The sequence below is a fragment of the Ranitomeya imitator genome, chromosome 4 (assembly GCF_032444005.1).
Source record: "Ranitomeya imitator isolate aRanImi1 chromosome 4, aRanImi1.pri, whole genome shotgun sequence".
NCBI classification, from domain to species: Eukaryota; Metazoa; Chordata; class Amphibia; order Anura; family Dendrobatidae; genus Ranitomeya; species Ranitomeya imitator.
Genome location: NC_091285.1, coordinates 723,521,201 through 723,652,242, shown reverse-complemented (window position 1 = coordinate 723,652,242; position 131,042 = coordinate 723,521,201). Strand labels below are relative to the sequence as shown.

General features: G+C 56.6%; 2 protein-coding genes across 2 annotated transcripts; both read left to right on the top strand.

Moving 5' to 3' along the window:
• The first annotated feature begins 11,521 nt into the window (after positions 1–11,521).
• ELP5 (elongator acetyltransferase complex subunit 5) lies at positions 11,522–71,755 on the top strand. The gene is made up of 8 exons (XM_069767635.1): positions 11,522–12,096; positions 12,168–12,228; positions 23,946–24,026; positions 26,016–26,239; positions 26,319–26,482; positions 26,585–26,665; positions 68,494–68,594; positions 71,497–71,755. Exons 1-8 carry the CDS (start codon positions 12,045–12,047, stop codon positions 71,603–71,605), a joined length of 873 nt encoding a protein of 290 aa, XP_069623736.1. The 5' UTR covers positions 11,522–12,044; the 3' UTR covers positions 71,606–71,755.
• A 54,273-nt stretch (positions 71,756–126,028) lies between these two features.
• On the top strand, positions 126,029–128,431 carry LOC138674405 (uncharacterized). The gene is made up of 2 exons (XM_069762253.1): positions 126,029–126,171; positions 126,894–128,431. Exons 1-2 carry the CDS (start codon positions 126,125–126,127, stop codon positions 127,810–127,812), a joined length of 966 nt encoding a protein of 321 aa, XP_069618354.1. The 5' UTR covers positions 126,029–126,124; the 3' UTR covers positions 127,813–128,431.
• The last annotated feature ends 2,611 nt before the right edge of the window (positions 128,432–131,042 follow it).

Sequence of the window (131,042 nt, the reverse complement as noted above, 5' to 3'; positions counted from 1 at the left end):
CCCGATCACACAGGAGGAGCAGACCCCCGATCACACAGGAGGAGCAGACCCCCGATCACACAGGAGGAGCAGACCCCCGATCACACAGGAGGAGCAGACCCCCGATCACACAGGAGGAGCAGACCCCCGATCACACAGGAGGAGCAGACCCCCGATCACACAGGAGGAGCAGACCCCCGATCCACACAGGAGGAGCAGACCCCCGATCACACACAGGAGGAGCAGACCCCCGATCACACAGGAGGAGCAGACCCCCGATCACACAGGAGGAGCAGACCCCCGATCACACAGGAGGAGCAGACCCCCGATCACACAGGAGGAGCAGACCCCCGATCACACAGGAGGAGCAGACCCCCGATCACACACAGGAGGAGCAGACCCCCGATCACACAGGAGGAGCAGACCCCCGATCACACAGGAGGAGCAGACCCCCGATCACACACAGGAGGAGCAGACCCCCGATCACACAGGAGGAGCAGACCCCCGATCACACAGGAGGAGCAGACCCCCGATCACACAGGAGGAGCAGACCCCGATCACACAGGAGGAGCAGACCCCCGATCACACACAGGAGGAGCAGACCCCCGATCACACAGGAGGAGCAGACCCCCGATCACACAGGAGGAGCAGACCCCGATCACACAGGAGGAGCAGACCCCCGATCACACAGGAGGAGCAGACCCCCGATCACACAGGAGGAGCAGACCCCCGATCACACAGGAGGAGCAGACCCCGATCACACAGGAGGAGCAGACCCCCGATCACACACAGGAGGAGCAGACCCCGATCACACAGGAGGAGCAGACCCCCGATCACACAGGAGGAGCAGACCCCGATCACACAGGAGGAGCAGACCCCCGATCACACAGGAGGAGCAGACCCCCGATCACACAGGAGGAGCAGACCCCCGATCACACACAGGAGGAGCAGACCCCCGATCACACAGGAGGAGCAGACCCCCGATCACACAGGAGGAGCAGACCCCCGATCACACAGGAGGAGCAGACCCCCGATCACACAGGAGGAGCAGACCCCGATCACACAGGAGGAGCAGACCCCGATCACACAGGAGGAGCAGACCCCCGATCACACAGGAGGAGCAGACCCCGATCACACAGGAGCAGACCCCGATCACACAGGAGGAGCAGACCCCGATCACACAGGAGGAGCAGACCCCCGATCACACAGGAGGAGCAGACCCCCGATCACACAGGAGGAGCAGACCCCGATCACACAGGAGGAGCAGACCCCGATCACACAGGAGGAGCAGACCCCCGATCACACAGGAGGAGCAGACCCCCGATCACACAGGAGGAGCAGACCCCGATCACACAGGAGGAGCAGACCCCCGATCACACAGGAGGAGCAGACCCCCGATCACACAGGAGGAGCAGACCCCCGATCACACAGGAGGAGCAGACCCCCGATCACACAGGAGGAGCAGACCCCCGATCACACAGGAGGAGCAGACCCCCGATCACACAGGAGGAGCAGACCCCCGATCACACAGGAGGAGCAGACCCCCGATCACACAGGAGGAGCAGACCCCCGATCACACACAGGAGGAGCAGACCCCGATCACACACACAGGAGGAGCAGACCCCCGATCACACAGGAGGAGCAGACCCCCGATCACACAGGAGGAGCAGACCCCCGATCACACAGGAGGAGCAGACCCCCGATCACACAGGAGGAGCAGACCCCCGATCACACACAGGAGGAGCAGACCCCCGATCACACACAGGAGGAGCAGACCCCCGATCACACAGGAGGAGCAGACCCCCGATCACACAGGAGGAGCAGACCCCCGATCACACAGGAGGAGCAGACCCCCGATCACACAGGAGGAGCAGACCCCCGATCACACACAGGAGGAGCAGACCCCCGATCACACAGGAGGAGCAGACCCCGATCACACAGGAGGAGCAGACCCCCGATCACACAGGAGGAGCAGACCCCGATCACACAGGAGGAGCAGACCCCCGATCACACAGGAGGAGCAGACCCCGATCACACACAGGAGGAGCAGACCCCCGATCACACACAGGAGGAGCAGACCCCGATCACACACAGGAGGAGCAGACCCCCGATCACACACAGGAGGAGCAGACCCCGATCACACACAGGAGGAGCAGACCCCGATCACACAGGAGGAGCAGACCCCGATCACACAGGAGGAGCAGACCCCCGATCACACAGGAGGAGCAGACCCCCGATCACACAGGAGGAGCAGACCCCCGATCACACAGGAGGAGCAGACCCCCGATCACACAGGAGGAGCAGACCCCGATCACACAGGAGGAGCAGACCCCCGATCACACAGGAGGAGCAGACCCCGATCACACAGGAGGAGCAGACCCCCGATCACACACAGGAGGAGCAGACCCCCGATCACACAGGAGGAGCAGACCCCGATCACACACAGGAGGAGCAGACCCCCGATCACACAGGAGGAGCAGACCCCCGATCACACAGGAGGAGCAGACCCCCGATCACACAGGAGGAGCAGACCCCCGATCACACAGGAGGAGCAGACCCCCGATCACACAGGAGGAGCAGACCCCCGATCACACAGGAGGAGCAGACCCCGATCACACAGGAGGAGCAGACCCCGATCACACACAGGAGGAGCAGACCCCCGATCACACAGGAGGAGCAGACCCCGATCACACAGGAGGAGCAGACCCCCGATCACACAGGAGGAGCAGACCCCCGATCACACAGGAGGAGCAGACCCCCGATCACACAGGAGGAGCAGACCCCCGATCACACACAGGAGGAGCAGACCCCCCGATCACACAGGAGGAGCAGACCCCCGATCACACAGGAGGAGCAGACCCCCGATCACACAGGAGGAGCAGACCCCCGATCACACAGGAGGAGCAGACCCCCGATCACACACAGGAGGAGCAGACCCCGATCACACACAGGAGGAGCAGACCCCCGATCACACACAGGAGGAGCAGACCCCCGATCACACACAGGAGGAGCAGACCCCCGATCACACAGGAGGAGCAGACCCCGATCACACAGGAGGAGCAGACCCCGATCACACAGGAGGAGCAGACCCCCGATCACACACAGGAGGAGCAGACCCCCGATCACACAGGAGGAGCAGACCCCCCGATCACACAGGAGGAGCAGACCCCGATCACACACAGGAGGAGCAGACCCCCGATCACACAGGAGGAGCAGACCCCCGATCACACACAGGAGGAGCAGACCCCCGATCACACACAGGAGGAGCAGACCCCGATCACACAGGAGGAGCAGACCCCCGATCACACAGGAGGAGCAGACCCCGATCACACAGGAGGAGCAGACCCCCGATCACACACAGGAGGAGCAGACCCCCGATCACACAGGAGGAGCAGACCCCGATCACACACAGGAGGAGCAGACCCCCGATCACACACAGGAGGAGCAGACCCCCGATCACACAGGAGGAGCAGACCCCGATCACACAGGAGGAGCAGACCCCGATCACACAGGAGGAGCAGACCCCCGATCACACACAGGAGGAGCAGACCCCCGATCACACAGGAGGAGCAGACCCCCGATCACACAGGAGGAGCAGACCCCCGATCACACAGGAGGAGCAGACCCCCGATCACACAGGAGGAGCAGACCCCGATCACACACAGGAGGAGCAGACCCCCGATCACACAGGAGGAGCAGACCCCCGATCACACAGGAGGAGCAGACCCCGATCACACAGGAGGAGCAGACCCCCGATCACACAGGAGGAGCAGACCCCGATCACACACAGGAGGAGCAGACCCCCGATCACACAGGAGGAGCAGACCCCCGATCACACAGGAGGAGCAGACCCCCGATCACACACAGGAGGAGCAGACCCCCGATCACACAGGAGGAGCAGACCCCCGATCACACAGGAGGAGCAGACCCCGATCACACAGGAGGAGCAGACCCCCGATCACACAGGAGGAGCAGACCCCGATCACACACACACAGGAGGAGCAGACCCCCGATCACACAGGAGGAGCAGACCCCGATCACACAGGAGGAGCAGACCCCGATCACACAGGAGGAGCAGACCCCGATCACACAGGAGGAGCAGACCCCGATCACACAGGAGGAGCAGACCCCGATCACACAGGAGGAGCAGACCCCCGATCACACACAGGAGGAGCAGACCCCGATCACACACAGGAGGAGCAGACCCCCGATCACACAGGAGGAGCAGACCCCCGATCACACAGGAGGAGCAGACCCCCGATCACACAGGAGGAGCAGACCCCCGATCACACAGGAGGAGCAGACCCCGATCACACAGGAGGAGCAGACCCCCGATCACACAGGAGGAGCAGACCCCCGATCACACAGGAGGAGCAGACCCCGATCACACAGGAGGAGCAGACCCCGATCACACACAGGAGGAGCAGACCCCGATCACACACAGGAGGAGCAGACCCCCGATCACACACAGGAGGAGCAGACCCCCGATCACACAGGAGGAGCAGACCCCGATCACACAGGAGGAGCAGACCCCCGATCACACAGGAGGAGCAGACCCCCGATCACACAGGAGGAGCAGACCCCGATCACACACAGGAGGAGCAGACCCCCGATCACACAGGAGGAGCAGACCCCCGATCACACAGGAGGAGCAGACCCCCGATCACACAGGAGGAGCAGACCCCCGATCACACAGGAGGAGCAGACCCCGATCACACAGGAGGAGCAGACCCCCGATCACACAGGAGGAGCAGACCCCCGATCACACAGGAGGAGCAGACCCCGATCACACAGGAGGAGCAGACCCCGATCACACACAGGAGGAGCAGACCCCGATCACACACAGGAGGAGCAGACCCCCGATCACACACAGGAGGAGCAGACCCCCGATCACACAGGAGGAGCAGACCCCGATCACACAGGAGGAGCAGACCCCCGATCACACAGGAGGAGCAGACCCCCGATCACACACAGGAGGAGCAGACCCCCGATCACACACAGGAGGAGCAGACCCCCGATCACACAGGAGGAGCAGACCCCCGATCACACACAGGAGGAGCAGACCCCCGATCACACAGGAGGAGCAGACCCCGATCACACACAGGAGGAGCAGACCCCCGATCACACAGGAGGAGCAGACCCCCGATCACACACAGGAGGAGCAGACCCCCGATCACACAGGAGGAGCAGACCCCGATCACACACAGGAGGAGCAGACCCCCGATCACACAGGAGGAGCAGACCCCCGATCACACAGGAGGAGCAGACCCCCGATCACACAGGAGGAGCAGACCCCCGATCACACACAGGAGGAGCAGACCCCCGATCACACAGGAGGAGCAGACCCCCGATCACACAGGAGGAGCAGACCCCGATCACACACACAGGAGGAGCAGACCCCCGATCACACAGGAGGAGCAGACCCCCGATCACACAGGAGGAGCAGACCCCGATCACACACAGGAGGAGCAGACCCCCGATCACACAGGAGGAGCAGACCCCCGATCACACAGGAGGAGCAGACCCCCGATCACACAGGAGGAGCAGACCCCGATCACACACAGGAGGAGCAGACCCCCGATCACACAGGAGGAGCAGACCCCCGATCACACAGGAGGAGCAGACCCCGATCACACAGGAGGAGCAGACCCCGATCACACAGGAGGAGCAGACCCCCGATCACACAGGAGGAGCAGACCCCCGATCACACAGGAGGAGCAGACCCCCGATCACACAGGAGGAGCAGACCCCCGATCACACAGGAGGAGCAGACCCCGATCACACAGGAGGAGCAGACCCCGATCACACAGGAGGAGCAGACCCCGATCACACAGGAGGAGCAGACCCCCGATCACACAGGAGGAGCAGACCCCCGATCACACACAGGAGGAGCAGACCCCCGATCACACACAGGAGGAGCAGACCCCGATCACACAGGAGGAGCAGACCCCGATCACACAGGAGGAGCAGACCCCGATCACACAGGAGGAGCAGACCCCCGATCACACAGGAGGAGCAGACCCCCGATCACACACAGGAGGAGCAGACCCCGATCACACACAGGAGGAGCAGACCCCCGATCACACAGGAGGAGCAGACCCCCGATCACACAGGAGGAGCAGACCCCGATCACACAGGAGGAGCAGACCCCGATCACACAGGAGGAGCAGACCCCCGATCACACAGGAGGAGCAGACCCCGATCACACAGGAGGAGCAGACCCCGATCACACAGGAGGAGCAGACCCCGATCACACAGGAGGAGCAGACCCCCGATCACACACAGGAGGAGCAGACCCCGATCACACAGGAGGAGCAGACCCCGATCACACAGGAGGAGCAGACCCCCGATCACACAGGAGGAGCAGACCCCGATCACACACAGGAGGAGCAGACCCCCGATCACACAGGAGGAGCAGACCCCCGATCACACACAGGAGGAGCAGACCCCCGATCACACAGGAGGAGCAGACCCCGATCACACACACAGGAGGAGCAGACCCCCGATCACACACAGGAGGAGCAGACCCCCGATCACACACAGGAGGAGCAGACCCCGATCACACACACAGGAGGAGCAGACCCCCGATCACACAGGAGGAGCAGACCCCGATCACACAGGAGGAGCAGACCCCGATCACACAGGAGGAGCAGACCCCCGATCACACAGGAGGAGCAGACCCCGATCACACACAGGAGGAGCAGACCCCGATCACACAGGAGGAGCAGACCCCGATCACACAGGAGGAGCAGACCCCCGATCACACAGGAGGAGCAGACCCCCGATCACACAGGAGGAGCAGACCCCCGATCACACAGGAGGAGCAGACCCCGATCACACAGGAGGAGCAGACCCCCGATCACACAGGAGGAGCAGACCCCCGATCACACAGGAGGAGCAGACCCCCGATCACACAGGAGGAGCAGACCCCGATCACACACAGGAGGAGCAGACCCCGATCACACAGGAGGAGCAGACCCCGATCACACAGGAGGAGCAGACCCCCGATCACACACAGGAGGAGCAGACCCCCGATCACACACAGGAGGAGCAGACCCCGATCACACACACAGGAGGAGCAGACCCCGATCACACAGGAGGAGCAGACCCCCGATCACACAGGAGGAGCAGACCCCCGATCACACAGGAGGAGCAGACCCCCGATCACACACAGGAGGAGCAGACCCCGATCACACACAGGAGGAGCAGACCCCCGATCACACAGGAGGAGCAGACCCCCGATCACACAGGAGGAGCAGACCCCCGATCACACACAGGAGGAGCAGACCCCCGATCACACACAGGAGGAGCAGACCCCCGATCACACACACAGGAGGAGCAGACCCCCGATCACACAGGAGGAGCAGACCCCGATCACACAGGAGGAGCAGACCCCGATCACACAGGAGGAGCAGACCCCCGATCACACAGGAGGAGCAGACCCCGATCACACAGGAGGAGCAGACCCCGATCACACAGGAGGAGCAGACCCCCGATCACACAGGAGGAGCAGACCCCCGATCACACAGGAGGAGCAGACCCCCGATCACACAGGAGGAGCAGACCCCGATCACACAGGAGGAGCAGACCCCCGATCACACAGGAGGAGCAGACCCCGATCACACAGGAGGAGCAGACCCCCGATCACACAGGAGGAGCAGACCCCCGATCACACAGGAGGAGCAGACCCCGATCACACAGGAGGAGCAGACCCCGATCACACAGGAGGAGCAGACCCCGATCACACAGGAGGAGCAGACCCCGATCACACAGGAGGAGCAGACCCCGATCATACAGGAGGAGCAGACCCCCGATCACACACAGGAGGAGCAGACCCCCGATCACACACAGGAGGAGCAGACCCCGATCACACAGGAGGAGCAGACCCCCGATCACACACAGGAGGAGCAGACCCCCGATCACACAGGAGGAGCAGACCCCCGATCACACAGGAGGAGCAGACCCCCGATCACACAGGAGGAGCAGACCCCGATCACACAGGAGGAGCAGACCCCGATCACACAGGAGGAGCAGACCCCCGATCACACAGGAGGAGCAGACCCCCGATCACACACACACAGGAGGAGCAGACCCCCGATCACACAGGAGGAGCAGACCCCCGATCACACAGGAGGAGCAGACCCCCGATCACACAGGAGGAGCAGACCCCCGATCACACACAGGAGGAGCAGACCCCGATCACACAGGAGGAGCAGACCCCGATCACACAGGAGGAGCAGACCCCGATCACACAGGAGGAGCAGACCCCGATCACACACAGGAGGAGCAGACCCCCGATCACACAGGAGGAGCAGACCCCCGATCACACAGGAGGAGCAGACCCCCGATCACACAGGAGGAGCAGACCCCGATCACACAGGAGGAGCAGACCCCCGATCACACAGGAGGAGCAGACCCCGATCACACACAGGAGGAGCAGACCCCCGATCACACAGGAGGAGCAGACCCCCGATCACACAGGAGGAGCAGACCCCCGATCACACAGGAGGAGCAGACCCCCGATCACACAGGAGGAGCAGACCCCCGATCACACACAGGAGGAGCAGACCCCCGATCACACACAGGAGGAGCAGACCCCCGATCACACAGGAGGAGCAGACCCCCGATCACACACAGGAGGAGCAGACCCCCGATCACACACAGGAGGAGCAGACCCCCGATCACACACAGGAGGAGCAGACCCCGATCACACAGGAGGAGCAGACCCCCGATCACACACAGGAGGAGCAGACCCCCGATCACACAGGAGGAGCAGACCCCCGATCACACAGGAGGAGCAGACCCCCGATCACACAGGAGGAGCAGACCCCCGATCACACAGGAGGAGCAGACCCCGATCACACACAGGAGGAGCAGACCCCCGATCACACACAGGAGGAGCAGACCCCCGATCACACACAGGAGGAGCAGACCCCGATCACACAGGAGGAGCAGACCCCCGATCACACACAGGAGGAGCAGACCCCCGATCACACAGGAGGAGCAGACCCCCGATCACACAGGAGGAGCAGACCCCGATCACACACAGGAGGAGCAGACCCCGATCACACAGGAGGAGCAGACCCCCGATCACACAGGAGGAGCAGACCCCGATCACACAGGAGGAGCAGACCCCCGATCACACAGGAGGAGCAGACCCCCGATCACACAGGAGGAGCAGACCCCCGATCACACAGGAGGAGCAGACCCCCGATCACACACAGGAGGAGCAGACCCCGATCACACAGGAGGAGCAGACCCCCGATCACACACACAGGAGGAGCAGACCCCGATCACACAGGAGGAGCAGACCCCGATCACACAGGAGGAGCAGACCCCGATCACACAGGAGGAGCAGACCCCGATCACACACAGGAGGAGCAGACCCCGATCACACACAGGAGGAGCAGACCCCCGATCACACAGGAGGAGCAGACCCCGATCACACAGGAGGAGCAGACCCCGATCACACACAGGAGGAGCAGACCCCGATCACACAGGAGGAGCAGACCCCCGATCACACACAGGAGGAGCAGACCCCCGATCACACAGGAGGAGCAGACCCCGATCACACAGGAGGAGCAGACCCCCGATCACACAGGAGGAGCAGACCCCGATCACACAGGAGGAGCAGACCCCCGATCACACACAGGAGGAGCAGACCCCCGATCACACAGGAGGAGCAGACCCCGATCACACAGGAGGAGCAGACCCCGATCACACAGGAGGAGCAGACCCCCGATCACACAGGAGGAGCAGACCCCGATCACACACAGGAGGAGCAGACCCCCGATCACACAGGAGGAGCAGACCCCCGATCACACAGGAGGAGCAGACCCCCGATCACACAGGAGGAGCAGACCCCCGATCACACAGGAGGAGCAGACCCCCGATCACACAGGAGGAGCAGACCCCCGATCACACAGGAGGAGCAGACCCCGATCACACAGGAGGAGCAGACCCCCGATCACACACAGGAGGAGCAGACCCCCGATCACACACAGGAGGAGCAGACCCCCGATCACACAGGAGGAGCAGACCCCCGATCACACAGGAGGAGCAGACCCCGATCACACACAGGAGGAGCAGACCCCGATCACACACAGGAGGAGCAGACCCCCGATCACACAGGAGGAGCAGACCCCCGATCACACAGGAGGAGCAGACCCCCGATCACACAGGAGGAGCAGACCCCGATCACACAGGAGGAGCAGACCCCGATCACACAGGAGGAGCAGACCCCCGATCACACAGGAGGAGCAGACCCCCGATCACACAGGAGGAGCAGACCCCCGATCACACAGGAGGAGCAGACCCCGATCACACACAGGAGGAGCAGACCCCGATCACACAGGAGGAGCAGACCCCGATCACACAGGAGGAGCAGACCCCCGATCACACACAGGAGGAGCAGACCCCGATCACACAGGAGGAGCAGACCCCGATCACACAGGAGGAGCAGACCCCCGATCACACACACAGGAGGAGCAGACCCCCGATCACACAGGAGGAGCAGACCCCCGATCACACAGGAGGAGCAGACCCCGATCACACAGGAGGAGCAGACCCCCGATCACACAGGAGGAGCAGACCCCGATCACACAGGAGGAGCAGACCCCCGATCACACAGGAGGAGCAGACCCCCGATCACACAGGAGGAGCAGACCCCCGATCACACAGGAGGAGCAGACCCCCGATCACACAGGAGGAGCAGACCCCGATCACACAGGAGGAGCAGACCCCGATCACACAGGAGGAGCAGACCCCGATCACACAGGAGGAGCAGACCCCCGATCACACACAGGAGGAGCAGACCCCCGATCACACAGGAGGAGCAGACCCCCGATCACACAGGAGGAGCAGACCCCCGATCACACAGGAGGAGCAGACCCCGATCACACAGGAGGAGCAGACCCCCGATCACACACAGGAGGAGCAGACCCCCGATCACACAGGAGGAGCAGACCCCCGATCACACAGGAGGAGCAGACCCCCGATCACACACAGGAGGAGCAGACCCCCGATCACACACAGGAGGAGCAGACCCCCGATCACACAGGAGGAGCAGACCCCCGATCACACAGGAGGAGCAGACCCCGATCACACAGGAGGAGCAGACCCCGATCACACAGGAGGAGCAGACCCCCGATCACACACAGGAGGAGCAGACCCCCGATCACACAGGAGGAGCAGACCCCCGATCACACAGGAGGAGCAGACCCCCGATCACACACAGGAGGAGCAGACCCCCGATCACACAGGAGGAGCAGACCCCCGATCACACACAGGAGGAGCAGACCCCGATCACACAGGAGGAGCAGACCCCCGATCACACAGGAGGAGCAGACCCCCGATCACACAGGAGGAGCAGACCCCCGATCACACAGGAGGAGCAGACCCCCGATCACACACAGGAGGAGCAGACCCCGATCACACAGGAGGAGCAGACCCCGATCACACAGGAGGAGCAGACCCCCGATCACACAGGAGCAGACCCCCGATCACACAGGAGGAGCAGACCCCGATCACACACAGGAGGAGCAGACCCCCGATCACACACAGGAGGAGCAGACCCCCGATCACACAGGAGGAGCAGACCCCGATCACACAGGAGCAGACCCCCGATCACACAGGAGGAGCAGACCCCGATCACACACAGGAGGAGCAGACCCCCGATCACACAGGAGCAGACCCCCGATCACACAGGAGGAGCAGACCCCGATCACACACAGGAGGAGCAGACCCCCGATCACACAGGAGGAGCAGACCCCCGATCACACAGGAGGAGCAGACCCCGATCACACAGGAGGAGCAGACCCCCGATCACACAGGAGGAGCAGACCCCGATCACACAGGAGGAGCAGACCCCCGATCACACAGGAGGAGCAGACCCCGATCACACAGGAGGAGCAGACCCCCGATCACACAGGAGGAGCATAGATTCCTTTTTTCTGATTTCGGTCATCAGCCAATCACCATCGCTCCCGCTAGCTCCGCCCCTTACTCCGATCACGTGACGTCTGGTACTGGCGCCCTGCAGAGCGGGCTTGGTTGTGGATTCCGCCATGTTACCGGCAGTGCGGAGCGGCGGCGCCCGGGGGCTGACACTGCTGACAGGTGACGTCACTGCTCCCGAGCTCAGCTCTGCCAACCGGCGCCTCATTAACCTCTGTCCCCTCTCTCCACAGACAGCGCCGCCATCAGCGGCCGCCGGGTACTGCACAGCGTGATCGCGGCCTCGGTGCGGAGGTGAGACTGACACGTGACAGGACGGGCGGAGGCTGATTGGATAACGCTCCTCCCGTCTCTCTTTTGCTCCTCCTCCCCATCACTCTTTCTCACGTGACAGGATGGGCGGAGACTGATTGGATAACGCCCCTCCTTCCCATTTCTCTTTCGCTCCTCTATCCCGGATCCTTTTCGCTCCTCCTCCTTTATCACTCTTTCGCTGCTCCTATCTCTTTCCTTTCTTACACTCCTCCTCGTTACCCTGGTGCTCCTCCTCCCTCCGCCTTTCTTACAGTCCTTCTCCTCGTTTCCCTGTTGCGCCTCCTCCTCCCCACCTTTCTTACACTCCTCTCTGGCGCTCCTCCTGCTCTTCTTCTCTCTTTCGTTCCTCTTATCCTCCCCCTGCCTTTCTTACGCTCCTCCTCGTTTCCCTGGCGCTCCTCCCCCCGCCTTTCTTACACTCCTCTTCCCCATCTCTCTGGCGCTCCTCCTCCCCCCACCTTTATTACACTCCTCATCTCTGGCGCTTCTCCTACCTCCTCCTCCTCGCCTTTCTTACGCTCCTCCTCCTCGTTTCCCTGGTGCTCCTCCTCCCTCCGCCTTTCTTACGCTCCTCCTCCTCGTTTCCCTGGTGCTCCTCCTCCCCCCGCCTTTCTTACGCTCCTCCTCGTTTCCCTGGCGCTCCTCCTCCCGCCTTTCTTACACTTCTCTCTGGCGCTCCTCCTGCTCTTCTTCTCTCTTTCGTTCCTCTTATCCTCCCCCTGCCTTTCTTACATTCCTCCTCGTTTCCCTGGCGCTCCTCCTCCCCCCGCCTTTCTTATGCTCCTCCTCCCCCTGCCTTTCTTACACTCCTCTTCCCCATCTCTCTGGCGCTCCTCCTCCCCCCACCTTTATTACACTCCTCATCTCTGGCGCTTCTCCTACCTCCTCCCCGCCGCCTTTCTTACACTCCTCCTCCTCACCTTTCTTACACTCCTCTCTGGCGCTCCTCCTGCTCTTCTTCTCTCTTTCGTTCCTCTTATCCTCCCCCTGCCTTTCTTACGCTCCTCCTCGTTTCCCTGGCGCTCCTCCTCCCCCCGCCTTTCTTATGCTCCTCCTCCCCCTGCCTTTCTTACACTCCTCTTCCCCATCTCTCTGGCGCTCCTCCTCCCCCCACCTTTATTACACTCCTCATCTCTGGCGCTTCTCCTACCTCCTCCCCGCCGCCTTTCTTACACTCCTCCTCCTCGCCTTTCTTACACTCCTCCTCCTCGTTTCCCTGGTGCTCCTCCTCCCCGCCTTTCTTACGCTCCTCCTCCTCGTTTCCCTGGTGCTCCTCCTCCCTCCGCCTTTCTTACGCTCCTCCTCCTCGTTTCCCTGGTGCTCCTCCTCCCCCCGCCTTTCTTACGCTCCTCCTCGTTTCCCTGGCGCTCCTCCTCCCGCCTTTCTTACACTTCTCTCTGGCACTCCTCCTGCTCCTCTTCTTTCTTTCACTCCTCCTACCTCCCCGCCTTTCTTACAGTCCTCCTCCTCATTTCCCTGGTGCGCCTCCTCCTCCCCACCTTTCTTACACTCCTCTCTGGCGCTCCTCCTGCTCTTCTTCTCTCTTTCGTTCCTCTTATCCTCCCCCTGCCTTTCTTACATTCCTCCTCGTTTCCCTGGCGCTCCTCCTCCCCCCGCCTTTCTTACATTCCTCCTTGTTTCCCTGGCGCTCCTCGTCCCCCCGCCTTTCTTACGCTCCCTCTCCTCGTTTCCCTGGCGCTCCTCCTCCCCCCGCCTTTCTTATGCTCCTCCTCCCCCCGCCTTTCTTACATTCCTCCTTGTTTCCCTGGCGCTCCTCGTCCCCCCGCCTTTCTTACGCTCCTCCTCGTTTCCCTGGCGCTCCTCCTCCCCCTGCCTTTCTTACACCTCCTCCTCGTTTCCCTGGCGCTCCTCCTCCCCCTGCCTTTCTTACACTCCTCGTTTCCCTGGCGCTCCTCCTCCCCCTGCCTTTCTTACACTCCTCATTTCCCTGGCGCTCCTCCTCCCCCTGCCTTTCTTACACTCCTCGTTTCCCTGGCGCTCCTCCTCCCCCTGCCTTTCTTACACCTCCTCATTTCCCTGGCGCTCCTCCTCCCCCTGCCTTTCTTACACTCCTCGTTTCCCTGGCGCTCCTCCTCCCCCTGCCTTTCTTACACTCCTCGTTTCCCTGGCGCTCCTCCTCCCCCTGCCTTTCTTACACTCCTCGTTTCCCTGGCGCTCCTCCTCCCCCTGCCTAACTTACACTCCTCGTTTCCCTGGCGCTCCTCCTCCCCGCCTTTCTTACACTTCTCATCTCCGTCTCTCTGGCACTCCTCCAGCTCTTCTTCTTTCTTTCAATCCTACCTACTCCCCGCCTTTCTTACGCTCCTCCTCCTCATCTCCCTGGCGCTCCTCCCCCTGCCTTTCTTACGCTCCTTCTCGTTTCCCTGGCGCTTCTCCTCCTCCCCGCCTTTCTTACGCTCCTCCTCCTCGTTTCCCTGGTGCTCCTCCTCCCCGCCTTTCTTACACTCCTCCTCGTTTCCCTGATGCTCCTCCCCACCTTTCTTACGCTCCTCCTCCTCGTTTCCCTGGCGCTCCTCCCCCTGCCTTTCTTACACTCCTCTTCCCCATCTCTCTGGCGCTCCTCCTCCCCCCACCTTTATTACACTCCTCCTCTTTGGCGCTCCTCCTACCTCCTCCCCGCCTTTCTTACACTCCTCCTCGTTTCCGTGGCGCTCCTCCTCCCCCGCCTTTCTTACACTCCTCCTCGTTTCCCTGACGCTCCTCCTCCCCGCCTTTCTTACGCTCCTCCTCTTCGTTTCCCTGGTGCTCCTCCTCCTCCCCCCCCGCCTTTCTTACGCTCCTCCTCCTCGTTTCCCTGGTGCTCCTCCTCCCCCCACCTTTCTTACGCTCCTCCTCCTCGTTTCCCTGGTGCTCCTCCTCCTCCACGCCTTTCTTACGCTCCTCCTCCTCGTTTCCCTGGTGCTCCTCCTCCTCCCGCCTTTCTTACGCCCCTCCTCCTCGTTTCCCTGGTGCTCCTCTTCCCCCTGCCTTTCTTACACTTCTCCCCGTCTCTCTGGCACTCCTCCTGCTCCTCTTCTTTCTTTCACTCCTCCTACCTCCCCGCCTTTCTTACAGTCCTCCTCCTCATTTCCCTGGCGCTCCTCCTACCTCCCCGCCTTTCTTACAGTCCTCCTCCTCGTTTCCTTGGTGTTCCTCCTCCTCCCCGCCTTTCTTACACTCCTCTCTGGCGCTCCTCCTGCTCCTCTTCTCTCTTTCGTTCCTCTTATCCGCTCCCTGCCTTTCTTACATTCCTGCTCGTTTCCCTGGCGCTCCTCGTCCCCCCGCCTTTCTTACGCTCCTCCTCGTTTCCCTGGTGCTTCTCCTCCCCCTGCCTTTCTTACACCTCCTCCTCGTTTCCCTGGCGCTCCTCCTCCCCCTGCCTTTCTTACACCTCCTCCTCGTTTTCCTGGCGCTCCTCCTCCCCCGCCTTTCTTATGCTCCTCCTCCTCATTTCCCTGGTGCTCCTCCTCCCCGCCTTTCTTACACTCCTCCTCCTCGTTTCCCTGGTGCTCCTCCTCCCCCGCCTTTCTTACGCTCCTCCTCCTCGTTTCCCTAGTGCTCCTCCTCCCCCCCCGCCTTTCTTACGCTCCTCCTCGTTTCCCTGGTGCTCCTTTTCCCCCGCCTTTCTTACGCTCCTACTCCTCTTTTCCCTGGTGCTCCTCCTCCTCCCTGCCTTTCTTACACTCCTCCTCGTTTCCCTGACGCTCCGCCCCACCTTTCTTACGCTCCTCCTCGTTTCCCTGGCGCTCCTCCCCCCGCCTTTCTTACACTCCTCTTCCCCATCTCTCTGGCGCTCCTCCTCCCCCCACCTTTATTACACTCCTCATCTCTGGCGCTCCTCCTACCTCCTCCCTGCCTTTCTTACACTCCTCCTCCTCGCCTTTCTTACACTCCTCCTCCTCGTTTCCCTGGTGCTCCTCCTCCCTCCGCCTTTCTTACGCTCCTCCTCCTCGTTTCCCTGGTGCTCCTCCTCCCCCCGCCTTTCTTACGCTCCTCCTCGTTTCCCTGGCGCTCCTCCCCCCGCCTTTCTTACACTTCTCTCTGGCACTCCTCCTGCTCCTCTTCTTTCTTTCACTCCTCCTACCTCCCCGCCTTTCTTACAGTCCTCCTCCTCGTTCCCTGGCGCTCCTCCTACCTCCCCGCCTTTCTTACAGTCCTTCTCCTCGTTTCCCTGTTGCGCCTCCTCCTCCCCACCTTTCTTACACTCCTCTCTGGCGCTCCTCCTGCTCTTCTTCTCTCTTTCGTTCCTCTTATCCGCTCCCTGCCTTTCTTACATTCCTCCTCGTTTCCCTGGCGCTCCTCCTCCCCCCGCCTTTCTTACATTCCTCCTTGTTTCCCTGGCGCTCCTCGTCCCCCCGCCTTTCTTATGCTCCTCCTCCCCCTGCCTTTCTTACGCTCCCTCTCCTCGTTTCCCTGGCGCTCCTCCCCCCGCCTTTCTTACGCTCCTCCTCGTTTCCCTGGCGCTCCTCCTCCCCCTGCCTTTCTTACACCTCCTCCTCGTTTCCCTGGCGCTCCTCCACCTGCCTTTCTTACACCTCCTCCTCGTTTCCCTGGCGCTCCTCCTCCCCCTGCCTTTCTTACACTCCTCCTCGTTTCCCTGGTGCTCCTCCTCCCCCTGCCTTTCTTACACTCCTCCTCGTTTCCCTGGGTCTCCTCCTCCCCCTGCCTTTCTTACACTCCTCGTTTCCCTGGCGCTCCTCCTCCCCGCCTTTCTTACACTTCTCATCTCCGTCTCTCTGGCACTCCTCCAGCTCTTCTTCTTTCTTTCAATCCTACCTACTCCCCGCCTTTCTTACGCTCCTCCCCCTGCCTTTCTTACGCTCCTTCTCGTTTCCCTGGCGCTTCTCCTCCTCCCCGCCTTTCTTACGCTCCTTCTCGTTTCCCTGGCGCTTCTCCTCCTCCCCGCCTTTCTTACGCTCCTCCTCCTCGTTTCCCTGGTGCTCCTTTTTCTCCCTGCCTTTCTTACACTCCTCCTCGTTTCCCTGACGCTCCTCCCCACCTTTCTTACGCTCCTCCTCCTCGTTTCCCTGGCGCTCCTCCCCCTGCCTTTCTTACACTCCTCTTCCCCATCTCTCTGGCGCTCCTCCTCCCCCCACCTTTATTACACTCCTCCTCTTTGGCGCTCCTCCTACCTCCTCCCCGCCTTTCTTACACTCCTCCTCGTTTCCGTGGCGCTCCTCCTCCCCCGCCTTTCTTACACTCCTCCTCGTTTCCCTGACGCTCCTCCTCCCCACCTTTCTTACGCTCCTCCTCGTTTCCCTGGCGCTCCTCCTCCCCCTGCCTTTCTTACACCTCCTCCTCGTTTCCCTGGCGCTCCTCCTCCCCCTGCCTTTCTTACACTCCTCGTTTCCCTGGCGCTCCTCCTCCCCCTGCCTTTCTTACACTCCTCGTTTCCCTGGCGCTCCTCCTCCCCCTGCCTTTCTTACACTCCTCGTTTCCCTGGCGCTCCTCCTCCCCCTGCCTTTCTTACACCTCCTCGTTTCCCTGGCGCTCCTCCTCCCCCTGCCTTTCTTACACTCCTCGTTTCCCTGGCGCTCCTCCTCCCCCTGCCTTTCTTACACTCCTCGTTTCCCTGGCGCTCCTCCTCCCCCTGCCTTTCTTACACTCCTCGTTTCCCTGGCGCTCCTCCTCCCCCTGCCTAACTTACACTCCTCGTTTCCCTGGCGCTCCTCCTCCCCGCCTTTCTTACACTTCTCATCTCCGTCTCTCTGGCACTCCTCCAGCTCTTCTTCTTTCTTTCAATCCTACCTACTCCCCGCCTTTCTTACGCTCCTCCTCCTCATCTCCCTGGCGCTCCTCCCCCTGCCTTTCTTACGCTCCTTCTCGTTTCCCTGGCGCTTCTCCTCCTCCCCGCCTTTCTTACGCTCCTCCTCGTTTCCCTGATGCTCCTCCCCACCTTTCTTACGCTCCTCCTCCTCGTTTCCCTGGCGCTCCTCCCCCTGCCTTTCTTACACTCCTCTTCCCCATCTCTCTGGCGCTCCTCCTCCCCCCACCTTTATTACACTCCTCCTCTTTGGCGCTCCTCCTACCTCCTCCCCGCCTTTCTTACACTCCTCCTCGTTTCCGTGGCGCTCCTCCTCCCCCGCCTTTCTTACACTCCTCCTCGTTTCCCTGACGCTCCTCCTCCCCGTCTTTCTTACGCTCCTCCTCTTCGTTTCCCTGGTGCTCCTCCTCCTCCCCCCCCGCCTTTCTTACGCTCCTCCTCCTCGTTTCCCTGGTGCTCCTCCTCCCCCCACCTTTCTTACGCTCCTCCTCCTCGTTTCCCTGGTGCTCCTCCTCCTCCACGCCTTTCTTACGCTCCTCCTCCTCGTTTCCCTGGTGCTCCTCCTCCTCCCGCCTTTCTTACGCTCCTCCTCCTCGTTTCCCTGGTGCTCCTCTTCCCCCTGCCTTTCTTACACTTCTCCCCGTCTCTCTGGCACTCCTCCTGCTCCTCTTCTTTCTTTCACTCCTCCTACCTCCCCGCCTTTCTTACAGTCCTCCTCCTCATTTCCCTGGCGCTCCTCCTACCTCCCCGCCTTTCTTACAGTCCTCCTCCTCGTTTCCCTGGTGTTCCTCCTCCTCCCCGCCTTTCTTACACTCCTCTCTGGCGCTCCTCCTGCTCCTCTTCTCTCTTTCGTTCCTCTTATCCGCTCCCTGCCTTTCTTACATTCCTCCTCGTTTCCCTGGCGCTCCTCGTCCCCCCGCCTTTCTTACGCTCCTCCTCGTTTCCCTGGTGCTTCTCCTCCCCCTGCCTTTCTTACACCTCCTCGTTTCCCTGGCGCTCCTCCTCCCCCTGCCTTTCTTACACCTCCTCCTCGTTTTCCTGGCGCTCCTCCTCCCCCGCCTTTCTTATGCTCCTCCTCCTCATTTCCCTGGTGCTCCTCCTCCCCGCCTTTCTTACACTCCTCCTCCTCGTTTCCCTGGTGCTCCTCCTCCCCCGCCTTTCTTACGCTCCTCCTCCTCGTTTCCCTAGTGCTCCTCCTCCCCCCGCCTTTCTTACGCTCCTCGTTTCCCTGGTGCTCCTTTTCCCCCGCCTTTCTTACGCTCCTCCTCCTCTTTTCCCTGGTGCTCCTCCTCCTCCCTGCCTTTCTTACACTCCTCCTCGTTTCCCTGACGCTCCGCCCCACCTTTCTTACGCTCCTCCTCGTTTCCCTGGCGCTCCTCCCCCCGCCTTTCTTACACTCCTCTTCCCCATCTCTCTGGCGCTCCTCCTCCCCCCACCTTTATTACACTCCTCATCTCTGGCGCTCCTCCTACCTCCTCCCCGCCGCCTTTCTTACACTCCTCCTCCTCGCCTTTCTTACACTCCTCCTCCTCGTTTCCCTGGTGCTCCTCCTCCCCGCCTTTCTTACGCTCCTCCTCCTCGTTTCCCTGGTGCTCCTCCTCCCTCCGCCTTTCTTACGCTCCTCCTCCTCGTTTCCCTGGTGCTCCTCCTCCCCCCGCCTTTCTTACGCTCCTCCTCGTTTCCCTGGCGCTCCTCCTCCCCCTGCCTTTCTTACACCTCCTCCTCGTTTCCCTGGCGCTCCTCCACCTGCCTTTCTTACACCTCCTCCTCGTTTCCCTGGCGCTCCTCCTCCCCCTGCCTTTCTTACACTCCTCCTCGTTTCCCTGGTGCTCCTCCTCCCCCTGCCTTTCTTACACTCCTCCTCGTTTCCCTGGTGCTCCTCCTCCCCCTGCCTTTCTTACACTCCTCGTTTCCCTGGCGCTCCTCCTCCCCGCCTTTCTTACACTTCTCATCTCCGTCTCTCTGGCACTCCTCCAGCTCTTCTTCTTTCTTTCAATCCTACCTACTCCCCGCCTTTCTTACGCTCCTCCCCCTGCCTTTCTTACGCTCCTTCTCGTTTCCCTGGCGCTTCTCCTCCTCCCCGCCTTTCTTACGCTCCTTCTCGTTTCCCTGGCGCTTCTCCTCCTCCCCGCCTTTCTTACGCTCCTCCTCCTCGTTTCCCTGGTGCTCCTTTTTCTCCCTGCCTTTCTTACACTCCTCCTCGTTTCCCTGACGCTCCTCCCCACCTTTCTTACGCTCCTCCTCCTCGTTTCCCTGGCGCTCCTCCCCCTGCCTTTCTTACACTCCTCTTCCCCATCTCTCTGGCGCTCCTCCTCCCCCCACCTTTATTACACTCCTCCTCTTTGGCGCTCCTCCTACCTCCTCCCCGCCTTTCTTACACTCCTCCTCGTTTCCGTGGCGCTCCTCCTCCCCCGCCTTTCTTACACTCCTCCTCGTTTCCCTGACGCTCCTCCTCCCCACCTTTCTTACGCTCCTCCTCTTCGTTTCCCTGGTGCTCCTCCTCCTCCCCCCCCGCCTTTCTTATGCTCCTCCTCCTCGTTTCCCTGGTGTTCCTCCTCCCCCCGCCTTTCTTACGCTCCTCCTCCTCGTTTCCCTGGTGCTCCTCCTCCTCCACGCCTTTCTTACGCTCCTCCTCCTCGTTTCCCTGGTGCTCCTCCTCCTCCCGCCTTTCTTACGCTCCTCCTCCTCGTTTCCCTGGTGCTCCTCTTCCCCCTGCCTTTCTTACACTTCTCCCCGTCTCTCTGGCACTCCTCCTGCTCCTCTTCTTTCTTTCACTCCTCCTACCTCCCCGCCTTTCTTACAGTCCTCCTCCTCATTTCCCTGGCGCTCCTCCTACCTCCCCGCCTTTCTTACAGTCCTCCTCCTCGTTTCCCTGGTGTTCCTCCTCCTCCCCGCCTTTCTTACACTCCTCTCTGGCGCTCCTCCTGCTCCTCTTCTCTCTTTCGTTCCTCTTATCCGCTCCCTGCCTTTCTTACATTCCTCCTCGTTTCCCTGGCGCTCCTCGTCCCCCCGCCTTTCTTACGCTCCTCCTCGTTTCCCTGGTGCTTCTCCTCCCCCTGCCTTTCTTACACCTCCTCGTTTCCCTGGCGCTCCTCCTCCCCCTGCCTTTCTTACACCTCCTCCTCGTTTTCCTGGCGCTCCTCCTCCCCCGCCTTTCTTATGCTCCTCCTCCTCATTTCCCTGGTGCTCCTCCTCCCCGCCTTTCTTACACTCCTCCTCCTCGTTTCCCTGGTGCTCCTCCTCCCCCGCCTTTCTTACGCTCCTCCTCCTCGTTTCCCTAGTGCTCCTCCTCCCCCCGCCTTTCTTACGCTCCTCGTTTCCCTGGTGCTCCTTTTCCCCCGCCTTTCTTACGCTCCTCCTCCTCTTTTCCCTGGTGCTCCTCCTCCTCCCTGCCTTTCTTACACTCCTCCTCGTTTCCCTGACGCTCCGCCCCACCTTTCTTACGCTCCTCCTCGTTTCCCTGGCGCTCCTCCCCCCGCCTTTCTTACACTCCTCTTCCCCATCTCTCTGGCGCTCCTCCTCCCCCCACCTTTATTACACTCCTCATCTCTGGCGCTCCTCCTACCTCCTCCCCGCCGCCTTTCTTACACTCCTCCTCCTCGCCTTTCTTACACTCCTCCTCCTCGTTTCCCTGGTGCTCCTCCTCCCCGCCTTTCTTACGCTCCTCCTCCTCGTTTCCCTGGTGCTCCTCCTCCCTCCGCCTTTCTTACGCTCCTCCTCCTCGTTTCCCTGGTGCTCCTCCTCCCCCCGCCTTTCTTACGCTCCTCCTCGTTTCCCTGGCGCTCCTCCCCCCGCCTTTCTTACACTTCTCTCTGGCACTCCTCCTGCTCCTCTTCTTTCTTTCACTCCTCCTACCTCCCCGCCTTTCTTACAGTCCTCCTCCTCATTTCCCTGGTGCGCCTCCTCCTCCCCACCTTTCTTACACTCCTCTCTGGCGCTCCTCCTGCTCTTCTCTCTTTCGTTCCTCTTATCCGCTCCCTGCCTTTCTTACATTCCTCCTCGTTTCCCTGGCACTCCTCCTCCCCCCGCCTTTCTTACATTCCTCCTCGTTTCCCTGCCGCTCCTCGTCCCCCCACCTTTCTTACGCTCCTCCTCCCCCTGCCTTTCTTATGCTCCCCCTCCCCCTGCCTTTCTTATGCTCCCCCTCCTCGTTTCCCTGGCACTCCTCCCCCTGCCTTTCTTACGCTCCTCCTCGTTTCCCTGGCGCTCCTCCTCCCCCTGCCTTTCTTACACCTCGTCCTCGTTTCCCTGGCGCTCCTCCCCCTGCCTTTCTTACACCTCCTCCTCGTTTCCCTGGCGCTCCTCCTCCCCCTTCCTTTCTTACACTCCTCCTCGTTTCCCTGGCGCTCCTCCCCCTGTCTTTCTTACACTCCTCCTCCCCCCACCTTTATTACACTCCTCCTCTTTGGCGCTCCTCCTACCTCCTCCCCGCCTTTCTTACACTCCTCCTCGTTTCCGTGGCGCTCCTCCTCCCCCGCCTTTCTTACACCTCCTCGTTTCCCTGGCGCTCCTCCCCTTGCCTTTCTTACACCTCCTCCTCGTTTCCCTGACGCTCCTCCTCCCCCTTCCTTTCTTACATTCCTCCTCGTTTCCTCCTCCTCGTTTCCCTGGTGCTCCTCCTCCCCCCGCCTTTCTTACGCTCCTCCTCCTCGTTTCCCTTGTGCTCCTCCTCCTCCCCGCCTTTCTTACGCTCCTCCTCCTCGTTTCCTTGGTGCTCCTCCTCCCCCCGCCTTTCTTACGCCCCTCCTCCTCTGTCCCTTTCTCTCTGTTGTGTAGCAGACATTCTCCCAGACTGCATCGTGTGCAGTCCCCCTTAGCGTTGTCGCTGTGTCCCCGGGTGGGCTGTCACCTGCCGTATTGTTGTCCTCTTCTTTCTTTCACTCCTCTTTCCTCCTCCCCTCTTTTCTTACGCTCCTCCTCCCCCCGCCTTTCTTACGCTCCTCCTCCCCCCGCCTTTCTTACGCTCCTCCTCCCCCCGCCTTTCTTACGCTCCTCCTCCTCTGTCCCTTTCTCTCTGTTGTGTAGCAGACATTCTCCCAGGCTGCATCGTGTGCAGTCCTCCTTAGCGTTGTCGCTGTTTCCCCGGGTGGGCTGTCACCTGCCGTATTGTTGTCCTCTTCTTTCTTTCACTCCTCCTTCCTCCTCCCCTCTTTTCTTACGCTCCTCCTCCCCCCGCCTTTCTTACGCTCCTCCTCCTCTGTCCCTTTCTCTCTGTTGTGTAGCAGACAATTCTCCCAGGCTGCATCGTGTGCAGTCCCCCTTAGCGTTGTCGCTGTGTCCCCGGGTGGGCTGTCACCTGCCGTATTGTTGTCCTCTTCTTTCTTTCACTCCTCTTTCCTCCTCCCCTCTTTTCTTACGCTCCTCCTCCCCCCGCCTTTCTTACGCTCCTCCTCCCCCCGCCTTTCTTACGCTCCTCCTCCCCCCGCCTTTCTTACGCTCCTCCTCCCCCCGCCTTTCTTACGCTCCTCCTCCTCTGTCCCTTTCTCTCTGTTGTATAGCAGACATTCTCCCAGGCTGCATCGTGTGCAGTCCTCCTTAGCGTTGTCGCTGTTTCCCCGGGTGGGCTGTCACCTGCCGTATTGTTGTCCTCTTCTTTCTTTCACTCCTCCTTCCTCCTCCCCTCTTTTCTTACGCTCCTCCTCCCCCCGCCTTTCTTACGCTCCTCCTCTCTTCCTCTGTCCCTTTCTCTCTTGTGCAGCAGACATTCTCCCAGGCTGCATCGTGTGCAGTCCCCCTTAGCGTTGTCGCTGTGTCCCCGGGTGGGCTGTCACCTGCCGCATTGTTGTCCTCTTCTTTTCTGGCTTTCGCTGCGGCTGTAGGACACCATTCACTACTGATGGCACAAGAAGCCGGAGCGCAACATGGCGGCATCAGAGCACCGGTATGATAGCGGGTGGACGCTCACGTGTTACTTCGCATTGTGTTGTTATAGAGCGGAACAAGTCCACATCTTCACTTATGAGACTCCTGAAGAAGAGTTCCTGGAAGCTTTACCACAGGAGATATCATCCAGGTGAGCGGCCTGACCATCAATGACCAGGAGGAGAGGCAGGGCGAGTGGGCAAGGAGGAGGTCTGTGGAGCAGGGAAGGAGGTCGGGGGGAGTGTGGAAGGAGGAGAGGAGGTCTGAGGACAGGTGGTCGGGTGATTGGGAGAGTGGGGAAGGAGGAGAGGAGGTTGGGGAAGGAGGAGAGGAGGTCGGGGGGGTGGAAGAAGGAGAGGAGGTCGGGGGGGTGGAAGAAGGAGAGGAGGTCTGAGGACAGGTGGTCGGGTGATTGGGAGAGTGGGGAATGGGAGAGGAGGTTGGGGAATGGGAGAGGAGGTCGGGGGGAGTGTGGAAAGAGGAGAGGAGGTCTGAAGACAGGTGGTCGGGTGATTGGGAGAGTGGGGAAGCAGGAGAGGAGAGTGGGGAAGGAGGAGATGAGGTTGGGGAATGGGAGAGGAGGTCGGGGGGAGTGTGGAAGGAGGAGAGGAGGTCTGAGGACAGGTGGTGGGGTGATTGGGAGAGTGGGGAAGCAGGAGATTAGAGTGGGGAAGGAGGAGAGGAGGTTGGGGAATGGGGAAGGCGGAGAGGAGGTCTGAAGACAGGTGGTCGGGTGATTGGGAGAGTGGGGAAGCAGGAGAGGAGAGTGGGGAAGGAGGAGATGAGGTTGGGGAATGGGAGAGGAGGTCGGGGGGAGTGTGGAAGGAGGAGAGGAGGTCTGAGGACAGGTGGTGGGGTGATTGGGAGAGTGGGGAAGCAGGAGATTAGAGTGGGGAAGGAGGAGAGGAGGTTGGGGAATGGGGAAGGCGGAGAGGAGGTCTGAAGACAGGTGGTCGGGTGATTGGGAGAGTGGGGAAGCAGGAGAGGAGAGTGGGGAAGGAGGAGATGAGGTTGGGGAATGGGAGAGGAGGTCGGGGGGAGTGTGGAAGGAGGAGAGGAGGTCTGAGGACAGGTGGTGGGGTGATTGGGAGAGTGGGGAAGCAGGAGATTAGAGTGGGGAAGGAGGAGAGGAGGTTGGGGAATGGGGAAGGCGGAGAGGAGGTCTGAAGACAGGTGGTCGGGTGATTGGGAGAGTGGGGAAGCAGGAGAGGAGAGTGGGGAAGGAGGAGATGAGGTTGGGGAATGGGAGAGGAGGTCGGGGGGAGTGTGGAAGGAGGAGAGGAGGTCTGAGGACAGGTGGTGGGGTGATTGGGAGAGTGGGGAAGCAGGAGATTAGAGTGGGGAAGGAGGAGAGGAGGTTGGGGAATGGGGAAGGCGGAGAGGAGGTCTGAAGACAGGTGGTCGGGTGATTGGGAGAGTGGGGAAGCAGGAGAGGAGAGTGGGGAAGGAGGAGAGGAGGTTGGGGAATGGGAGAGGAGGTCGGGGGGAGTGTGGAAGGAGGAGAGGAGGTTGGGGGAGTGTGGAAGGAGGAGAGGAGGTCTGAGGACAGGTGGTCGGGTGATTGGGAGAGTGGGGAAGCAGGAGAGGAGAGTGGGGAATGGGAGAGGAGGTTGGGGAATGGGAGAGGAGGTCGGGGGGAGTGTGGAAGGAGGAGAGGAGGTCTGAGGACAGGTGGTCGGGTGATTGGGAGAGTGGGGAAGCAGGAGATTAGAGTGGGGAAGGAGGAGAGGAGGTTGGGGAATGGGAGAGGAGGTTGGGGAATGGGGAATGGGAGAGGAGGTTGGGGAATGGGGAAGGAGGAGAGGAGGTTGGGGGAGTGGAGATCGAGGAGAGGAGGCCTGAGGACAGGTGGTCAAGGGAGTGGGAAAGGAGGGCAGGGGTGTGGGGGAGGAAGAGAGGAGGTCAGAGGAAGGAGGAGAGGCGAAGTGGGGAATGAGGAGAGGAGGTCGGGGGAGTGAGGAAGGAAGAAAGGAGGCAGGAGAAAGAGGAGGAGGAGGAATTGTAAAGGAGGGTGAGCGGGCAAGGAGGAGAGGAGGCAGGGGAATGAAGAAGGAGAGGAGGCCAGTGGTGATGACTTTGGGCTCGGTGTACGGTGGCCGCCCGCTGTCTTCGTCTGACCATACGTCTTCTTCCTCCTCAGCCTCACACTCCATGATGGATTCTCCAACCCTCTGAGCTGGGAGCCGACGCTTCCTTCTCTGACTCTGCGCGACCTCTCCGTGCAGGGGATTCGGCAGCGGGTGGGTGATGCCGGCGGCCCCATCACCATTGTCCTGGACTCTCTGAGCTGGATTCTGGCACGATGTCCGCTCCCCAGTGTCTGCCGCCTGCTGCGAGAGCTGAGCGCACCGCGGAGCCAGCCAGGTGAGGGCGCCGAGGCTGATGTCACATGACAGCGATGGCGGCCGGGATAGGACAGTGATGATTGTGCTGCCCCTTGCAGGTGACACGTGTGTGGTGGCGCTGCTCCACGCTGATCTGCACGACCCTGGCGTCCTGTCATCTGTCCGTCTGCTCGCTGACACCGACATCCACCTCACTGACCCCGGAGGGAAGGCGACAGCTACCGTCACCCACCGCAAGCCAAGCGGCCGAGTGGTCACCCACGTAAGTCCACACACGGCTCATCCCTGGGAGCACAGGGTAATACGCACCGGTCTCTGGTGCTCTCTGGTGTCTGCCAGCGGTGATGTCAGCTCTGTACTGCAGGTCCAATGCTTCCAGGTGCGGGACGACTTCTCTCTGGACACAGGTAGTGAAGATGGAAGAGAACCGGAGCCTGGAGCAAAGGTGCAGCCACAGGGAGGAGGCCAGGAGTGGAGGTGGTAGAGAGGAGGCCGGGAGTGGAGGTGGTAGGGAGGAGGCCGAGAGTGGAGGTGGTAGGGAGGAGGCCAAGAGTGGAGGGGGTAGGGAGGAGGCCGAGAGTGGAGGTGGTAGGGAGGAGGCTGGGAGTGGAGGTGGTAGGGAGGAGGCCGAGAGTGGAGGTGGTAGGGAGGAGGCCGAGAGTGGAGGGGGTAGGGAGGAGGCCGGGAGTGGAGGGGGTAGGGAGGAGGCCAGGAGTGGAGGTGGTAGGGAGGAGGCCGGGAGTGGAGGTGGTAGGGAGGAGGCCGAGAGTGGAGGTGGTAGGGAGGAGGCCAGGAGTGGAGGTGGTAGAGAGGAGGCCGGGAGTGGAGGTGGTAGGGAGGAGGCCGGGAGTGGAGGTGGTAGAGAGGAGGCCGGGAGTGGAGGTGGTAGGGAGGAGGCCGGGAGTGGAGGTGGTAGGGAGGAGGCTGGGAGTGGAGGTGGTAGGGAGGAGGCCGAGAGTGGAGGGGGTAGGGAGGAGGCCGGGAGTGGAGGTGGTAGGGAGGAGGCTGGGAGTGGAGGTGGTAGGGAGGAGGCCGGGAGTGGAGGGGGTAGGGAGGAGGCCGGGAGTGGAGGTGGTAGGGAGGAGGCTGGGAGTGGAGGTGGTAGGAAGGAAACCGAGAGTGGAGGTGGTAGGGAGGAGGCCGAGAGTGGAGGTGGTAGGGAGGAGGCCGGGAGTGGAGGTGGTAGGGAGGAGGCCGGGAGTGGAGGTGGTAGGGAGGAGGCTGGGAGTGGAGGTGATAGGGAGGAGGCCGAGAGTGGAGGTGGTAGGGAGGAGGCCGAGAGTGGAGGGGGCAGGGAGGAGGCCGAGAGTGGAGGTGGTAGGGAGGAGGCCGAGAGTGGAGGTGGTAGGGAGGAGGCCGAGAGTGGAGGTGGTAGGGAGGAGGCCGAGAGTGGAGGGGGTAGGGAGGAGGCCGAGAGTGGAGGTGGTAGGGAGGAGGCCGAGAGTGGAGGTGGTAGGGAGGAGGCCGAGAGTGGAGGTGGTAGGGAGGAGACTGAGAGTGGGGGGAGGCCGAAAGTGGAGGTGGTAGGGAGGAGGCCGAGAGTGGAGGTGGTAGGGAGGAGGCCGGGAGTGGAGGTGCTAGGGAGGAGGCCTAGTGTGGAGGTGGTAGGGAGGAGGCCGAGAGTGGAGGTGGTAGGGAGGAGGCCGAGAGTGGAGGTGGTAGGGAGGAGGCCGAGAGTGGAGGTGGTAGGGAGGAGGCCGAGAGTGGAGGTGGTAGGGAGGAGGCTGAGAGTGGAGGTGGTAGGGAGGAGGCTGAGAGTGGAGGTGGTAGGGAGGAGGCCGAGAGTGGAGGTGGTAGGGAGGAGGCCGAGAGTGGAGGTGGTAGGGAGGAGGCTGAGAGTGGGGGGAGGCCAAGAGTGGAGGGGGTAGGGAGGAGGCCGAGAGTGGAGGGGGTAGGGAGGAGGTCGGGAGTGGAGGTGGTAGGGAGGAGACTAAGAGTGGGGGGAGGCCAAGAGTGGAGGGGGTAGGGAGGAGGCCGAGAGTGGAGGAGGTCGGGAGTGGAGGTGGTAGGGAGGAGGCCGGGAGTGGAGGTGGTAGGGAGGAGGCCGAGAGTGGAGGTGGTAGGGAGGAGGCCGAGAGTGGAGGGGGTAGGGAGGAGGCCGAGAGTGGAGGTGGTAGGGAGGAGGCCGAGAGTGGAGGGGGTAGGGAGGAGGCCGAGAGTGGAGGGGGTAGAGAGGAGGCCGAGAGTGGAGGTGGTAGGGAGGAGGTCGGGAGTGGAGGGGGTAGGGAGGAGGCCGGGAGTGGAGGTGGTAGGGAGGAGGCCGGGAGTGGAGGTGGTAGGGAGGAGGCCGAGAGTGGAGGTGGTAGGGAGGAGACTGAGAGTGGGGGAGGCCGAAAGTGGAGGGGGTAGGGAGTAGGCCGAGAGTGGAGGTGGTAGGGAGGAGGCCGAGAGTGGAGGGGGTAGGGAGGAGGTCGGGAGTGGAGGGGGTAGGGAGGAGGTCGGGAGTGGAGGTGGTAGGGAGGAGGCCGAGAGTGGAGGTGGTAGGGAGGAGACTGAGAGTGGAGGTGGTAGGGAGGAGGCCGGGAGTGGAGGTGGTAGGGAGGAGGCCGAGAGTGGAGGTGGTAGGGAGGAGGCCGAGAGTGGAGGTGGAAGGGAGGAGGCTGAGAGTGGAGGTGGTAGGGAGGAGGCCGGGAGTGGAGGTGGTAGGGAGGAGGTCGAGAGTGGAGGTGGAAGGGAGGAGGCTGAGAGTGGAGGTGGTAGGGAGGAGGCCGGGAGTGGAGGTGGTAGGGAGGAGGCCGAGAGTGGAGGTGGAAGGGAGGAGGCCGAGAGTGGAGGTGGTAGAGAGGAGGCCGAGAGTGGAGGTGGTAGGGAGGAGGCCGAGACTGGAGGTGGTAGGGAGGAGGCCGAGAGTGGAGGTGGTAGGGAGGAGGCCGAGAGTGGAGGTGGTAGGGAGGAGGCCGGGAGTGGAGGTGGTAGGGAGGAGGCCGAGAGTGGAGGTGGTAGGGAGGAGGTCGAGAGTGGAGGTGGAAGGGAGGAGGCTGAGAGTGGAGGTGGTAGGGAGGAGGCCGGGAGTGGAGGTGGTAGGGAGGAGGCCGAGAGTGGAGGTGGAAGGGAGGAGGCCGAGAGTGGAGGTGGTAGAGAGGAGGCCGAGAGTGGAGGTGGTAGGGAGGAGGCCGAGACTGGAGGTGGTAGGGAGGAGGCCGAGAGTGGAGGTGGTAGGGAGGAGGCCGAGAGTGGAGGTGGTAGGGAGGAGGCTGAGAGTGGGGGGAGGCCAAGAGTGGAGGGGGTAGGGAGGAGGCCGAGAGTGGAGGGGGTAGGGAGGAGGTCGGGAGTGGAGGTGGTAGGGAGGAGACTAAGAGTGGGGGGAGGCCAAGAGTGGAGGGGGTAGGGAGGAGGCCGAGAGTGGAGGAGGTCGGGAGTGGAGGTGGTAGGGAGGAGGCCGGGAGTGGAGGTGGTAGGGAGGAGGCCGAGAGTGGAGGTGGTAGGGAGGAGGCCGAGAGTGGAGGGGGTAGAGAGGAGGCCGAGAGTGGAGGTGGTAGGGAGGAGGTCGGGAGTGGAGGGGGTAGGGAGGAGGCCGGGAGTGGAGGTGGTAGGGAGGAGGCCGGGAGTGGAGGTGGTAGGGAGGAGGCCGGGAGTGGAGGTGGTAGGGAGGAGGCCGAGAGTGGAGGTGGTAGGGAGGAGACTGAGAGTGGGGGAGGCCGAAAGTGGAGGGGGTAGGGAGGAGGCCGAGAGTGGAGGTGGTAGGGAGGAGGCCGAGAGTGGAGGGGGTAGGGAGGAGGTCGGGAGTGGAGGGGGTAGGGAGGAGGTCGGGAGTGGAGGTGGTAGGGAGGAGGCCGAGAGTGGAGGTGGTAGGGAGGAGACTGAGAGTGGAGGTGGTAGGGAGGAGGCCGGGAGTGGAGGTGGTAGGGAGGAGGCCGAGAGTGGAGGTGGTAGGGAGGAGGCCGAGAGTGGAGGTGGAAGGGAGGAGGCTGAGAGTGGAGGTGGTAGGGAGGAGGCCGGGAGTGGAGGTGGTAGGGAGGAGGTCGAGAGTGGAGGTGGAAGGGAGGAGGCTGAGAGTGGAGGTGGTAGGGAGGAGGCCGGGAGTGGAGGTGGTAGGGAGGAGGCCGAGAGTGGAGGTGGAAGGGAGGAGGCCGAGAGTGGAGGTGGTAGAGAGGAGGCCGAGAGTGGAGGTGGTAGGGAGGAGGCCGAGACTGGAGGTGGTAGGGAGGAGGCCGAGAGTGGAGGTGGTAGGGAGGAGGCCGAGAGTGGAGGTGGTAGGGAGGAGGCCGGGAGTGGAGGTGGTAGGGAGGAGGCCGGGAGTGGAGGTGGTAGGGAGGAGGTCGAGAGTGGAGGTGGAAGGGAGGAGGCTGAGAGTGGAGGTGGTAGGGAGGAGGCCGGGAGTGGAGGTGGTAGGGAGGAGGCCGAGAGTGGAGGTGGAAGGGAGGAGGCCGAGAGTGGAGGTGGTAGAGAGGAGGCCGAGAGTGGAGGTGGTAGGGAGGAGGCCGAGACTGGAGGTGGTAGGGAGGAGGCCGAGAGTGGAGGTGGTAGGGAGGAGGCCGAGAGTGGAGGTGGTAGGGAGGAGGCCGGGAGTGGAGGTGGTAGGGAGGAGGCCGGGAGTGGAGGTGGTAGGGAGGAGGCCGGGAGTGGAGGTGGTAGGGAGGAGGCCGGGAGTGGAGGTGGAAGGGAGGAGGCCGAGAGTGGAAGTGGTAAGGAGGTGACCGGGAGTGGAGGTGGTAGGGAGGAGGCCGAGAGTGGAGGTGGTAGGGAGGAGGCCGAGAGTGGAGGTGGTAGGGAGGAGGCCGAGACTGGAGGTGGTAGGGAGGAGGCCGAGAGTGGAGGTGGTAGGGAGGAGGCCGAGAGTGGGGGAAGGCCGAAAGTGGAGGGGGTAGGGAGGAGGCCGAGAGTGGAGGTGGTAGGGAGGAGGCCGGGAGTGGAGGTGGTAGGGAGGAGGCCGGGAGTGGAGGTGGTAGGGAGGAGGCCGAGAGTGGAGGTGGTAGGGAGGAGGCTGAGAGTGGAGGTGGTAGGGAGGAGGCCGAGAGTGGAGGTGGTAGGGAGGAGACTGAGAGTGGGGGGAGGCCGAAAGTGGAGGGGGGTAGGGAGGAGGTCGGGAGTGGAGGTGGTAGGGAGGAGGCCGGGAGTGGAGGTGGTAGGGAGGAGGCCGAGAGTGGAGGTGGTAGGGAGTAGGCTGAGAGTGGAGGTGGTAGGGAGGAGACTGAGAGTGGGGGGAGGCCGAAAGTGGAGGGGGTAGGGAGGAGGTCGGGAGTGGAGGTGGTAGGGAGGAGGCCGAGAGTGGAGGTGGTAGGGAGGAGGCCGAGAGTGGAGGTGGTAGGGAGGAGGCTGAGAGTGGAGGTGGTAGGGAGGAGACTGAGAGTGGAGGGGGTAGGGAGGAGGCCGAGAGTGAAGGTGGTAGGGAGGAGGCCGAGAGTGGAGGTGGTAGGGAGGAGGCTGAGAGTGGAGGTGGTAGGGAGGAGGCCGAGAGTGGAGGTGGTAGGGAGGAGGTCGAGAGTGGAGGTGGTAGGGAGGAGGCCGAGAGTGGAGGTGGTAGGGAGGAGGCTGAGAGTGGAGGTGGTAGGGAGGAGACTAAGAGTGGGGGGAGGCCAAGAGTGGAGGGGGTAGGGAGGAGGCCGAGAGTGGAGGGGGTAGGGAGGAGGTCGGGAGTGGAGGTGGTAGGGAGGAGGCCGGGAGTGGAGGTGGTAGGGAGGAGGCCGGGAGTGGAGGTGGTAGGGAGGAGGCCGAGAGTGGAGGTGGTAGGGAGGAGGCCGAGAGTGGAGGTCGTAGGGAGGAGGCCGAGAGTGGAGGGGGTAGGGAGGAGGTCGAGAGTGGAGGGGGTAGGGAGGAGGTCGGGAGTGGAGGTGGTAGGGAGGAGGCCGGGAGTGGAGGTGGTAGGGAGGAGCCCGGGAGTGGAGGTGGTAGGGAGGAGGCCGAGAGTGGAGGTGGTAGGGAGGAGGCCGAGAGTGGAGGTGGTAGGGAGGAGGCCGGGAGTGGAGGTGGTAGGGAGGAGGCCGAGAGTGGAGGTGGAAGGGAGGAGGCCGAGAGTGGAGGTGGTAGGGAGGAGGCCGAGAGTGGAGGTGGTAGGGAGTAGGCCGAGAGTGGAGGTGGTAGGGAGGAGACTGAGAGTGGGGGGAGGCCGAAAGTGGAGGGGGTAGGGAGGAGGTCGGGAGTGGAGGTGGTAGGGAGGAGGCCGAGAGTGGAGGTGGTAGGGAGGAGGCCGAGAGTGGAGGTGGTAGGGAGGAGGCCGAGAGTGGAGGTGGTAGGGAGGAGGCCGAGAGTGGAGGTGGTAGGGAGGAGACTGAGAGTGGAGGGGGGTAGGGAGGAGGCCGAGAGTGAAGGTGGTAGGGAGGAGGCCGAGAGTGGAGGTGGTAGGGAGGAGGCCGAGAGTGGAGGTGGTAGGGAGGAGGCCGAGAGTGGAGGTGGTAGGGAGGAGGCCGAGAGTGGAGGTGGTAGGGAGGAGGCTGAGAGTGGAGGTGGTAGGGAGGAGACTAAGAGTGGGGGGAGGCCAAGAGTGGAGGGGGTAGGGAGGAGGCCGAGAGTGGAGGGGGTAGGGAGGAGGTCGGGGAGTGGAGGTGGTAGGGAGGAGACCGGGAGTGGAGGTGGTAGGGAGGAGGCCGGGAGTGGAGGTGGTAGGGAGGAGGCCGGGAGTGGAGGTGGTAGGGAGGAGGCCGAGAGTGGAGGTGGTAGGGAGGAGGCCGAGAGTGGAGGGGGTAGGGAGGAGGCCGAGAGTGGAGGGGGTAGGGAGGAGGTCAGGAGTGGAGGGGGTAGGGAAGAGGTCGGGAGGTGGAGGTGGTAGGGAGGAGGAGGCCGGGAGTGGAGGTGGTAGGGAGGAGCCCGGGAGTGGAGGTGGTAGGGAGGAGGCCGAGAGTAGAGGTGGTAGGGAGGAGGCCGAGAGTGGAGGTGGTAGGAAGGAGGCCGGGAGTGGAGGTGGTAGGGAGGAGGCCGAGAGTGGAGGTGGAAGGGAGGAGGCCGAGAGTGGAGGTGGTAGGGAGGAGGCCGGGGAGTGGAGGTGGTAGGGAGGAGGCCGAGAGTGGAGGTGGAAGGGAGGAGGCCGAGAGTGGAAGTGGTAAGGAGGTGACCGGGAGTGGAGGTGGTAGGGAGGAGCCCGGGAGTGGAGGTGGTAGGGAGGAGGCCGAGAGTGGAGGTGGTAGGGAGGAGGCCGAGAGTGGAGGGGGTAGGGAGGAGGCCGGGAGTGGAGGGGGGTAGGGAGGAGGCCGAGAGTGGAGGTGGTAGGGAGGAGGCCGAGAGTGGAGGTGGTAGGGAGGAGGCCGAGAGTGGAGGGGGGTAGGGAGGAGGCCGGGAGTGGAGGTGGTAGGGAGGAGGTCGGGAGTGGAGGTGGTAGGGAGGAGGCCGGGAGTGGAGGTGGTAGGGAGGAGGCCGAGAGTGGAGATGGTAGGGAGGAGGCCGAAAGTGGAGGTGGTAGGGAGGAGGCCGAGAGTGGAGGGGGTAGGGGAGGAGGCCGGGAGTGGAGGTGGTAGGGAGGAGGTCGGGAGTGGAGGTGGTAGGGAGGAGGCCGGGAGTGGAGGTGGTAGGGAGGAGGCGAGAGTGGAGGTGGTAGGGAGGAGGCCGAGAGTGGAGGTGGTAGGGAGGAGGCCGAGAGTGGAGGTGGTAGGGAGGAGGCCGAGAGTGGAGGTGGTAGGGAGGAGGCCGAGAGTGGAGGTGGTAGGGAGGAGGCCGAGAGTGGAGGTGGTAGGGAGGAGGCCGAGAGTGGAGGTGGTAGGGAGGAGGCCGAGAGTGGAGGTGGTAGGGAGGAGGCCGAGAGTGGAGGTGGTAGGGAGGAGGCCGAGAGTGGAGGTGGTAGGGAGGAGGCCGAGAGTGGAGGTGGTAGGGAGGAGGCCGAGAGTGGAGGTGGTAGGGAGCAGGCCGAGAGTGGAGGTGGTAGGGAGGAGGCCGAGAGTGGAGGTGGTTGGCAGGAGGCCGAGAGTGGAGGTGGTAGGGAGGAGGCCGAGAGTGGAGGTGGTAGGGAGGAGGCCGAGAGTGGAGGTGGTAGGGAGGAGGTCGGGAGTGGAGGTGGTAGGGAGGAGGCCGAGAGTGGAGGTGGTAGGGAGGAGGCCGAGAGTGGAGGTGGTAGGGAGGAGGCCGAGAGTGGAGGTGGTAGGGAGGAGGCCGAGAGTGGAGGTGGTAGGGAGGAGGCCGAGAGTGGAGGTGGTAGGGAGGAGGCCGAGAGTGGAGGTGGTAGGGAGGAGGCCGAGAGTGGAGGTGGTAGGGAGGAGGCCGAGAGTGGAGGTGGTAGGGAGCAGGCCGAGAGTGGAGGTGGTAGGGAGGAGGCCGAGAGTGGAGGTGGTAGGGAGGAGGCCGAGAGTGGAGGTGGTAGGGAGGAGGCCGAGAGTGGAGGTGGTAAGGAGGTGACCGGGAGTGGAGGTGGTAGAGAGGAGGCTGAGAGTGGAGGTGGTAGGGAGGAGGCCGGGAGTGGAGGTGGTAGGGAGGAGACTGAGAGTGGGGGGAGGCCGAAAGTGGAGGGGGGTAGGGAGGAGGCCGAGAGTGGAGGTGGTAGGGAGGAGGCCGAGAGTGGAGGTGGTAGGGAGGAGGCCGAGAGTGGAGGTGGTAGGGAGGAGGCCGAGAGTGGAGGTGGAAGGGAGGAGGCTGAGAGTGGAAGTGGTAAGGAGGTGACCGGGAGTGGAGGTGGTAGGGAGGAGGCCGAGAGTGGAGGTGGTAGGGAGGAGGCCGAGAGTGGAGGTGGTAGGGAGGAGGCCGAGAGTGGAGGTGGTAGGGAGGAGGCCGGGAGTGGAGGTGCTAGGGAGGAGGCCGAGAGTGGAGGTGGTAGGGAGGAGGCCGAGAGTGGAGGTGGTAGGGAGGAGGCCGAGAGTGAAGGTGGTAGGGAGGAGGCCGAGAGTGGAGGTGGTAGGGAGGAGGCCGAGAGTGGAGGTGGTAGGGAGGAGGCTGAGAGTGGAGGTGGTAGGGAGGAGACTAAGAGTGGGGGAAGGCCAAGAGTGGAGGGGGGTAGGGAGGAGGCCGAGAGTGGAGGGGGTAGGGAGGAGGTCGGGAGTGGAGGTGGTAGGGAGGAGGCCGGGAGTGGAGGTGGTAAGGAGGAGGCCGAGAGTGGAGGTGGTAGGGAGGAGGCCGAGAGTGGAGGTGGTAGGGAGGAGGCCGAGAGTGGAGGTGGTAGGGAGGAGGCCGAGAGTGGAGGTGGTAGGGAGGAGGCCGAGAGTGGAGGTGGTAGGGAGGAGATTGAGAGTGGGGGGAGGCCGAAAGTGGAGGGGGTAGGGAGGAGGCCGAGAGTGGAGGTGGTAGGGAGGAGGCCGAGAGTGGAGGTGGTAGGGAGGAGGTCGGGAGTGGAGGGGGTAGGGAGGAGGCCGAGAGTGGAGGTGGTAGGGAGGAGATTGAGAGTGGGGGGAGGCCGAAAGTGGAGGGGGGTAGGGAGGAGGCCGAGAGTGGAGATGGTAGGGAGGAGGCCGAGAGTGGAGGGGGTAGGGAGGAGGTCGGGAGTGGAGGGGGGTAGGGAGGAGGTCGGGAGTGGAGGTGGTAGGGAGGAGGCCGGGAGTGGAGGTTTGTAGGGAGGAGGCCGAGAGTGGAGGTGGTAGGGAGGAGGCCGAGAGTGGAGGTGGTAGGGAGGAGGCCGAGAGTGGAGGTGGTAGGGAGGAGGCCGGGAGTGGAGGTGGTAGGGAGGAGGCCGAGAGTGGAAGGGGTAGGGAGGAGGCCGGGAGTGGAGGGGGGTAGGGAGGAGGCCGAGAGTGGAGGTGGTAGGGAGGAGGCTGAGAGTGGAGGTGGTAGGGAGGCCGAGAGTGGAGGGGGTAGGGAGGAGGCCGGGAGTGGAGGTGGTAGGGAGGAGGTCGGGAGTGGAGGTGATAGGGAGGAGGCCGGGAGTGGAGGTGGTAGGGAGGAGGCCGAGAGTGGAGGTGGTAGGGAGGAGGCCGAGAGTGGAGGTGGTAGGGAGGAGGCCGAGAGTGGAGGGGGTAGGGAGGAGGCCGGGAGTGGAAGTGGTAGGGAGGAGGTCGGGAGTGGAGGTGGTAGGGAGGAGGCCGGGAGTGGAGGTGGTAGGGAGGAGGCCGAGAGTGGAGGTGGTAGGGAGGAGGCCGAGAGTGGAGGTGGTAGGGAGGAGGCCGAGAGTGGAGGTGGTAGGGAGGAGGCCGAGAGTGGAGGTGGTAGGGAGGAGGCCGAGAGTGGAGGTGCTAGGGAGGAGGCCGAGAGTGGAGGTGGTAGGGAGGAGGCCGAGAGTGGAGGTGGTAGGGAGGAGGCCGAGAGTGGAGGTGGTAGGGAGGAGGCCGAGAGTGGAGGTGGTAGGGAGGAGGCCGAGAGTGGAGGTGGTAGGGAGGAGGCCGGAGAGTGGAAGTGGTAGGGAGGAGGCCGAGAGTGGAGGTGGTAGGGAGGAGGCCGAGAGTGGAGGTGGTAGGGAGGAGGCCGAGAGTGGAGGTGGTAGGGAGGAGGCCGAGAGTGGAGGTGGTAGGGAGGAGGCCGAGAGTGGAGGTGGTAGGGAGGAGGCCGAGAGTGGAGGTGGTAGGGAGGAGGCCGAGAGTGGAGGTGGTAGGGGAGGAGGCCGAGAGTGGAGGTGGTAGGGAGGAGGCCGAGAGTGGAGGTGGTAGGGAGGAGGCTGAGAGTGGGGGGGGAGGCCGAAAGTGGAGGGGGTAGGGAGGAGGTCGGGAGTGGAGGTGGTAGGGAGGAGGCCGAGAGTGGACGTGGTAGGGAGGAGGCCGAGAGTTGGAGGTGGTAGGGAGGAGACTGAGAGTGGGGGGGAGGCCGAAAGTGGAGAGGGGTAGGGAGGAGGCCGAGAGTGGAGGTGGTAGGGAGGAGGCCGGGAGTGGAGGTGGTAGGGAGGAGGCCGAGAGTGGAGGTGGAAGGGAGGAGGCCGAGAGTGGAGGTGGTAGGGAGGAGGCCGGGAGTGGAGGTGGTAGGGAGGAGGCCGAGAGTGGAAGGGGTAGGGAGGAGGCCGGGAGTGGAGGGGGTAGGGAGGAGGCCGAGAGTGGAGGTGGTTAGGGAGGAGGCCGAGAGTGGAGGTGGTAGGGAGGCCGAGAGTGGAGGGGGGTAGGGAGGAGGCCGGGAGTGGAGGTGGTAGGGAGGAGGTCGGGAGTGGAGGTGATAGGGAGGAGGCCGGGAGTGGAGGTGGTAGGGAGGAGGCCGAGAGTGGAGGTGGTAGGGAGGAGGCCGAGAGTGGAGGTGGTAGGGAGGAGGCCGAGAGTGGAGGGGGTAGGGAGGAGGCCCGGGAGTGGAGGTGGTAGAGAGGAGGTCGGGAGTGGAGGTGGTAGGGAGGAGGCCGGGAGTGGAGGTGGTAGGGAGGAGGCCGAGAGTGGAGGTGGTAGGGAGGAGGCCGAGAGTGGAGGTGGTAGGGAGGAGGCCGAGAGTGGAGGTGGTAGTTAGGAGGCCGAGAGTGGAGGTGGTAGGGAGGAGGCCGAGAGTGGAGGTGGTAGGGAGGAGGCCGAGAGTGGAGGTGGTAGGGAGGAGGCCGAGAGTGGAGGTGGTAGGGAGGAGGCCGAGAGTGGAGGTGGTAGGGAGGAGGCCGAGAGTGGAGGTGGTAATGAGGAGGGCCGAGAGTGGAGGTGGTAGGGAGCAGGCCGAGAGTGGAGGTGGTTGGGAGGAGGCCGAGAGTGGAGGTGGTAGGGAGGAGGCCGAGAGTGGAGGTGGTAGGGAGGAGGCCGAGAGTGGAGGTGGTAGGGAGGAGGCCGAGAGTGGAAGTGGTAGGGAGGAGGCCGAGAGTGGAGGGTGGTAGGGAGGAGGCCGAGAGTGGAGGTGGTAGGGAGGAGGCCGAGAGTGGAGGTGGTAGGGAGGAGGCCGAGAGTGGAGGTGGTAGGGAGGAGGCCGAGAGTGGAAGGTGGTAAGGGAGGAGGCCGAGAGTGGAGGTGGTAGGGAGGAGGCCGAGAGTGGAGGTGGTAGGGAGGAGGTCGAGAGTGGAGGTGGTAGGGAGGAGGCCGAGAGTGGAGGTGGTAGGGAGGAGGCCGAGAGTGGAGGTGGTAGGGAGGAGGCCGAGAGTGGAGGTGGTAGGGAGCAGGCCGAGAGTGGAGGTGGTAGGGAGGAGGCCGAGAGTGGAGGTGGTAGGGAGGAGGCCGAGAGTGGAGGTGGTAGGGAGGAGGCTGAGAGTGGGGGGGGAGGCCGAAAGTGGAGGGAGGGGGTAGGGAGGAGGTCGGGAGTGGAGGTGGTAGGGAGGAGGCCGGGAGTGGAGGTGGTAGGGAGGAGGCTGGGAGTGGAGGTGGTAGGGAGGAGACTGAGAGTGGGGGGAGGCCGAAAGTGGAGAGGGTAGGGGAGGAGGCCGAGAGTGGAGGTGGTAGGGAGGAGGCCGGGAGTGGAGGTGGTAGGGAGGAGGCCGAGAGTGGACGTGGTAGGGAGGAGGCCGAGAGTGGAGGTGGTAGGGAGGAGGCCGAGAGTGGAGGTGGTAGGGAGGAGACTGAGAGTGGGGGGAGGCCGAAAGTGGAGAGGGGTAGGGAGGAGGCCGAGAGTGGAGGTGGTAAGGAGGTGACCGGGAGTGGAGGTGGTAGGGAGGAGGCTGGGAGTGGAGGTGGTAGGGAGGAGGCCGAGAGTGGAGGTGGTAGGGAGGAGGCCGGGAGTGGAGGTGGTAGGGAGGAGGCCGAGAGTGGAGGTGGTAGGGAGGAAGCCGAGAGTGGAGGTGGTAGGGAGGAGGCCGAGAGTGGAGGTGGTAGGGAGGAGACTGAGAGTGGGGGGAGGCCGAAAGTGGAGGGGGTAGGGAGGAGGCCGAGAGTGGAGGTGGTAGGGAGGAGGCCGAGAGTGGAGGTGGTAGGGAGGAGGCCGAGAGTGGAGGTGGTAGGGAGGAGGCCGGGAGTGGAGGGTGGTAGGGAGGAGGCCGAGAGTGGAGGTGGTAGGGAGGAGACTGAGAGTGGGGGGGAGGCCGAAAGTGGAGGGGGGTAGGGAGGAGGCCGAGAGTGGAGGTGGTAGGGAGGAGGCCGGGAGTGGAGGGTGGTAGGGAGGAGGCCGGGAGTGGAGGTGGTAGGGAGGAGGCCGGGAGTGGAGGTGGTAGGGAGGAGGCCGAGAGTGGAGGTGGTAGGGAGGAGGCTGAGAGTGGAGGTGGTAGGGAGGAGACTGAGAGTGGGGGGAGGCCGAAAGTGGAGGGGGTAGGGAGGAGGCCGAGAGTGGAGGTGGTAGGGAGGAGGCCGGGAGTGGAGGTGGTAGGGAGGAGGCCGGGAGTGGAGGTGGTAGGGAGGAGGCCGAGAGTGGAGGTGGGTAGGGAGGAGGCTGAGAGTGGAGGGGGGTAGGGGAGGAGGCCGGGAGTGGAGGGGGTAGGGAGGAGGCCGAGAGTGGAGGTGGTAGGGAGGAGGCCGAGAGTGGAGGTGGTAGGGAGGAGGCCGAGAGTGGAGGGGGTAGGGAGGAGGCCGGGAGTGGAGGTGGTAGGGAGGAGGTCGGGAGTGGAAGTGGTAAGGAGGTGACCGGGAGTGGAGGTGGTAGGGAGGAGCCCGGGAGTGGAGGTGGTAGGGAGGAGGCCGAGAGTGGAGGTGGTAGGGAGGAGGCCGAGAGTGGAGGGGGTAGGGAGGAGGCCGGGAGTGGAGGTGGTAGGGAGGAGCCCGGGAGTGGAAGTGGTAAGGAGGTGACCGGGAGTGGAGGTGGTAGGGAGGAGCCCGGGAGTGGAGGTGGTAGGGAGGAGGCCGAGAGTGGAGGTGGTAGGGAGGAGGCCGAGAGTGGAGGGGGTAGGGAGGAGGCCGGGAGTGGAGGGGGTAGGGAGGAGGCCGAGAGTGGAGGTGGTAGGGAGGAGGCCGAGAGTGGAGGTTGGTAGGGAGGAGGCCGAGAGTGGAGGGGGTAGGGAGGAGGCCGGGAGTGGAGGTGGTAGGGAGGAGGTCGGGAGTGGAGGTGGTAGGGAGGAGGCCGGGAGTGGAGGTGGTAGGGAGGAGGCCGAGAGTGGAGGTGGTAGGGAGGAGGCCGAGAGTGGAGGGGGTAGGGAGGAGGCCGGGAGTGGAGGTGGTAGGGAGGAGGTCGGGAGTGGAGGTGGTAGGGAGGAGGCCGGGAGTGGAGGTGGTAGGGAGGAGGCCGAGACTGGAGGTGGTAGGGAGGAGGCCGAGAGTGGAGGTGGTAGGGAGGAGGCCGAGAGTGGAGGTGGAAGGGAGGAGGCTGAGAGTGGAAGTGGTAAGGAGGTGACCGGGAGTGGAGGTGCTAGGGAGGAGGCCGAGAGTGGAGGTGGTAGGGAGGAGGCCGAGAGTGGAGGTGGTAGGGAGGAGGCCGAGAGTGGAGGTGGTAGGGAGGAGGCCGGGAGTGGAGGTGCTAGGGAGGAGGCCGAGAGTGGAGGTGGTAGGGAGGAGGCCGAGAGTGGAGGTGGTAGGGAGGAGGCCGAGAGTGGAGGTGGTAGGGAGGAGGCCGAGAGTGGAGGTGGTAGGGAGGAGGCCGAGAGTGGAGGTGGTAGGGAGGAGGCCGAGAGTGGAGATGGTAGGGAGGAGGCTGAGAGTGGAGGTGGTAGGGAGGAGACTAAGAGTGGGGGAAGGCCAAGAGTGGAGGGGGGTAGGGAGGAGGCCGAGAGTGGAGGGGGTAGGGAGGGAGGTCAGGAGTGGAGGTGGTAGGGAGGAGGCCGGGAGTGGAGGTGGTAAGGAGGAGGCCGAGAGTGGAGGTGGTAGGGAGGAGGCAGAGAGTGGAGGGGGTAGGGAGGAGGCCGAGAGTGGAGGTGGTAGGGAGGAGGTCGGGAGTGGAGGTGGTAGGGAGGAGGCCGAGAGTGGAGGTGGTAGGGAGGAGGTCGGGAGTGGAGGGGGTAGGGAGGAGGCCGGGAGTGGAGGTGGTAGGGAGGAGGCCGAGAGTGGAGGTGGTAGGGAGGAGGCCGAGAGTGGAGGTGGTAGGGAGGAGGCCGAGAGTGGAGGTGGTAGGGAGGAGGCCGAGAGTGGAGGTGGTAGGGAGGAGGCCGAGAGTGGAGGTGGTAGGGAGGAGGTCGGGGAGTGGAGGGGGGTAGGGAGGAGGCCGGGAGTGGAGGTGGTAGGGAGGAGGCCGAGAGTGGAGGTGGTAGGGAGGAGACTGAGAGTGGAGGTGGTAGGGAGGAGATTGAGAGTGGGGGGAGGCCGAAAGTGGAGGGGGTAGGGAGGAGGCCGAGAGTGGAGATGGTAGGGAGGAGGCCGAGAGTGGAGGGGGTAGGGAGGAGGTCGGGAGTGGAGGGGGTAGGGAGGAGGTCGGGAGTGGAGGTGGTAGGGAGGAGGCCGGGAGTGGAGGTGGTAGGGAGGAGGCCGAGAGTGGAGGTGGTAGGGAGGAGGCCGAGAGTGGAGGTGGTAGGGAGGAGGCCGGGAGTGGAGGTGGTAGGGAGGAGGCCGAGAGTGGAAGGGGTAGGGAGGAGGCCGGGAGTGGAGGGGGTAGGGAGGAGGCCGAGAGTGGAGGTGGTAGGGGAGGGAGGGCCGAGAGTGGAGGGGTAGGAGGGCCGAGGGGAGGTGGGAGAGGCGAGTGAGGGGTAGGGAGGAGGCCGGGAGTGGAGGTGGTAGGGAGGAGGTCGGGAGTGGAGGTGATAGGGAGGAGGCCGGAGAGTGGAGGTGGTAGGGAGGAGGCCGAGAGTGGAGGTGGTAGGGAGGAGGCCGAGAGTGGAGGTGGTAGGGAGGAGGCCGAGAGTGGAGGGGGTAGGGAGGAGGCCGGAGTGGAGGTGGTAGGGAGGAGGTCGGAGTGGAGGTGGTAGGGAGGAGGCCGAGAGTGGAGTGGTAGGGAGGAGGCCGAGAGTGGAGGTGGTAGGGAGGAGGCCGAGAGTGGAGGTGGTAGGGAGGAGGCCGAGAGTGGAGGTGGTAGGGGAGGAGGCCGAGAGTGGAGGTGGTAGGGAGGAGGCCGAGAGTGGAGGTGGTAGGGAGGAGGCCGAGAGTGGAGGTGGTAGGGAGGAGGCCGAGAGTGGAGGTGGTAGGGAGGAGGCCGAGAGTGGAGGTGGTAGGGAGGAGGCCGAGAGTGGAGGTGGTAGGGAGGAGGCCGAGAGTGGAGGTGGTAGGGAGGAGGCCGAGAGTGGAGGTGGTAGGGAGGAGGCCGAGAGTGGAGGTGGTAGGGAGGAGGCCGAGAGTGGAGGTGAGGTAGGGGAGGAGGCCGAGAGTGGAGGTGGTAGGAGGGGAGGCCGAGAGTGGAGGTGGTAGGGAGGAGGCCCGAGAGTGGAGGTGGTAGGGAGGAGGCCGAGAGTGGAGGTGGTAGGGAGGAGGCCGAGAGTGGAGGTGGTAGGGAGGAGGCCGAGAGTGGAGGTGGTAGGGAGGAGGCCGAGAGTGGAGGTGGTAGGGAGGAGGCCGAGAGTGGAGGTGGTAGGGAGGAGGCCGAGAGTGGAGGTGGTAGGGAGGAGGCCGAGAGTGGAGGTGGTAGGGAGGAGGTCGAGAGTGGAGGTGGTAGGGAGGAGGCCGAGAGTGGAGGTGGTAGGGGAGGCCGAGAGTGGAGGTGGTAGGGAGGAGGCCGAGAGTGGAGGTGGTAGGGAGGAGGCCGAGAGTGGAGGTGGTAGGGAGGAGGCTGAGAGTGGGGGGGGAGGCCGAAAGTGGAGGGGGTAGGGAGGAGGTCGGGAGTGGAGGTGGTAGGGAGGAGGCCGGGAGTGGAGGTGGTAGGGAGGAGGCTGGGAGTGGAGGTGGTAGGGAGGAGACTGAGAGTGGGGGGAGGCCGAAAGTGGAGAGGGTAGGGAGGAGGCCGAGAGTGGAGGTGGTAGGGAGGAGGCCGGGAGTGGAGGTGGTAGGGAGGAGGCCGAGAGTGGACGTGGTAGGGAGGAGGCCGAGAGTGGAGGTGGTAGGAGGCCAAGAGTGGAGGTGGTAGGGAGGAGACTGAGAGTGGGGGGAGGCCGAAAGTGGAGAGGGTAGGGAGGAGGCCGAGAGTGGAGGTGGTAGGGAGGAGGCCGGGAGTGGAGGTGGTAGGGAGGAGGCCGAGAGTGGAGGTGGAAGGGAGGAGGCCGAGAGTGGAGGTGGTAGGGAGGAGGCCGGGAGTGGAGGTGGTAGGGAGGAGGCCGAGAGTGGAAGGGGTAGGGAGGAGGCCGGGAGTGGAGGGGGTAGGGAGGAGGCCGAGAGTGGAGGTGGTAGGGAGGAGGCCGAGAGTGGAGGTGGTAGGGAGGCCGAGAGTGGAGGGGGTAGGGAGGAGGCCGGGAGTGGAGGTGGTAGGGAGGAGGTCGGGAGTGGAGGTGATAGGGAGGAGGCCGGGAGTGGAGGTGGTAGGGAGGAGGCCGAGAGTGGAGGTGGTAGGGAGGAGGCCGAGAGTGGAGGGGGTAGGGAGGAGGCCGGGAGTGGAGGTGGTAGGGAGGAGGTCGGGAGTGGAGGTGGTAGGGAGGAGGCCGGGAGTGGAGGTGGTAGGGAGGAGGCCGAGAGTGGAGGTGGTAGGGAGGAGGCCGAGAGTGGAGGTGGTAGGGAGGAGGCCGAGAGTGGAGGTGGTAGGGAGGAGGCCGAGAGTGGAGGTGGTAGGGAGGAGGCCGAGAGTGGAGGTGGTAGGGAGGAGGCCGAGAGTGGAGGTGGTAGGGAGGAGGCCGAGAGTGGAGGTGCTAGGGAGGAGGCCGAGAGTGGAGGTGGTAGGGAGGAGGCCGAGAGTGGAGGTGGTAGGGAGGAGGCCGAGAGTGGAGGTGGTAGGGAGGAGGCCGAGAGTGGAGGTGGTAGGGAGGAGGCCGAGAGTGGAGGTGGTAGGGAGCAGGCCGAGAGTGGAGGTGGTTGGGAGGAGGCCGAGAGTGGAGGTGGTAGGGAGGAGGCCGAGAGTGGAGGTGGTAGGGAGGAGGCCGAGAGTGGAGGTGGTAGGGAGGAGGCCGAAAGTGGAAGTGATAGGGAGGAGGCCGAGAGTGGAGGTGGTAGGGAGGAGGCCGAGAGTGGAGGTGGTAGGGAGGAGGCCGAGAGTGGAGGTGGTAGGGAGGAGGCCGAGAGTGGAGGTGGTAGGGAGGAGGCCGAGAGTGGAGGTGGTAGGGAGGAGGCCGAGAGTGGAGGTGGTAGGGAGGAGGCCGAGAGTGGAGGTGGTAGGGAGGAGGCCGAGAGTGGAGGTGGTAGGGAGGAGGTCGAGAGTGGAGGTGGTAGGGAGGAGGCCGAGAGTGGAGGTGGTAGGGAGGAGGCCGAGAGTGGAGGTGGTAGGGAGGAGGCCGAGAGTGGAGGTGGTAGGGAGCAGGCCGAGAGTGGAGGTGGTAGGGAGGAGGCCGAGAGTGGAGGGGGGGAGGCCGAAAGTGGAGGGGGTAGGGAGGAGGTCGGGAGTGGAGGTGGTAGGGAGGAGGCCGGGAGTGGAGGTGGTAGGGAGGAGGCTGGGAGTGGAGGTGGTAGGGAGGAGACTGAGAGTGGGGGGAGGCCGAAAGTGGAGAGGGTAGGGAGGAGGCCGAGAGTGGAGGTGGTAGGGAGGAGGCCGGGAGTGGAGGTGGTAGGGAGGAGGCCGAGAGTGGACGTGGTAGGGAGGAGGCCGAGAGTGGAGGTGGTAGGGAGGAGGCCGAGAGTGGAGGTGGTAGGGAGGAGACTGAGAGTGGGGGGAGGCCGAAAGTGGAGAGGGTAGGGAGGAGGCCGAGAGTGGAGGTGGTAGGGAGGAGGCCGGGAGTGGAGGTGCTAGGGAGGAGGCCGAGAGTGGAGGTGGAAGGGAGGAGGCTGAGAGTGGAAGTGGTAAGGAGGTGACCGGGAGTGGAGGTGGTAGGGAGGAGGCTGAGAGTGGAGGTGGTAGGGAGGAGGCCGAGAGTGGAGGTGGTAGGGAGGAGGCCGGGAGTGGAGGTGGTAGGGAGGAGGCCGAGAGTGGAGGTGGTAGGGAGGAAGCCGAGAGTGGAGGTGGTAGGGAGGAGGCCGAGAGTGGAGGTGGTAGGGAGGAGACTGAGAGTGGGGGGAGGCCGAAAGTGGAGGGGGTAGGGAGGAGGCCGAGAGTGGAGGTGGTAGGGAGGAGGCCGAGAGTGGAGGTGGTAGGGAGGAGGCCGAGAGTGGAGGTGGTAGGGAGGAGGCCGGGAGTGGAGGTGGTAGGGAGGAGGCCGAGAGTGGAGGTGGTAGGGAGGAGACTGAGAGTGGGGGGAGGCCGAAAGTGGAGGGGGTAGGGAGGAGGCCGAGAGTGGAGGTGGTAGGGAGGAGGCGGGAGTGGAGGTGGTAGGGAGGAGGCCGGGAGTGGAGGTGGTAGGGAGGAGGCCGGGAGTGGAGGTGGTAGGGAGGAGGCCGAGAGTGGAGGTGGTAGGGAGGAGGCTGAGAGTGGAGGTGGTAGGGAGGAGACTGAGAGTGGGGGGAGGCCGAAAGTGGAGGGGGTAGGGAGGAGGCCGAGAGTGGAGGTGGTAGGGAGGAGGCCGGGAGTGGAGGTGGTAGGGAGGAGGCCGGGAGTGGAGGTGGTAGGGAGGAGGCCGGGAGTGGAGGTGGTAGGGAGGAGGCCGAGAGTGGAGGTGGTAGGGAGGAGGCTGAGAGTGGAGGTGATAGGGAGGAGACTGAGAGTGGGGGGAGGCCGAAAGTGGAGGGGGTAGGGAGGAGGCCGAGAGTGGAGGTGGTAGGGAGGAGGCCGGGAGTGGAGGTGGTAGGGAGGAGGCCGGGAGTGGAGGTGGTAGGGAGGAGGCCGGGAGTGGAGGTGGTAGGGAGGAGCCCGGGAGTGGAGGTGGTAGGGAGGAGGCCGAGAGTGGAGGTGGTAGGGAGGAGGCTGAGAGTGGAGGTGGTAGGGAGGAGACTGAGAGTGGGGGGAGGCCGAAAGTGGAGGGGGTAGGGAGGAGGCCGAGAGTGGAGGTGGTAGGGAGGAGGCCGGGAGTGGAGGTGGTAGGGAGGAGGCCGAGAGTGGAGGTGGTAGGGAGGAGGCTGAGAGTGGAGGTGGTAGGGAGGAGACTGAGAGTGGGGGGAGGCCGAAAGTGGAGGGGGTAGGGAGGAGGCCGAGAGTGGAGGTGGTAGGGAGGAGCCCGGGAGTGGAGGTGGTAGGGAGGAGCCCGGGAGTGGAGGTGGTAGGGAGGAGGCCGGGAGTGGAGGTGGTAGGGAGGAGGCCGAGAGTGGAGGTGGTAGGGAGGAGGCTGAGAGTGGAGGTGGTAGGGAGGAGACTGAGAGTGGGGGGAGGCCGAAAGTGGAGGGGGTAGGGAGGAGGCCGAGAGTGGAGGTGGTAGGGAGGAGCCCGGGAGTGGAGGTGGTAGGGAGGAGCCCGGGAGTGGAGGTGGTAGGGAGGAGGCCGAGAGTGGAGGTGGTAGGGAGGAGGCCGGGAGTGGAGGTGGTAGGGAGGAGACTGAGAGTGGGAGGAGGCCGAAAGTGGAGGGGGTAGGGAGGAGGCCGAGAGTGGAGGTGGTAGGGAGGAGGCCGGGAGTGGAGGTGGTAGGGAGGAGGCCGAGAGTGGAAGTGGTAGGGAGGAGGCCGAGAGTGGAGGTGGTAGGGAGGAGGCCGAGAGTGGAGGTGGTAGGGAGGAGGCCGAGAGTGGAGGTGGTAGGGAGGAGGTCGAGAGTGGAGGTGGTAGGGAGGAGGCCGAGAGTGGAGGTGGTAGGGAGGAGGCCGAGAGTGGAGGTGGTAGGGAGGAGGCCGAGAGTGGAGGTGGTAGGGAGCAGGCCGAGAGTGGAGGTGGTAGGGAGGAGGCCGAGAGTGGAGGTGGTAGGGAGGAGGCCGAGAGTGGAGGTGGTAGGGAGGAGGCTGAGAGTGGGGGGGGAGGCCGAAAGTGGAGGGGGTAGGGAGGAGGTCGGGAGTGGAGGTGGTAGGGAGGAGGCCGGGAGTGGAGGTGGTAGGGAGGAGGCTGGGAGTGGAGGTGGTAGGGAGGAGACTGAGAGTGGGGGGAGGCCGAAAGTGGAGAGGGTAGGGAGGAGGCCGAGAGTGGAGGTGGTAGGGAGGAGGCCGGGAGTGGAGGTGGTAGGGAGGAGGCCGAGAGTGGACGTGGTAGGGAGGAGGCCGAGAGTGGAGGTGGTAGGGAGGAGGCCGAGAGTGGAGGTGGTAGGGAGGAGACTGAGAGTGGGGGGAGGCCGAAAGTGGAGAGGGTAGGGAGGAGGCCGAGAGTGGAGGTGGTAGGGAGGAGGCCGGGAGTGGAGGTGGTAGGGAGGAGGCCGAGAGTGGAGGTGGAAGGGAGGAGGCCGAGAGTGGAGGTGGTAGGGAGGAGGCCGGGAGTGGAGGTGGTAGGGAGGAGGCCGAGAGTGGAAGGGGTAGGGAGGAGGCCGGGAGTGGAGGGGGTAGGGAGGAGGCCGGGAGTGGAGGTGGTAGGGAGGAGGCCGAGAGTGGAGGTGGTAGGGAGGAGGCCGAGAGTGGAGGTGGTAGGGAGGAGGCCGAGAGTGGAGGTGGTAGGGAGGCCGAGAGTGGAGGGGGTAGGGAGGAGGCCGGGAGTGGAGGTGGTAGGGAGGAGGTCGGGAGTGGAGGTGATAGGGAGGAGGCCGGGAGTGGAGGTGGTAGGGAGGAGGCCGAGAGTGGAGGTGGTAGGGAGGAGGCCGAGAGTGGAGGTGTTAGGGAGGAGGCCGAGAGTGGAGGGGGTAGGGAGGAGGCCGGGAGTGGAGGTGGTAGGGAGGAGGTCGGGAGTGGAGGTGGTAGGGAGGAGGCCGGGAGTGGAGGTGGTAGGGAGGAGGCCGAGAGTGGAGGTGGTAGGGAGGAGGCCGAGAGTGGAGGTGGTAGGGAGGAGGCCGAGAGTGGAGGTGGTAGGGAGGAGGCCGAGAGTGGAGGTGGTAGGGAGGAGGCCGAGAGTGGAGGTGGTAGGGAGGAGGCCGAGAGTGGAGGTGCTAGGGAGGAGGCCGAGAGTGGAGGTGGTAGGGAGGAGGCCGAGAGTGGAGGTGGTAGGGAGGAGGCCGAGAGTGGAGGTGGTAGGGAGGAGGCCGAGAGTGGAGGTGGTAGGGAGCAGGCCGAGAGTGGAGGTGGTTGGGAGGAGGCCGAGAGTGGAGGTGGTAGGGAGGAGGCCGAGAGTGGAGGTGGTAGGGAGGAGGCCGAGAGTGGAGGTGGTAGGGAGGAGACTGAGAGTGGGGGGAGGCCGAAAGTGGAGGGGGTAGGGAGGAGGCCGAGAGTGGAGGTGGTAGGGAGGAGGCCGAGAGTGGAGGTGGTAGGGAGGAGGCCGAGAGTGGAGGTGGTAGGGAGGAAGCCGAGAGTGGAGGTGGTAGGGAGGAGGCCGAGAGTGGAGGTGGTAGGGAGGAGACTGAGAGTGGGGGGAGGCCGAAAGTGGAGGGGGTAGGGAGGAGGCCGAGAGTGGAGGTGGTAGGGAGGAAGCCGAGAGTGGAGGTGGTAGGGAGGAGGCCGAGAGTGGAGGTGGTAGGGAGGAGACTGAGAGTGGGGGGAGGCCGAAAGTGGAGGGGGTAGGGAGGAGGCCGAGAGTGGAGGTGGTAGGGAGGAGGCCGAGAGTGGAGGTGGTAGGGAGGAGGCCGATAGTGGAGGTGGTAGGGAGGAGGCCGGGAGTGGAGGTGGTAGGGAGGAGGCCGAGAGTGGAGGTGGTAGGGAGGAGACTGAGAGTGGGGGGAGGCCGAAAGTGGAGGGGGTAGGGAGGAGGCCGAGAGTGGAGGTGGTAGGGAGGAGGCCGGGAGTGGAGGTGGTAGGGAGGAGGCCGGGAGTGGAGGTGGTAGGGAGGAGGCCGGGAGTGGAGGTGGTAGGGAGGAGGCCGAGAGTGGAGGTGGTAGGGAGGAGGCTGAGAGTGGAGGTGGTAGGGAGGAGACTGAGAGTGGGGGGATGCCGAAAGTGGAGGGGGTAGGGAGGAGGCCGAGAGTGGAGGTGGTAGGGAGGAGGCCGGTAGTGGAGGTGGTAGGGAGGAGGCCGGGAGTGGAGGTGGTAGGGAGGAGGCCGGGAGTGGAGGTGGTAGGGAGGAGGCCGAGAGTGGAGGTGGTAGGGAGGAGGCTGAGAGTGGAGGTGGTAGGGAGGAGACTGAGAGTGGGGGGAGGCCGAAAGTGGAGGGGGTAGGGAGGAGGCCGAGAGTGGAGGTGGTAGGGAGGAGGCCGGGAGTGGAGGTGGTAGGGAGGAGGCCGGGAGTGGAGGTGGTAGGGAGGAGGCCGAGAGTGGAGGTGGTAGGGAGGAGGCTGAGAGTGGAGGTGGTAGGGAGGAGACTGAGAGTGGGGGGAGGCCGAAAGTGGAGGGGGTAGGGAGGAGGCCGAGAGTGGAGGTGGTAGGGAGGAGGCCGGGAGTGGAGGTGGTAGGGAGGAGGCCGAGAGTGGAGGTGGTAGGGAGGAGGCTGAGAGTGGAGGTGGTAGGGAGGAGACTGAGAGTGGGGGGAGGCCGAGAGTGGAGGTGGTAGGGAGGAGCCCGGGAGTGGAGGTGGTAGGGAGGAGCCCGGGAGTGGAGGTGGTAGGGAGGAGGCCGAGAGTGGAGGTGGTAGGGAGGAGGCTGAGAGTGGAGGTGGTAGGGAGGAGACTGAGAGTGGGGGGAGGCCGAAAGTGGAGGGGGTAGGGAGGAGGCCGAGAGTGGAGGTGGTAGGGAGGAGCCCGGGAGTGGAGGTGGTAGGGAGGAGGCCGGGAGTGGAGGTGGTAGGGAGGAGGCCGAGAGTGGAGGTGGTAGGGAGGAGGCTGAGAGTGGAGGTGGTAGGGAGGAGACTGAGAGTGGGGGGAGGCCGAAAGTGGAGGGGGTAGGGAGGAGGCCGAGAGTGGAGGTGGTAGGGAGGAGCCCGGGAGTGGAGGTGGTAGGGAGGAGCCCGGGAGTGGAGGTGGTAGGGAGGAGGCCGAGAGTGGAGGTGGTAGGGAGGAGGCCGGGAGTGGAGGTGGTAGGGAGGAGACTGAGAGTGGGAGGAGGCCGAAAGTGGAGGGGGTAGGGAGGAGGCCGAGAGTGGAGGTGGTAGGGAGGAGGCCGGGAGTGGAGGTGGTAGGGAGGAGGCCGAGAGTGGAGGTGGTAGGGAGGAGGCCGAGAGTGGAGGTGGTAGGGAGCAGGCCGAGAGTGGAGGTGGTTGGGAGGAGGCCGAGAGTGGAGGTGGTAGGGAGGAGGCCGAGAGTGGAGGTGGTAGGGAGGAGGCCGAGAGTGGAGGTGGTAGGGAGGAGGCCGGGAGTGGAGGTGGTAGGGAGGAGGCCGAGAGTGGAAGTGGTAGGGAGGAGGCCGAGAGTGGAGGTGGTAGGGAGGAGGCCGAGAGTGGAGGTGGTAGGGAGGAGGCCGAGAGTGGAGGTGGTAGGGAGGAGGCCGAGAGTGGAGGTGGTAGGGAGGAGGCCGAGAGTGGAGGTGGTAGGGAGGAGGCCGAGAGTGGAGGTGGTAGGGAGGAGGTCGAGAGTGGAGGTGGTAGGGAGGAGGCCGAGAGTGGAGGTGGTAGGGAGGAGGCCGAGAGTGGAGGTGGTAGGGAGGAGGCCGAGAGTGGAGGTGGTAGGGAGCAGGCCGAGAGTGGAGGTGGTAGGGAGGAGGCTGAGAGTGGGGGGGGAGGCCGAAAGTGGAGGGGGTAGGGAGGAGGTCGGGAGTGGAGGTGGTAGGGAGGAGGCCGGGAGTGGAGGTGGTAGGGAGGAGGCTGGGAGTGGAGGTGGTAGGGAGGAGACTGAGAGTGGGGGGAGGCCGAAAGTGGAGAGGGTAGGGAGGAGGCCGAGAGTGGAGGTGGTAGGGAGGAGGCCGGGAGTGGAGGTGGTAGGGAGGAGGCCGAGAGTGGAGGTGGTAGGGAGCAGGCCGAGAGTGGAGGTGGTAGGGAGGAGGCTGAGAGTGGGGGGGGAGGCCGAAAGTGGAGGGGGTAGGGAGGAGGTCGGGAGTGGAGGTGGTAGGGAGGAGGCCGGGAGTGGAGGTGGTAGGGAGGAGGCTGGGAGTGGAGGTGGTAGGGAGGAGACTGAGAGTGGGGGGAGGCCGAAAGTGGAGAGGGTAGGGAGGAGGCCGAGAGTGGAGGTGGTAGGGAGGAGGCCGGGAGTGGAGGTGGTAGGGAGGAGGCCGAGAGTGGACGTGGTAGGGAGGAGGCCGAGAGTGGAGGTGGTAGGGAGGAGGCCGAGAGTGGAGGTGGTAGGGAGGAGACTGAGAGTGGGGGGAGGCCGAAAGTGGAGAGGGTAGGGAGGAGGCCGAGAGTGGAGGTGGTAGGGAGGAGGCCGGGAGTGGAGGTGGTAGGGAGGAGGCCGAGAGTGGAGGTGGAAGGGAGGAGGCCGAGAGTGGAGGTGGTAGGGAGGAGGCCGGGAGTGGAGGTGGTAGGGAGGAGGCCGAGAGTGGAAGGGGTAGGGAGGAGGCCGGGAGTGGAGGGGGTAGGGAGGAGGCCGAGAGTGGAGGTGGTAGGGAGGAGGCCGAGAGTGGAGGTGGTAGGGAGGCCGAGAGTGGAGGGGGTAGGGAGGAGGCCGGGAGTGGAGGTGGTAGGGAGGAGGTCGGGAGTGGAGGTGATAGGGAGGAGGCCGGGAGTGGAGGTGGTAGGGAGGAGGCCGAGAGTGGAGGTGGTAGGGAGGAGGCCGAGAGTGGAGGTGGTAGGGAGGAGGCCGAGAGTGGAGGGGGTAGGGAGGAGGCCGGGAGTGGAGGTGGTAGGGAGGAGGTCGGGAGTGGAGGTGGTAGGGAGGAGGCCGGGAGTGGAGGTGGTAGGGAGGAGGCCGAGAGTGGAGGTGGTAGGGAGGAGGCCGAGAGTGGAGGTGGTAGGGAGGAGGCCGAGAGTGGAGGTGGTAGGGAGGAGGCCGAGAGTGGAGGTGGTAGGGAGGAGGCCGAGAGTGGAGGTGGTAGGGAGGAGGCCGAGAGTGGAGGTGCTAGGGAGGAGGCCGAGAGTGGAGGTGGTAGGGAGGAGGCCGAGAGTGGAGGTGGTAGGGAGGAGGCCGAGAGTGGAGGTGGTAGGGAGGAGGCCGAGAGTGGAGGTGGTAGGGAGCAGGCCGAGAGTGGAGGTGGTTGGGAGGAGGCCGAGAGTGGAGGTGGTAGGGAGGAGGCCGAGAGTGGAGGTGGTAGGGAGGAGGCCGAGAGTGGAGGTGGTAGGGAGGAGGCCGAGAGTGGAAGTGATAGGGAGGAGGCCGAGAGTGGAGGTGGTAGGGAGGAGGCCGAGAGTGGAGGTGGTAGGGAGGAGGCCGAGAGTGGAGGTGGTAGGGAGGAGGCCGAGAGTGGAGGTGGTAGGGAGGAGGCCGAGAGTGGAGGTGGTAGGGAGGAGGCCGAGAGTGGAGGTGGTAGGGAGGAGGCCGAGAGTGGAGGTGGTAGGGAGGAGGCCGAGAGTGGAGGTGGTAGGGAGGAGGTCGAGAGTGGAGGTGGTAGGGAGGAGGCCGAGAGTGGAGGTGGTAGGGAGGAGGCCGAGAGTGGAGGTGGTAGGGAGGAGGCCGAGAGTGGAGGTGGTAGGGAGCAGGCCGAGAGTGGAGGTGGTAGGGAGGAGGCCGAGAGTGGAGGTGGTAGGGAGGAGGCCGAGAGTGGAGGTGGTAGGGAGGAGACTGAGAGTGGGGGGAGGCCGAAAGTGGAGGGGGTAGGGAGGAGGCCGAGAGTGGAGGTGGTAGGGAGGAGGCCGGGAGTGGAGGTGGTAGGGAGGAGGCCAGGAGTGGAGGTGGTAGGGAGGAGGCCGAGAGTGGAGGTGGTAGGGAGGAGGCTGAGAGTGGAGGTGGTAGGGAGGAGACTGAGAGTGGGGGGAGGCCGAAAGTGGAGGTGGTAGGGAGGAGGCCGGGAGTGGAGGTGGTAGGGAGGAGGCCGAGAGTGGAGGTGGTAGGGAGGAGGCCGGGAGTGGAGGTGGTAGGGAGGAGACTGAGAGTGGGAGGAGGCTGAAAGTGGAGGTGGTAGGGAGGAGGCCGGGAGTGGAGGTGGTAGGGAGGAGCCCGGGAGTGGAGGTGGTAGGGAGGAGGCCGAGAGTGGAGGTGGTAGGGAGGAGACTGAGAGTGGGGGGAGGCCGAAAGTGGAGGGGGTAGGTGTGAAGGATTACCCCTTCCTACCACGTCACCAATCCGTGACGTCACTACACAGGCACAGCTCTCCGGCGCCCCCTTTGTCTCTCAGGCCAGTAAAGGGACTGCACCTAGAGCAAATGGCCGCCGGGGAGACTGCCCTGTTACCCACCCTGGGTATTCTAAGATTCGCAATCAGAGTAAAAGGATCAGCCCAAAATTAATTTATGATTTAATTGCCTTAAGGGCGCACTAGATAATTACAAGAAATATACAATCACAATATATCAAGAGTTACAGTCAGAGTACAATATAACAACAATAATACAAGGCTTAAAGGTATAAAGCTGGAGGTCAATTTACCAGGTCGAAGGTCGCTTGTGGAAGCCGGGGGCATAGCATTCCGCAGGTCCAAAAACTTAGTTGCCGGGCAGCCCCCAGAAAGCATGTGCTTGCTCCCCTCTGGCTGGCATACCCTGTTCCTTAAGATGTCATCATCATCATCTTCTTCTGTGGAGTGAGACCCTCCCAGTGACCTCAGCTTCTTCTTGTACCTGGCTGAGCCCCCCTGCCTGCAGCTGGGTGGGCTTAGCAATCTCCACCCCCTCTGTCTCCCTGCAAGATTTATTCCAATATCTAATAAATGGGATAACTTCTCTCAGGATGATCGGATCAGCACACGGGCAGTACCAGCGCCTGTGGTTTGTTCTGCCGGTCGTACTGGGATCAAACTTGGACCCATTCGGTCCCTGTGGGAGGCTGATCCCTATATCTCGGGTTTCAGACCTCCCACCGCCACGGGAATCGCACTATTAGATGCACCATTTCTTTAGGGTAAGGAGAATATTTTTTATGAGCCTGTACCTCGGACGATGCGTCCATAATTCACAATTCCATGTTGGAGACGGTTTGGCTGGGCTGCCATAATAGATGTGTATCCAGTGGCCACTTGGCATGCGTGTTTTAATTAAGCCCCCAAGCATTTCCAAGCCCCCTGGTGGCGTGGTTTCCTCATGGGGCTTTGAACTACCGTCTACAGTTTACCCTGAGCTCAGCCCGTTAGCATACTAATAGGAACTCTATTCATTAGCAAAGGTGGGGGTCCAGGAGCACTCCTGTGTCCAGGAGACAAAATGGAGTCACGCCAATCTGATAGCATGCCTGTTCCAAGATGGCGGCTGTTCCCTCATCACACCTCCCTGCTTTAGAGGGCGCTAGGGGGCATCACATTCCTGTGTTCCCCCATGCGCCCTTCCACACCTTCTCCTTGCCGGGACAACCCATCAGCATTACCATGGTCTCTGCCACTTCTGTGGCGGATGCTGAAGTGATACTGCTGGAGAGCCAGGCTCCAGCGTAGCAACCTCCCATTCGTCCCAGAGACCGAGTGTAACCAGCTGAGGGGGTTGTGGTCTGTTTCCACGGTGAAGTGGCGTCCGTACAAGTATGGCTGCAGACGTTGCAGGGCCCATACAATTGCCAGACATTCCTTCTCCATCGTGGAATAGGCCACTTCCCTCGGCAGGAGCTTCCGGCTCAGGTACAAAACGGGGTGTTCATGTCCCGTAGTGTCGACCTGGCTGAGCACAGCACCGAGGCCAAAGTCACTGGCGTCGGTCTGTACTACGAACGGCCGCGTGAAGTCGGCTGCCTGTAGTACAGGAGAGCTAGACAAGGCGGTTTTGAGCGCCTGGAAAGCTGTCTCGCAGGCGACTGTCCAGTCGACTGCGACGGGCAGCTTCTTCTTGGTGAGGTCCGTCAGGGGCTTGGCCAGGGTGCTATAGTGTGGAACAAACCTCCTATAGTACCCGGCCGTCCCCAAGAAGGACATCACCTGCTTCTTGGTCCTGGGGGAGGGCCAGGAGGTGATGGCATCCACCTTCCCGGGCTCTGGCTTCAGAGCTCCCCCACCTACCCGGTGTCCCAGGTACTGGACCTCACTCATACCCAGCTGGCACTTTTCCGGCTTAATGGTCAACCCTGCCCTCTGGATCCTCCCCAACACCTGCGCCAGGTGCTGTAGGTGATCTTCCCAGGTGGGACTGAAGATGGCAATGTCATCCAGGTACGCAGTCGCATACCCTTCCAGACCCTTGAGCAGCGTGTTGACCATCCGCTGAAAAGTGGCAGGGGCATTCTTCATGCCGAAGGGCATCACCGTGGACTCGTACAGTCCAAATGGGGTGATAAAGGCAGAGCGTTCCCGTGCCTTAGGGGTCAGGGGAATCTGCCAATATCCCCTGCTCAGATCCATGATGGTCAGGTACTTGGCCCCGGCCAGCTGATCGAGCAGGTCATCGATGCGCGGCATTGGGTACGCATCGGTGACCGTCACAGCGTTGAGCCCCCGGTAGTCCACGCAGAACCGCGTAGTCCGGTCCTTTTTAGGGACGAGGACTACCGGCGAAGCCCACGCGCTGTTGGATGCTTGGATCACCCCCAGCTTCAGCATCTCGTCTATCTCTTGGCGCATGTGCTGCTGCACCTCGAGAGAGACCCGATATGCTGAACGCCGGATCGGGGGGTGATTGCCGGTGTCCACATCGTGGACGGCTGCCTCAGTCCTTCCGGGCAGGCTGCTAAACAGCTCCCGAAAGGGGTGTAGGGTGACCCCCAGCTGGGAACGTTGGTCCTCCGAAAGCTGGTGGCCAACCTCCACATCCTCGATGGATCCACCCGCCTTGACTTGGGTAAGCAGATCCAGGAGGGTTTCTACCTCCCCTTCCTCCGGGAGGTTGCACACTGGGTGGGCACAAGCCTCCCGCTCATGATGTGCTTTCATCATGTTCACGTGGAAGGCCTTCCTCCTTCCACGGGCGTGGTCCAGGGTGACCAGATAGGTGACGGCGTTGAGCTGCTGGTGCACGAGGTATGGACCCTCCCAGGCTGCCTGAAGCTTGTTTTGTGGGACGGGGACCAGTACCCACACCTTTTGACCCACCTGGTAGGTCCTCTCACAAGCATTCTGGTCGTACCACCGCTTCTGGTCAGCTTGGGCCTGGGCCATATTGTCATGCACCAGCTGCGTCAAGGCCGTCATTCTGTCCCGGAAGCGCACAACATACTCAATGGCCGACACTCCAGGGGTGGCCAAATCTCCTTCCCACGCTTCCTTCACCAGAGCAAGGGGCCCCCGTACACGTCGCCCATACAGGAGCTCAAAGGGGGAGAACCCCGTTGAGGCCTGTGGAACCTCCCGGTAGGCAAATAGAAGGTGTGGGAGATACCGCTCCCAATCTCTCCCGTGGGAGTCGACCAACATCTTAAGCATCTGCTTTAAGGTGCCGTTGAACCGCTCACACAGGCCATTGGTCTGTGGGTGATACGGGCTGGCTACCAGATGTTGCACCTGGATCTGCTTACAGAGAGACTCCATCAGCTGGGACATGAACTGGGTCCCTCGGTCGGTGAGCATTTCCTGGGGAAACCCCACTCTGGAGAAGATCTCCAGTAAGGCAGTGGCCACTTTGTCAGCCCGAATGGATGACAAAGCGACCGCCTCCGGGTACCGAGTGGCATAGTCCACTACCGTTAATATGAAGCATTTCCCGGAGCGACTGGGAGTGGACAGAGGTCCAATGAGATCCACAGCCACCCTCGAGAAAGGCTCTTCAATGATGGGCAGAGTTACCAGTGGGGCTTTGGGGCGCCGCCCCGCCTTCCCCACCCTCTGGCAGGTGTCACACGAACGGCAGTAGGCAATTACCTCGGTCCTCATTCCAGGCCAGTAGAAATGCTGCGCTAGCCTGGCCCTGGTCTTAGCGATCCCTAGGTGTCCGGCCATGGGAATCTCGTGGGCTATCCGCAACAATTCCGCCCTGAACGGATAGGGTACCACTAACTGTCGGTCCCTGGGCCACGCCTCCGGTGAACCCTGCTGGACCGATACCCGGTACAGCCGTCCCTGGTCCCAGACCACCCGCTCGCGGTCTGACTCCCCAGGAGGCTGTGCCGCCTGCTCCTTGAGAGCTTTCAGGCTAGCATCGGCTTCCAACGCTGCCTGAAATCCCTGACTCGATGTGGCGAGAATGGACGACACCGCCACATCCGCTGTCAGCTCCCCGGGATCTGTCTCCTGGCCGCTGTCTGACTCGGCAGCCACTTGGTCAGAGAGGGGGAAGCCGTAGGACCTCTGCAAGGCTCCTTGGGCTCCGGCGCTCCCACTCCGGGTGACAGCGGCCACGACCGCTGTGCCCATGGGTAGCACCTGCTTCCCCCCGGCCCCTGACCAAGTCGCCGGGTCAGGCAGACTTTCCTGCCCTCCTGACATCCCGGGGGTGGGGAACTCCTGCCCTGGGGTCTTACCTGGTGGCTCCTCTCCCGGGACGCCTCCTCCCCCCATGGCCTGTTCCTCTTCCTGCAGGGGCCCTAGACTCAGCAGGCTGGATTCACTTAGGGGCCCTACACTGCCCGTAGCAGCCCCTCCCTCCACCTCTGAGCTCTCCCCTACAGTCTCCTCACCTGTCCTCCCCGTGAGCCCCGTGTGTGTGGTGTCAGTGTATGGAGTACCCTCAGGTTTCACTCCCTCCCCCACTGTTGGAGGCACATTCAACACATCAACATTCACAGTAGAGTCATGACATTCTTGGGGAGCCGAACTTGGGGGTTCAGTGGCCACATACTGAGACACTAGCCGCCCCAAATCGGTCCCAAGTAATACATTAGCAGGAATATTTGACGTTACTCCCACCTCCCGCATTCCCCTCCCGGCGCCCCAGTCCAAAAACACCTTTGCGACAGGCAGCGCCGGTTCCACGCCTCCAATTCCGGAGACGGAAAGGGTTTTCCCCGGTACCAAGTCTTGAGGGGACACCACCTCAGGACGTACTAGGGTTTGTTCAGCGCCTGTGTCCCGCAGTCCCATGACCGCTGAGCGGCCGATAGTGACGGGTTGGTAATTGTCCAGGGACCTCCCACCACCCCCTCCCACACATAAAACAGTGGACGGTTTCGGGGACATGGATGGGGCCTTAAGACGCTGGGGACATGCTGTCTTGAAGTGCCCCAGCTGGTTGCAGTGATGACAACTTCTGGGTTCTGCGCCTGGCCTGGAGAGGGCAGCAGGGGGGTACACCCCTTGCACTCTGGGGGCTGGGGAAACAGGGGCAGGATTGGGCTTACCCCCTCTCCAGGTGCTGCTGGCAGGCTTCTTCGGCTCAGGCGCCCTGTTATTGGCATACTCATCTGCCAGGGCGGCTGTAGCAGAAGCCCCCTTCGGTTTCCGGTCACGGAGGAACTGCTGGAGGTCCTCTGGGCAGTTCCACAAGAACTGCTCCATGACGAACAGTTCCTGGACCTCCTGGCGGGTGGTGAGCGCTAGACCCGAGGTCCAGTGCTCTGCAGCTCTCAGCAACGCCCGCATGTGGTCGGTCCAGGTGTCCTTTGGGCCCCGCTGCAGGCTCCGGAACTTCTTGCGGTAGGACTCTGGGGTGAGGTTGTAGTGCTGGATCAGCGCCCGCTTGATGCTGCTGTAGTCCTGCTCCGCCCCGGCAGGTAAGTCCCCCAAAACTTCCAGGGACTTACCCCTCAAACGGGGGGTCAGGTATCTTGCCCACTGATCCGGGGCCAGATGGTGTTGAAGGCAGGTCCTTTCAAAGGCCAGCAAGAAGGAATCCAGGTCTCCATCCTTCTCAAGCAGAGGGAAGTCCTCGGCCCGGACTTTGGAAACCCTGGACTCTGGCGGTGCTGGGGCGTCCAGCGGGAGCCCGCGTTGAGCCATCTCCAGTCGGTGCTGGCGCTCCGCTGCTCTCTCTGCCGCTGCCCGCTCAGCAGCTCTCTCTGCCCGCTCCGCTGCCTCACGGCGTTCTGCACGCTCGGCCTCCGCTGCTTTCTCTGCAGCTGCCATGAGTCTCATATAGGCGTCTTCATTACCCGCCTCGAGACGTGCTACTGCCGCTGCAACAAGGGCCGCTGATGTGGACAGGCTGGGGCGGGTAGGTGGTGGGTAGTCCCTTGCCGGACTAAGCACGGGTGGCTGGCTCCTTGGGGAGTCTGGGCTGAGCTCCCCCTCGCCTGGAACAGTACCGTCCACCACCACCTCCTCATAAGCCATAGCACTGGCCTGCGCCCTCACTGCACTCCTGGTGCCCTCCGCCATCTTTGAAACCTCTGGTTACTGACACAGCTGTACCCCTGACCTTGCACACAACTTATTATATCTACACTCTGACCGTCTAGTGCTGGGCTGACCTTAAGACCCCAGCAGTGAAAGTTACCACTGGTAGTCTTTAGTGTCTGGGAGTAGGGGTCCCATGCACACTATTACTCTGATCCCACGTACGCTGCCACCACTGTGAAGGATTACCCGTTCCTACCACGTCACCAATCCGTGACGTCACTACACAGGCACAGCTCTCCGGCGCCCCCTTTGTCTCTCAGGCCAGTAAAGGGACTGCACCTAGAGCAAATGGCCGCCGGGGAGACTGCCCTGTTACCCACCCTGGGTATTCTAAGATTCGCAATCAGAGTAAAAGGATCAGCCCAAAATTAATTTATGATTTAATTGCCTTAAGGGCGCACTAGATAATTACAAGAAATATACAATCACAATATATCAAGAGTTACAGTCAGAGTACAATATAACAACAATAATACAAGGCTTAAAGGTATAAAGCTGGAGGTCAATTTACCAGGTCGAAGGTCGCTTGTGGAAGCCGGGGGCATAGCATTCCGCAGGTCCAAAAACTTAGTTGCCGGGCAGCCCCCAGAAAGCATGTGCTTGCTCCCCTCTGGCTGGCATACCCTGTTCCTTAAGATGTCATCATCATCATCTTCTTCTGTGGAGTGAGACCCTCCCAGTGACCTCAGCTTCTTCTTGTACCTGGCTGAGCCCCCCTGCCTGCAGCTGGGTGGGCTTAGCAATCTCCACCCCCTCTGTCTCCCTGCAAGATTTATTCCAATATCTAATAAATGGGATAACTTCTCTCAGGATGATCGGATCAGCACACGGGCAGTACCAGCGCCTGTGGTTTGTTCTGCCGGTCGTACTGGGATCAAACTTGGACCCATTCGGTCCCTGTGGGAGGCTGATCCCTATATCTCGGGTTTCAGACCTCCCACCGCCACGGGAATCGCACTATTAGATGCACCATTTCTTTAGGGTAAGGAGAATATTTTTTATGAGCCTGTACCTCGGACGATGCGTCCATAATTCACAATTCCATGTTGGAGACGGTTTGGCTGGGCTGCCATAATAGATGTGTATCCAGTGGCCACTTGGCATGCGTGTTTTAATTAAGCCCCCAAGCATTTCCAAGCCCCCTGGTGGCGTGGTTTCCTCATGGGGCTTTGAACTACCGTCTACAGTTGACCCTGAGCTCAGCCCGTTAGCATACTAATAGGAACTCTATTCATTAGCAAAGGTGGGGGTCCAGGAGCACTCCTGTGTCCAGGAGACAAAATGGAGTCACGCCAATCTGATAGCATGCCTGTTCCAAGATGGCGGCTGTTCCCTCATCACAGTAGGGAGGAGGCCGAGAGTGGAGGTGGTAGGGAGGAGCCCGGGAGTGGAGGTGGTAGGGAGGAGGCCGAGAGTGGAGGTGGTAGGGAGGAGACTGAGAGTGGGAGGAGGCCGAAAGTGGAGGGGGTAGGGAGGAGGCCGAGAGTGGAGGTGGTAGGGAGGAGGCCGAGAGTGGAGGTGGTAGGGAGGAGGCCGAGAGTGGAGGTGGTAGGGAGGAGGCCGAGAGTGGAGGTGGTAGGGAGGAGGCCGAGAGTGGAGGTGGTAGGGAGGAGGCTGAGAGTGGGGGGGGAGGCCGAAAGTGGAGGGGGTAGGGAGGAGGTCGGGAGTGGAGGTGGTAGGGAGGAGGCCGGGAGTGGAGGTGGTAGGGAGGAGGCTGGGAGTGGAGGTGGTAGGGAGGAGACTGAGAGTGGGGGGAGGCCGAAAGTGGAGAGGGTAGGGAGGAGGCCGAGAGTGGAGGTGGTAGGGAGGAGGCCGGGAGTGGAGGTGGTAGGGAGGAGGCCGAGAGTGGACGTGGTAGGGAGGAGGCCGAGAGTGGAGGTGGTAGGGAGGAGGCCGAGAGTGGAGGTGGTAGGGAGGAGACTGAGAGTGGGGGGAGGCCGAAAGTGGAGAGGGTAGGGAGGAGGCCGAGAGTGGAGGTGATAGGGAGGAGGCCGGGAGTGGAGGTGCTAGGGAGGAGGCCGAGAGTGGAGGTGGAAGGGAGGAGGCTGAGAGTGGAAGTGGTAAGGAGGTGACCGGGAGTGGAGGTGGTAGGGAGGAGGCCGAGAGTGGAGGTGGTAGGGAGGAGGCCGAGAGTGGAGGTGGTAGGGAGGAGGCCGGGAGTGGAGGTGGTAGGGAGGAGGCCGAGAGTGGAGGTGGTAGGGAGGAAGCCGAGAGTGGAGGTGGTAGGGAGGAGGCCGAGAGTGGAGGTGGTAGGGAGGAGACTGAGAGTGGGGGGAGGCCGAAAGTGGAGGGGGTAGGGAGGAGGCCGAGAGTGGAGGTGGTAGGGAGGAGGCCGAGAGTGGAGGTGGTAGGGAGGAGGCCGAGAGTGGAGGTGGTAGGGAGGAGGCCGGGAGTGGAGGTGGTAGGGAGGAGGCCGAGAGTGGAGGTGGTAGGGAGGAGACTGAGAGTGGGGGGAGGCCGAAAGTGGAGGGGGTAGGGAGGAGGCCGAGAGTGGAGGTGGTAGGGAGGAGGCCGGGAGTGGAGGTGGTAGGGAGGAGGCCGGGAGTGGAGGTGGTAGGGAGGAGGCCGGGAGTGGAGGTGGTAGGGAGGAGGCCGAGAGTGGAGGTGGTAGGGAGGAGGCTGAGAGTGGAGGTGGTAGGGAGGAGACAGAGTGGGGGGAGGCCGAAAGTGGAGGGGGTAGGGAGGAGGCCGAGAGTGGAGGTGGTAGGGAGGAGGCCGGGAGTGGAGGTGGTAGGGAGGAGGCCGGGAGTGGAGGTGGTAGGGAGGAGGCCGGGAGTGGAGGTGGTAGGGAGGAGGCCGGGAGTGGAGGTGGTAGGGAGGAGGCCGAGAGTGGAGGTGGTAGGGAGGAGGCTGAGAGTGGAGGTGGTAGGGAGGAGACTGAGAGTGGGGGGAGGCCGAAAGTGGAGGGGGTAGGGAGGAGGCCGAGAGTGGAGGTGGTAGGGAGGAGGCCGGGAGTGGAGGTGGTAGGGAGGAGGCCGGGAGTGGAGGTGGTAGGGAGGAGGCCGGGAGTGGAGGTGGTAGGGAGGAGGCCGAGAGTGGAGGTGGTAGGGAGGAGACTGAGAGTGGGGGGAGGCCGAAAGTGGAGGGGGTAGGGAGGAGGCCGAGAGTGGAGGTGGTAGGGAGGAGGCCGGGAGTGGAGGTGGTAGGGAGGAGGCCGGGAGTGGAGGTGGTAGGGAGGAGGCCGGGAGTGGAGGTGGTAGGGAGGAGGCCGAGAGTGGAGGTGGTAGGGAGGAGGCTGAGAGTGGAGGTGGTAGGGAGGAGACTGAGAGTGGGGGGAGGCCGAAAGTGGAGGGGGTAGGGAGGAGGCCGAGAGTGGAGGTGGTAGGGAGGAGGCCGGGAGTGGAGGTGGTAGGGAGGAGGCCGGGAGTGGAGGTGGTAGGGAGGAGGCCGGGAGTGGAGGTGGTAGGGAGGAGGCCGGGAGTGGAGGTGGTAGGGAGGAGGCCGAGAGTGGAGGTGGTAGGGAGGAGGCTGAGAGTGGAGGTGGTAGGGAGGAGACTGAGAGTGGGGGGAGGCCGAAAGTGGAGGGGGTAGGGAGGAGGCCGAGAGTGGAGGTGGTAGGGAGGAGGCCGGGAGTGGAGGTGGTAGGGAGGAGGCCGGGAGTGGAGGTGGTAGGGAGGAGGCCGGGAGTGGAGGTGGTAGGGAGGAGGCCGAGAGTGGAGGTGGTAGGGAGGAGGCTGAGAGTGGAGGTGGTAGGGAGGAGACTGAGAGTGGGGGGAGGCCGAAAGTGGAGGGGGTAGGGAGGAGGCCGAGAGTGGAGGTGGTAGGGAGGAGCCCGGGAGTGGAGGTGGTAGGGAGGAGCCCGGGAGTGGAGGTGGTAGGGAGGAGGCCGAGAGTGGAGGTGGTAGGGAGGAGGCCGGGAGTGGAGGTGGTAGGGAGGAGACTGAGAGTGGGAGGAGGCCGAAAGTGGAGGGGGTAGGGAGGAGGCCGAGAGTGGAGGTGGTAGGGAGGAGGCCGGGAGTGGAGGTGGTAGGGAGGAGGCCGAGAGTGGAGGTGGTAGGGAGGAGGCTGAGAGTGGAGGTGGTAGGGAGGAGACTGAGAGTGGGGGGAGGCCGAAAGTGGAGGGGGTAGGGAGGAGGCCGAGAGTGGAGGTGGTAGGGAGGAGCCCGGGAGTGGAGGTGGTAGGGAGGAGCCCGGGAGTGGAGGTGGTAGGGAGGAGGCCGGGAGTGGAGGTGGTAGGGAGGAGGCCGAGAGTGGAGGTGGTAGGGAGGAGGCTGAGAGTGGAGGTGGTAGGGAGGAGACTGAGAGTGGGGGGAGGCCGAAAGTGGAGGGGGTAGGGAGGAGGCCGAGAGTGGAGGTGGTAGGGAGGAGGCCGGGAGTGGAGGTGGTAGGGAGGAGGCCGGGAGTGGAGGTGGTAGGGAGGAGGCCGGGAGTGGAGGTGGTAGGGAGGAGGCCGAGAGTGGAGGTGGTAGGGAGGAGGCTGAGAGTGGAGGTGGTAGGGAGGAGACTGAGAGTGGGGGGAGGCCGAAAGTGGAGGGGGTAGGGAGGAGGCCGGGAGTGGAGGTGGTAGGGAGGAGGCCGAGAGTGGAGGTGGTAGGGAGGAGGCCGGGAGTGGAGGTGGTAGGGAGGAGACTGAGAGTGGGAGGAGGCTGAAAGTGGAGGTGGTAGGGAGGAGGCCGGGAGTGGAGGTGGTAGGGAGGAGCCCGGGAGTGGAGGTGGTAGGGAGGAGGCCGAGAGTGGAGGTGGTAGGGAGGAGACTGAGAGTGGGGGGAGGCCGAAAGTGGAGGGGGTAGGGAGGAGGCCGAGAGTGGAGGTGGTAGGGAGGAGCCCGGGAGTGGAGGTGGTAGGGAGGAGGCCGAGAGTGGAGGTGGTAGGGAGGAGACTGAGAGTGGGAGGAGGCCGAAAGTGGAGGGGGTAGGGAGGAGGCCGAGAGTGGAGGTGGTAGGGAGGAGGCCGAGAGTGGAGGTGGTAGGGAGGAGGCCGAGAGTGGAGGTGGTAGGGAGGAGGCCGAGAGTGGAGGTGGTAGGGAGGAGGCCGAGAGTGGAGGTGGTAGGGAGGAGGCCGAGAGTGGAGGTGGTAGGGAGGAGGCCGAGAGTGGAGGTGGAAGGGAGGAGGCTAAGAGTGGAGGTGGTAGGGAGGAGGCCGAGAGTGGAGGTGATAGGGAGGAGGCCGAGAGTGGAGGGGGTAGGGAGGTGACCGGGAGTGGAGGTGGTAGAGAGGAGGCTGAGAGTGGAGGTGGTAGGGAGGAGGCCGAGAGTGGAGGTGGTAGGGAGGAGGCCGGGAGTGGAGGTGGTAGGGAGGAGGCCGAGAGTGGAGGTGGTAGGGAGGAGGCCGAGAGTGGAGGTGGTAGGGAGGAGGCCGAGAGTGGAGGTGGTAGGGAGGAGGTCGAGAGTGGAGGTGGTAGGGAGGAGGCCGAGAGTGGAGGTGGTAGGGAGGAGGCCGAGAGTGGAGGTGGTAGGGAGGAGGCCGAGAGTGGAGGTGGTAGGGAGCAGGCCGAGAGTGGAGGTGGTAGGGAGGAGGCCGAGAGTGGAGGTGGTAGGGAGGAGGCCGAGAGTGGAGGTGGTAGGGAGGAGGCTGAGAGTGGGGGGGGAGGCCGAAAGTGGAGGGGGTAGGGAGGAGGTCGGGAGTGGAGGTGGTAGGGAGGAGGCCGGGAGTGGAGGTGGTAGGGAGGAGGCTGGGAGTGGAGGTGGTAGGGAGGAGACTGAGAGTGGGGGGAGGCCGAAAGTGGAGAGGGTAGGGAGGAGGCCGAGAGTGGAGGTGGTAGGGAGGAGGCCGGGAGTGGAGGTGGTAGGGAGGAGGCCGAGAGTGGACGTGGTAGGGAGGAGGCCGAGAGTGGAGGTGGTAGGGAGGAGGCCGAGAGTGGAGGTGGTAGGGAGGAGACTGAGAGTGGGGGGAGGCCAAAAGTGGAGAGGGTAGGGAGGAGGCCGAGAGTGGAGGTGGTAGGGAGGAGGCCGGGAGTGGAGGTGGTAGGGAGGAGGCCGAGAGTGGAGGTGGAAGGGAGGAGGCCGAGAGTGGAGGTGGTAGGGAGGAGGCCGGGAGTGGAGGTGGTAGGGAGGAGGCCGAGAGTGGAAGGGGTAGGGAGGAGGCCGGGAGTGGAGGGGGTAGGGAGGAGGCCGAGAGTGGAGGTGGTAGGGAGGAGGCCGAGAGTGGAGGTGGTAGGGAGGCCGAGAGTGGAGGGGGTAGGGAGGAGGCCGGGAGTGGAGGTGGTAGGGAGGAGGTCGGGAGTGGAGGTGATAGGGAGGAGGTCGGGAGTGGAGGTGGTAGGGAGGAGGCCGAGAGTGGAGGTGGTAGGGAGGAGGCCGAGAGTGGAGGTGGTAGGGAGGAGGCCGAGAGTGGAGGGGGTAGGGAGGAGGCCGGGAGTGGAGGTGGTAGGGAGGAGGTCGGGAGTGGAGGTGGTAGGGAGGAGGCCGGGAGTGGAGGTGGTAGGGAGGAGGCCGAGAGTGGAGGTGGTAGGGAGGAGGCCGAGAGTGGAGGTGGTAGGGAGGAGGCCGAGAGTGGAGGTGGTAGGGAGGAGGCCGAGAGTGGAGGTGGTAGGGAGGAGGCCGAGAGTGGAGGTGGTAGGGAGGAGGCCGAGAGTGGAGGTGCTAGGGAGGAGGCCGAGAGTGGAGGTGGTAGGGAGGAGGCCGAGAGTGGAGGTGGTAGGGAGGAGGCCGAGAGTGGAGGTGGTAGGGAGGAGGCCGAGAGTGGAGGTGGTAGGGAGCAGGCCGAGAGTGGAGGTGGTTGGGAGGAGGCCGAGAGTGGAGGTGGTAGGGAGGAGGCCGAGAGTGGAGGTGGTAGGGAGGAGGCCGAGAGTGGAGGTGGTAGGGAGGAGGCCGAGAGTGGAGGTGGTAGGGAGGAGGCCGGGAGTGGAGGTGGTAGGGAGGAGGCCGAGAGTGGACGTGGTAGGGAGGAGGCCGAGAGTGGAGGTGGTAGGGAGGAGGCCGAGAGTGGAGGTGGTAGGGAGGAGACTGAGAGTGGGGGGAGGCCAGGAGTGGAGGGGGTAGGGAGGAGGTCGGGAGTGGAGGTGGTAGGGAGGAGCCCGGGAGTGGAGGTGGTAGGGAGGAGGCTGGGAGTGGAGAGGGAGGAGGCTGTGGAAGTGGCCAGGAAAAGAGGTGGTAGGGAGGAGGCTGGGAGTGGAGGTGATAGGGAGGAGGCTGAGAGTGGAGGTGATAGGGAGGAGGCTGGGAGTGTAGAGGGAGGAGGCTGGGCAAGAGGCCAGGAAAAGAGGTGGTAGGGAGGAGGCCGGGAGTGGAGGTGGTAGGGAGGAGGCTGAGCGTGGAGGTGGTAGGGAGGAGGCTGAGAGTGGAGGTGGTAGGGAGGAGGCTGGGAGTGGAGGTGGTAGGGAGGAGGCCGAGAGTGGAGGTGGTAGGGAGGAGGCCGAGAGTGGAGGTGGTAGGGAGGAGGCCGAGAGTGGAGGTGGTAGGGAGGAGGCCGAGAGTGGAGGTGGTAGGGAGGAGACTGAGAGTGGAGGTGGTAGGGAGGAGGCCGAGAGTGGAGGTGGTAGGGAGGAGGCCGAGAGTGGAGGTGGTAGGGAGGAGGCCGAGAGTGGAGGTGGTAGGGAGGAGATTGAGAGTGGGGGGAGGCCGAAAGTGGAGGGGGTAGGGAGGAGGCCGAGAGTGGAGGTGGTAGGGAGGAGCCCGGGAGTGGAGGTGGTAGGGAGGAGCCCGGGAGTGGAGGTGGTAGGGAGGAGGCCGAGAGTGGAGGTGGTAGGGAGGAGGCCGGGAGTGGAGGTGGTAGGGAGGAGACTGAGAGTGGGAGGAGGCCGAGAGTGGAGGGGGTAGGGAGGTGACCGGGAGTGGAGGTGGTAGAGAGGAGGCTGAGAGTGGAGGTGGTAGGGAGGAGGCCGAGAGTGGAGGTGGTAGGGAGGAGGCCGAGAGTGGAGGTGGTAGGGAGGAGGCCGAGAGTGGAGGTTGAAGGGAGGAGGCTGAGAGTGGAGGTGGTAGGGAGGAGGCCGAGAGTGGAGGTGGTAGGGAGGAGGCCGAGAGTGGAGGGGGTAGGGAGGTGACCGGGAGTGGAGGTGGTAGAGAGGAGGCTGAGAGTGGAGGTGGTAGGGAGGAGGCCGAGAGTGGAGGTGGTAGGGAGGAGACTAAGAGTGGGGGGAGGCTGAGAGTGGAGGGGGTAGGGAGGAGGCCGAGAGTGGAGGTGGTAGGGAGGAGGCCGGGAGTGGAGGTGGTAGGGAGGAGGCAGAGAGTGGAGGTGGTAGGGAGGAGGCCGAGAGTGGAGGTGGTAGGGAGGAGGCCGAGAGTGGAGGTGGTAGGGAGGAGGCCGAGAGTGGAGGTGGTAGGGAGGAGGCCGAGAGTGGAGGTGGTAGGGAGGAGGCCGAGAGTGGAGGTGGTAGGGAGGAGGCCGAGAGTGGAGGTGGTAGGGAGGAGATTGAGAGTGGGGGGAGGCCGAAAGTGGAGGGGGTAGGGAGGAGGCCGAGAGTGGAGGTGGTAGGGAGGAGGCCGAGAGTGGAGGTGGTAGGGAGGAGGCCGGGAGTGGAGGTGGTAGGGAGGAGACTGAGAGTGGGAGGAGGCCGAAAGTGGAGGTGGTAGGGAGGAGCCCGGGAGTGGAGGTGGTAGGGAGGAGGCCGAGAATGGAGGTGGTAGGGAGGAGGCTGAGAGTGGAGGTGGAAGGGAGGAGGCTGAGAGTGGAAGTGGTAAGGAGGTGACCGGGAGTGGAGGTGGTAGAGAGGAGGCTGAGAGTGGAGGTGGTAGGGAGGAGGCCGAGAGTGGAGGTGGTAGGGAGGAGACTAAGAGTGGGCGGAGGCCGAGAGTGGAGGTGGTAGGGAGGAGGCCGGGAGTGGAGGTGGTAGGGAGGAGGCCGGGAGTGGAGGTGGTAGGGAGGAGGCAGAGAGTGGAGGTGGTAGGGAGGAGGCCGAGAGTGGAGGTGGTAGGGAGGAGGCCGAGAGTGGAGGTGGTAGGGAGGAGGCCGAGAGTGGAGGTGGTAGGGAGGAGGCCGAGAGTGGAGGTGGTAGGGAGGAGGCCGAGAGTGGAGGTGGTAGGGAGGATGCCGAGAGTGGAGGTGGTAGGGAGGAGGCCGAGAGTGGAGGTGGTAGGGAGGAGGCCGAGAGTGGAGGTGGTAGGGAGGAGACTGAGAGTGGGGGGAGGCCAGGAGTGGAGGGGGTAGGGAGGAGGTCGGGAGTGGAGGTGGTAGGGAGGAGCCCGGGAGTGGAGGTGGTAGGGAGGAGGCTGGGAGTGGAGAGGGAGGAGGCTGTGGAAGTGGCCAGGAAAAGAGGTGGTAGGGAGGAGGCTGGGTGTGGAGGTGATAGGGAGGAGGCTGAGAGTGGAGGTGATAGGGAGGAGGCTGGGAGTGTAGAGGGAGGAGGCTGGGCAAGAGGCCAGGAAAAGAGGTGGTAGGGAGGAGGCCGGGAGTGGAGGTGGTAGGGAGGAGGCTGAGCGTGGAGGTGGTAGGGAGGAGGCTGAGAGTGGAGGTGGTAGGGAGGAGGCTGGGAGTGGAGGTGGTAGGGAGGAGGCCGAGAGTGGAGGTGGTAGGGAGGAGGCCGAGAGTGGAGGTGGTAGGGAGGAGGCCGAGAGTGGAGGTGGTAGGGAGGAGGCCGAGAGTGGAGGTGGTAGGGAGGAGCCCGGGAGTGGAGGTGGTAGGGAGGAGGCTGGGAGTGTAGAGGGAGGAGGCTGTGGAAGTGGCCAGGAAAAGAGGTGGTAGGGAGGAGGCTGGGAGTGGAGGTGATAGGGAGGAGGCTGAGAGTGGAGGTGATAGGGAGGAGGCTGGGAGTGTAGAGGGAGGAGGCTGGGTAAGAGGCCTGGAAAAGAGGTGGTAGGGAGGAGGCCGGGAGTGGAGGTGGTAGGGAGGAGGCTGAGCGTGGAGGTGGTAGGGAGGAGGCTGAGAGTGGAGGTGGTAGGGAGGAGGCTGGGCAAGAGGCCAGGAAAAGAGGTGGTAGGAAGGAGGCTGGGAGTGGGGGGTGGTAGGGATGACTGCGGCCGGCAGATGAGCGGATGTCTCCCCGTCTCCTCAGGTGGACCCCACAATCAACCTAACGTTTAATCTGCGTCTCTCTGAAGATGAGCGTGCAGGAAGAGAGTCTGCGACCCTGCCGTACACATTCACTGACAGCAAGTAAGGAGCGTGCATGTGTGACGGGGTGAGGAGGAGCGTGCATGTGTGACGGGGTGAGGAGGAGCGTGCATGTGTGACGGGGTGAGGAGGAGCGTGCATGTGTGACGGGGTGGGGAGGAGCGTGCATGTGTGACGGGGTGAGGAGGAGCGTGCATGTGTGACGGGGTGGGGAGGAGTGTGCATGTGTGACGGGGTGAGGAGGAGCGTGCATGTGTGACGGGGTGGGGAGGAGCGTGCATGTGTGACGGGGTGGGGAGGAGCGTGCATGTGTGACGGGGTGAGGAGGAGCGTGCATGTGTGACGGGGTGGGGAGGAACGTGCATGTGTGACGGGGTGGGGAGGAGCGTGCATGTGTGACGGGGTGAGGAGGAGCGTGCATGTGTGACGGGGTGAGGAGGAGCGTGCATGTGTGACGGGGTGGGGAGGAGCGTGCATGTGTGACGGGGTGAGGAGGAGCGTGCATGTGTGACGGGGTGGGGAGGAGCGTGCATGTGTGACGGGGTGGGGAGGAGCGTGCATGTGTGATGGGGTGGGGAGGAGCGTGCATGTGTGACGGGGTGGGGAGGAGCGTGCATGTGTGACCGGGGGGGATGGGGGCGTTGTGTGATGGAGACACCGTGCTTGTGTCCCTGCTCTGGACAGCTGATAAGTTACTGATCGCGGGGGTTGTGACCACTGAGACCCGCACTGATAGGGAGAACCTGCCGGCCGGGGCACTTGTGTCCCTTTTGGGAGGTACAGGACGGAGTGGCCGGTCTGGTGGCTGCAGCTGCAGCGGTCGCTCTATGGAGCTGCCGGATTATTCTGCGCACATTGGCCCCATAGTAAATGATGGGGCGGGAGCAGCGGTCGTACCCTGACGAGGAAAAACATTCCCTGTTCTGCCGATCAGCAGACACCGCCATGAACACATCAGCCTGCAGCCTGCCTTTTATTGTGGCCCTTGGGGTTGGCTTAATCTGACACGGTGGGCCTCATACCAAAAAGGGTTGTGTACCCCTGATAAACAATGCGTGTATTATGCCCCACCCCTGATTATATCACATAGGTATTATGCCCCGCCCAATGGTGTGGCTCACCCCTGAGTATACTACAGGCCGTGTGCCCCGCCCCATAGTACATTACAGGCCGTGTGCCCTGCCCCTGAGTACATTACAGGCCGTGTGCCCTGCCCCTGAGTACATTACAGGCCGTGTGCCCTGCCCCTGAGTACATTACAGGCCCTGTGCCCTGCCCCTGACTACATTACAGGCCGTGTGCCCTGCCCCTGACTACATTACGGGCCGTGTGCCCTGCCCCTGAGTACATTACAGGCCGTGTGCCCTGCCCCTGACTACATTACAGGCCGTGTGCCCCGCCCCTGAGTACATTACAGGCCGTGTGCCCCGCCCCTGAGTACATTACGGGCCGTGTGCCCTGCCCCTGAGTACATTACAGGCCGTGGGCCCTGCCCCTGACTAGATTACAGGCCGTGTGCCCTGCCCCTGAGTACATTACAGGCCGTGTGCCCTGCCCCTGACTACATTACAGGCCGTGTGCCCCGCCCCTGAGTACATTACAGGCCGTGTGCCCCGCCCCTGAGTACATTACGGGCCGTGTGCCCTGCCCCTCAGTACATTACGGGCCGTGTGCCCTGCCCCTGAGTACATTACGGGCCGTGTGCCCCGCCCCTGAGTACATTACGGGCCGTGTGCCCTGCCCCTGAGTACATTACGGGCCGTGTGCCCCGCCCCTGAGTACATTACGGGCCATGTGCCCTGCCCCTGAGTACATTACAGGCCGTGTGCCCCGCCCCTGAGTACATTACGGGCCGTGTGCCCCGCCCCTGAGTACATTACGGGCCGTGTGCCCCGCCCCTGAGTACATTACGGGCCGTGTGCCCCGCCCCTGAGTACATTACGGGCCGTGTGCCCCGCCCCTGAGTTCATTACGGGCCGTGCGCCCCGCCCCTTAGTACATTACGGGCCGTGTGCCCTGCCCCTGAGTACATTACGGGCCGTGTGCCCTGCCCCTGAGTACATTACGGGCCGTGTGCCCTGCCCCTGAGTACATTACAGGCCGTGTGCCCTGCCCCTGACTACATTACAGGCCGTGTGCCCTGCCCCTGAGTACATTACAGGCCGTGTGCCCTGCCCCTTAGTACATTACAGGCTGTGTGGCCCGCCCCTGAGTACATTACAGGCTGTGTGCCCTGCCCCTGAGTACATTACAGGCCGTGTGCCCCGCCCCTGAGTACATTACAGGCCGTGTGGCTCACCCCTGAGTATTCTACAGGCCGTGTGGTCTTCCCCTAAGTACATTACAGGCTGTGTGCCCTGCCCCTGACTACATTACAGGCCATGTGGCCCGCCCCTGAGTACATTACAGGCCGTGTGGCCTGCCCCTGAGTACATTACAGGCCGTGTGGCCCGCCCCTGAGTACATTACAGGCCGTGTGGCCCGCCCCTGAGTACATTACAGGCCGTGTGGCCCGCCCCTGAGTACATTACAGGCCGTGTGGCCTGCCCCTGAGTACATTACAGGCCCTGTGGCCTGCCCCTGAGTACATTACGGGCCGTGTGCCCCGCCCCTGAGTACATTACGGGCCGTGTGCCCCGCCCCTGAGTACATTACAGGCCGTGTGCCCCGCCCCTGAGTACATTACAGGCCGTGTGCCCCGCCCCTGAGTACATTACAGGCCGTGTGGCCCGCCCCTGAGTACATTACAGGCCTTGTGGCCCGCCCCTGAGTACATTACAGGCCTTGTGGCCCGCCCCTGAGTACATTACAGTCCATGTGGCCCGCCCCTGAGTACATTACGGGCTGTGTGGCCCGCCCCTGAGTACATTACAGGCCGTGTGGCCCGCCCCTGAGTACATCCCATACAAGCTGGCCTGTAATTGCATGCCTCCTCTCTCTGCAGGAAGCTTTCTCTCCTTCACTCCTCGTCCGGATCTGCCAGGATCTTCTATGATCCAGATCCCTGTGATGCTGCGGATGATGAGGATCCTGATGATGACCTGGATGTGTGATGCCTGCTATACCTGCCCCTGGAGTCTTCTCATCCAGTACTTCTGATATCACTAAAGATTGGGGTACCCCTGTGGGGTCTCCTCACACCTCTGGCAGCTCTGAGCACCTGCTGCATCCTGTATATATGTAAATGAAGATGTAATTCTGTCTCCCTGTGTGATTTGTGGGGAATGGGAGATGTCACATGATCAGACACTGACTGACCCATCCCCTTCCCTGCGTGTATTATGTGATGGGAGGGGAGATGTCACGTGATCAGATACCAGCCTCCATCATATACCAAGTCTACGGGCCGGACAGCTGCTCTCACAGAGTGGGGTACGGGGTCAGAGCCGAGTCTACGGGCCGGACAGCTGCTCTCACAGAGAGGGGTACGGGGTCAGAGCCGAGTCTACGGGCCAGACAGCTGCTCTCGCAGAGTGGGGTACGGGGTCAGAGCCGAGTCTACGGGCCAGACAGCTGCTCTCACAGAGTGGGGTACGGGGTCAGAGCCGAGTCTACGGGCCAGACAGCTGCTCTCACAGAGTGGGGTACGGGGTCAGAGCCGAGTCTACGGGCCAGACAGCTGCTCTCGCAGAGTGGGGTACGGGGTCAGAGCCGAGTCTACGGGCCAGACAGCTGCTCTCGCAGAGTGGGGTACGGGGTCAGAGCAGAGTCTACGGGCCAGACAGCTGCTCTCGCAGAGTGGGGTACGGGGTCAGAGCCGAGTCTACGGGCCAGACAGCTGCTCTCGCAGAGTGGGGTACGGGGTCAGAGCCGAGTCTACGGGCCAGACAGCTGCTCTCACAGAGTGGGGTACGGGGTCAGAGCCGAGTCTACGGGCCAGACAGCTGCTCTCACAGAGTGGGGTACGGGGTCAGAGCCGAGTCTACGGGCCAGACAGCTGCTCTCACAGAGTGGGGTACGGGGTCAGAGCCGAGTCTACGGGCCAGACAGCTGCTCTCGCAGAGTGAGGTACGGGGTCAGAGCCGAGTCTACGGGCCAGACAGCTGCTCTCACAGAGTGGGGTACGGGGTCAGAGTCGAGTCTACGGGCCAGACAGCTGCTCTCGCAGAGAGGGGTACGGGGTCAGAGCCGAGTCTACGGGCCAGACAGCTGCTCTCACAGAGTGGGGTACGGGGTCAGAGCCGAGTCTACGGGCCAGACAGCTGCTCTCACAGAGTGGGGTACGGGGTCAGAGCCGAGTCTACGGGCCAGACAGCTGCTCTCGCAGAGTGGGGTACGGGGTCAGAGCCGAGTCTACGGGCCAGACAGCTGCTCTCGCAGAGTGGGGTACGGGGTCAGAGCCGAGTCTACGGGCCAGACAGCTGCTCTCACAGAGTGGGGTACGGGGTCAGAGCCGAGTCTACGGGCCAGACAGCTGCTCTCGCAGAGAGGGGTACGGGGTCAGAGCCGAGTCTACGGGCCAGACAGCTGCTCTCGCAGAGTGGGGTACGGGGTCAGAGCCGAGTCTACGGGCCAGACAGCTGCTCTCGCAGAGTGGGGTACGGGGTCAGAGCCGAGTCTACGGGCCAGACAGCTGCTCTCACAGAGTGGGGTACGGGGTCAGAGCCGAGTCTACGGGCCAGACAGCTGCTCTCGCAGAGTGGGGTACGGGGTCAGAGCCGAGTCTACGGGCCAGACAGCTGCTCTCGCAGAGTGGGGTACGGGGTCAGAGCCGAGTCTACGGGCCAGACAGCTGCTCTCGCAGAGTGGGGTACGGGGTCAGAGCCGAGTCTACGGGCCAGACAGCTGCTCTCACAGAGTGGGGTACGGGGTCAGAGCCGAGTCTACGGGCCAGACAGCTGCTCTCGCAGAGTGGGGTACGGGGTCAGAGCCGAGTCTACGGGCCAGACAGGTGCTCTCACAGAGTGGGGTACGGGGTCAGAGCCGAGTCTACGGGCCAGACAGCTGCTCTCGCAGAGTGGGGTACGGGGTCAGAGCCGAGTCTACGGGCCAGACAGCTGATCTCACAGAGTGGGGTACGGGGTCAGAGCCGAGTCTACGGGCCAGACAGCTGCTCTCGCAGAGTGGGGTACGGGGTCAGAGCCGAGTCTACGGGCCAGACAGCTGCTCTCACAGAGTGGGGTACGGGGTCAGAGCAGAGTCTACGGGCCAGACAGCTGCTCTCGCAGAGTGGGGTACGGGGTCAGACCCGAGTCTACGGGCCAGACAGCTGCTCTCACAGAGTGGGGTACGGGGTCAGAGCCGAGTCTACGGGCCAGACAGCTGCTCTCGCAGAGTGGGGTACGGGGTCAGAGCCGAGTCTACGGGCCAGACAGCTGCTCTCACAGAGTGGGGTACGGGGTCAGAGCAGAGTCTACGGGCCAGACAGCTGCTCTCGCAGAGTGGGGTACGGGGTCAGAGCCGAGTCTACGGGCCAGACAGCTGCTCTCACAGAGTGGGGTACGGGGTCAGAGCAGAGTCTACAGGCCAGACAGCTGCTCTCGCAGAGTGGGGTACGGGGTCAGAGCCGAGTCTACGGGCCAGACAGCTGCTCTCACAGAGTGGGGTACGGGGTCAGAGCCGAGTCTACGGGCCAGACAGCTGCTCTCGCAGAGTGGGGTACGGGGTCAGAGCCGAGTCTACGGGCCAGACAGCTGCTCTCACAGAGTGGGGTACGGGGTCAGACCCGAGTCTACGGGCCAGACAGCTGCTCTCGCAGAGTGGGGTACGGGGTCAGAGCCGAGTCTACGGGCCAGACAGCTGCTCTCACAGAGTGGGGTACGGGGTTAGAGCCGAGTCTACGGGCCAGACAGCTGCTCTCACAGAGTGGGGTACGGGGTCAGAGCCGAGTCTACGGGCCAGACAGCTGCTCTCACAGAGTGGGGTACGGGGTCAGAGCAGAGTCTACGGGCCAGACAGCTGCTCTCGCAGAGTGGGGTACGGGGTCAGAGCCGAGTCTACGGGCCAGACAGCTGCTCTCACAGAGTGGGGTACGGGGTTAGAGCCGAGTCTACGGGCCAGACAGCTGCTCTCACAGAGTGGGGTACGGGGTCAGAGCCGAGTCTACGGGCCAGACAGCTGCTCTCGCAGAGTGGGGTACGGGGTCAGAGCCGAGTCTACGGGCCAGACAGCTGCTCTCACAGAGTGGGGTACGGGGTCAGAGCCGAGTCTACGGGCCAGACAGCTGCTCTCGCAGAGAGGGGTACGGGGTCAGAGCCGAGTCTACGGGCCAGACAGCTGCTCTCACAGAGTGGGGTACGGGGTCAGAGCAGAGTCTACGGGCCGGACAGCTGCTCTCACAGAGTGGGGTACGGGGTCAGAGCCGAGTCTACGGGCCAGACAGCTGCTCTCTCAGAGAGGGGTACGGGGTCAGAGCCGAGTCTACGGGCCAGACAGCTGCTCTCGCAGAGAGGGGTACGGGGTCAGACCCGAGTCTACGGGCCAGACAGCTGCTCTCACAGAGTGGGGTACGGGGTCAGAGCCGAGTCTACGGGCCAGACAGCTGCTCTCGCAGAGTGGGGTACGGGGTCAGAGCCGAGTCTACGGGCCAGACAGCTGCTCTCGCAGAGTGGGGTACGGGGTCAGAGCCGAGTCTACGGGCCGGACAGCTGCTCTCACAGAGTGGGGTACGGGGTCAGAGCCGAGTCTACGGGCCAGACAGCTGCTCTCGCAGAGAGGGGTACGGGGTCAGACCCGAGTCTACGGGCCAGACAGCTGCTCTCACAGAGTGGGGTACGGGGTCAGAGCCGAGTCTACGGGCCAGACAGCTGCTCTCGCAGAGTGGGGTACGGGGTCAGAGCCGAGTCTACGGGCCAGACAGCTGCTCTCACAGAGTGGGGTACGGGGTCAGAGCCGAGTCTACGGGCCAGACAGCTGCTCTCGCAGAGTGGGGTACGGGGTCAGAGCCGAGTCTACGGGCCAGACAGCTGCTCTCACAGAGTGGGGTACGGGGTCAGAGCCGAGTCTACGGGCCAGACAGCTGCTCTCTCAGAGAGGGGTACGGGGTCAGAGCCGAGTCTACGGGCCAGACAGCTGCTCTCACAGAGTGGGGTACGGGGTCAGAGCCGAGTCTACGGGCCAGACAGCTGCTCTCGCAGAGTGAGGTACGGGGTCAGAGCCGAGTCTACGGGCCAGACAGCTGCTCTCACAGAGTGGGGTACGGGGTCAGAGCCGAGTCTACGGGCCAGACAGCTGCTCTCTCAGAGAGGGGTACGGGGTCAGAGCCGAGTCTACGGGCCAGACAGCTGCTCTCACAGAGTGGGGTACGGGGTCAGAGCCGAGTCTACGGGCCAGACAGCTGCTCTCGCAGAGAGGGGTACGGGGTCAGAGCCGAGTCTACGGGCCAGACAGCTGCTCTCACAGAGTGGGGTACGGGGTCAGAGCCGAGTCTACGGGCCAGACAGCTGCTCTCTCAGAGAGGGGTACGGGGTCAGAGCCGAGTCTACGGGCCAGACAGCTGCTCTCACAGAGTGGGGTACGGGCTCAGAGCCGAGTCTACGGGCCAGACAGCTGCTCTCACAGAGAGGGGTACGGGGTCAGAGCCGAGTCTACGGGCCAGACAGCTGCTCTCTCAGAGAGGGGTACGGGGTCAGAGCCGAGTCTACGGGCCAGACAGCTGCTCTCGCAGAGTGGGGTACGGGGTCAGAGCCGAGTCTACGGGCCAGACAGCTGCTCTCACAGAGAGGGGTACGGGGTCAGAGCCGAGTCTACGGGCCAGACAGCTGCTCTCGCAGAGTGGGGTACGGGGTCAGAGCCGAGTCTACGGGCCAGACAGCTGCTCTCCCAGAGTGGGGTACGGGGTCAGAGCCGAGTCTACGGGCCAGACAGCTGCTCTCGCAGAGAGGGGTACGGGGTCAGAGCCGAGTCTACGGGCCAGACAGCTGCTCTCACAGAGTGGGGTACGGGGTCAGAGCAGAGTCTACGGGCCAGACAGCTGCTCTCGCAGAGTGGGGTACGGGGTCAGAGCCGAGTCTACGGGCCAGACAGCTGCTCTCACAGAGTGGGGTACGGGGTCAGAGCAGAGTCTACGGGCCAGACAGCTGCTCTCACAGAGTGGGGTACGGGGTCAGAGCAGAGTCTACGGGCCAGACAGCTGCTCTCGCAGAGTGGGGTACGGGGTCAGACCCGAGTCTACGGGCCAGACAGCTGCTCTCACAGAGTGGGGTACGGGGTCAGAGCCGAGTCTACGGGCCAGACAGCTGCTCTCGCAGAGTGGGGTACGGGGTCAGAGCCGAGTCTACGGGCCAGACAGCTGCTCTCACAGAGTGGGGTACGGGGTCAGAGCCGAGTCTACGGGCCAGACAGCTGCTCTCGCAGAGTGGGGTACGGGGTCAGAGCCGAGTCTACGGGCCAGACAGCTGCTCTCACAGAGTGGGGTACGGGGTCAGAGCCGAGTCTACGGGCCAGACAGCTGCTCTCGCAGAGAGGGGTACGGGGTCAGAGCCGAGTCTACGGGCCAGACAGCTGCTCTCGCAGAGTGGGGTACGGGGTCAGAGCCGAGTCTACGGGCCGGACAGCTGCTCTCACAGAGTGGGGTACGGGGTCAGAGCCGAGTCTACGGGCCAGACAGCTGCTCTCGCAGAGAGGGGTACGGGGTCAGACCCGAGTCTACGGGCCAGACAGCTGCTCTCAGAGTGGGGTACGGGGTCAGAGCCGAGTCTACGGGCCAGACAGTTGCTCTCACAGAGTGGGGTACGGGGTCAGAGCCGAGTCTACGGGCCAGACAGCTGCTCTCGCAGAGTGGGGTACGGGGTCAGAGCCGAGTCTACGGGCCGGACAGCTGCTCTCACAGAGTGGGGTACGGGGTCAGAGCCGAGTCTACGGGCCAGACAGCTGCTCTCACAGAGTGGGGTACGGGCTCAGAGCCGAGTCTACGGGCCAGACAGCTGCTCTCACAGAGTGGGGTACGGGGTCAGAGCCGAGTCTACGGGCCAGACAGCTGCTCTCACAGAGTGGGGTACGGGGTCAGAGCCGAGTCTACGGGCCAGACAGCTGCTCTCACAGAGTGGGGTACGGGGTCAGAGCCGAGTCTACGGGCCAGACAGCTGCTCTCGCAGAGTGGGGTACAGGGTCAGAGCCGAGTCTACGGGCCAGACAGCTGCTCTCACAGAGTGGGGTACGGGGTCAGAGCCGAGTGTACGGGCCAGACAGCTGCTCTCGCAGAGTGGGGTACGGGGTCAGAGCCGAGTCTACGGGCCAGACAGCTGCTCTCGCAGAGTGGGGTACGGGGTCAGAGCCGAGTCTACGGGCCAGACAGCTGCTCTCGCAGAGTGGGGTACGGGGTCAGAGCCGAGTCTACGGGCCAGACAGCTGCTCTCACAGAGTGGGGTACGGGGTCAGAGCCGAGTCTACGAGCCAGACAGCTGATCTCACAGAGTGGGGTACGGGGTCAGAGCCGAGTCTACGGGCCAGACAGCTGCTCTCGCAGAGTGGGGTACGGGGTCAGAGCCGAGTCTACGGGCCAGACAGTTGCTCTCACAGAGTGGGGTACGGGGTCAGAGCCGAGTCTACGGGCCAGACAGCTGCTCTCGCAGAGTGGGGTACGGGGTCAGAGCCGAGTCTACGGGCCAGACAGCTGCTCTCGCAGAGTGGGGTACGGGGTCAGAGCCGAGTCTACGGGCCAGACAGCTGATCTCACAGAGTGGGGTACGGGGTCAGAGCAGAGTCTACGGGCCAGACAGCTGCTCTCGCAGAGTGGGGTACGGGGTCAGAGCCGAGTCTACGGGCCAGACAGCTGCTCTCACAGAGTGGGGTACGGGGTCAGAGCAGAGTCTACGGGCCAGACAGCTGCTCTCGCAGAGTGGGGTACGGGGTCAGACCCGAGTCTACGGGCCAGACAGCTGCTCTCACAGAGTGGGGTACGGGGTCAGAGCCGAGTCTACGGGCCAGACAGCTGCTCTCGCAGAGTGGGGTACGGGGTCAGAGCCGAGTCTACGGGCCAGACAGCTGCTCTCGCAGAGTGGGGTACGGGGTCAGAGCCGAGTCTACGGGCCAGACAGCTGCTCTCACAGAGTGGGGTACGGGGTCAGAGCAGAGTCTACGGGCCAGACAGCTGCTCTCGCAGAGTGGGGTACGGGGTCAGAGCCGAGTCTACGGGCCAGACAGCTGCTCTCACAGAGTGGGGTACGGGGTCAGAGCCGAGTCTACAGGCCAGACAGCTGCTCTCGCAGAGTGGGGTACGGGGTCAGAGCCGAGTCTACGGGCCAGACAGCTGCTCTCGCAGAGTGGGGTACAGGGTCAGAGCCGAGTCTACGGGCCAGACAGCTGCTCTCGCAGAGAGGGGTACGGGGTCAGAGCCGAGTCTACGGGCCAGACAGCTGCTCTCACAGAGTGGGGTACGGGGTCAGAGCCGAGTCTACGGGCCAGACAGCTGCTCTCGCAGAGTGGGGTACGGGGTCAGACCCGAGTCTACGGGCCAGACAGCTGCTCTCACAGAGTGGGGTACGGGGTCAGAGCAGAGTCTACGGGCCAGACAGCTGCTCTCACAGAGTGGGGTACGGGGTCAGAGCCGAGTCTACGGGCCAGACAGCTGCTCTCGCAGAGTGGGGTACGGGGTCAGAGCCGAGTCTACGGGCCAGACAGCTGCTCTCGCAGAGTGGGGTACGGGGTCAGAGCCGAGTCTACGGGCCAGACAGCTGCTCTCGCAGAGTGGGGTACGGGGTCAGAGCCGAGTCTACGGGCCAGACAGCTGCTCTCGCAGAGTGGGGTACGGGGTCAGAGCCGAGTCTACGGGCCAGACAGCTGCTCTCACAGAGTGGGGTACGGGGTCAGAGCAGAGTCTACAGGCCAGACAGCTGCTCTCACAGAGTGGGGTACGGGGTCAGAGCCGAGTCTACGGGCCAGACAGCTGCTCTCGCAGAGTGGGGTACGGGGTCAGAGCCGAGTCTACGGGCCAGACAGCTGCTCTCGCAGAGTGGGGTACGGGGTCAGAGCCGAGTCTACGGGCCAGACAGCTGCTCTCGCAGAGTGGGGTACGGGGTCAGAGCCGAGTCTACGGGCCAGACAGCTGCTCTCGCAGAGTGGGGTACGGGGTCAGAGCCGAGTCTACGGGCCAGACAGCTGCTCTCGCAGAGTGGGGTACGGGGTCAGAGCCGAGTCTACGGGCCAGACAGCTGCTCTCGCAGAGTGGGGTACGGGGTCAGAGCCGAGTCTACGGGCCAGACAGCTGCTCTCGCAGAGTGGGGTACGGGGTCAGAGCAGAGTCTACGGGCCAGACAGCTGCTCTCACAGAGTGGGGTACGGGGTCAGAGCAGAGTCTACAGGCCAGACAGCTGCTCTCGCAGAGTGGGGTACGGGGTCAGACCCGAGTCTACGGGCCAGACAGCTGCTCTCGCAGAGTGGGGTACGGGGTCAGAGCCGAGTCTACGGGCCAGACAGCTGCTCTCGCAGAGTGGGGTACGGGGTCAGAGCCGAGTCTACGGGCCAGACAGCTGCTCTCGCAGAGTGGGGTACGGGGTCAGAGCCGAGTCTACGGGCCAGACAGCTGCTCTCGCAGAGTGGGGTACGGGGTCAGAGCCGAGTCTACGGGCCAGACAGCTGCTCTCACAGAGTGGGGTACGGGGTCAGAGCAGAGTCTACGGGCCAGACAGCTGCTCTCGCAGAGTGGGGTACGGGGTCAGAGCCGAGTCTACGGGCCAGACGGCTGCTCTCACAAATGAAATACAGGCTCGACGGTCAGTCTCGGACTGACTGCTGAGTCTACAGGCCGGATTGTCACTCACAGAACGGGGTACGAACTCAGAGCCGAGTCTACAGTATGGGCTGACCGAGCCGAGTCTACGGGCCAGACAGTCACTCACAAAACGGGTACTGGCCAGACGGTCGCTCTTGCAGAGCGGGGTACAAGGACAGCCAAGTCTACGGGCCAGACAGTCACTCTCACAGAACGGGTACTGGTCAGACGGTCGCTCTTGCAGAGCGAGATACAGGGACAGCCGAGTCTACGGGCCGGACAGTCACTCTCACAGAATGGGTACAGGCTGGACGGTTGCTCTCACAGAGCGGGTACGGGGTCAGAGCCAAGTCTATGGGCCAGACGGCCGCTTTCACAAATGAAGTGCAGGCTAGACGGTCACTATTACAGAGCGGGGTACGGGCTCAGAGCTGAGTCTACAGTATGGGCTGACTGCCAAGTCTACAGGCCGGATGGTCACTCTCACAGAGCGGGGTACAGGCTCAGAGCCGAGTCTATGGTATGGGCTGACTGCAGAGTCTACGGGCTGGATGGTCACTCACAGAGCGGGGTACAGGCTCAGCTGAGTCTTCGGGCCAGACGGTCACTCTCACAGAACAGGTACTGGCCGGATGGTCACTATCACAGAGCAGAGTACTGTGACAGAGCAGAGTCTACCGGCCGTACGGTCGCTCTCACAGAACGGGATACGGGCTCAGAGCCGAGACTGCAGTATGGGATGACTGCCGAGTCTACAGGCCGAATGGTTACTTGTTATGATTAGGCAATTCAGTACCACAGTGGACATAGAGGTCAGAGCACATACAGTGATCTGACAATAACCCAAAAACATAGAACGAGCTCTGAGACGTGGGAACTCTGTTGACCGCAATCCCTAATCCTCTCCAACAAACACTAGAGGCAGCCGTGGATTGCGCCTAACGCTCCCTATGCAACTCGGCACAGCCTGAGAAACTAGCTAGCCTGAAGATAGAAAATAAGCCTACCTTGCCTCAGAGAAATACCCCAAAGGAAAAGGCAGCCCCCCACATATAATGACTGTGAGTTAAGATGAAAAGACAAACGTAGAGATGAAATAGATTTAGCAAAGTGAGGCCCGACTTTCTGAACAGAGCGAGGATAGGAAAGGTAACTTTGCGGTCAACACAAAACCCTAAAAACCACGCAAAGGGGGCAAAAAGACCCTCCGTACCGAACTAACGGCACGGAGGTACACCCTCTGCGTCCCAGAGCTTCCAGCAAACAAATAGATAAGCTGGACAGAAAAAAAAACAAACAAAATAGCAAAGGAAAACTTAGCTATGCAGAGCAGCAGGCCACAGGAACGATCCAGGAGGAAAACAAGTCCAATACTGGAACATTGACAGGAAGCCAGGATCAAAGCACTAGGTGGAGTTAAGTAGAGCATCACCTAACGACCTCACCACATCACCTGAGGGAGGAAACTCAGAAGCCGCAGTACCACTTCCCTCCACCAACGGAAGCTCACAGAGAGAATCAGCAGAAGTACCACTTGTGACCACAGGAGGGAGCTCTGCCACAGAATTCACAACAGTTACTCTCACAGAGCGGTGCACAAGCTCAGCTGAGTTTACGGTCCGGACTGTTATGATCTGGTGGTTTAGGAACAACATGAGACAAGCTCTGAAGGAGGTGGTATCTGTACTGACCGCAAACCCTGAACCTAGCAGTGCAACTAGAAATAGCCGTGGGGGGTACCTGACGCTCCCTAGACCCCTCGGCACAGCCTAAGATCTAACTTCCCCCTAAAGATGGAAACAGGAAACCTATCTTGCCTCAGAGAAAATCCCCAAAGGAAAGATAGCCCCCCACAAATATTGACGGTGAGAGGAGGGGAAAATAACATACGCAGAAATGAAATCAGATTTTAGCATAGGAGGCCAGTCTAGCTTGATAGATAGGACAGGAAAGGATACTGTGCGGTCAGTATAAAAACTACAAAACAATCCACACAGAGTTTACAAAATCTCCACACCTGACTAAAGGTGTGGAGGGTAAATCTGCTTCCCAGAGCTTCCAGCTAACAGAAAAAATCCATACTGACAAGCTGGACAAATATAGAATGCACTTAACAATAAGTCCACAACATGTGGACTGAAATGAGCAAAGCCAGAACTTATCTTTGCAGAACTGGTCAGGAAACCAGGAGAATCCAAGCAGAGATGTGAATCCAGCCAGGAAACATTGACAAGTGGCACAGGCTGAAGAAAGAGCCAGACTTAAATAGCGGACGATAAGTGGAGGCAGCTGATGACAGCTAACTCCAAGGAGCAGCCATACCACTAGAAACCACAAGAGGGAGCCCAAGAGCAGAACTCACAAAAGTGCCACTTACAACCACCGGAGGGAGCCCAAGAGCGGAATTCACAACAGTACCCCCCTTGAGGAGGGGTCACCGAACCCTCACCAGAGCCCCCAGGCTGATCAGGACGAGCCAAGTGAAAAGCACGAACCAAATCGGTAGCATGGACATCGGAGGCAACAACCCAAGAATTATCCTCCTGGCCATAACCCTTCCACTTGACAAGATACTGAAGCCTCCGCCTCGAAAAACGAGAATCCAAAATCTTCTCAACCTCATATTCCAACTCTCCCTCAACCAACATCGGGGCAGGAGGGTCAACCGAGGGAACAACAGGCACCACATATCTCCGCAACAAAGATCTATGGAAAACATCATGAATGGCAAAAAAGGCAGGAAGAGCCAAACGAAAAGACACCTGATTAATAATTTCAGAAATTTTATGAGGACCAATAAACCGAGGCTTAAACTTAGGAGAAGAAACCTTCATAGGAACATGACGAGAAGACAACCAAACCAAATCCCCCACATGAAGCCGGGGACCAACACGCCGACGGTGGTTAGCAAAACGTTGAGCCCTTTCCTGAGACAACGTCAAATTGTCCACCACATGAGTCCAAATCTGCTGCAGCCTGTCCACCACAGAATTAACACCAGGATAATCAGAAGGCTCAACCTGCCGAGAAGAAAAAAGAGGATGAAAACCAAAATTACAAAAGAAAGGTGAAACCAAAGTAGCCGAACTAGCCCGATTATTAAGGGCAAACTCGGCCAACGGCAAGAAAGACACCCAATCATCCTGATCAGCAGACACAAAGCATCTCAAATAGGTCTCCAAGGTCTGATTAGTTCGCTCAGTTTGGCCATTAGTCTGAGGATGAAACACCGAAGAAAAAGATAAATCAATGCCCATCCTAGCACAAAAGGCCCGCCAAAATCTAGAGACAAACTGAGAACCTCTGTCAGACAGAATATTCTCCGGAATGCCATGCAAACAAACCACATGCTGAAAATACAATGCAACCAGATCTGAGGAGGAAGGCAACTTAGGCAAAGGTACCAGATGGACCATTTTAGAGAACCGGTCACAAACCACCCAGATAACAGACATCTTCTGGGAAACAGGAAGATCCGAAATAAAATCCATGGAAATATGCGTCCAGGGCCTCTCAGGGACCGGCAAAGGCAAAAGCAACCCACTAGCACAGGAACAGCAAGGCTTGGCCCGGGCGCAAGTCCCACAGGACTGCACAAAAGCACGCACATCGCGAGACAAGGAAGGCCACCAAAAGGACCTAGCAACCAAATCTCTGGTACCAAAAATCCCAGGATGACCAGCCAACACTGAACAATGAACCTCAGAAATTACCTTACTTGTCCATCTATCAGGAACAAACAGCTTCCCCACTGGACAGCGGTCAGGCCTATCAGCCTGAAATTCTTGAAGCACCCGCCGCAAATCAGGGGAGATAGCAGAAAGAATCACCCCCTCCTTAAGAATGCCAACCGGCTCCAGGAGAATCAGGCGAAAAACTCCTAGAGAGGGCATCAGCCTTAACATTCTTAGATCCCGGAAGATACGAGACCACAAAATCAAAACAGGAGAAAAACAGGGACCATCGAGCCTGTCTAGGATTCAGCCGCTTGGCCGACTCGAGGTAAATCAGATTCTTATGATCGGTCAGGACCACAACACGGTGTTTAGCTCCCTCAAGCCAATGTCGCCACTCCTCAAACGCCCACTTCATAGCCAACAACTCCCGATTGCCGACATCATAATTGCGTTCCGCAGGCGAAAACTTTCTGGAAAAAAAAGCACACGGTTTCATCAAAGAACCAACAGACTCCCTCTGAGACAAAACGGCCCCTGCCCCAATCTCAGAAGCGTCGACCTCAACCTGAAAAGGAAGAGAAACATCCGGTTGACGCAACATAGGGGCAGAAGTAAATCGGCGTTTAAGCTCCTGAAAGGCCTCAACAGCCTCAGAGGACCAATTCGTCACATCAGCGCCTTTCTTCGTCAAATCAGTAAGGGGCTTAACCACACTGGAAAAGTTGGCAATGAAACGGCGATAGAAATTAGCAAAGCCCAAAAATTTTTGAAGTCCCTTCACAGATGTGGGTTGGATCCAGTCATGAATAGCTTGGACCTTAACAGGATCCATTTCTATAGACGAGGGAGAAAAAATAAAACCCAAAAAAGAGACCTTCTGAACTCCGAATAGGCACTTAGACCCCTTCACAAATAAAGCATTATCATGAAGGATCTGGAACACCATCCTGACCTGCTTCACATGAGACTTCCAATCATTGGAAAAAATCAAAATATCATCCAAATATACGACCATGAATTTATCAAGATAATTGCGGAAAATATCATGCATGAAAGACTGGAACACAGATGGAGCATTAGAGAGCCCAAATGGCATCATAAGGTATTCAAAATGGCCTTCGGGCGTATTAAATGCAGTTTTCCATTCATCACCCTGTTTAATACGAACAAGATTATATGCCCCTCGGAGGTCAATCTTAGTAAACCAACTAGCCCCCTTAATCTGAGCAAACAAATCAGTAAGCAAAGGCAAGGGGTATTGGAATTTGACCGTGATCTTATTAAGAAGACGATAATCAATACAGGGTCTCAAGGAGCCATCCTTCTTAGCAACAAAAAAGAAACCCGCTCCCAATGGTGACGAAGAGGGCCGAATATGCCCTTTCTCCAAAGATTCCTTAACATAGCTCCGCATGGCGGCATGCTCTGGCACAGACAGATTGAAAAGTCGGCCCTTAGGGAACTTACAACCAGGAATCAAGTTAATAGCACAATCACAGTCCCTATGTGGAGGAAGGGAACTGGACTTGGGCTCATCAAATACATCCTGGAAATCCGACAAAAACTCAGGGACCTCAGAAGAGGGGGAAGAGGAAATTGACATCAAAGGAACGTCACTATGTACTCGACAACCCCAACTAGTCACCGACATAGTTTTCCAATCCAGCACCGGATTATGTTCCTGTAACCATGGAAATCCCAGTACAACAACATCATGCAGGTTATGCAACACCAGAAAACGGCAATCTTCCTGATGTGCAGGAGCCATGTACATAGTCATCTGTGTCCAGTACTGGGGTTTATCCTTGGCCAAGGGTGTAGCATCAATGCCCCTCAAAGGAATAGGGCTCTGCAAAGGCTGCAAGGAAAAACCACAGCGCCTGGCGAATTCTAAGTCCATTAAGTTCAGGACAGCGCCTGAATCCACAAATGCCATGACAGAAAAGGAGGACAATGAGCAAATCAGGGTCACAGATAAGAGAAATTTAGGCTGTATAGTACTAATGGTAACAGACCTAGGGACTCTCTTAGTACGCTTAGGGCAATCAGAGATAACATGAGCAGAATCAACACAGTAAAAACACAGCCTATTCTGACGTCTGAATTCCTGCCGTTCTATTCTAGTCAAAATCCTATCACATTGCATAGGCTCAGGACTCTGCTCAGAGGATACTGCCATATGGTGCACAGCTTTGCGCTCACGCAGACGCCGATCAATCTGAATGGCTAGAGACATAGATTCGCTCAAACCGGCAGGCGTAGGAAAGCCCACCATAACATCTTTAAGGGTTTCAGAAAGACCTTTTCTGAAAATAGCAGCCAGAGCCTCTTCATTCCATTTAGTGAGCACAGACCATTTCCTAAATTTCTGGCAGTATAACTCTGCCGCTTCCTGACCTTGACAAAAGGCCAACAGGGTTTTTTCTGCATGATCCACAGAATTAGGTTCGTCATACAATAATCCGAGCGCTTGAAAAAATGCATCTACATTCAATAACGCCGGATCCCCTGTTTCAAGAGAAAAGGCCCAGTCTTGAGGGTCACCACGCAGCAAGGATATGATGATTTTCACCTGCTGAATGGGATCACCAGAAGAACGGAGTTTCAAAGCAAAAAACAATTTGCAGTTATTTTTAAAGTTCAAAAACTTGGATCTGTCCCCAAAAAACAAATCAGTAGTAGGAATTCTGGGCTCTAAGGCCGGAGTCTGGACAACATAGTCCTGGATACTCTGTACTCTTGCAGCCAGTTGATCCACACGAGAAAACAAACCCTGAACATCCATGCCAGAGCATATATCCTGAACCACCCAGATATCAAGAGGAAAAAAAAAAAAGACAAACCAAAGCACAGAAAAAAAATGGTTCAGAACTTTCTTTTCCTTCTTTTGAGATACATTTAATTCATTTTTGGCCACTTGTACTGTTATGATCTGGTGGTTTAGGAACAACATGAGACAAGCTCTGAAGGAGGTGGTATCTTTACTGACCGCAAACCCTGAACCTAGCAGCGCAACTAAAAATAGCCATGGGGGGTACCTGACGCTCCCTAGACCCGTCGGCACAGCCTAAGATCTAACTTCCCCTAAAGATGGAAACAGGAAACCTATCTTGCCTCAGATAAAATCCCCAAAGGAAAGATAGCCACCCACAAATATTGACGGTGAGAGGAGGGGAAAATAACATACGCAGAAATGAAATCAGATTTTAGCATAGGAGGCCAGTCTAGCTTGATAGATAGGACAGGAAAGGATACTGTGTGGTCAGTATAAAAACTACAAAAATCCACGCAGAGTTTACAAAATCTCCACACCTGACTAAAGGTGTGGAGGGTAAATCTGCTTCCCAGAGCTTCCAGCTAACAGAAAAAAATCCATACTGACAAGCTGGACAACTATAGAATGCACAGAACAATAAGTCCACAACATGTGGACTGAAATGAGCAAAGCCAGAACTTATCTTTGCAGAACTGGTCAGGAAACCAGGAGAATCCAAGCAGAGATGTGAATCCAGCCAGGAAACATAGACAAGTGGCACAGGCTGAAGAAATAGCCAGACTTAAATAGCGGACGATAAGTGGAGGCAGCTGATGACAGCTAACTCCAAGGAGCAGCCATACCACTAGAAACCACAAGAGGGAGCCCAAGAGCAGAACTCACAAAAGTGCCACTTACAACCACCGGAGGGAGCCCAAGAGCGGAATTCACAACACCGGAAGGCTGCTCTCACAAATGAAGTACAGGCTGGATGGTCACTCACAGAACGGGGTACGGGCTCAGAGCCGAGTATACGGTATGCAGAAAAAAAAAGGAAAGCTCAGTCTAAGGAGCGCAGAAAGAAGACTTTGACACCAATATATAGTTAAGCCACAACGTGTTTCAACGGAAATACCATCTTCATCAGGTGGGCATTTTCAGAGTTAGAGTCTTCTTTCTGCGCTCCTTAGACTGAGCTTTCATTTTTTTTCTGTGTCTGTATCCTCCATTGGAGGTTTTCGGCTGGAGCTGCGGAGGGACTTTGCACTTTCCCCCTTCCTTTGGGGCTACCTTCTTGGCGCACTGGAGCAAACCGCCCACTATTGATTTTATTTGAGTATACAGTATGGGCTGACTGCCGAGTCTACAGTCCGGATGGTCACTCTTGGAGTGGGGAACGGGCTCAGAGCCGAGTCTACAGGCCGGATGGTCACTCTCAGAGTGGGGAACGAGCTCAGAGCCGAGTCTACAGGCCGGATGGTCACTCTCGGAGTGGGGAACGGGCTCAGAGCCGAGTCTACAGGCTGGATGGTCACTCTCAGATTGGGGAACGGGCTCAGAGCAGAGTCTACAGGCTGGATGGTCACTCTCAGAGTGGGGAACGGGCTCAGAGCCGAGTCTACAGGCCGGATGGTCACTCTCACAGAGCGGGGCACAGGCTCAGCTGAGTCTATGGGCCGGATGGTCACTCACAGAAAGGGTACTGGCTGGACAGTCCTCTCACAGAGCGGGGTACGGGGACAGAGCCGAGTCTAGAGGCCGAATGGTCAGTCTCACAGAAGGGGTACTGGCTGGACGGTTGCTCTCACAACGGGGTACAAGTACACAGGTACGGGCCGAACGGTCACTCATAGCACAGGGTATGGGCTAAGAGCCGAGTCTACGGTATGGGCTAACTGCCAAGTCTACAGGCCGGATTGTCAGTCTCACAGAGCGGGGTACAGGCTCAGCTGAGTCTGCGGGCCAGATGGTTGCTCTCATCGAGTGGAGTACGGACTCGGAGCCTAGTCTACGGGATGGACGGTAGCTTGCATAAAGAATTATTCAGGCCTAGTGTCTATTGCTCCAATACACCAACTGGGCTCTTGAGTGCGGTGTTTGACTGGTAGTTTGGGTCTCCCGAGCCAGACCACCCTCGGTCAGTAGCTGTGAGCTGCCTGTTTTGTTGAAATTTTCAGGCTTAAAAATCCGTGTATAAAAGTATCCCGTGCCCAGGTGAGCCGAGAGGAGAAGGTCCGGAGAACAGCTCAAATCTTTTCACTACTCAGGGTCAAGAGCGCCGGGTGATGCCCCATGGTCACTGACTTCACCATTTATGCATTCATAATCCCATCATTCATCCCCGGGAGAGGTGAGCATAGTATGGCCACAGACTCCGCTTCTCTGCAACCTTAACGATAAATCCTAAGTTATACAATCTGAATCAAAATTTGACCTCTGCGGTCAGGTACTCCCGGATTTCCCTATGGATACCCATCACCTCCACTTTCTGTCCTTTGGTGTTGTTCCTGGCAACAAGGGACCTATGGACCAGAGTCACTTTACTCCCCGTGTCCAGGAGAGCCTCTGTTCGGCACCCGGTCAGGAGTACCTGGCACAATCGTGGTTTGTTACCAATAGTGCCAGTAGTGATGGTACATACTGGCAGGGCACACATAGACTCGTGGCGAGTGTTCCTGCAGACCATGGGCTCAGATGTCACCAAACAGTTACTAGCCCCATGCCCGGGATCTGGTACAACGTCCTGAGAGAGTTTATACTGCTCAATCAACTCTATCAGCATTTCCAGGTGGCCTAGGTCCCTTAGCCCAACCCAATGCTGCATGGCGGCCGTCAGAGCCCTCACCATCCGGTCAGCCACGATTCTTTCCATCATCTCGAATGGGGAAAAAAACTCAGGCTGGAGTATAAATCATTTGCCTGAGACCTGGTGAATCGAGACTCTACATAGGACCACTGATGCACCCAATGATCACCCCTTACCTTTGGGGTCTCTTCAGGACTCTGCTGCTGATGGCCCCTTACTTTAGGGGTCTCCTTTTTACCATAATGAAGCTCTCCTAGCTTCCACTGCAGTGCCTCCTGCTGCAGAACCTCTTGCTGAATCCTTTGCTGATTGAGCACAACCTGCTCCAAAAGTTCCTCCATTTCTCCAGCAGACTTGCGCAATATTCTGCAGCTCTTTCTGGGTTATGCCTTAGTTCACACAGCCCGCATTCTTTCCACCATATGTAAGGCATCGGTAGCAGCGATGGGGCAGTGACCCACAAAGTTCAAACATAAAAGTCTCTTTAATGCGTTATCTTCACACAGAAAAGGTTCCAAGCATATAACTTCAATGCACATAACTTCAGTGTTCAGTTCACACCAGTGCATATAACAACATCTTTAAGTAGGCCCCTTTCACACATCAGGTTTTTGCCGTCAGACACAATCTGGCGAATTTTGAAAAAAACGGATCCAGCAAAAGTTGCCGCCGGATCCGTTTTTTCTCATAGACTTGTCTTAGTGCCGGATGGCCGGAAACCGCTGTATCACAGTCTCTCCTCACAACCGTACACAGACCTTGACATCCTCCTGTCTGCAGCTGTGACACACCAGTTCTTCCTTCGGGCACAGGACAGTCTATCTCAGGTTCACCTCCGGAAACAAGACTTGTGCACATCCGTGACCAGTCATCATGGACAGCAGCTCCACTGTGTATGCTGGGGGTTGTCAAGCCTCACGCTGGCCCTGACACACCTGAGACTCCTCAGACTCAATTCTAAAACCTCTCTATACTGCAGGGCTTTTAACAATTGTAATCACAGCTACACCTGCGGCTACAATGCCCCCTCATGGCCTCACTGCACCTCTGTGCGCATCCTGGGGAGAACAAACAGCGCCCCCCTAGCTGTAACAGGGGTCACTGCCTCACAGTCTGTAATACTGACTTGTAAGTTGTTAGGACATATTGTGCTCTTATCCTGGATGACTAGTGATACAGGGTCATGGAACAATGATGTTTGCTGATGTGAAGATCTGAGGTTGGGGGTTGCAATAATCACCTAGGCAGGTTAACAGTTCAATTATTTTGCATTCCTTATGTCAATGGTTGTACAACAAATCCAGATAGATGGTGTCAGGAAAATGAGGTATTTGATTGTGTATTATCACGCACACCGAGCTCAGCTACATCCAAGAGCAGAGAACAGACGCTGTGGTTCATTCCGACCCCCTCTTCTGCCTGCTGCTATGTGTGTAATTCAAAACCCTCACTAGAGTTTATGGCTGTAGCTGCAGATACCAGACTTTGTGAAAACCACTCATTCCCTCCTCCCAACTGGTACTGGTGGAACTGGTATATAGAAACCAGGAGTTTCTTTGTTCTATTAAAGTTATATATAGCGGCACTGATTTGAGCTAGAAAAGAATTATACACCGTGTGCAGAATTATTAGGCAAGTTGTATTTTAGAGGATTATTTTTCTTATTGATCAAAAACTATGTTCTCAATCAACCTAAAAGACTCAAATATCAAAGCTTAATATTTTTGGAAGTTGGAGTGTTTTTTTTTTAGATTTGGCTCTTAGGAGGATATCTGTTTGTGCAGGTAACTATTACTGTGCAGAATTATTAGGCAACTTAATAAAAACCAAATATATTCCCATCTCGCTTGTATTATTCTCACCACGTAAACCAATATCACTGCACAAAATTTAGAAATAAACATTTCTGACATGCAAAAACAAAACCCCCATAAATGAGTGTCCAATATAGCCCCCTTTCTTTCTGATGACACTCAGCAGCCTCCATCCATAGATTCTGTCAGTTGCTTGATCTGTTTACGTCCAACATTTTGTGCAGCGGCCACCACAGCCTCCAGACACTGCTCCGAGAGGTGGACTGTTTTCCCTCCCTGTAGATCTCACATTTTATGAGGGACCACAGGTTCTCTATGGAGTTCAGATCAGGGGAACAAGGGGCCATGTCATTATTTGTTCTTCTTTTGAGACCTTTACTGGCCAGCCACGCTGTGGAGTAGTTGGAGGCATGTGATGGAGCATTGTCCTGCATGAAAATCATGTTTTTCTTGAACGATACCGACTTCTTCCTGGACCACTGCTTGAAGAAGTCTTCCAGAAACTGGCAGGAGGTCTGGGAGTTGAGCTTCACTCCATCCTCAACCCAAAAAGGTCCCACAAGTCCATCTTTGATGATCCCAGCCCATACCAGTCCCCACCTCCACCTTGCTGGTGTCTGAGTCGGAGTGGAGCTCTCTGCCCTTTACTGATCCAGTCTCCGGCCCATCCATCTGGCCCATCAAGAGTCACTCTCATTTCATCAGTCCAGAAAACCTGTGAGAAGTCTTAAGATATTTCTTGGCCCAGTCTTGACGTTTTATCTTATGTTTCTTGTTTTTCAGCCTACCTTACCTTGGCCATGTCCCCGAGTATCGCACACCTTGTGCTTTTTGTTACTCCAGTAATGTTGCAGCTCTGAAATATGGCAAAACTGGTGGCAAATGGCATCTTGGCAGCTTCACGCTTGATTTTCCTCAATTCATGGGCAGTTATTTTGCACCTTTTTTGCCCAACACGTTTTTTGCGACCCTGTTGGCTATTTGCCATGAAACGCTTGATTGTTCGGTGATCACGCTTCAAAAGTTTGGCAATTTCAAGACTGCTGCTCCCTCTGCAAGACATCTCACAATTTTGGACTTTTCAGAGCTGTCATAGCTCTCTTCTGACCCATTTTGCTAAAGGAAAGGAAGTTGCCTAATAATTAAGCGCACCTTATATAGGGTTCTGATGTCATTAGACAACACCCCTCCTCATTACAGAGATAAAAACCAAAGCAATACCACAGGGATCAAAAGAAGAAAAACATACAGGGCGTGGGAGTATTGAAATATGGCTTTATTACAAGAAATGCCAGTAATTACATAATAAAAACAAAAATATTAAGAAAACCACTTTCGCGCAGCAACAGGATTACAGGGCTTGAAGACACAAAAGAGAATAGTAAAACCAAAAACACTCAGTTTGAAAAAAATCTCAGTAATCCGCAAGTGCTAGTAAAAGATGTAAAAAACAGGGTATTTGGTTGATACGTTTTTTGCAAAAAATGTATACTAAGCTGCTCTACCAATCTTCACGGTATACCCTTATCAGAGCAGTCCTAACTAATGTATGCAATCCCTATCTGATGTATTTAAAAACCTGATCATCTGTATATAACCTGTGTGAACAGGGTTCAGAGAGGAAAAATCCATGTGTGCATACAGGGTAGAACAGCTTTTGTGCAGATAGCCCAAGAGGAGTGGTGGAACTCCCCAGTATAATAAATTATTACAATATATATGTATACATACATACACACATACATATATACACTCCATATATATATGTAATAATTTATTTATTTAATATTTAGAATTTTTTATTTTATCATTTTTCCATATAATTTTCTCATATATATAATTTTCTCATTTTTGTTTATTTATCCTTCATTAGTACATCTAATCGTCTTATTTCTTTTTATTATTTTTCTTTATATAATTCTTATTTGTATTTTTCATTTTTATTTATTTTCATAATTGCTGTTCAATTTTTTCTTCATGTGCGATATCTGCTGCCATAATTAATGGTTATCCATATATACTCATGTTGATATACTACTCCGTATATATCCTTAATTATCCCCCCCTCCACTTTTTTATACTGCAGTCTGCAATTTTTTTATTTCGGGACCTTTTCCGTAATCTAAATCCTAATTGTCATGTCCCGAAGTACCTGTGCTGCGTATTTTCCTCCACGCTGTGCCCCTGGATGAGCGCATGCGTGGTCTGTGCCCTGGAGTCCTGGCTCCCCGCGTGCATGTAGCCGTGGCAATGCTGGGTACTCCGTTCCCATGCAGCCGGTCATGTGACGTGGGGACCGGAACTTCGGGGCCTCCTGACTGCGCATGCGCCGGATACACTTGGGCTGCAGCGTTGTGGATTTAGGACGCATTATATAAACCTCCAGCCACATGAACGAAGCCACCCCCTGACGAAGGTTAATTCCGAAACGCACGTCGGGCACGCGCTGGCACAGGATAGAGCCCCCCAGATATAGGTAACATTTTTTATTTTGGCTGTACATTTGCACTTTGACATATGCTAACTAGGGCAGACGCTGTCACTATGTCTACATGACAGCTGTCTGTCTCCTACGCCCTGTATGTTTTTCTTCTTTTGATCCCTGTGGTATTGCTTTGGTTTTTATCTCTTATGTAGTGTTTTTTTCACTACAATCGGACACAGCGCACCCTGGTGGTTGATTATATATTTTTTAATCTTACACCTCTTTAGAGATATTATATTATGATGGTTAAATTTCTATAAACCAACTGTGGGTATACTGTGTGTTACTGAATCATTACAGAGATGCACATCACCTGATTTACTGAAGTGGTAGTTGGCTCTCAGCCTGAACAGCTTGGAGTAGGACAACATGTATAAAAACTATCATGTGATCAAAATACAACTTGCCTAATAATTCTGCACACAGTGTTTATTCCGGATGGCCATTGGTAGATCTATCACCCACTGAAAGCGCTAGCAGCTAGACGTAACGAGTGCAAAGCACGGATTTCTCAGTAAGTGGTTCAGGTAATTGCTCCGCATTTACACTTAAAAGAACACCCCTGACGTGGGGAACCTCATGAGCATGGTGTTGTACTTATGCGAGGTTCACACAGCAAGTTATGTATAGAAATAGTTACCATAGCTGTAAGTAAAGAGGAGGTTTCAGCTTCTAAGTGATGTCACCACAGGAGGAGTGCCTGGGCTTTGGGCTAAGAATATCTTAGGGAGACAGCATTCCAGCAGGGTCCTTGTGTCCGGGATGTAACTGATATATAGATGGGACATGCATTTTGATGTGTGGATCCTACAAAGCCCACAGGCCAGCCATGAGGATATGAAATGAGCTGAACGCGTTGTAAGTGTTTTTCCATTTTAATCCTTATTTTATTTGTAATTGCAATGTACACATGATTTGTCTTCTTTATAATACTTTGTAAACACTGCTGCCTTTTATGGAGTAAAATATACAATTACTAGCTTGTCTCTTCATACTCTATACGAACTGTCGCGTCCTCTGAAGTGAATCACGCTACTTATTTGGATTGGCTATGGACCCGTTAATCCTTAGGAAATCGAAGCTGGTGGCAGCATACTTTGTTCTGTGCGATTGGTGAGGCTTTGTAGCGACGGCGGCATTGATAATTAATGTTCCCGCCTGTGTGGGAGTAGTTATATTTCCCTCGCTGCAGCGTGCCCAATAGCCAGTACATAGAAGGCAGCCTTTCTGGCGACTTATTACCCTAGGTGCAATACCTAATCTGACCTGAGGGTAAAGGGGGGCTCCAGAGAGCTGCAAGTTCCAAACCAGAAGTGGGATATAGATAAATCCCCTTCACAATGAACCTGGAGCAACCAAACCATGGTTCGGTTCATGACAAATTGGTGTGAGTAGTGGGGACGATAAAGGTATCTTCCCCAGGATCCCTGACATATTGTTGGCAGCACGGTGTGAAGAACCGTGACAGATGGCCAAAATACAATGTTCCACTGCCCCCGTACTATGAGATACCCCTGTCTCTCAACTTTTGGTACCTCCAGCTTCTATAGTGTGCAGTCACAGCCTATGTTTCTCGAGATGATGGATATGACGACCATAGCTTATAGATACCCCCTCCAGCCAACAACCGATCTCCAAAACTCCATAGACCTTCCATGCATGTCCTCCAGGTTGCCATCCTTGAGTCTCTCCCTTCGAAGTCACTCTCCTCTCAACAACAACATTTCCTTCTCAGCCCTCAATACCCCAAGTCGCTCCCCAGGATTGAGCCCTACCCTCGGGAAACACTCTCCTCCCAAAGCTAACTGTGTATTGGTGGGGGTGTCTAACTCAGGCTGAGCCCCATCACCTGGGATTGCATGTGAGACCCCCTGTAGTGACGGCTCACCTGGGTCTACAATCCCCATCCACACAATGGGCCTAATTGCTGGGAGCACAACCTTTAGCAATCTCCTGTCTGGCCTTAGTTATACATAAGATCAAGCCTGTAGACCTTCCTCTGCTTACTGTCACTGAATGGAAACATTGATTTCTGAGGAAGAACTGACGGGCAAGCAAATCACTAATAAAACACAGAAAGCAAATATCTAATAAAACACAACAATATAGACGCAAATGGTGCTCCTTGCTGTAAAAGTCTGCATCCCGTAGAGCCGTGGACTCCACTCTACGGGCATTCGTCCTATAGTCTTTAGTAAGGGTTTATAATGGTAATGCAGCGGCGCTAGTGAAAAAGCATAGAAAAGCAGCCAGTATAGCCTTTAACCACATAGGGCGAAGAAAAACTCTAATAAATACGATATAAAATTATACTTGCGCTAAAAAATGCATAGGAATGAAATGAAATCAATAATAGCAATTTACCTGATGGAAGGGAGATAGTACTGGAGACGATAGGGTTACTCGCATGTGAGTTAGACTATAACACTCGTAATCTGAGGACAAGGATAAAAAGGGGGAAGCAAGTGTGTATATAATGTTTAGGAGGTATGTTTCTGTGCACTAAAACCACTAACAAGCTGATCAGTATTAGGAAAACTGCCATTAAGAAGTGTGGTTTATAAAAACAACCAACCACATAAAGGCTTACGGTGTTATGCCTCTATGTATGAGCATACAATTACAATCCGGGAAAGATCATCCATACTATTAGACGTGTAGACCCCTGGGTCTGGAAGATGTCGGCAGGAGCGGCACACACGTGCACTGTAGGTCTGCGACTTAACTACACTTCCTTTGTGATGATCGGAGGTGATCGTTCCCGGCGCGCTGTCCCGGCCGGTGACAGCCGCCCTTGCGGCAGGAAGTAGGTGAGAGCGCAGCGCTCTGTATCGTTGCAGCTGACAGGACCTGCGGAGACTTCGGGTCACGTGTCCTGTACGTCACGTGGTGCCCCTGTCGGAGGTACGAAGCACTGTAGGAGCCGAGAACTACCGACGCGTTTCGGAATAACACGAATTCCTTCTTCAGGGTTGGCTCCCGCTGTGCTCTGCTGGCTTTATATAGCCTTGGCTCCTTAGCTGTCAATGAAATGCAAAGAGTTCGACTCCATTATTCAGTCACTTAGGCTTAAGTGTGTCCAATTCAAAAATAAATCTGGTTTCCTCTCTAGACATTTGTGTAATGTATTCGCCATTGCACCAATCCTTATGGACCACCTTTATCCCAGACACCCTTATCCCTTGTAAGGAACCTCCGTGATGGATTGAAAAATGTTTTGAAAGAGGGTGGTCACCATATTTTTTCTTTATATTACGGAGATGTTCACAAATTCTCCTGCATAGGGGGCGTTTCGTTCGCCCTACATAAAGCTTCTTGCAGGGACATTCAATCACATAAATCACTCCTTGGGTGGTGCACGTGATGAAATCAGTGATTTCTGTTTGTATGCTGTTATGAGACACCACAAATTTCTGTTTCGTTAAACATAGTGATTTACACATCTTGCATTTTCGGCATGGGAAAAAGCCTTTCATAATTTGTTTGAAGGGACCTGTATATTTCTCTGTTGGGGTTGGACACTGTACTGTGGGGGCGACAAGGATGCCTAAATTTCATGCTTTTCTAAATACAAAGCTTTAGTAAGTGTCCAGGTCCTCAAAGCAGATATGTGAATTACACATTGTCCAGGCCAGCTAGTTTGTTGACTTGCAAAATAGAGGAAAAATTATGCAAATAGATGAAATCATCAGATATTGTGACATGATCTCGAGTCGTCACCATTCTTCACTTTTACCCATGAATACTGAATAAAGGGCACTTGTAAACTAGGGTTGAGCGAAACGGATCGGACAAATTCAAAAATCGCCGACTTTCGGCAGAGTCGGGTTTATGAAACCCATCCCGATCCTAGTGTGGGATCGGTCATGAGGTCGGCGATCTTCGCGCCAAAGTCGCGTTTCGTATGACTCTTTCAGCGCCATTTTTCAGCCAATGCAGGAGCACGCAGAGTGTGGGCAGCGTGATGACATAGGTCTCGGTCCCCACCATCTTAGAGAAGGGCATGGCAGTGATTGGCTTGCTTTCTGCGGCGTCACAGGGGCTATAAAGGGACGTGCACGCCGGCCGCCATCTTACTTCTGCCGATCTTAGCATAGAGAGAGGTTGCTGCCGCTTCATCAGAAGAAGGGATATAGTTAGGGAGGGAATATTAAGCCCCGATTAAGCGATTTCCACTGTCCAGCACCACCATTTGTTTGCAGGGACAGTGGAGTTTATATTTTTGTGCATCAGCTCTGTAGCTTATTAGGCTCCTTATAAGGCTCCCTGATAGCTGCATTGCTGTTTGTACGCCGCTGTGCAAACCAACTGCTTTTTTAAAAGCAAAAATCCTGTTGCTCCTTTCTGCACAGTTCTCATGTTTATTTGTCCACACTCTTGTGTGCAGCAGTCCTTTTTATTGCTGCCATACTTTTCCTAAGATCATTGTAGGGAGATTGAAATTGTACTACAGCCCTTGTATTTTTTCATATATCTTCCAGCCACTTACATTGTGTTGTTTTATGCACTGGGCCTGAGTTTTGGTTCAGTCTCCCCCCCCAAAAAAAGTGAGATTCAAATTGTCACGGATCCCTACTCTGTGGTGTCACTTATTCGTCACGTGCCTGCTCTCACTCGTGACTTGGGGTTGTGCCTGCAAGAGTTAATCTATCTCCCCACTTTCAGTCCAGCATTCAACCTCTGTCCTATGCTGTAATGGGAGCATAAATCACACACTGACCCAGGCCACACACCCGCTCATACACGCTGCCACCACTCATCAAATACACGGGCAATGAGTCCCAGAAATAATACTAATAAAAATATGTTTATCACTCATAAGGCTCACACACCTCTAGGCTATGGATTCTTTAGAACATTCAAGGTTCAACTTATTAAAGTTTTATACTTTAATAGCAAAAGGTTCAATGCTTACAATAAGAAAAAGGTAAAAAAATATGATCATAAAAAGACATACAACTTATGCAAAACAGTATCAAAAAAACAGGAGAAAACTTACAGAAATTATCTAACTGGTAGTTGCTTTCTGCTCCCTGAGGGGGGGGGTGAATGGAGTTGGAACACATCAGCTTCTCAGGCTGCCCTCACATGTGAACACAATTCTCTGTCTGCAGCCTAAATTTATAACTTTGGCCTGAGGTCAGGTTTCTAGACCGGCCCCTCAGGCCAATATCATAATTGCTGCCTGTTTGATTGGGCCACGGCCGCGCTACTATTGAATATATATTATTTTCCTCAGGAGACACTTGTGAGATGGTTTCCAGGAATAGCTAACCCTCAAGCCGCAATTACCTTGGAGTGCTTGGAGGGGAGATGGTATCAAGTGTTCCTTTGTTCTTGGCCTTAGCCAGACCTCCTGGTGAGATTTGGAGACAGAGGTCTTACTCATCCCAAGGAAGTACCTATTAACACCTAGGTGCGACTTGCCTTCAGGACAGATGCTACATTATCACTAGTCACACATATAACCCTAGACATATGCCCCTACACACACACACATATATATATATATATATATATATATATACACATATTTCACCACACAAATTATCACAAAGTGGATACACTTCAGTCCTGTTAGTGTGGCGTATATCAGCCAGCCACTTTCTGCCACTTACATTGCGTTGTTATATACACTGGGCTTAAGTAGTGGTTCAGTCTCCCAAAAAAAAAGGGAGATTCAAATTCTCACAAAGTGGATATTCTTCAGTCCTGTTAGTTTGTGGTATATCAGCCAGCCACTGTCTGCCACTTAAATTGTGTTGTTTTTTTGCACAGGACCTGATTTATTTTTTGTTCAGTCTCCCCCCCAAAAAAGGGAGATTTAAAATCTCAACACGTTTATATACACCTTCTACCTTGTTTTACAGTACCACATAATGGTTGTTATTTTGGTTAGATTTTCCAAAAAATGAGGAAGTCTGGTGGAAGAGGCCGTGGGCGGTGGTTGCGAGCTGGTACTGATGGTGGTGGTGCATCTGGTGGTAGTGGCAAAAGCACAATAGCACCTAAGGCTGGAGGTGTTGAGCCAGCGTCATCGTCTGGCTACACAAGGCCTCGAAGGCTCCCTTATCTGGGAGTAGGAAAACCGCTTTTAAAGCCGGAGCCGCAGGAAAAAGTTTGGCTTTCCTTACTGACTCAGCCTCTAGCTCTTTCGCCTCCTCTTCAGAAAGTTCCAAATATAAAAGCAGCGAGTCGTCAGTGGATGCTCCCGGTCAGGAACAAGACGTTTCCTTGTGTCCTTCACCCAAACCAAAAGTGAAGGATGCGGCAGGCGACACTACAGGTTACTCCATGGAGCTCTTTACACATACTGTGCCTGGGTTAGAAAGGGAAATAGTTAACAGCCCATTACAAGATGAATCAGACATGGAGTGCACTGATGCACAGCCACAGCTAGATTATTATGCTGTTCCATTGACTCAGATCACTACATTGCCCTCGCAGTGTACTGAGCCAGAATCTGACCCTGATGAGACTATGGTGCCCCGTCCCGAACGCTATAGCACCTTACACGGTGACACAGAGGAAGGTGCACATGACATTGAAGAGGAGGTGATAGATGACCCAGTTGTTGACCCAGATTGGCAGCCATTGGGGGAAGAGGGTGCCGCTGCCAGTAGCTCTGAAGCGGAGGAGGATGATCCGCAGCAGCCATCTACATCGCAACAGCTTTCATCTGGCAGGCCCATATCTGGCCAAAAACGTTTGTCAAAAACAAAAACAGTTTTAGGACAGCGTGGCCATCCGGTGAAAGTAGCACAGCGTGCAATGCCTGAAAAGGTATCTATAGTAGGAAGAGTGCAGTGTGGCAATTTTTTAACCAAGATCCGAATGATCAGTCAAAAGTTATCTGTAAGAAATGCTCAAAGACCTTTAGCAGAGGGAAGAATGTTCAAAATTTAAATACATTAGACATTTAACCAGCATGCACTTGCAAGCCTGGACTAACTACCAAACGTCCCGTACCGTTGGTGCACCTGCTCAGAATGAAGGTATTCAGCTACATTGCTTCCCTCACTGTAAGCCCACCGGTTAGGACACCACCAGCAGCAAATGTGGAGGTATCGTCGCAAGGCCAAAGCAGTCAGGAATCACAAGGTTATTGGTAGGAAACACTGTATGTAGGCCAACATCAAGAATACCATCACCAACCCTCTCTCAATCCACCATGTCCACCACCACCACCGCTAGTTCCACCATATGCAGCTCTCCAGTCCAGCTCATCCTACAAGAGACTCTCATTAGGAAAAGAAAGTACTCATCCTCTCATCCGCGTACACAGGGTTTGAACGCCCACATTGCTAGACTAATCTCGTTAGAGATGATGTCCTACCGGTTGGTTGAAAGCGAAGCTTTCAAAGCCCTGATGGCCTACGCAGTACCACGCTATGACCTACCCAGTTGACACTTCTTTGCGAGAAAAACCATCCCAGCCCTCCACCAGCATGTCAAAGACTGTATTGTCCATGCACTGAGGCAATCAGTTAGTAGAACAACTGCACCTCACAACAGATGCATGGACCAGTAGGCATGGCCAGGGACGTTACGTGTCCATCACGGTGCACTGGGTTGATGTGGTGGATGCAGGGTCCACAGGGGACAGCCATAGTGGGACAGTTCTGCCTTATCCACGGTCTAGGAAACAGTTGGCTGTAGGCGTTCGACACCCCTCCTCTTCCTCCTCCAGAAGCGAAAGCTCGTCCACAGAGCGCAGTTGCACGACCACTCCATCCGCAGCTGCCAGTGTTGCACACGAGGTGTCCTATTATGGAACAGCTAGTGGTAAGCGTCAGCAGGCTGTGCTGCAAATGAAGTGTTTGGGCGACAACAGACACACCGCGGAAGTACTGGCCGAGTACTTGCAGCAACAAACTCAGCCATGGCTGGGCAGTGTACATCTTGAGGCAGGCAAGGTAGTCAGTGATAATGGAAGGAATTTTATGGCTGCCATAGCCCTTTCAGAACTGAAACACATTCCTTGCCTGGCTCACACCTTGAACCTGGTGGTGCAGTGCTTCCTGAAAAGTTATCCGGAGTTACCAGCCCTGCTCCTGAAGGTGCGCAGACTTTGCTCGCACATCCGCTGGTCGCCCGTACACTCCAGCCGTATGCTGAACCATCAGCGATCGCTGAATCTTCCCCAGCACCGCCTAATAATCGACGTTGCAACAAGGTGGAACTCCACACTGCACATGCTTCAGAGACTGTACGAACAGAGGCGGGCTGTTATGTATTTGTGGGAGGATACACACACACGGGCAGGCACTTGGATGGCAGACATGGAGTTGTCAGGTGTGCAGTGGTCGAAGCTCCAAGACCTCTGTCAAGTCCTTCAGTGTTTTGAGGAATGCACACGGCTGGTAAGTGCAGACGACATAAGCATGAGCATCCCACTACTGCCCTCACTGCAGAGTGCCCAGATAACCAGTATGTGACAGGGCACCTTCTCCGATGACTACTTTTCCTGGGTGTAGTTCCATGACTGACCTGAGGGTAAGGGGGGCACCAGAGAGCTGTGACTGTGTAAACAACGACACAGATTGGTGGCAGCGGTGGGATATCAATATCCCCCCAGCTTTTGTTTTCCTCACACCCTGTATCACTACGGCAGTCATCCAGGAAAAGAGCACAATGTATCACACTATATGTCAACTTACAAGTCGATATTACAGGCTACACGAACAAATGTCTGTATCCTTGACCAACAAGAAAGAAACACAAATTCAAAAGTCAAAGTATAGATAACAGTCTATTCCTCCTGGCTAATAACGAAACAATGCTGCGCAGTCAAATAAGCTTCTTGACATCTGCTGAGACACTTGGCTTTGTCTTTGCCATATTTTAACTGAAAAACACACAAAAAATTTTAGGCAAAAATCGACTACTCATAAAAAAAATATGAAAAACATGTGGCCCAGCAAATGATGAAAACTAACACACAAAGGGATAAAACAATGTCAAACACAATTTTGGTATATAAAACGGGGACGGACACATTTTCAGGATATAACACGAGGACGGACACATTTTCAGGATATAACACGGGGACGGACACATTTTCGGGATATAACACGAGGACGGACACATTTTCAGGATATAACACGGGGACGGACACATTTTCGGGATATAACACGAGGACGGACACATTTTCAGGATATCACACGAGGACGGATACATTTTCAGGATATAACACGAGGACGGACACATTTTCAGGATATAACACGAGGACGGACACATTTTCGGGATATAACACGGGGACGGACACATTTTCAGGATATAACGCGGGGACGGACACATTTTCGGGATATAACACGAGGACGGACACATTTTCAGGATATAACGCGGGGACGGACACATTTTCAGGATATAACACGAGGACGGACACATTTTCGGGATATAACACGAGGACGGACACATTTTCAGGATATAACAAGGGGACGGACACATTTTCAGTATATAACACGAGGACGGACACATTTTCGGGATATAACACGAGGACGGACACATTTTCAGGATATAACACGAGGACGGATACATTTTCAGGATATAACACAAGGACGAACACATTTTCGGGATATAACACGAGGACGGACACATTTTCAGGATATAACACGGGGACGGACACATTTTCAGGATATAACACGGGGACGGACACATTTTCAGGATATAACGCGAGGACGGACACATTTTCAGGATATAACACGGGGACGGACACATTTTCAGGATATAACGCGAGGACGGACACATTTTCAGGATATAACACGTGGACAGACACATTTTCAGGATATAACACGAGGACGGACACATTTTCAGGATATAACACGGGGACGGACACATTTTCAGGATATAACGCAGGGACGGACACATTTTCAGGATATAACACGTGGACAGACACATTTTCAGGATATAACACGAGGACGGACACATTTTCAGGATATAACACGAGGACGGACACATTTTCAGGATATAACACGGGGACGGTCACATTTTCAGGATATAACACAGGAACGGACACATTTTCGGGATATAACACGAGGACGGACACATTTTCAGGATATAACACGGGGACGGACACATTTTCAGGATATAACACGGGGACGGACACATTTTCAGGATATAACGCGAGGACGGACACATTTTCAGGATATAACACGTGGACAGACACATTTTCAGGATATAACACGAGGACGGACACATTTTCAGGATATAACACGGGGACGGACACATTTTCAGGATATAACGCAGGGACGGACACATTTTCAGGATATAACACGTGGACAGACACATTTTCAGGATATAACACGAGGACGGACACATTTTCAGGATATAACACGAGGACGGACACATTTTCAGGATATAACACGTGGACGGACACATTTTCGGGATATAAAATGAGGACGGACACATTTTCAGGATATAACACGAGGACGGACACATTTTCTGGATATAACACGAGGACGGACACATTTTCTGGATATAACACAGGGACGGACACATTTTCTGGATATAACACGAGGACGGACACAATTTTGGTATATAAAACGGGGACGGACACATTTTCAGGATATAACACGAGGACGGACACAATTTTGGTATATAAAACGGGGACGGACACATTTTCAGGATATAACACGAGGACGGACACAATTTTGGTATATAAAACGGGGACGGACACATTTTCAGGATATAACACGAGGACGGACACATTTTCAGGATGTAACGCGGGGACGGACACATTTTCAGGATATAACACGAGGACGTACACATTTTCAGGATATAACACGGGGACGGACACATTTTCAGGATATAACTCGGGGACGGATACATTTTCAGGATATAACACGAGGACGTACACATTTTCAGGATATAACACGAGGACGGACACATTTTCGGGATATAACACGAGGACGGACACATTTTCAGGATATAACACGAGGACGGATACATTTTCAGGATATAACACGAGGACGGACACATTTTCAGGATATAACACGAGGACGGACACATTTTCGAGATATAACACGGGGACGGACACATTTTCAGGATATAACGCGGGGACGGACACATTTTCGGGATATAACACGAGGACGGACACATTTTCAGGATATAACGCGGGGACGGACACATTTTCGGGATATAACACGAGGACGGACACATTTTCAGGATATAACACGGGGACGGACACATTTTCAGTATATAACACGAGGACGGACACATTTTCGGGATATAACACGAGGACGGACACATTTTCAGGATATAACACGAGGACGGATACATTTTCAGGATATAACACGAGGACGGATACATTTTCAGGATATAACACGGGGACGGACACATTTTCAGTATATAACACGAGGACGGACACATTTTCGGGATATAACACGAGGACGGACACATTTTCAGGATATAACACGAGGACGGATACATTTTCAGGATATAACACGAGGACGGACACATTTTCAGGATATAACACGGGGACGGACACATTTTCAGTATATAACACGAGGACGGACACATTTTCGGGATATAACACGGGGACGGACACATTTTCAGGATATAACACGAGGACGGATACATTTTCAGGATATAACACAAGGACGGACACATTTTCAGGATATAACACAGGAACGGACACATTTTCGGGATATAACACGAGGACGGACACATTTTCAGGATATAACACAGGGACGGACACATTTTCAGGATATAGCGCGGGGACGGACACATTTTCAGGATATAACACATGGACAGACACATTTTCAGGATATAACACGAGGACGGACACATTTTCAGGATATAACACGGGGACGGACACATTTTCAGGATATAACACGAGGACGGACACATTTTCTGGATATAACACGAGGACGGACACATTTTCTGGATATAACACAGGGACGGACACATTTTCTGGATATAACACGAGGACGGACACATTTTCAGGATATAACAGAGGGACGGACACATTTTCGGTATATAACACGAGGACGGACACATTTTCGGGATATAAAATGAGGACGGACACATTTTCAGGATATAACACGAGGACGGACACATTTTCTGGATATAACACGAGGACGGACACATTTTCTGGATATAACACAGGGACGGACACATTTTCTGGATATAACACGGGGACGGACACATTTTCGGGATATAACGCGAGGACGGATACATTTTCAGGATATAACACGAGGACGGACACATTTTCAGGATATAACACGAGGACGGACACATTTTCGGGATATAACTCAGGGACGGACACATTTTCAAGATATAACGCGGGGACGGACACATTTTCAGGATATAACACGAGGACGGACACATTTTCAGGATATAACACTGTCAAGGTGAAAATATATGTCTTTATACTCTTTTGTACTTTTATATATTCTTATGCTGTGAAACAATAAGTTTTTCCCCTTCGCTTATTAATGCATATGTAATTGTATTTAACATGGCTGCCAGTATTCACCTTTGCCCCAGGTTTACTCTGTTGAAGAAACAAGTTTCACATTCCAGAAGCCAAGTATCATTTCTCTGGAAATGAAACTTAACGTGACGCCTTAGTTTTTGTTCTTGCCAAGAATCTACTTTCGTTTCTGAAGCTAAAGTATCGTCCCTGAAGAAATGGAAACTTAAAGTGACGTGGAGGAAGGAGGATCTATCATATGACGTCAGGCCAACCAGAGGGACTGAATACTAGATACATTGCTTAAACCCCGCCTAACCCTGCCCTCTGCACACCTTCCCCCAATGGACCATATAATGTTGTGTATATGAAATAAAGAGTTCAGTTGCTGTGAGGTTGCTACACTTTGTAGACATACGAGCAGGCACTGAGTTTGAACCAGCTTTTGTCTGACTCATTCTTCACTCCGGTACCACTGCTTTTAATCTGATTTGGAATGACTGGTGGATGAAGGGTATTGTCGTGACGACCCCGACAATTTGGCGCAACCAACGTGGGGCGTGGCCGGCGATCCGAGACCCCCTGGACCCATGCCTGGACGTCCATGGACGACACCCGTAGTGGCTGACCTCGAGGACTGATCACCCTCTAAACATGGTAAGTGGAGATCGCATACTATGTATGTGTCACACTTGCTAGTGTTTCAGCCATTATTGGTTAGTCTGTGGTCTCCTTGGGTCTGGGGAGTGACCGGTCGAGTGGTGAGACCGAGCGCGATCCCATGCCACGCTTCGAACCAGCAACGGAGAGACGTCGCACTCTGCGCATCCTCGTGTACACCACACCTCCTCCACCGGTCATTGTACTCCATTCAACCACCCTACCCGTGACTGTTGCCTAGTAGTGATAGAGTGAAAGATTGAGAAGTTGTAGATTGGGGGCGGCTGAGAGAAAGGGATAGGAGACGCAGCCTCTGTGATATTGTACACATTGGTAATTAAGACGTCCCAAGTGGGGGGACCACCAGAATCACTTGCACACACTTGCACATATCGGTAATTAAGACGTCCCAAGAGGGGGACCACCAGAAACACTTGCACACACTTGCACATATCGGTAATTAAGACGTCCCAAGAGGGGGACCACCAGAAACACTTGCACACACTTGCACATATCGGTAATTAAGACGTCCCAAGTGGGGGGACCACCAGAATCTCAGTGGAGGGGTCTCACTAGGAGACAGCCTCCCAACGTTTAGAATATCGTGACAGGGCAGACTGTAATCACTGGTGTTCAGGTTAGGGAAAAATATTGAGCGCGAAGCTCTTTATTCATAGCACGTCGAGCGCGAGGCTCCGTGTTAGGACACAAGTGTTGCTGTCGCTGTCAGCGGCCTACTGCAGAAGGGCGTAGTATTCTGTGAGTCATGTTGCGTCTCTTGAAGCAGAAGTCCGTGCCCCACAAGTTAAGTGAGGATGCTGTGGAAGTCAAGACAATAGTAGAGTCACGGGAGGGCAAGAAGGCAGTCAAGAATGTTGAAAGATGAAGGACTGTTAGAACAAGCGCAAGCTCATCTGCGAGTTGCGCGAGGTTTAAAGAACGAGGAATGGAAAGAGGTTGATGGAGAGGGAGAATCAGAGGATGCAGAGCCCGTGTTTGGTTATAAAATATCTCAATCATTAGTTTTTCTAGGGTGTTCTGGCATATGAATTGTGTGAAGGTTTTGTAGAAATTAATTGAGTCTGAGAATTGCTGTATTCCGTTACTGTGGTTTTCCAAAACACCCGATGGGAGGGGGGAGTCAAACCGCTGCATTATTGTTTTCTTTTGTGTTGAGGAATGCTGTAAATTCTTATTTCTGTGTTCGTAGCTGATGGGAGGGGTGAACCCCTGCGCGAATTGTTTGTGATTTTTTCCTCTTTGTGCTGTGGGCCAGAGAAAGGGGGGCCAAAGTTTTCAGAAGAACTTAAGCCATTCTGTATCAGCAGCTGCAGCGATCCTTGCTCGCTCTCTAGCCCCCCCTGCAGCTTCAAGGACGCAGCTCGCTTCCTTATCAGTGGCTCAGAAGACTCCAGCTCCAGCCCCCCCTCCCTTACACGAATCCAGTCTCATATTCCAATATTTATTTTAACCCTGTGTCTGGAAATCTCTCTCGCCATGTTAATTCTCAGACCAAGACAAGACAGATGGACTTGTAAATATTGCGGTCAGACAAACCCAGACTGGAGAAATACTTGTATAATCTGTGCTGCAACCCAACCTAAGTGAATTACACTGATTCCTGTCCAGATAAGATCACATGTAGTGACATAAGAAGCTGACACAGGATTGTGGTTAGTGGGGACATTAACTTTTGGGAGTAAGCTGACAGTAATCCTTTTGGGAAGGAGCTGTAGACCAGCATGTCATGTCACCCCCAACCGGTCATCTAGTCACCCCCACCACCAGAGAACCAACCACATCAGGTAGTGTAAGACAGATACAGGAGTATTATCCCTGGAAGCCCTCTGACTAGCTAGCTACGCTAAAATAATTGGCTGACCCTGAGAATAAACCTTTCCCATTATACAGACAAAGACAATATGATGGACGTATAAGTGCACCTGAGCAGACCTAGAGAGTTGGTGAGCCAAGATGATGGTCAGATGGTATTTACGTTATATAACCCCTATGTAGATGAGTATAATGAGATGTGTATCTTACATGTCCTTTCCCAATGAGTTTGAAAAAAAAAACTATGACTAAGACCTGATGGTCGAAACGCGTCGGCGTTGACCACCTGGGACCCCCATCTCTTTTTTGCAAATGTTTGCATTTTAAAGTGTTTTCAATAAATTGACTTTTTAGAAGATCCATGCTGGAGATTATTTTTTCTTTTTCATTGCTGGCTCTGGACTACGCCCTTGACCAAGGCGGCTCCGTGCATGGACATCATTGCACTGTTGAGGGATTGGTGAGCTGACTTATTTTCTTCCCATTTTTTCCTTTTTCCCTATTTTTGTATAAGTGCACCTGAGCAGACCTAGAGAGTTGGTGAGCCAAGATGATGGTCAGATGGTATTTACGTTATATAACCCTTATGTAGATGAGTATAATGAGATGTGTATCTTACATGTCCTTTCCCAATGAGTTTGAAAAAAAAAAAAAAATAGGGGGGATAGTGTCTCTAACCCTGGCAGTTAGAATATCCTTATGTTATGCTGCTTCAGTATGTGGGTAATTTTTTTGTTTTTTTGTTGTGTGCACAGACAGAGCAGGAAGCCATTGTTGCCACTGTTAGTTTTCGCAAGTATCTGGCAGATCTGAACTGTCGAGTTTCGGCCTCGGAACTTCGGTTCTGCCTTGGTCAAGTGATATTTTTGGGTCACTGTCTCCTTCAGGGTGCCAGACACCTCACAGAAGAAAGGAAAATAGCCGTCAGCTACAAAGGATGAGACTGAACTCCAGCATTTCCTTGGACTATGTACTTATTGTTGTTAGTGAATACCGGATGCATCCCGCATAATGCTACCTCTCTACAAGGCCCTGAAAGACTGTTCAAGATATGCTGATGATTTTGGCAGATTCCACACCGGATACACTGTTACTACGGAAGATACTGTATTGCACGGAGCTGCACTCCCTCCCTCCCTGTCAGCACAAGAAGCAGAATTTCGGGATCTGTCTACTACATGTACTTTGGCCAAAGACAGACGGGCTGATATATACACGGACTCACAGTATGCATTTGGTATTGCTCATGATTTCGGAGCCCTATGGACCAATCGAGGGTTTGTTACTACTGCCGGGACTCAGTGAAGAATGCTGAAGCTGTTAAAACCCTCATGGACTCAATCGAATTACCTACTCAGGTGGCCATTATCAAAGTTAAGGAGCACGGTACTATGGAACAGACCACAGACTGGTGGTAACGCCTTTGCGGATATGCAAGCAAAAGCTGCTGCTCTCCTGCCCGTTGAACAGACCATACCAGCTATGGTGACCACACGCTCTCTGCGTAAACAATTACAAGAAACACTGACTCTACAGGAACCTGATGATCTATGCCAGACTGAGGTTTTCTACCGGACCCCGCGAGACCGCTTAATGACGATGCAGAGAATGTCTCCAAAGGAAGAAGTGAAGCAGTGGAAAGCTGATGGAGCACGTATGGACAATGGTCGCTGGAAAAAGGACCAATTTGTGTGTTTCCCTAAGCGGATGTACCCTGCTATTGCCACGTGGGCGCATGGGCCCACACATCGAGGTATCTGTCAGACGTGCAATCCCGCTCAACTTCAACGTGTACCCCCGAAGTATCTTGCTAAGCCCGACTATCCTTTCAAAAGGCTCCAGGTGGACCTCATCACGTTGCCGAAGTCTGGAAGGTATGAATATTGTCTGGTGGTTGTTGACATTTTCTCCAATTGGCCAGAAGTATTCCCCGTTACCAAAGTGACTGCAAAGACCACAGCAAAGAAACTGGTGATGGAAGTTATATGCAGATATGGTGTTCCAGAAGTTGCTGAAAGTGACCAAGGCCCGGCCTTTTCTTCTCATGTGTATCAGGAGGTTCTGACAATGCTTGGATCCACTGTAGCCCTCCATACTCTCCACAATCCAGAGGGAAAGTTAAGAGGCTGAACGGCACACTGAGGGGACAATTGACCAAATTGATGCAGGAGACTACGGCTCCATGGCCAGGGCTCTTACATATTCGTACTACCCCTATTTCAAAACATGGCCTGTCCCCATATGAGATATTGTTTGGTGCTAGGTTCTCAGTTGTAAATTTTCAGTCTCAGTAGTTGTCAGAAGAAACTGACCGTGCTGTTCAATATGTTATTCAGCTTAGTAAAAATGTTGCTAACACCCATGTTTTAGTTTCTTCTTTCGTTCCAGATTCAGCAGAAACCGATATTGGTCACAATTTGAAGTCTGGTGGTCTTATGGTCGTGAAAAGCTATGTCAGTAAAACTTGAAGGAAAGAGCACCTGGATCTATGCTTCACACTGCAAAAGAGACCGAACCAGCGCCTAGTCGCAGCAATGATTAAAGAAAAATGTTGTTGTTGTTTTTGGTCCTAGGGCCAGGGGTCATCCTCGCCCCTACCTCCCCGGCCCCTATTGTAAATAAGAATTCCGGTGCCGCTATTCTCTGGGTAAATCTAACGATCCCGGTAAATATCTGGTGATTTGATTTCTGCGATGTAGTCAAGTGCCCCGAGACTCAGCGGGTGGTAGAGGGAATTATCCAGTATTATATATGTGTTACCAGAGATAACAATTGTGCTGGGAAGATATTTTCATAATGTGTTTAATAGTGGATACTATGGGAATTTAGGCCATATACAGCTCCAGGATATTAGCCTCAGACCAACCAAGGCCCCCGTTACCAGTACAGCTAAAACAGGCCCAGGTGAACGTTTGCAAAATATAGTTAACGAAGTAATCCCCATTCCAGGTCTTAGTTGGCAAGAAGTCTTCTCCATAGAAACACAAACAGCCCCAAGGACAAATTTATGGTTAGAATGGGTAAGATACAATGTAAGAGTCCAGAATATCTCGGTAGGATGTTGTTCTGTCCTCACTAGCTGAGGCAGGCTCATACGTAGCTATACAGTCAGCTAAACCGCTATACGGGGGTCCAATAAGGAGACTGTGGTTGAGTCTGTGCTTTATTAAACGTAGAGGTATATTGATGCGGTGAAACTGTGAACAATGATATACATAGAATCAGTGCATGGCATAGAAGATACATAATACACATGATATACATTATGCATAACATTTAGAAAGCTAGTGACTAAACTGGGAGTACAACTGGTTAAACTAAGCTAATATAGAGCAGGAATATCTATATGAAGCATAAAGACATACCGGCAATGCAATCGCAAGGGGGATGAAGTGAAGCGTCTTTCCTTGAAGGCAAACTGAAGAAAGTGAAAGGAAAAATGGAGGGAAATGGAGGCTGAGCTACCATAATGCATTGCAAAGGAGGAGGAGAATCAGACATGGATAATACAAAAACAAGATTGAACTGCCAACATAACTCTGGCCGCTAGAGGGAGCCAAAGCATCACAGATGAATAAAGGCATGAATATATCAATACTGTATACTGAGGAAACTGCAATTATGCAAGCAAATAATCAGGGTAACAATATTAGATGGCGGAGACAGAACACTCCCCGTCTGGCATCAACGGATGTCACTACTCCTTATTCCGAAGGCAACAATAGGACCAGTTCAGATACCGGTCTGGAAAATGTCTTAGGTTCATTCCCTTTGGTCATCCTTAGCTCAACTTTGCGGACGTTGCCGTCCTTGCTCGGGAACGTTGCGGTAACTAGACCAAGTGGCCACTGGTTCCGGTGAATCTGACAGTCTTTCACAAGAACAAGGTCACCTATGTTCAGATTAGGTTTAGTAGATTGCCACTTCGTCCGTGGCTGCAGGGTAGACAAATATTGTTTGCGCCACCTGTCCCAGAAAGTATTTGCAAAACTTTGTACCTGTCTCCATTGGCGCTTGTAGAGGTCCTTCGCGTCGAATCCTCCTGGAGGGGCACTGGACAGTCCTGTTTTCTGGGTAAGTAAAGTAGCTAGAGTCAATAACAAGGGCTCCTCAGGGTCGTTAGGAACTGGAACCAGGGGTCTTGCATTGATTATAGCTGCAGCTTCAGCCATGAAGGTGATTAGGCTTTCGTGGGTAAGCCTCGCTGCTCCTTTACATTTTTCCATGTCACGAGTTCTGGTGGTCCTGAATGAGCAAGCTATATGAGTCAGGCAGGTAATGGCTCGAGTAAGTGACTTCCAATTTGAGAATCTGTCGAACCTGCAAGATCCAAGCTGGATAACAGAGGTCATTGTATGTAGTATAGACACTTGAGGGCGGATTTCAGAATCTGAGTCCTCTCCTACAAGTTCGAAGGTGTCTGGAAAACATTCCTCAATGTACAATAGTTTTGGTCCAGAGAGCCACGTTGTGCTTCCTAGTCGACTTGCGTCAACTGCTCTAGTTGCATGATCTGCGGGATTCTGGTCTGTGGGTATGTAATGCCACTGCTGTGGGTGAACTGATCTCCTGATTCGTAGCACTCTGTTATTGACATAAACGTAGAATCGCCTGGTTTCGTTGTGGATATATCCCAGGACTACTTTGCTGTCTGAGTAGAACTTGGTCTGTGTCAGGTCGATATCCATTTCGGATGCGATGAACTCCGCTAACTCAATGGCTAAGACTGCGGCACAAAGCTCTAACGTGGGTATAGTGTGCTCTGGTTGTGGTACGATTTTGGCCTTTCTCATGACGAAACCAATGTGGCATTGACATTTAGAGTCTACAGTTTTGAGGTAGGCAACAGCGGCAATTGCTTTGACAGAAGCATCTGCAAATACGTACAGTCTTTGGCTCTGTATCTCAGTAGATGGCACAGGGGTGTATGGTCTTGGCACATGCAAGTTGGAGAGTGCCGCTAATGAGTTCTTCCACTCTTCCCACTGGATCCTCTTATCAGGTGGCAGAGGTGCATCCTAGTCAGATGTTTCCTTAGTTAAGTCTCTTAGTAGGGCCTTGCCTCGTATAGTAACAGGAGCTGCGAAACCCAAGGGGTCGTACAGACTGTTGATGGTAGACAGGACGCCTCTACGTGTGAAAGGCCTTTCTTCCTGGCTGACCTGAAAGGTGAAAGTGTCTGATTGTAGATTCCAGAGAAGCCCGAGGCTGCGTTGCATTGGTGCAGGGTCTGACCCCAGGTCCAGGTCTCTGAGACCATTACATAGGTCTTGAGAAGGGAACGCTTCCATGAGTTCTTGGCTGTTTGAGGCTATTTTATGAAGCCTAAGGTTTGAGCAGGCAAACATGTCCTGGGCTCTCCTGAGAAGACTGATGGCAGTCTCATTTGAAGGCATGGCTTTTAGACAGTCGTCGACATAAAAGTCCTTTTCTATGAATTGTCTGACATCTGCTCCGTATTCTGGTTCTCCTTCCTGAGCCGACCTTTTGAGTCCGTAAATGGCAACTGCAGGTGAAGGACTGTTGCCAAAGATGTGCACTCTCATGCGATACTCTGTGACTTCTTTAGTAGGATCATTATCTCTGTACCAGAAGAATCTTAGGAAGTTCCTGTCTCTCTCTCTCACAAGGAAACAATGGAACATTTGCTGGATGTCAGCGATGAAGGCAATGGAATCCTTACGGAAGCGCATAAGTACACCCAGTAGTATGTTATTGAGGTCTGGTCCTGTCAGCAGAACATCATTCAGGGAGACATCATTAAACTTAGCACTGGAATCAAACACGACTCTGATCGGGCCTGGTTTCTTAGGGTGGTATACTCCGAACATGGGTAGGAACCAGCATTCTTCAGAGTCTTTGAGAGTGGGAGCTAGTTCTGCGTGACAGTTTTCAAAAATCTTTGACATGAAGGAGAAAAAGTGATCTTTCATCTCTGGTTTCTTTTGCAGATTACGAATGAGAGAGGAGAAACGTTGTAATGCCTGATTTCTGTTGTTCGGTAGACGTGGTCTGTGGGTTTTGAAGGGAAGAGGTGCGACCCAGCTGTTGGTCTCATCTTTAACGAGTCCCTTGTCCATTACCTCTAAGAACAACTTGTCCTCTACCGACATTGCCACTTGGTTGTCCTGCTTAGTTCTCTGGAAGACTGTGCCCCCTAACTGATCCTCATCGCTTCCCGACACTATATTGCTGTCGTGAGTAAAGTCTATTAAATGATCAGGTAGTTGGATGCTGTGTGGCAGTTCCCTGACATGGAACTCATTGTTACAAGGTTGAAACAGAGATGGACGTCCTTTCTCCAATGTATTTGTCAGCATGCTTGTCACAGAAGATGGGGCGTGCATGCGTCCCAAGCATACGTTGCCAATTATGACCCATCCTAGGTCTAGCCTTTGGGCAGAGGGAGCATTGTGGAGTCCATTGATATGACGTCTCACTTTATGAACCTGTAGGATATCTCTCCCCAACAGCAGAATTATCTGGGCCTGATGGTCGAGTTCCGGTATAAGGTGTGCTATTCGTTTTAAGTGAGCGTGATGGATTGCTACATCTGGTGTAGGGATTTCAGATCTGTTGTCTGGGATCTGGTTACATTCGATGATCGTAGGTAGTGGTAGGCAGAATTGTCCGTCTAAAGACTCGATCTGGTAGTCAGTAGCTTTCCTGCCTGCTGTTGTCACAGTACCTGCACACGTCTTTAACCCCTTCATGACCCAGCCTATTTTGACCTTAAAGACCTTGCCGTTTTTTGCAATTCTGACCAGTGTCCCTTTATGAGGTAATAACTCAGGAACGCTTCAACGGATCCTAGCGGTTCTGAGATTGTTTTTTCGTGACATATTGGGCTTCATGTTAGTGGTAAATTTAGGTCAATAAATTCTGCGTTTATTTGTGATAAAAACGGAAATTTGGCGAAAATTTTGAAAATTTCGCAATTTTCACATTTTGAATTTTTATTCTGTTAAACCAGAGAGGTATGTGACACAAAATAGTTAATAAATAACATTTCCCACATGTTTACTTTACATCAGCACAATTTTGAAAACAAAATTTTTTTTTGTTAGGAAGTTATAAGGGTTAAAATTTGACCAGCGATTTGTCATTTTTACAACGAAATTTACAAAACCATTTTTTTTAGGGACCACCTCACATTTGAAGTCAGTTTGAGGGGTCTATATGGCTGAAAATACCCAAAAGTGACACCATTCTAAAAACTGCACCCCTCAAGGTGCTCAAAACCACATTCAAGAAGTTTATTAACCCTTCAGGTGCTTCACAGCAGCAGAAGCAACATGGAAGGAAAAAATGAACATTTAACTTTTTAGTCACAAAAATTATCTTTTAGCAACAATTTTTTTTATTTTCCCAATGGTAAAAGGAGAAACTGAACCACGAAAGTTGTTGTCCAATTTGTCCTGAGTACGCTGATACCTCATATGTGGGGGTAAACCACTGTTTGGGCGCACGGCAGGGCTTGGAAGGGAAGGAGCGCCATTTGACTTTTTGAATCAAAAATTGGCTCCACTCTTTAGCGGACACCATGTCACGTTTGGAGAGCCCCCGTGTGCCTAAAAATTGGAGCTCCCCCACAAGTGACCCCATTTTGGAAACTAGACGCCCCAAGGAACTTATCTAGATGCATAGTGAGCACTTTGAACCCCCAGGTGCTTCACAAATTAATCCGTAAAAATGAAAAAGTACTTTTTTTTCACAAAAAAATTCTTTTAGCCTCAATTTTTTCATTTTCACATGGGCAACAGGATAAAATGGATCCTAAAATGTGTTGGGCAATTTCTCCTGAGTACACCAATACCTCACATGTGGGGGTAAACCACTGTTTGGGCACATGGTAAGGCTCGGAAGGGAAGGCGCGCCATTTGACTTTTTGAATGGAAAATTAGCTCCAATTGTTAGCGGACACCATGTCGCGTTTGGAGAGCCCCTGTGTGCCTAAACATTGGAGCTCCCCCACAAGTGACCCCATTTTGGAAACTAGACCCCCCAAGGAACTTATCTAGATGCATATTGAGCACTTTAAACCCCCAGGTGCTTCACAGAAGTTTATAACGCAGAGCCATGAAAATAAAAAATAATTTTTCTTTCCTCAAAAATGATTTTTTAGCCTGGAATTTCCTATTTTGCCAAGGATAATAGGAGAAATTGGACCCCAAATATTGTTGTCCTGTTTGTCCTGAGTACGCAGATACCCGATATGTGGGGGTAAACCACTGTTTGGGCGCACGGCAGGGCTCGGAAGGGATGGCACGCCATTTGGCTTTTTAAATGGAAAATTAGCTCCAATCATTAGTGGACACCATGTCACGTTTGGAGAGCCCCTGTGTGCCTAAACATTGGAGATCCCCCACAAATGACCCCATTTTGGAAACTAGACCCCCAAAGGAACTAATCTAGATGTGTGGTGAGGACTTTGAACCCCCAAGTGCTTCACAGAAGTTTATAACGCAGAGCCATGAAAAAAAAAAAAAAATTATTTTCTCAAAAATGATCTTTTAGCCTGCAATTTTTTATTTTCCCAAGGGTAACAGGAGAAATTTGACCCCAAAAGTTGTTGTCCAGTTTCTCCTGAGTACGATGATACCCCATATGTGGGGGTAAATCACTGTTTGGGCACATGCCGGGGCTTGGAATTGAAGTAGTGACGTTTTGAAATGCAGACTTTGATGGAATGCTCTGTGGGCGTCACGTTGCGTTTGCAGAGCCCCTGATGTGGCTTAACAGTAGAAACCCCCCACAAGTGACCGCATTTTGGAAACTAGACCCCGAAAGGAACTTATCTAGATGTGTGGTGAGCACTTTGAACCCCCAAGTGCTACATAGAAGTTTATAATGCAGAGCCGTGAAAATAATAAATACGTTTTCTTTCCTCAAAAATAATTATTTAGCCCAGAATTTTTTATTTTCCCAAGGGTTACAGGAGAAATTGGACCCCAAAAGTTGTTGTCCAGTTTCTCCTGAGTACGCTGATACCCCATGAGTGGGGGTAAACCACTGTTTGGGCACACGTCGGGGCTCAGAAGGGAAGTAGTGACTTTTGAAATGCAGACTTTGATGGAATGGTCTGCGGGTGTCACGTTGCGTTTGCAGAGCCCCTGGTGTGCCTAAACAGTAGAAACCCCCCACAAGTGACTACATTTTAGAAACTAGACCCCCCAAGGAACTTATCTAGATATGTGGTGAGCACTTTGAACCCCCAAGTGCTTCACAGACGTTTACAACGCAGAGCCGTGAAAATAAAAAATCATTTTTCTTTCCTCAAAAATTATGTTTTAGCAAGCATTTTTTTAGATTCACAAGGGTAACAGGAGAAATTGGACCCCAGTAATTGTTGCGCAGTTTGTCCTGAGTATGCTGGTACCCCATATGTGGGGGTAAACCACTGTTTGGGCACACGTCAGGGCTCGGAAGTGAGGGAGCACCATTTGACTTTTTGAATACGAGATTGGCTGGAATCAATGGTGGCGCCATGTTGCGTTTGGAGACCCCTGATGTGCCTAAACAGTGGAAACCCCTCAATTCTACCTCCAACACTAACCCCCCCACACCCCTAACCCTAATCCCAACTGTAGCCATAACCCTAAACACAACCCTAACCGCAACACACCCCTAACCACAACACTAACCCCAACACACCCCTAACCCCAACACACCCCTAACCCTAATCCCAACTGTAGCCATAACCCTAATCACAACCCTAACCCCAACCCTAATCACAACCCTAACCCCAACACACCCCTAACCCTAATCCCAACTGTAGCCATAACCCTAAACACACCCCTAACCACAACCCTAACCCCAACACACCCCTAACCATAACCACAACCCTAATTCCAACCCTAACCCTAAGGCTATGTGCCCACGTTGCGGATTCGTGTGAGATATTTTCGCACCATTTTTGAAAAATCCGCGGGTAAAAGGCACTGCGTTTTACCTGCGGATTTTCCGCGGATTTCCAGTGTTTTTTGTGCGGATTTCACCTGCGGATTCCTATTGAGGAACAGGTGTAAAACGCTGCGGAATCCGCACAAAGAATTGACATGCTGCGGAAAATACAACGCAGCGTTTCCGCGCGGTATTTTCCGCACCATGGGCACAGCGGATTTGGTTTTTCATATGTTTACATGGTACTGTAAACCTGATTGAACACTGCTGCGGATCCGCAGCCAAATCCGCACCGTGTGCACATAGCCTAATTCTAAAGGTATGTGCACACGCTGCGGAAAACGCTGCGGATCCACAGCAGTTTCCCATGAGTTTACAGTTCAATGTAAACCTATGGGAAACAAAAATCGCTGTACACATGCTGCGGAAAAACTGCACGGAAACGCAGCGGTTTACATTCCGCAGCATGTCACTTCTTTGTGCGGATTCCGCAGCGGTTTTACAACTGCTCAAATAGAAAATCGCAGTTGTAAAACCGCAGTGAAATGCGCAGAAAAACCGCGGTAAATCCGCCATAAATCCGCAGCGGTTTAGCACTGCGGATTTATCAAATCCGCAGCGGAAAAATCCGCAGAGGACCAGAATACGTGTGCACATACCGAAACCCTAACTCTAGCCCTAACCCTAACCCTATTCTAACATTAGTGGAAAAAAAAAAATTTCTTTATTTTTTTATTGTCCCTACCTATGGGGGTGACAAAGGGGGGGGTCATTTATTATTTTTTTTATTTTGATCACTGAGATATAATCTATCTCAGTGATCAAAATGCACTTTGGAACGAATCTGCCGGCCGGCAGATTCGGCGGGCGCACTGCGCATGCGCCCACCATTTTGGAAGATGGCGGCGCCCAGGGAGAAGACGGACGGGACCCCGGCTGGATCGGTAAGTATGATGGGGTGGGGGGGGACACGGGGGGGGGATCGGAGCACGGGGGGGAATCGGAGTGCGGGAGGGGTGGAACGGAGCACGGGGGGCGTGGAACGGAGCACGGGGGGGCTGGAATGGAGCACGGGGGGGTGGAACGGAGCACAGGGGGGGGTGGATCGGAGTGCAGGGGGGGTGATTGGAGCACGGGGGGGGGGTGATTGGAGCACGGGGGGAGCGGGCAAGAGCACGGGGGGGAGCGGAGCACTGGATGGAGGGGAGCCGGAGCAGTGTACCGGCCAGATCGGAGGGCTGGGGGGGCGATCGGTGGGGTGGGGGCACATTAGTATTTCCAGCCATGGCCGATGATATTTCAGCATCGGCCATGGCTGGATTGTAATATTTCACCCGTTATAATAGGTGAAATATTACAAATCGCTCTGATTGGCAGTTTCACTTTCAACAGCCAATCAGAGCGATCGTAGCCACGAGGGGGTGAAGCCACCCCCCCAGGGCTAAACTACCACTCCCCCTGTCCCTGCAGATCGGGTGAAATGGGAGTTAACCCTTTCACCCGATCTGCAGGGACGCGATCTTTCCATGACGCCGCATAGGCGTCATGGGTCGGAATGGCACCGACTTTCATGACGCCTACGTGGCGTCATGGGTCGGGAAGGGGTTAAGGAGTAGGGAGTGCTTGGCCCTTTGATGTTGAATAGGTCAAAGAACGTTGATCTAGCCAAGGATCGATTACTTTGATCATCCAAGATAGCATACAGTCTTACAGCTTGGTCTCTATGGCCCTTCGGGTATACTTTGACGAGGCATATTTTTGAACAGGACCTACTGTCTATTGTCCCTTTGCAGACCTCGGTACATTGTGAAGTGATCTCTGGCGTAGCTGTATCAGTGTTCCTTTCCTCCCCGCCATGCTCACTGTCAGCTGGCGTGTTTTGTGTACTCCATGGAGCTGGGCCAGGGTGTAGAGCAGTGTTATGATCTGTGGTGCCACATTCTGTGCATTTTACACTGACCTTGCAATCCTTGGCGAGATGAGCTGTGGACGAGCAGCACTTGTAGCAGATACCGTTTTCTTTCAGGAAGCTTCTGCGATCTGGCATAGATTTTCCTCTGAAGGCTTTGCATTTCAGGAGAGGATGAGGCTTCTGATGAAGTGGGCACTGCTTGTCAGGGTCCTGCACCTTTGTCTCTGATTGGGAGCAGCCAGCAGACCTGTAATTAGAACCTGAAGAAGAAACATAAGTCTTGTGTACTTCCACAGATGTTCTGCGTGGATTTGCAGGTGGTGATGGTGTGGCATATGGTATATCAAAGTCAAAGCTGGGATCGTTACTAATTCTCGCTTGTTGGTGTATGAAGTCTACAAAAACGGAGAAGGGAGGGAATGGAACGCTGTGTTTGTATTTGTACGTGGAACCATGTGTGAGCCACCTCTCCTGTAGATTGTAGGGCAACTTCTGGACTATAGGGTTAACACCTCTGGCTGTGTCGAGAAATGCAAGTCCCTGTAGGTCGTCCTCGTATTTGGCAACTTGGACTTCCTTTAGCAGGTCGCTTAGCTCTCTAAGTTTCTGGAGACCTTTGTTAGATATTTTAGGAAAGTCATCGATTCTTTTGAACAAGGCTCTTTCTATTACTTCTGCTGAGCCGTAACACTCATCCAGCCTTTTCCAGATTTCTTTGAGGCCAGTCTCAGGGCGGTTTATATTAATGTCTCTGATCCTTACTGCGTGTTTGACTGACTCTTCTCCCAGGTATTTGACTAACAGGTCTATCTCTTCCCTGTGTTGTAGCCCCAAGTCTCTAATGACATTTTGGAAGGAAGCTTTCCAAGCTCTGTAACCTTCAGCTCGGTCAGTGAATTTCATGAGTCCCTTGGCAACCAGTTCACGTCGTGTGAAGAACTTGGCAAATTCTGTCGTGAATCGGTTGTCAGCAGAGTATACTGGTGATGGGTCGCCCTGATAGTGATGTGAGGTGCGTTCGTACCTGTTAGTGTCCTCATGGTGGCGCCAGCCGGTGTCGTATTGCTTCGGCCTGATGCACGGTGCGTCAGCAGGGTGATCCACGTTGGTTACCTGATGAGGGGCAGGGTAGTCATTAGCAGAGTTGTTTTGCCTCACATTTTCGAGTTTGTTTCTGTCCTGAGCCTCGTGACGACTCTCGCTCACTTCGCTGGAGGTGTCGTATTCTGGTTTTGGTACTGGTTCAGGGTTATAGTTTGGATCAGGAAGGTCATTAACATACTGAGATGTGCGTTGTGGTGAGTCTTGCAGTGGAAACTCCAGACTCGACGTACTGCTTTGGCTATGCAGCTTGGGATTTTGCGCGGCTTCTAGCGATTCTGCTTCGGCGAGGGCTGCGGCAGCTTCCCTTTTTGCTGCTAGGCTTTCTAAGGCGGCATCCACACGTGCCTTCTCTAACTGCGTTCTTCTCTCTTGGTCGGCTCTCTCTAAGCGTGACCTTCTCTCTTGCTCGTCTCTCTCTAAGCGCGACCTTCTCTCTTGCTCGTCTCTCTCTAAGAGTGACCTTCTCTCTTCGTCATCTAGGCGTGCTTTTTCTAATTTAAGTTGCATCTCTTGGTCAGCAAAGCTTGCTCGTATTTTGGCGGCTTCAGCATTGGCGCGGGCAATGGCGACCGCGCTGCTGATGGATGTTGTCTTTGAGGAGACGGAAGTAACAGATCTTGTCCTATGTGATTTGTGAGACATGGTGTCTTGGGAAAGTGCTTGGCTGTGCAGAGATTGCTGCAGCTGTATTCAGTCTCTGTGTAGCCGGTGACTTGAATCCCACTAGTTGGATGGCTGCCGTTTCACTGTTCTGTCCTCACTAGCTGAGGCAGGCTCATACGTAGCTATACAGTCAGCTAAACCGCTATACCGGTGTCCAATAAGGAGACTGTGGTTGAGTCTGTGCTTTATTAAACGTAGTGGTATATTGATGCGGTGAAACTGTGAACAATGATATACATAGAATCAGTGCATGGCATAGAAGATACATAATACACATGATATACATTATGCATAACATTTAGAAAGCTAGTGACTAAACTGGGAGTACAACTGGTTAAACTAAGCTAATATAGAGCAGGAATATCTATATGAAGCATAAAGACATACCGGCAATGCAATCGCAAGGGGGATGAAGTGAAGCGTCTTTCCTTGAAGGCAAACCGAAGAAAGTGAAAGGAAAAATGGAGGGAAATGGAGGCTGAGCTACCATAATGCATTGCAAAGGAGGAGGAGAATCAGACATGGATAATACAAAAACAAGATTGAACTGCCAACATAACTCTGACCGCTAGAGGGAGCCAAAGCATCACAGATGAATAAAGGCATGAATATATCAATACTGTATACTGAGGAAACTGCAATAATGCAAGCAAATAATCAGGGTAAGGCTATGTGCACACGTTCAGGAATGTGTGCAGATTTTTCATGCAATTTTCCTGAAGAAAACCTGATGTTTTCTTCCGGAAATCCGCATGCGTTTTTGGTGCGTTTTTGGTGCGTTTTTGATGCGTTTTTGATGCGTTTTTTAATGCGTTTTTTTAAGCGTTTTTAATAACAAATAAAGTTGGTTAAAAAAAAAAGGAAAAAAAGAGACTCTCACAGGTCATTTCCTGTTCCATCCCCTCTTCTCCATTTTGCTTTTTTGCTGCTTTCAACATGCCGCACGTTCAGCCCCATTGGTGTCTTTCGCCACAACAAAACCATCTTTTGTTGCTGACGGCACTGATTTTGCTGCACCACCACACTGAGCAGGTAATATAATGTCATTAGATGTGCACACTATGCGGACTATGCTGTGGATTTGTAGTGTTTCTGTTGCTGCTGATCGGCTACTTCCCACTTCCGTAACGCTTCCTCGCAATTTGTCGTTTTGGGATAAAACGGATCCTGCATATGTGCTTGCAGGATTTTATTTTCCCATACACTTGTATTAGCAATGGTTTGCGACGTTTTGCCGTATGTTGCATCCATTGTGCGATGTATGTGTCTTTTTTTGGCAGACCGTCGACACGTAAAATCCTTACCTATATGTTTTTCTTGGTGCATCGCATCCGCCATTTTTGACTGCTCATGTGCGCCAGAAAATACACCCCCTCCTCCCCAGACTGCAGAATGGGCAGCGGATGTGTATAAAAAATACATCTGCTGCCCACGTCATGCAGTTATTTCACAACGTCCAGGGGTATGTCGGCGTCAGTGTATTGCGACGGAACAGTACTGATGGAAGTGAAAGTAGCCTTAGCAGCGATTGTCTATGCGTTGTACAGTACCATATATATATATGTAATTGTCTATTTTTCCGTATGTCTGTCTGTCTGTATTTCTGTCTGTCCTTGAAATCCCGTGTCCCTGCATGGTCGATGCCGCCAGGCAGGCCTCGACCAATCAGCGACGGGCACAGTACCGACTTTGAAATACCGCGTCTCTGATTGGTCGAGGCCGCCAGGCCAATCAGCAACGGGCACATCGACGTTGATGTCAAAATGGTTGCCATGGCGATGATGATGTCATAAAGGTTGCCTCGATCAAACATCGACGGGCACAGTCTGAGGCGAATTCTTGAATCATCATTGTCCATATACTACTGGGACATGCATATTCTAGAATACCCGATGCGTTAGAGAATCGGGCCACAATTCTGTGTAAATAATAAATACTATATTCTCCCATAGGAGCAATCTCGGAGAAGGAATAGAAGACGTCCAAAACGGATGTGGGTTCATCCCATTATTAATGAGCGGGAGGAAAAGGGACACTTCCATGTCCTTTACCAAGATTTAAGGAGGCAAGATATACAGTGGGGCAAAAAAGTATTTAGTCAGTCAGCAATAGTGCAAGTTCCACCACTTAAAAAGATGAGAGGTGTCTGTAATTTACATCATAGGTAGACCTCAACTATGGGAGACAAACTGAGAAAAAAAAATCCAGAAAATCACATTGTCTGTTTTATTAACATTTTATTTGCATATTATGGTGGAAAATAAGTATTTGGTCAGAAACAAAATTTCATCTCAATACTTTGTAATATATCCTTTGTTGGCAATGACAGAGGTCAAACGTTTTCTGTAAGTCTTCACAAGGTTGCCACACACTGTTGTTGGTATGTTGGCCCATTCCTCCATGCAGATCTCCTCTAGAGCAGTGATGTTTTTGGCTTTTCGCTTGGCAGCATGGACTTTCAACTCCCTCCAAAGGTTTTCTATATGGTTGAGATCTGGAGACTGGCTAGGCCACTCCAGGACCTTGAAATGCTTCTTACGAAGCCACTCCTTCGTTGCCCTGGCGGTGTGTTTTGGATCATTGTCATGTTGAAAGACCCAGCCACGTTTCATCTTCAATGCCCTTGCTGATGGAAGGAGGTTTGCACTCAAAATCTCAAGATACATGGCCCCATTCATTCTTTCATGTACCCGGATCAGTCGTCCTGGCCCCTTTGCAGAGAAACAGCCCCAAAGCATGATGTTTCCACCACCATGCTTTACAGTAGGTATGGTGTTTGATGGATGCAACTCAGTATTCTTTTTCCTCCAAACACGACAAGTTGTGTTTCTACCAAACAGTTCCAGTTTGGTTTCATCAGACCATAGGACATTCTCCCAAAACTCCTCTGGATCATCCAAATGCTCTCTAGCAAACTTCAGACGGGCCCGGACATGTACTGGCTTAAGCAGTGGGACACGTCTGGCACTGCAGGATCTGAGTCCATGGTGGCGTAGTGTGTTACTTATGGTAGGCCTTGTTACATTGGTCCCAGCTCTCTGCAGTTCATTCACTAGGTCCCCCCGCGTGGTTCTGGGATTTTTGCTCACCGTTCTTGTGATCATTCTGACCCCACGGGGTGGGATTTTGCGTGGAGCCCCAGATCGAGGGAGATTATCAGTGGTCTTGTATGTCTTCCATTTTCTAATTATTGCTCCCACTGTTGATTTCTTCACTCCAAGCTGGTTGGCTATTGCAGATTCAGTCTTCCCAGCCTGGTGCAGGGCTACAATTTTGTTTCTGGTGTCCTTTGACAGCTCTTTGGTCTTCACCATAGTGGAGTTTGGAGTCAGACTGTTTGAGGGTGTGCACAGGTGTCTTTTTATACTGATAACAAGTTTAAACAGGTGCCATTACTACAGGTAATGAGTGGAGGAAAGAGGAGACTCTTAAAGAAGAAGTTACAGGTCTGTGAGAGCCAGAAATCTGGATTGTTTGTTTCTGACCAAATACTTATTTTCCACCATAATATGCAAATAAATTGTTAAAAAAACAGACAATGTGATTTTCTGGATTTTTTTTTCTCAGTTTGTCTCCCATAGTTGAGGTCTACCTATGATGTAAATTACAGACGCCTCTCATCTTTTTAAGTGGTGGAACTTGCACTATTGCTGACTGACTAAATACTTTTTTTTCCCCACTGTAGGTAGAAATGATATATTGTCTTCTGTGTTCACCTTTTTTTTTTTTGATGTTATAAACTGTTGTGTTATATATCTGTGGTTTGAGAATTTTTTTTTTTTTTTTTACATTCAGTTTTCCTGAAAAATTTATCCAGTTTAGCCGGCTTACGATTCAGGCATTTGATCGCCTTCTTATAATTCTGGCTCCACAACTCAGCTACGAAGACACATGTATGCGAAGATCAATCTCTGCTGAGGAAAGGCTGCTCATCACCTTGCGGTAAGGCCCTTTTTAAAAAAAAAAAAAAACTCCACACATTGGCCCCATAGTTAATGCTGCAACAGTGCCCCCATAATGCTGCTATTACGTCCCAATGCTGCCAGTGCCCCCATAATGCTGCTATTACGTCCCAATGCTGCCAGTGCCTCCATAATGCTGCTATTACGTCCCAATGCTGCCAGTGCCTCCATAATGCTGCCACTGCGCCACAATGGTGTTAGTGCCCCTATAATGCTGCTGCTGCCACAGTGCCGCCATAATGCTGCCAGTGCGCCACAATGCTGCTAGTGCCCCTATAATGCTGCCACAGTGCGCTACAATGCTGCCATTGCCCCCATAATGCTGCTATTACGTCCCAATGCTGCCAGTGCCTCCATAATGCTGCTATTACGTCCCAATGCTGCCAGTGCCTCCATAATGCTGCCACTGCGCCACAATGCTGTTAGTGCCCCTATAATGCTGCTGCTGCCACAGTGCCGCCATAATGCTGCCAGTGCGCCACAATGCTGCTAGTGCCCCTATAATGCTGCCATAGTGCGCTACAATGCTGCCATTGCCCCCATAATGCTGCAATTATGTCCTAATGCTGCCAGTGCCCCCATATTTCTGCCACTGCGCCACAATGTTTACAGATCTAGTGCCCCTGAATCGTACTAGTTATGTTGTCATGCATATTTTCATAATTATTTAAAATATTCTAATTTTTTCACATTTTTTTCCAGGTTTTTGGCCACAGGAGAGAGCTACACATCCCTGCACCTCCAATTTAGGGTTGGCAAATCCACCATCTCTCTAATTGTGAGGTGCACATGTGCCGTCATCTGGCAGAAGTTGCAGCCCATCGTGATGCCTTGCCCAACCGAAGAGACTTGGCTGCAGGTAGCAGCAGGCTTTCAGTCTGTGGCCAATTTCCCCAACTGCATAGGTGCTGTCGATGGCAAACATGTGAGAGTGCTGAAGCCACCAAGATCAGGATCACGCTTCTTTAATTATAAAAAATATTTTTCTGTGGTCCTGATGGCGGTGGCTGATGCCCATTACAAGTTTGTTGCCATCGACGTTGGTGCTTATGGCAGTTCTGGGGACTCTCGGGTGCTGCAATCATCACAGATTGGACTTCAAATTCTTCAAGATGGCGGAACGCTCCCAGCCCCAAGACCTTTGCCTGGTTCCACACATCCTGTACCCTTTGTGATGGTATCGGATGAGGCATTTCCCTTAAAAACTAACCTGCTGCACCCATACCCACGAAGGGCACTGGATGACCGGCGGAGGATTTTCAACTATCGGCTGAGCCGTGCACGAAAATATGTGGAATGCACCTTTGGGATCATGTGTAGTCAGTGGAGGATCTTTCACACTGCCATCCAGCTAGATACGGAGACCGTGGACACTGTGATCAAGGCATGCTGTGTTCTCCACAACTACGTTCGGGAATACAGCACAGAGGTAGATGAGGAGTCACAGCTGTCTGAATTAATTGCAGTGGACAACTTGGGTCAAGGCAGGCAATCCATCTCGGGGGTGCGTGTGCGAGAAACCTTCACTGACTACTTCATGAGTCCTGAAGGTGCCGTGCACTGGCAATACTCCTGTGCCGGTGTTGAGCAGCCTGAACAGCAGAGAAGATCGAACACTTAATCCCCATCAAGATGTCAGCCTGTTCAGAAGAGCAGATCGGATGGCTAACCCCAAAACAATCACAGCCCTTGTGTTCTTCATCAGTACAGCTGAGCAGATTGGATGGCTAACCCCAAAACAATCACAGCCCTTGTGTTCTTCATCAGTACAGCTGAGCAGATTGGATGGCTAACCCCAAAACAATCACAGCCCTTGTGTTCTTCATCAGTACAGCTGAGCAGATTGGATGGCTAACCCCAAAACAATCACAGCCCTTGTGTTCTTCATCAGTACAGCTGAGCAGATTGGATGGCTAACCCCAAAACAATCACAGCCCTTGTGTTCTTCATCAGTACAGCTGAGCAGATCGGATGGCTAACCCCAAAACAATCACAGCCCTTGTGTTCTTCATCAGTACAGCTGAGCAGATTGGATGGCTAACCCCAAAACAATCACAGCCCTTGTGTTCTTCATCAGTACAGCTGAGCAGATCGGATGGCTAACCCCAAAACAATCACAGCCCTTGTGTTCTTCATCAGTACAGCTGAGCAGATTGGATGGCTAACCCCATGCATTCAATGTCCTTTTGATCTTTATCATTTAAAAAACAAAAGGAATTAATAAATAAGAATTTTGTTTGAAAAATCAAACCTTGTGTCCGCAACTTACTCTTTAGTCACTGACAGTTATTATCCCATTACTCACAGTTCATAATTTGCTAATTGAAATAAACTTTTTTTAGAATAAGAAATTACCAGACATTTTTGCAAAAAAACAAATTTAGTTTTTATTCATAAATAACACGTGTACTACACATAAAAACAAAACGTCTTTAAATGACGTTGATATTATAACACAAGGACAAACATTGTCCAGAACAGTCCATCAAAAATGGACAATATAACAACCTGTCAACAGGACAAAATACTGCATCAACAATGGATTTGTGATGAAACAACAAAGGAGGGCACCATCAATAATAACAAGACTGAATATACTACAAGGGGATCTAACCAGAAGTATGCCAAGAAGTAATATGAAAAACAAAAAGAACAAGAGACATACCGAAGACTGGGGATCACCCTTAATATAAGGTTATAAATGCGAAAAAGACATTTAATTTATTTATTTATTTATTTATTCTTGAAGTCTAAACAACATATACCACATAGAAAATAGATACATAAAAACATGAGTATTAAAAACACTTGTGTTAAAGACCACCCCAAAAAAAGAGAGGCAGAAAGAAATAAAGACCCCTAGGACCCCGAACAATGGGTCTTGTACAATTAACAAAAATAGCATCGTGCAATTAGATAATAATGCAGCACATAATTATAGGACATGATAACAAATACTGGTAACGCTGGTGTGGAGAAAGAAAATGTTCCATCCACAAAGCATAAACCGGCCGACACACCAAATGCCTAATAATTCACAGTAATATTAGCACCATATACACTAGCATAGAAAATCCACAAAAAATAATAAGTAGACACTGTATAACCAGCCAAACTTGTAAAATAGCTTATCTAGTACCTTAACATTGGCAAGACAATATTATGCCCAGAGATAGGACTATAATGTCCAGCAACCAGAAAACACACATAAGCACCACAGACCAATAACCGTGGTGAAAATGGTGTATGAGACCAAAACCCACTGCTAGATAGATATGTACTATATCTGGCACCGAAAGGTGCAGAAGTATTAAGATCGCAGTGGGAATAGGTACATGTAGCCACCAAAGCCAACCATGCAAATGAGATACTAAAAAAGAATACAAATGGAACAAAATATATATATAATAATAATAAATAATAAATAGTACCTCAGTAGCAAAAAGATACAGCTGCAAACTGCAGCACAAATATATGGAGCAGAGGTGGATACATGACCATAATGAGCGTGGCAGCAGGCCCACGATAGATGATGAACACTGCCTGCCTATATATTTACGCTCCAGGTCCCATGACACATGTCCAAACAATAGGTACACAAAACCCAGAGAGGAGTCCGAGGGGGGTTAGGAACCCGACGCGTGTCGCCACAGCCGTGGCTTCATCAGGGGTAAAAAATGGTATGAGCTATTAGACTCCAGTACGAGCTTAAATACTATACCTAATGCCGCAGAAACTCCGACAGCTGTGTGATCATAACGTGCGTTCCGGAAGTGACAAAATACCGGAAGTGGGGAGAAGGTGTCTATACCCGCGGCCGGGTGTACAAAGATGGCGGCTAAAGCTCATACGGCGCATGCGCGTAATGCGTCACCGGCAATCACAGGCAGAAACAATGAGCTCCGCCCACCTGCACTAATACACTGAACAGAATGGCCCAGGCAAGCTTTAGCCGCCATCTTTGTACACCCGGCCGCGGGTATAGACACCTTCTCCCCACTTCCGGTATTTTGTCACTTCCGGATCGCACGTTATGATCACACAGCTGTCGGAGTTTCTGCGGCATTAGGTATAGTATTTAAGCTCGTACTGGAGTCTAATAGCTCATACCATTTTTTACCCCTGATGAAGCCACGGCTGTGGCGACACGCGTCGGGTTCCTAACCCCCCTCGGACTCCTCTCTGGGTTTTGTGTACCTATTGTTTGGACATGTGTCATGGGACCTGGAGCGTAAATATATAGGCAGGCAGTGTTCATCATCTATCGTGGGCCTGCTGCCACGCTCATTATGGTCATGTATCCACCTCTGCTCCATATATTTGTGCTGCAGTTTGCAGCTGTATCTTTTTGCTACTGAGGTACTATTTATTATTTATTATTATTATATATATATTTTGTTCCATTTGTATTCTTTTTTAGTATCTCATTTGCATGGTTGGCTTTGGTGGCTACATGTACCTATTCCCACTGCGATCTTAATACTTCTGCACCTTTCGGTGCCAGATATAGTACATATCTATCTAGCAGTGGGTTTTGGTCTCATACACCATTTTCACCACGGTTATTGGTCTGTGGTGCTTATGTGTGTTTTCTGGTTGCTGGACATTATAGTCCTATCTCTGGGCATAATATTGTCTTGCCAATGTTAAGGTACTAGATAAGCTATTTTACAAGTTTGGCTGGTTATACAGTGTCTACTTATTATTTTTTGTGGATTTTCTATGCTAGTGTATATGGTGCTAATATTACTGTGAATTATTAGGCATTTGGTGTGTCGGCCGGTTTATGCTTTGTGGATGGAACATTTTCTTTCTCCACACCAGCGTTACCAGTATTTGTTATCATGTCCT

Excerpts from the sequence above, each read along its gene's own strand:
- ELP5 (XM_069767635.1), top strand. The coding sequence starts at position 12,045 with ATGTTACCGGCAGTGCGGAGCGGCGGCGCCCGGGGGCTGACACTGCTG. Across the intron at positions 26,240-26,318 it reads CGCACCGCGGAGCCAGCCAG|GTGACACGTGTGTGGTGGCG; the intron begins GTGAGGGCGCCG and ends TGCCCCTTGCAG. Across the intron at positions 26,483-26,584 it reads GCGGCCGAGTGGTCACCCAC|GTCCAATGCTTCCAGGTGCG; the intron begins GTAAGTCCACAC and ends TCTGTACTGCAG.
- LOC138674405 (XM_069762253.1), top strand. The coding sequence starts at position 126,125 with ATGCGAAGATCAATCTCTGCTGAGGAAAGGCTGCTCATCACCTTGCG. Across the intron at positions 126,172-126,893 it reads AGGCTGCTCATCACCTTGCG|GTTTTTGGCCACAGGAGAGA; the intron begins GTAAGGCCCTTT and ends ATTTTTTTCCAG.